Source organism: Sapajus apella, unplaced genomic scaffold, assembly GCF_009761245.1.
Source record: "Sapajus apella isolate SASKATOON/1434 unplaced genomic scaffold, GSC_monkey_1.0 scaffold70, whole genome shotgun sequence".
Taxonomy (NCBI): Eukaryota; Metazoa; Chordata; class Mammalia; order Primates; family Cebidae; genus Sapajus; species Sapajus apella.
Genome location: NW_022437010.1, coordinates 3,344,207 through 3,488,385, shown reverse-complemented (window position 1 = coordinate 3,488,385; position 144,179 = coordinate 3,344,207). Strand labels below are relative to the sequence as shown.

The 144,179-nt window shown below is 39.7% G+C and overlaps 2 protein-coding genes and 1 long non-coding RNA gene across 6 annotated transcripts; 1 reads left to right on the top strand and 2 right to left on the bottom strand.

The window, feature by feature from the left end:
• Positions 1 to 43,545: 43,545 nt before the first annotated feature.
• Positions 43,546 to 100,882, bottom strand: BLOC1S5 (biogenesis of lysosomal organelles complex 1 subunit 5). Of its 4 annotated transcripts, none has more exons than XM_032250006.1 (5): positions 100,711 to 100,874; positions 98,976 to 99,058; positions 78,835 to 78,964; positions 56,112 to 56,174; positions 43,546 to 45,816 (listed from the first exon to the last, which is right to left on the bottom strand). In XM_032250006.1, exons 1-5 carry the CDS (start codon positions 100,820 to 100,822, stop codon positions 45,641 to 45,643), a joined length of 564 nt encoding a protein of 187 aa, XP_032105897.1. In that variant the 5' UTR covers positions 100,823 to 100,874; the 3' UTR covers positions 43,546 to 45,640. The 4 variants fall into 4 exon arrangements, with proteins under 4 accessions (XP_032105897.1, XP_032105900.1, XP_032105899.1 ...); XM_032250007.1 differs by having other exon boundaries at positions 43,966 to 45,820; positions 56,116 to 56,174; positions 100,711 to 100,854; XM_032250009.1 differs by lacking the exon at positions 78,835 to 78,964 and having other exon boundaries at positions 43,546 to 45,820; positions 56,116 to 56,174; positions 100,711 to 100,882.
• Positions 100,840 to 101,551, top strand: LOC116531300. The gene is made up of 2 exons (XR_004260358.1): positions 100,840 to 101,191; positions 101,339 to 101,551. It is a non-coding gene; the product is annotated as an uncharacterized LOC116531300 (long non-coding RNA).
• A 13,909-nt stretch (positions 101,552 to 115,460) lies between these two features.
• EEF1E1 (eukaryotic translation elongation factor 1 epsilon 1) lies at positions 115,461 to 137,987 on the bottom strand. The gene is made up of 4 exons (XM_032250005.1): positions 137,816 to 137,987; positions 133,772 to 133,972; positions 127,143 to 127,238; positions 115,461 to 116,101 (listed from the first exon to the last, which is right to left on the bottom strand). Exons 1-4 carry the CDS (start codon positions 137,900 to 137,902, stop codon positions 115,961 to 115,963), a joined length of 525 nt encoding a protein of 174 aa, XP_032105896.1. The 5' UTR covers positions 137,903 to 137,987; the 3' UTR covers positions 115,461 to 115,960.
• Between the last annotated feature and the right edge of the window lie 6,192 nt (positions 137,988 to 144,179).

Here is a 144,179-nt window from a genome sequence, read left to right as displayed (position 1 = left end):
CAATACTGAGCTTGTAATGAAAACAATCACTATTTTAGTTATTATAAAAAATGTCTATCAGACCACGAAAGATATTTTTATCACAAGTTTACAACCGAATCTGTCAAAGGTGATGGCTACCTGTGCATCTAATGACTTGGGCTAAAGAAGCCTGCAAAGCAGTGTACCCCATTTCTACACCTAAATGGGGCAGGGTAGGTGAGGCTCGAAGTGGGACTTAGCCCATGAGCGTTCTTGGCTTTGCCCGGGAGAGCATTCAAGGGAGTGCTGGAGGTAGAAGAAAACAGCTTAACGGAAGCAGCAGTGTTACAGCTCCATGGCTGCTCCTGCCAATCAGGGCAACCCCATAAGCAGAGAGCAGCAGCTCAGGCCAGCTCTACAGTCGTATTTATATCCACTTTTAATCACATGCAGATTAAGGGGTAGTTTACGAAGAAATTTCTAGACAAGGGGTAGTAACTTTTAGGTCATTGCCACGGAAAGGAGCGGTAATGCCAGGATGTTGCCATGGCAACGGTAGACTACATGGCACACTTGTGGGAGTGCCTTATGGAAAGCTGCTTCCGTTCTGGTCCTGTTTTAGCTAGTCCTTAATTTGGTCAAGTATCTGAGCCCCGTCTCCAGAGCTGAGTCCTGCCTCCTACCTCATAAAGGCAAAGTTAGTGAGTGGAACAGTTCACTCTAGTTTCAGAGGCTCTTTAGGCAGCTCAACACAAGCAGGTCCAGTCCTGGGCTATTCTCAACTGCCTCTCTAGGTTATCAACCCCATCCTTTGAGAGTCAAGGATGTGTCAACTATCAAGAGAATGATCTATGTGAGAATCAAACCCTCACCTTGTCACATAATCACACATTTTTTTCCCAAGAGCAATGGAAAGTGAACCAAGTCTTCAAGAGGAGTTGCTTGCATTAATTTTTTTTTTAAGTTAAGTACTCTTAAGATGACAGCAAGGAGTGGGGGAAAAGTTAAGTACTCTTTACATGACCCAGGAGCAAACGAGATCCTTTTGGCAAACTTCATAACATTGGAGCGTGTTGACAGCACGGACTGGGCAACCAGGAAACCATGTGCTAATTGACTGCTTCATCCCTTTTTCCTTTTCTGCGTCTGCCAGGTGGGGGCCCTGAGTTTGGAGCACGTCTGGCTCTCTGCGGTATCCTGCCTGTTATCTCTGTCTGGCAAACAACCACTCCGTGCTTCCAGAACTTCAGAGCCTTCCAGGGCACTGATGATAAGTTACTCTCAGCCCACTGTGCCAAAGGTTTTTTTGGCCAAGGGACTGAGGAAGACCATTGTTGTCGCTGGCTGTTATCTCTCGAGCCGACTCCGCTTGGCAGAGGCGCAAGTCCATCTCTCTGGTGTGGAACAAGGCGCTGGGCTCTAGATGAGTCAACACGTTAATAAACAAGAGGCATGGAGGAAATAGCAGCCAGCCTTGAAAACAAAAAAAAAGAAACATTTTGAAGTGTACTGGATGCCGAGATGTTTGTCCTCTATAGTGCAATCCTGCTTTATCTCACTCCACAGCCTTCCTATCAAAGAAATGGGGAAGTTAATAGTTTATCAAATGTGAATCGGCTGTAATGTTTATGTATGACTTACACAGCATGGAAAGTATTTTTTGGTGCTGGGGGTACTGTTTTCTTTCATTGCAAATTTATATCTTTGTCATTCATCTCCCTTTTTGTCAGACTACATATTTTAGGAAGTCTTCTGTCTACCAAGACATTTATTGTCTCCTGAACTTATCCCCATGCCATCAGGGAAACCACCCTGACGGTGGCTCGGCGGTGCCTGGAGTGAGATAAAAAACAGCAAACTTTCCCCTAAAGTAGACAGAGAAGCGGGATGGAAACCCTGCTCTGGGGAAGGTCCTGTCTCTGAAGCAGAAGCCCAGGGCAGAGGGAGAGCGTGCTATACCACACGTGTGTTCCCTGAAAGTAAACACTGGCCACAGTAACCAAGCAGCAGCAAAGCCCTGCCTCTCAGCACCTGCGTGGGTCACTGTGATGGCTCATACCAGGTGCACCAACACCACACTCTGGTGATTTAGCAGGAACCCCCAGATTCTGCATGAGATGGGAGCTCAACTGTTGAAAACAGTGTGTCGCCATTAGGATTCTTGGGGAAACGCAGGCGGAGGAAGCCAACTCTAGTCCCAGGGCCACCTTTGCTTCCAAAGATCCGGAATGCACAACAGTGTTCCCTAAGCTGGCTCCGGATTGGGAACACAGGGGAGACAGGACTTTCTAGGGTGACTCACAGACACACCTTGTAATAATCCTGTGGTGATAGTCATAAAAGGTCTCCATATCTCTCGGTTTCCTCCAGAAAATCCTGGTTTTGTCCTGACATATGTATTAGTGGCACCTACTTTCATGCTCAAATGTGTCTTCATTGGCTGGGTGCGGTGGCGCACACCTGTAATCCCATCACTTTGGGAGGCTGAGGTGGGTGAATCACGAGGTCAAAAGATCGAGACCATCCTGGCCAACATGGTGAAACCCGTCTCTACTAAAAATACAAAAATTAGCTGTGCGTGGTGGTGCATGCCTGTAGTCCCAGCTACTCGGGAGGCTGAGGCAGGTGAATCACTTAAACCTGGAAGACAGAGGTTGCAGTAAGCCGAGATCACACCACTGCACTCCAGCCTGGGTGACAGAGTGAGATTCCATCTCAAAAAAAAAGGGGGGGGGGTCTTCATTTGGATGACAAATGCTCCCCTTGTCAGTCCACTTCCTCATGGAGCTAAAGATCAGCTCCACCAATGCCACAGCTGGACTGCATGAGGGCCACTTACCACCTGCACTTTATTTCAGCAAATGCTTGTTAAGCACCTGTGGGGTGTCCCCTTTGCCTCCTGCCGTGCTTGGCAAAGAGGACGACATGGATTTGATGGTCCTCACCACAAGCCTTAGTCTAGTCAGAGAGACAGACCCCTCAATAGACGACTATGCAGCCCTGTGTTAAATGTGACAGCAGACACACACACAAAAATAGGCGACACAGTGTCGCCTCTCAATGTCAGTGTAGTGAAAGCACTGCCACTCACTTGGAGACTTATCTAGGGCATGCCCTAGCTTGCAGGTGGGGATGGTAGTGCTGGCGTCAGCAGTGTGAGCAGACAGCTACCCAGAAAGCCATGGAGTAGGTGTGTTTCTTGCTGTGCTTTGGGAAGCATGATCAACATCTGGAGAGCAGAGTGTAAATGGAGACACAGAAGTGCTTTTTCCCCTAAAGAAATGCACAATTTTGTAATTTAAATATTTATTCCTGTTAGTGCTTAGCTACTACAGAACATATAAAATAAATCTCCTCTAAAGAAGCTAAGATACAGGTGTCTTAGTCAATTTAATCTGCTATGACAGGATACTATGATTTGGGTGGCTTGTAGAAAACAGAAATTCATTGCTCACAGTTCTGGACGCTGGGACGTCCAAGGTCAAGGCCCTGGCAGTTTTGGTGTCTGGTGAGGGCTGCTTTCTGGTTTACAGGTGGTACCTTCTCATTGGGTCCTCATGTGGTGGAATGGGGAAGGCGGCTCTCTTTTATAAAGGCACTAATCCCACGCACAAGGTCTCCACTCTCATGACCTAATCACCTCCCAAAGGCCCTGTCTCCTCATACTATGCCTTGGGTCTTAGGATTTTTCTTTCTTTTTTTTTAATTTTATTTTATTTTATTTTTTGTTCTTTTTTTTTTTTTTTTTGAAATGGAGTCTCGTTCTGTTGGCCAGGCTGGAGTGCAGTGGCGTGATCTTGGCTCACTGCAACCTCCACCTACTGGGTTCAAGCGATTCTCCTGCCTCAGCCTTCCAAGTAGCTGGGTCTATAGCCATGCGCCACCATGCTCAGCTAATGTTTGTATTTTCAGTAGAGATGGGGTTTCACCATGTTGGCCAGGCTAGTCTTGAACTCCTGACCTCAGGTGATCCACCCATCTCAGACTCCCAAAGTGCTGGGATTACAGGCGTGAGCCACTGAGCCACTGCACCCAGCCAGAGGCTTAGGATTTCAACATGTGAATGCAACATGTGACCAAGAGACTAATGACCAAACTGCTACAACCAAAGCATGCAGTCCTTACCCAAGCCTAAAGCATCTAGCTAAACCTTAATCAGCCAAAAACTCACTGAGAATACGTGTATGGCAGCCAGTGAACGTGACTTTTATCGAGGTAAGACTCATACTCTGAAGAGGTCCCTCTCTTCAGGGGATTTAAGTTACCAACATGTGAAAACAAACCTATCCACATATTAAGGAAAAAAGGATGCAAATATTCAGACCACAGCACTAGGCATGGGGTTTAGGAATAAAAGGAAACTTCTGCTGATTCTATTTTTACCCATGCCCACTGGAGACAGACCATCCTCTCAGCAGTCTTTAGCACTGATGCAAAATTTACAAGGTATTGAGTTTTCTCATTATCTTTCTTTTTTTTTTTTTTTTTTGAGACGGAGTTTCGCTCTTGTTACCCAGGCTGGAGTGCAATGGCGCTATCTCGGCTCACCGCAACCTCCGCCTCCTGGGTTCAGGCAATTCTCCTGCCCCAGCCTCCTGAGTAGCTGGGATTACAGGCACGCACCACCATGCCCAGCTGATTTTTTGTATTTTTAGTAGAGACGGGGTTTCACCATGTTGACCAGGATGGTCTCGATCTCTTGACCTCGTGATCCACCCGCCTCGGCCTCCCAAAGTGCTGGGATTACAGGCTTGAGCCACCGCGCCCGGCCTCTCATTATCTTTCAAGTGGCTGAGGAATATGTCTGCATTTTTAAACTGTTCATTTCATGCACTTCCTTCATAGAACATCTGATATGGTTTGGCTCTGTGTCCCCACTCAAATCTCATGTTGAAATGTAATCCCCAATGCTGGAGTTAGAGCCTGGTGGGAGGTGATTGGATCATGGGGGTGGTTTCTCATGGTTTAACATCACAGGACCCTTAGTGCTTTTGTCGAGATAGTGAGTGCTCATGAGATCTGCTTGTTTAAAAGTGTGTGGCACCTCCCCCTTCCCTCTCTTGCTCCTGCTCTGGCCACGTAAGACATGCCTCCTCCTCCTTCGTTTTCTGCCATGATTGTAAGTTTCCTGAGGCTTCCCCAGAAGCTGAGTGGATGCCAGCATCATGCTTCCTGTAGAGCCTGTGAAACCGTGGGCCAATTAAACCTCTTTTCTTTATCAATTACCCAGTCTCAAATATTTCTTTATAGCAATGCAAGAATAGACTAATACAATATCCCTCTCCCTCTCCTTCAATTGGTGGAAGGCGCCAGTCCAAAGAACAAAGAGAGAGGGAGATCCCCTTTTCTTTTTTATTTTTATTTTTGTAAGGGAGACTCTCTAAAAGACAATAATGCTTATTTGGGAATAGGGCATTGTAATGGGAATATGCATGCCATAGTCAAGTGTGTGGGAATTCAGGGTGATTAATTTAAAACCCAGCTTTAAAAGGCTTTTAAAGGAAAATGAGGATTACATAAATGTTTTGAGATAATTATCTGTGGCTACAAGGATCAACAACAAGGATGGTGCCAGTCTGAGGTGGGACAGGCAGTTGCCAGGCAGATGTCTTCACAGAAGTGTTTTTGTGTGTGTTAGGGTTGCAACGGCATTTGTACAAGGTTGTGGTTTTTGCAAAGTCTTTTGTGGTAGTTCTTGTTATCAGGCATGCATGAGTGCCCTGCATTCATGGCCTTCCCTAGATCTATTTGTCAGAATTTTTAACACAAATGACTCCATTTTTATTCTGACAACTTTCACAATGGCAAATCATAATATCAATTCACAGGACAACTCCTTAAGAAAAACCAATTCTGATCCTAAGAGGCAGGACTGGCCCTAATCTTATTCTGTATATTAATCCGTGATAGTACTTGTTATATGTTAGTGAATTGTCTACAAGTCATTGTCCATAGTTAGACTCTAAATTCCTGGAGGTCAAACACTGTCTCTGATTCATTTTTCTAATTCTGGCATTTAGCATAGAGTTCAGTAAATGTTAAAAACTAGTTTGGATAAACATAATCATAGTTTTACAAAGTGCACTGCCCAACGAATTATGCAGAGAGAATACACCCGTGTAACTATCACCCAGGTCAATAATTAGAAAATTAGCAGCACCCCAGAAATCCCACCTTTACCCACCTTCCAATCACTGTATGCTTCCATCTCTTAAAGGTAACTGCTATTTTGTCTTCTCCCACTACCAGGTATTAGTTTTACTGTTTTAAACATTATATAAATGAAATCATATAGCATATTTAATTTTACATTCAACTTCTTTCACTCAATATTATGTTTGTGAGGATTATCCCTATTATTGTAGGCAGCTGAGTTCGTTCATTTTGGGAGGCTGTGTAGTATTCCATTGGATGAATACACCACAATTTATCTACTTGACTCCTGTTGGATCTTTGAGTTATTTCTAATTTGAGGCTTTTACGCATTATGCTTTTTTAAAGTCTTGTATGAGTTTTATAATGTACATGGGCATAATTTCTGTTAGAGATGAATTTTCTAGGTGTTTGAGCATAGCTCTGTTCAGCTTTAGTAGAAGTAGATAAAGCAAAACTTTTTTCAAAATGTTGTGCCAGTTTATACTCTCAACTATATTATCTATGTTTTCATTGCTGTAGATTTTGACCAACACTTGATATTATCAAACTTTTTAATTATAGCCACTCTGGCATACATGGTGTATGTGTATGTCTGCATGATAGTATTGCACTGTGGTTTTAATCTGTTTTCCCCATGATTGATGAGCTTGAGCACTTTTTAACTTTTTTTTTTTTTTTTTGAGACAGAGTTTCGCTCTTGTTACCCAGGCTGGAGTGCAATGGCGCGATCTCGGCTCACCGCAACCTCCGCCTCCTGGGTTCAGGCAATTCTCCTGCCTCAGCCTCCTGAGTAGCTGGGATTACAGGCACGCGCCACCATGCCCAGCTAATTTTTTGTATTTTTAGTAGAGACGGGGTTTCACCATGTTGACCAGGATGGTCTTGATCTCTTGACCTCGTGATCCACCTGCCTCGGCCTCCCAAAGTGCTGGGATTACAGGCTTGAGCCACCGCGCCCGGCCTACTTTTTAACATTTTTATTGGCCATTTGGATACTCTCTTTTATGAGTTTCCTGTTAAAATCTGTGTTTCCCATGTTTTCTATCAGGCTTTCTGGCTTTTTATTTGATTTTCAAATGTTAATTCAATCTTAGATTCATAAGATAATCCAAACTTATTTGTGATGTATTCTTCTCTTCATACATTACTACATTCAGTTTGTTAATATTTTGTTCCGTTTTTGCATCTATGTTCATAATGACATTGCCTATAATTTTTCTTTCTATAATTGTCAGAATCCGATACTAACTTTATGCTGGTCCCATAATAATACAACCCCAAATTGGATCTATTTTTTCTTTTAACCTCTGGAATAATTTGTATAAAATTATTATGGTAGGCAGTCTCTAAGATCATCTCCCAAATATTCTATTATCCTGGTATTCATGCCCTTGTATAATACTCCCCCACACATTTAGTGACTCACTTCTAAGGATATAATCCATCAGGGATGATGGGATGTCACCTTCGAGAGTAGTGTACAAAAAGACTGTAGTTTCAGTCTTCAGTGCTCACCATCACTTGCTCAGTCTGAGGAAGCCATCTGTCATGTTGTGAACAGCTCTATGGAGAGACCCACATGGTAAGGAACTGAGTAAGGTTTCTTGCTGTTTCCAACAGCAAAGGTAAGAAGTACTGCCTTCATTCAACAGCCTGTGAAAAACTGAAGCCTATCAACAACCACATGAGTGAGCTTGGAAGTGCACACTTTACCAACCAAACCTTCAGATGAGACTACAGCCCCAGCCAAGAGCTCCCTGTGGAAAAACCTTGGACCAGAGGCATCTGGGTAGGCCACACCTGGACTCCTGACCCATAGAAACTGTGAGATAATAAAAGTTGTTTAAAGCTACTAAGTTTTTGGAAACTGTGTTGTGTAACAATAATCAATACAATTACCATTATTTCTCTTTTAAATGTTTGAAATAATTTGCTGGTAAAAACAATTAACCTTGGAGTCTTCTTTATGGACAGACCTTTAATTACATATTCAATTTAATGATCATAGTACTATTTAGATTTTTCACTTCTTCTGCAGTTTTGTGTTTTATTTTTCTAGGAATTTGTTCATTTCTCTACATTTTCACATTTACTGGCATAGAGTTGTATCTAAAATCTGATCTGAAATATGTTCTCTTCCACATTCCTGATACCGGTTGTTTATGCCATCACTTTTTTCTTCACCAGTTTTACTAGGAGCTTGACAATGTTATTAGTCTTCTCAAAAAAACAACTTTTGGCTTTGTGAATCCTCTCTACTTTTATTAATTTCTTTAATCTGTCTATCCCTTTCTTCTACTTTCTTTAGGTTTACTTTACTGTTTTTCCCTAAAGCAGGAAATTTCCTTTCCAAATTTATTTTTTGCAAATTTAAATTTTAAACTTATTTTTGTATTTTTTTGTAGATTTAAATGTACAGTTAAAACATTTTTAAAGTTTATTTAAGCTCATACATTTTCCTTTAAGCATGGCTTTAGTTGCATCCCCAAAGTTTCAATGTCATACTATAATCCTTTTCAGTTTGCAATATCTTCTAACCCCACTGTGAATTCTCCTTTGGCCCAGGACTCATGTAGAGATATATTTGAGTTATTTCTAGTAATATTTTAGTTATTCATTTCTAGCTTAATTCTACTGTCACAGAACATACTATGTATAATCTCAACACTTTGAAATTAGTTGAGACTTGCTTTATGGCCCAGCATGGGATCACATTTTATACATATTCCTGTGTACTTAAAAAATATTTGCATTATGAACATTATGTAACAGCAAGTACACTGTTCTGTATATGCCAATTTAAATCAAGCTTGTTAAGTGTCTTGTTCAAAGCTTCTATATTTAAAGTGCTTTTTCTATCTATTATTGAGGAAGCTATGTTACTTGCTGCAAATTTAGAATACTTATACCTTACTGTTGAAGTAAATACTTAATCATTATGAAGTATCTCTTTATGTCTAGGAATACCTTTCACCTGTGACCTTTCTCAGATATTAATCTTAATGGTATAATATTATGCTCCACCAGTTTTATTGTTGTTCATATTTGTACAATACATCTTTTCCATTCATTTACTTTCCATCTTTCTGTATTCTCATAATTTAAATGTGTCTCTTCTAAAGCATAAAATTGTTTTAAAGATGAATCCAGCTATTAATATTTTAATAAAATGCATTTAGTTGCTCTGTAGTTAATGTCTGTCTCGATATACTGGAGATTAAATCTGCCATTCTCCTAGGCTTCATGCTTCCCTTGCCTATTCTAGCTCCTTTTCTTGTACCCCTCTCCCCTTACATTTTGCTTTCTTTTGAACTAATTTGGTATTTTAAAATAATTTTCTCCCATTAACTTGGCAGTTTACAATCTTTCACTATTTTTTAGTTACAGAAATTACACCATGCAGACCAGGCACCGTGGTAATCCCAGCGCTTTGGGATGCTGAGGTGGGCAGATCACTTGAGTCCTGGAGTTTGAGACCAGACTGGGAAACACGACAAAAGCCTGTCTCTACTAAAAATACAAAAATTAGCCAGGTGTGGTAGTGTGCAACTGTAGTCCCAGCTGCTCAGGGGCTGAGGCAAAAGGATCACCTGAGCGGTGGGAGATTGAGGCTGCAGTGAGCTGTGATTGTGACACTGCACCCTAGCCTGGACAACAGAGTGAGACCCTGTCTCAAAAAAAAAAAAAAAAAGAGAGAGAGAGAGAGAAATTATACCATGCATTGTTGAATTACCAAAAGCTAATGTTACCAGGTTTTCTTGAGGTGATGGTGAGGCACAGCTCCCCCAAGAGAATGCTGTGGGTTCTTGGTCTTCAATCTCTTAAAGAATAAGCATGGGACCAACTGCAGGTGCGCTTTACACTCATAAAAGTAAATACTGGACCCAAGAAGTGTTGCAGAAAGGTGATTTTATTTAGGTAGAGAAAGGGAAAAAAAGAAGAAGAGAAAGACTTCCACAAAGAGTGTGGAAGGGGATTCCAGAGGGGAAAATCCAGCCAGGTGTGTGGACATGGACTTTTACCCTGGGAGGAACCCCCACCTTCACCAAGGGCCTGGGCCAATGAAAGGAGTTCCTTAGAACTTCCGCCAGAGTGACTGACTTTTAGTTTCTTCCCCTGCCCGTGAAATTCAAACATAAACCATTAAATCTCCGGGATGGAGAGAGATGGGAGGGGGGCATGGCGCTGGGAGATTCTTGCCCTTAAAACTACTGCCCCCTTTTGGACCCAGTAAGGGAATACATTCCCTAATACTAGCTGGGAACAGTGGATCATGGATCATGCCTGTAATCCCAACACTTTGGGAGGCTAAGGTAGGTGAATCACTTGAGGTCAGGAGTTCAAGACTAGCCTAGCCAACACGGCAAAACCAGTCTCTACTGAAAATACAAAAATTAGCCAGGCATGGTGGTGGGTGCCTGTAATCCCAGCTACTTGGGAGGCTGAGGCAGGAGAATCACTTGAATCTGGGAGGCAGAGGTTGCAGTGAGCCGAGATCGGGCCACTGCACTACAGCCTGGGTGACAGAGTGAGACTCTGACTCAAAAAAAAATAAAAATAAAAAAAAGAATCTAATATCATTGACACTTTTACTTCAAAATGAAGGACTTTATAATACTTTAATTTTGTTTATATCCCTCCTAATTTTTGTTGATTTTTAAAAATTGTTTTTAAACCCCAAAGCATAGCATTAATACATTTTATAAAGAACAACATTCATTTGGATTTACTCATTTATTTACCTCATTTCTCTTGCTCTTTATTTCCTCCCCTCTCTCTAAACAATTAGAATAATTTTTCTCTTGCCTGAGAATGCTCTTTGGTGTTTTCTTTATTACATGAATGCTTCTCATAAATTCAGTTGTTGTTTATCTGAAAATGTCTTTGTTCCCCTGTCATTCTTGATAGTTCTTTTTGCTGGGAATAGATCTCTAAAATTTAAAGATTTTATTCTTCTGTCTTCTATTATTTCTGTAAGAAGTTAACTATCAGTCTTATGATTGATTCTTTGAGGAAAATCTCTCCTCACCCACCTCCTCATTTTGTTTGCTTTAAATTTTCTCTTTTCCTTTCAGCAAAATTTTACTATCATTTTTGTTTTCATTTATCTTATTTGAGGTTTACAATGATTCTTAAAACTATGACTTTGAGTTTTAAAAAATTTTAAAATTTTAAAAATTTTTAAAAATTTAAAAAAAAATTCTCAGCCAAATGTTGCTTCTGTCTCATTTTCTCTCTCCTTTCCTTCCAGGACTACATGTTATATTCTTTCATTGTATTCCCTATCTTTTTTCTTTTATGTATTTTCTTTCTTTTTTTTTTTTTTTTTTTGAGATGGAGTCTTGCTCTATCACCCGGGCTAGAGTGCCATGGTGCAATTGTAGCTCACTGCAACCTCTGCTTTCCAGGTTCAAGTGATTCTCCTGCCTCAGCCTCCCAAGTAGCTGAGAATACAGGTGCCCACCACCCCACCTGGCTAATTTTTGTATTTTTAGTAGAGACAGGGTTTCACCATGTTGGCTAGGCTGGTCTCAAATTCCTAACCTTCAGTGATCCACCCACCTCAGCCTCTCAAAGTGCTGGGATTACAGGCATGAGTCACCATGCCTGGCCTCTTTTATGTATTTTCTAAACTTTTATTTCTCTATGCTTCATTCTAGATATTTTCTTCAGATTTTCCTACTCCATTACTTCTCTCTTTAGCTGTCTCTAATCTGCCATAAATCTTATCCATAGAGTTTTTATTTTGTTATCATAATTTTTAGTTGTAGAACTTTGTTCTTTTATAGCATTTCTAGTTCTCTGCTTAAGTTGCCAATCTTGTCTTTTATTTATTTAAATATATTAATCAATTTTACTTTAAAATCTGTATAAGAGAATGACATTACCAAGATATGACAGGATCCCCTGTGAGCCCATTTCTATTGTCTATTGTTTCTCTTGGTATTCAATCATATTGTCTTGACTCCTTATGTACATAATAATGACTGCCTGAATTCTGAACATTGTACATAAAAATGAGAGCAAATTTAAGGGCAAGAATGATGTTATTAATATATTTCTCCAAAGAGGAATATAAATTTGCTCTTTATAGACATCCAGGGATATTACCAATCTCAATTATCTTAATCCCACCGGGGATTGAGGTGAGTCACAGCTGAATTGCAGTGCTAGTGAGGAATGTTTATACACATTTACTACCATGCTATATAGCCTTTTGGGGCCCCAATCCAAAGTTTGGGGAAGTTTACCAGACTATTACTGTATCAGACCCCAAACTCAGTTTTTTGCTTCCTAGTCCACCGAGTTTGTCAAAAACTCTGCTAAGCTTATTAGCCTCTCAGCTGCCTCTAATGGATGAGGCAGAGGCCCCTAAGGAAACAGTGGGCCCAAATGCTCACCTCTCTGTACTTCCTTCTTTTCCCAGATCTCAGTACTATAATTATCCACTAACTTCTTCGGACTCCTATGTATCCAGCCAAGTTTTTAAAAAAATTGTTCTCCAAAGAAGGTTGGTTTAAATTGACTAGTCTGCCATGAACAGAAGCAAATCCTCTTTATAAATATTTCATCACCACAAATACCCATCCATTCATGGTAGTATACTGAGGACATAACAGCACATATAACGAATTTCATATAAATTAAGTGTACATTTTTTCTGTCTCATTAGAGAATATATTTGCGGCATTATTTGTTAGCATGTCATTATCATAGGTTTTGACAGGATGATAGGGAATAAATATTATTCCTTAATTCCATAGGTTTTATAAAGTATGAAGGGATCATTAAAATTCATCTAAAGTCCTCCCTCCACATCTCCTAGAGGCAGTACCTGAGCCCCAGGGATGCTGGTAACTTATCAAGATCACACAATCAGCTAGTGGCACAAGGAGATTCTTAAATCAGTTATAACACTTCCTAGAGCTCTGAGTTCTTTCTTCCGTAACGCACTGGTGTTGTCGGAGAAAGCTTCTATACATGAATCGGCATTTGAAGTATGTTTCTGATACGAAGAGAGAAGTGAGGCTAGACGACTCGAGATGATAGGGCATTCAAGCCATTAGGTACAACTTGAAAAAAGAAAAAAGGCTTAGGCAGAATGGGTTGATCAGGTAAAGAAACTGATGGATCATTTTGATAACAGTGAAGAAAGGAGACAGGGACAAGGCAAAGTCGAAGTTATCCTGTAAAGCGTCTTGAAGCAGAAAGCAAGGCTCTCAGTTTGTGACTTAATACACCTGACCGTAATAACTGTAAAACAAGGCAGGAGTCAGGGAAGGGATGCAGCCAACTCTGCCATGTGTCTGTCGGCATAGGGCAAAAGCTGAGCAAGGTGAAAAGGCATGACCAGGAAAGATGACATTCATTGCCATAAATAAATGCAAAGAGAAACAATTTTTTTGTGTGAAAAAGTGCACTTTTTTTCTGGACGCATATTCTTTATAAACATAGAATATCATTTATTCTTCAAACTCCCCAAACCAGTCACGGATGTGTTTTCATTGTTTTAATATGAGTTGTTTCATGAGTTCAAAATACTATTTCCTACACTGTGTTTTCCCATAGCTTATCCGCTAATAAAGATACCTGCTAGGGTACCAGTAGAGCGTTACTAAAGGCATCTTTCATGTTACATGACTAGCATCACTTCTGAGCCACATTTATTCATCACTCATATACTAAACCACTCATTTGAGAATCACTTATTAAAATTTATGCTAGAACTAAGGAAACAGATAAAAGACACAATCCCTGATGCCAAGAAGTTGCCTGGCTTGCGGATGGAATTTCCTAGTACCCCATGTTATTCTTGGCTGTGCAAAAATTAGATTTTTAAACCTTTATTATTGTCTAAAATTGTGGGTTATACCATTTAGAGAGAAAGGCCTCACTACTGTTGCAGGTTGAGGTTTCTACTGGGGTATTAGTTATCAACACAGGCCCAGGGCAGGATGTGAGCAACAGCCGTGGCCTTTGCTTAATGACAAGTCTGTGTCACTTTTCCTAAAACTGTATGAAAATAGCAAAATTATATATATATATATATTTTTTTTTTCTTTTTTTTGAGATGGAGTCTCATTCTTGTTGCTCACTCCAAGCTGGAGTGCAGTGGCACAGTCTCGGTTCACTGCAATCTCCGCCTCCTTGGTTCAAGCGATTCTCCTGCCTCAGCCTCCCGAGCAGCTGGGATTACAGGTGCCTGCCACCACGCCCAACTAATTTTTTTCATTTTTAGTAGAGGCGAGGTTTCACCATGTTGGCCAGGCTGGTCTCAAACTCTTGACCTCAGGTGATCCACCCTTTCCAGCCTCCCAAAGTGCTGGGATTATAGGCCTAAGCCACTGCACCTGGCCAATTATATCTTCTTATTGCTTTCAAAGATCTTAATGACAATAAAGAGAGCCAATGCTGTATCCCAGAAGAAAGAAAATAGCCATGTCACTTCTCAATGTTTGCTAGGATGCTGAAGTCAAAATGGGTTGAGGCCAGAAAAAATGCTGAAGTTCAGCCTGCACTGTTGCTTATAAGTCAATGAAAATTAAATCACATGAAACATTCAGTTCCTCAGACACATTAGCCACAATCCGAGTACTCAATAGTCACACATGGCTAGTGGCCACCATATTGGACAGCAGAGATACACAAAACTTCTACCACTTCAAAAAGTTCTACTGGACAATGCTGGAAGCGGAATGGGTCTCCTAAAAAGCTTCGAAGGTAAGATTGTACATGGTGTCAATGGGTTTGAGTAGCAAGGAAATTGTTCTAAAATTATAATGACATGCAATCAGAAATATTTTTAAAAATTTTGTTGGAACTGTGAAACACATAATTTAACCAAACAAAAAAACGATACAAATTTTCTCCTGGAACTTTGGGTGTGTGGGTGACTGTTTTGAATCCTGTTTGTGGGACAAGCAAGAGGCCGTGCCCCTGTGTGTGGCCACCAGATAGGCCTCGGATCACCGACTGAGTTGTTCCAGAGTGATCCAGCTGCTGGCTGAGTGAAAAGGGAAAGGCATTCACCCTGCATACGTATATATGCACACAGACATGCCCTGTCTGCCTGCTGCCAGCTTCCATAACATGGGGGAGAAACTTTTAAAAAAGAAGGTCCTCTTATTTATGTGACTGGATACTAAAAGTTTTGCTTTTGAACTAGTCACATGGAAGGAACAGAATGGAATCATTCTGCAATAGATTTTAGTTCATGCAATTTATCTTGCTCATGTTGACATATTATACTATTCTATACTTACTTGCTGCAATCGAAGTCAATTTGATACATCCTACTCTTGATCTTAAAATATAAGACCGTACATGGGTGCAGAATTTCTTGGGTTATATGGATGAATGAGACCTAGAACAATGTGGAACCTGTGACTGGACCTAAATGAGATTGGTCAGTGCTGGTTTCTTTTATGTCTTCGGTCTACCCCCTGGTGGAGGGATTCATTACTAGTCAGAGCTAAGGAAAGAGAAAGAGAAAAAGAGCATGAATTATTTCCTGAATATCTATTCAGTCCCTCAATAATCTGGGGTTTGTTGTTTATGTGAGAGTGCCAGCTCAACAGGAGAAGAGCTGAAACCCATGATTTCCCTTTGAACATGTTCTTCACCGGGAATGGCGGGGGGAGCACAGCAGCAGGAGGGCTGTCCTGCCAAAATGCTGAACTTGGAACTGAAAGGGCCATCGCTCTGGGTGCAAAAAAAAAAAAAAAAGAGTTATGAGCTTTGCTGCTCTGGCAGGTCTGGAATCCTTCCCTTGGCTGTGGATAATACCTAATGATTCAGAGGAAGTACTGTCAACTCTTCAAAGCAGACCTAGCTAATTGTGTAATGTTATTATTCTGAAGCACTGGGAGAAGCCAAAAAAGAAGGGAGGCCGGGGAGAAATTCCTTCCTTTGCAATGATCAGCTTACATCCTGCGCCATCAGATTTGATTATCCTTATCTTTTCTTGCATAACTACAAATGTTATGACTGGTCATAGTGACCAGACTTCCAAAAAAAAAATCCAGCCACAATATCTGACTCTATGACTGCCTGTGGCAGTAAATTCCTCAGACTAGCTACATGCTGTGCAAAGAGCTATTTCCTTTGATTTATTCATTTCCCAGTTCTTAACTCCATCAGGTGCCCCCTTGATCCCACATTAGAGAAGGAGGCAAAAAAAGAAAAGGAAAAAAGAGGTCTGTTCATTTTGCCTTATCTCCTTGCAGTTAGGCAATTTAATCTAAATATCCACTGACCTCTTTTGCTCACATTGCACCGCAATTTTAAAAGTTAATTCCTTTTAAACTAGCTCTTTTTTAAATTGAATAAGTAAGACAAGGACCTGATTAAAAGATTTAGGCACTACAATAAATAGAAAAAGGAAGGCCAGATGCAATGACTCACACCTGTAATCCCAGCACTTTGGGAGGCCAAGGCGGGTGGATCACAAGGTCAAGAGATCGAGACCATCCTGGCCAACGTGGTAAAACCCCGTCTCTACTAAAAATACAGAAATTAGCTTGGTGTGGTGGCGTGTGCCTGTAGTCCCAGCTACTCGGGAGGATGAGGCAGGAGAATTGCTTGAACCCGGGTGGCGGAGGTTGCAGTGAGCCAAGATCGCGCCACTGCACTCCAGCCTGGCGCCTGGCAAGGAAACAAGACTCCGTCTCAAAAAAAACAAAACAAAACAAAAATAGAAAAAGGAAAAGTAAGTATCCCTCCCATTGCAGACCTGCAGACCCTTGATTCCCCAGATCCCCCTACCACCCTGCCGGCCGTACGAGGTAGTCATCAGTACCAGCTCCTGCTGTACACTCTAGAAATATCCAAATTTGGCTGGGTGGGGGACTCCCGCCTGTAATCCCAGCACTTTGGGAGGCCGAGATGGGTGGATCACCTGAGGTCAGGAGTTCAAGACCAGCCTGGCCAACATGGTGAAACCCCATCCCTACTAAAAATATAAAAATGAGTTGGGCATGGTGGTGTGGACCTATAATCCCAGCTACTCGGGAAGCTGAGGTGGGAGAATCGCTTGAACCTGGGAGGTGGAGTTTGCAGTAGAGTTTTCTCGGCTCACTGCAAACTCCATCTCCCAGGTTCAAGTGATTCTTGAATCGCACTCTAGCCTGGGTGAAACACTGTCTCAAATATATACATATATATATATATATCTCCAAAGCCAAGCATGTGTGCATTTTCTCCTTTTAAAATGTATCTTTCTTTTTCACATAATAACATATTGGGGCTGGATCATTCCATATTATCATGTTTCGTGCTAACTCATCTTTTTCATGGCTGCACAGTATTCCTGTTTGAATATACACGACAGTTGATTAATCAGTTCCATATTAATGGATATTTATGTTGTTTCCAGTATTTTTCTCATATGAAAAGCTCCAACAAAGCCCTCGTACACATCTTAACATGCAAATGCAAGTATATGCATTCATTTTTATTATTTATTTATTTATTTATTTATTATGGGACAGGGTCTTGCTCTGTCATCCAGGTTGGGATGCAGTGGCACAATCTTGGCTCACCTCAACCTCTGCTTCCTGGGATCAAGTGATTCTCCCACCTCAGCCTCTCGAGTAGCTGGGACCACAGGCATGTGTCACTGCATCCAGCTAATTTTTGTATCTTAGTAGAGACAGGGTTTTGCCTTGTTGCTGTGGCTAGTATCGAACTCCTGGCCTCACGCAATCTGCCCGCCTTGGCCTCCCAAAGTGCTGGAGGGCCAGCACTTTGCTACTGCGCCTGGCCTAAGTATGTGCATTTTATTTATTTATTTATTTATTTATTTATTTATTTATTTATTTTTTGAGACGGAGTTTTGCTCTTGTTACCCAGGCTGGAGTGCAATGGCACCATCTCGGCTCACCGCAACCTCCGCCTCCTGGGTTCAGGCAATTCTCCTGCCTCAGCCTCCTTAGTAGCTGGGATTACAGGCACATGCCACCATGCCCAGCTAATGTTTTGTATTTTTAGTAGAGACGGGGTTTCACCATGTTGACCAGGATGGTCTCGATCTCTTGACCTCGTGATCCACCCGCCTCAGCCTCCCAAAGTGCTGGGATTACAGGCGTGAGCCACCGCGCCCGGCTATTTATTTATTTATTATGTTATTTTTTATTTTATTTATTTTTTTTGGGATGGAGTCTCACTCTATTATCCAGGCTGGAGAGCAGTGGCCCGATCTCGGCTCACTGCAACTTCCGCCTCCCAGGTTCAAGCGATTCTCCTGCCTCATCCTCTCAAAGTGCTGAGATTACAGGCGTGAGCCATGGCACCCAGCCAATATGTGCATTTTAAATGTTGATAGATATTTCCAGATCGCCCTCCAAAGAGGTTATATCAATTTATACTCTCCTTTGAGAGTATGCAGGGGTATGTAGGAGTCCTCTTCCTCACTTCTTTGCTAACATATATAGTCTAATCATTTTGCAATCTTCCATCATATGCCAATTCTACCTGAAAAAGCACACAAGGTGCAGTGACCTCTACGTAACCATTGGGTGCTGACATTAAGGCTTTTGCCCAGCCTCATGTAACACCAGCCTCACCTGTAAAAGCCCGAACACCTAATAGGCAAAACAAGCAAGATGAAAAAAACAAAGAAAACGGGTTACATAAACCAACCAACTAGCGCCACCTACAGGTCCCTGGGCTTCTGTACCACCAAATTAGTAAACTAGCCAATTTGCAACCATATCGTTTGTGTATGTGTTTTAGGGGATGGAGTCTCCAAAAGATTCCTAAAATGGTCTGTGATTGCTACTAAAAGAAAAGATAAGCATCGGTGACATACATAATTAAAAAGAGAGACAGAAAATTAAAATTGGAGAGCTGGATGCAGTGGCTCACACTTATAATGCCAGCACTTTGGGAGGCTGAGGTGGGAGGGTTGCTTGAGGCCAAGAGTTCAAGAGTAGTCTGGCACTTTACAAAAGAAGACATACGTGAGGCCAACAAACATATGAAAAAATGCTCATCATCACTGTTCATCAGAGAAATGCAAATCAAAACTACATTGAGATACCATCTCACGCCAGTTAGAATGGCGATCATTAAAAAATCTGGAGACAACAGATGCTGGAGAGGATGTGGAGAAATAGGAACGCTTTTACACTGTTGGTGGGAGTGTAAATTAGTTCAACCATTGTGGAAGACAGTGTGGCGATTCCTCAAGGACATAGAAATAGAAATTCCATTTGACCCAGCAATCCCATTACTGGGTATATATCCAAAGGATTACAAATCGTTCTATTATAAGGACACGTGCACACGAATGTTCATTGCAGCACTGTTTACAATAGCAAAGACCTGGAACCAACCCAAATGCCCATTGACGATAGACTGGATAGGGAAAATGTGGCACATATACACCATGGAATATTATGCAGCCATCAAAAACGATGAGTTAGGGTCCTTTGTAGGGACATGGATGAACCTGGAAACCATCATTCTCAGCAAACTGACAGAAGAGCAGAAGATCAAACACCGCATGTTCTCACTCATAGGCGGGTGTTGAACAATGAGAACACATGGACACAGGGAGGGGAGCACTACACACTGGGGTCAGTTGGGGGGAAATAGGGGAGGGAGGGTGGGGGGTGGGAAGCTGGGGAGAGATAGCAAGGGGAGAAATGCCAGATGTAGGTGATGGGGAGGAAGGCAGCAAATCACACTGCCACGTGTGTTCCTATGCAACAATTTTGCATGTTCTTCACATGTACCCCAAAACCTAAAATGCAATAAAATAAATAAATGGGGAAAAAAAAAAGAGTAGTCTGGGCAACACAGCAAGATCCCCGTCTCCAAACAAAAATAAAATAGCTGTGTGCCATGGCACACGCCTGTAGTCCCAGCTACTTGCGAGACTGAAGCAGGAGGATCGCTTAAGGCCAGGCGTTCAAGGCTGCAGTGAGCTATGATCACACCATCGCACTCTAGTCCAGGCGACAGAGCAAGACCTGTCTCTAAAAACAAAAAGAAGGAAAACATAAAATTGGATAAAAATCCAAACGCCTGATTTTATGACTTAATGTAGGTAAACTGAGTATCACTGTATACTTAAACTATTAATATGTAAAATAGTGAAGTCATTCTAGAGCAGTGATTCTCAAATTTTGGACGAGAAACATTTCTAAAACAAAATCTGTGGCCCAAAGTAGTCTTGGTCAAAGTTCTGTTATTTCATATAGAGACATTAACCAAAAAATCGCTTCCATGTTCTGTCATCATTTCATGAAATAATTTCAATACCAAAAAGTAGAAAAGCTATAACAGGATAGTAAAAGGCAGTTCCTTAAGGTGGATAAGTTTCACTCCCTCTCAAGTTCACTGCTCCAACTCTCATGTTCTCATTTCACCATCCAGTCTGAGAATCCAAATGACACATAAGGGAAAAGTCTGTCCTGTAGAATCACTGTCCGTGGACCAGCATTTGAAAACTACTGCTATCAGGAGCCTTCTCTTACATTCATAAAAGCCAGGGCTTCTTGCCTCTGTCTTGTATTTTATATGTGTAGTTTAGAAATCTAGAGGAAAGAGCCCCCAATTTTCAGTTCTGGATTTGCCGCTAATTAACTTACTGAACCCTTCTATGAACTTCAGGTCCTACTATCAGATAAGAATAACCCTTTCCTGCCCATTTCACAGGACTGACTGGTTCAAAGAAAATCAATATGTGAGCAAGTTTTTTTTTTTTTTAGTATACTATCATGCTTAATACAATGATTAAGTGCTAACATTTTTAAAGCATTTTTAAAGTGCCAGATGCTGCTATTCTAAATGCTTCCCAAATATTTTCCCATCCCACCCTTTTGGTAGCCAAATGAGGAAACTGAGACTCAGAAAGGATAAAGAACATGCCAAGATCATACAGTGGGTGAGGAATAACGTTAGGACTGGACTCCATGTCTGTCTGGTTGCAATTTCATATTCTTCTTTTTTTTTTTTGAGACAGGGTCTCACTCTGTTGCCCAGGCTGGAGTGCAGTGGTACAATTTCAGCTCACTGCAACCTTCATCTCCCGGGTTCAAGTGATTCTCCTGTCTCAGCCTCCCTAGTAGCTGAGACTACAGGCACCCACCACTGCACCCTGCTAGTTTTTGTATTTTTAGTAGAGACGGGGTTTCACCATGTTGGCCAGGCTGGTCTTGAACTCCTAACCTCAGGTGATCCACCTTCTCGGCCTCCCAAAGTGCTATATTACATAGGACTCCTATATTACAGGTGTGAGCCTGCACGCCTGACCTAATTCCATATTCTCAATCATTATGAAATAGTCTTTCCTAGCGATATAATTATATCATTGCAATTCTTGCTACTGGCTGAATACTCTAGCTATTTGCTGAACATGAAATATTAATTAACAATTAGTCAGACTCAGCCCCTTCTAAGTTAGCAAGACCTCCGGATGATAGCTTTTAGTTTAATAAACAAAGGATTTGCTCAGGATCCATTCAGCTAATAGATGCCACTTTCTTATGTTCAGATATTAACCTTTGTAGATAATTACATGCCATAGCAGGTAGAGCACTAGCCTACATTGCTAAGCGAAGGGACTGGGCCATTATTGCACTCAAGCTGGAAACATGTCATTGGGTAAAGATGTAAAAAAAAAAAATGGGCAGGGGAATGAGATATAGAATCAGAAATGTCAAACCTTTTGAGAAGTGTAGTCAATTTGCTAAATCTTTAGTAAATTACACATGCATTAAAACAGTATACCAGGCTGGCTGTGGTGGCTCACACCTGTAATCCCAGCACTTTGGGAGGCTGAGGCAGGCAGATCATCTGAGGTCAGGAGTTCGAGACCAGCCAAGCTAACATGGAGTGAAACCCCATCTCTACTAAAAAAGTACAAAAATTAGCCGAGTGTGATGGCACATGCCTGTAATCCCAGCCACCCAGGAGGCTGAGGCAGGAGAATTGCTTGAACCTGGGAGGAGGAGGTTGCGGTGAGCTGAGATCACATCACTGCACTCCAGCCTGGGTAACAAGAGTGAAACTCTATCTCAGACAAAAAACAAACAAACAAACAAACAAAAACCCAGCATATGGGGCTTGCTGAGGCTGAAAACTTAACCCTTAAGTTTCTCTGTGGTATACTACATTTTTCTCGTTCATTTTATTTTCTGTGATTTATTCAGAACAAAACATCACCTACTTTTTCTTTCACTCAAGGCAGAGTCATTTTTAGTTAACACTGACTTTCGGCTTTGGCATGTTTAGGGCCTCTAAGGTCTATAGCAAAGAAATGCACCATGTCATTAGTACAGGGGTAGGGTCTGCTATTAGAGAAGGCAGCATCCAGAATCCGGAGCCATGTGTGGAGGCGCGGCGGGCACCAGCATCCTCCATGTGCTTCCTTTCTTTGGACTTTCTGTTTCTTTCCCCCCAGCACGGGACCACATTACCTCACACTTTACTTGGCAGCTTCCCAAGCAAACTTCCAGCACCCCCACCCTTCCCCTCTGTGCCGCCTAGAGCAACGCTTTCATCATGCTATTCTCCGTCTAGGAACTAGCTGGCTTTCCTGGTCCCTGTGGCATCTGGTCTGAAGTCCTCCCTTCAAGGTCCTACATAATTAGCTTCCATCTGCGTTAGCCAATTACTTTTTCATGACTTCACCAACCCAACCCCACCTCAGGCATGCAGGGGACGTCACCTTTCTTTAGCAGACAAAATGCTTATTCTCTTATTCTCCCATCTGGATTCTTCTACCTGCTCCGTCTACAGGGTAATATGCTACAAAGAGTGTAGACTCTGGCGTCAGACAAGATGTAGGCAGCTATGACTCTCAGTCCGATTCTCTCACGGTCTCTCTTTCTATGTACTTTTAAACATGTATTGAGTGGTTACAGTGTATGAAAAACTATGCAAAGTTCTTTGTCTCATTAAGTGTTCATCATTCTATACTTGTAAGGTTGCCATTATTATGTTCCCAGTTTACAGATGAAACAATGGGTTACAGATGACTGGTTTACAGATGAAGCCGGTCAGTGAGAAGCTGAGATCCAAAGCTAAAACTGCCTGGGGCATCTCATCAGTTGCATAAACTTGAGCAAGCTGCTTAACCTCTCCAGTCCTTAATATTTTCACGTATAAACAGGGATATAAATGTCTACTCAGCAGGATTAATGAGATTGTGCATAAAGTTGCTGTCAAAGAGTCTGGCATTCAAAAGAGGCTCCATAAATGTTTCTGTCTTGTCTGTTTTCTGCCCAATTACATTCCATTCATCTTTTATATCCTGCCTCTTCCATGAAGCCTCTTTGGAAGATGCAATGACCTATTTCAGCCTAGAGTGATTTCTTCCTCCTGTAAAATTCAAGCATCCTAAAATATAGTTTTAAACTATTTCCCAGCAATTTCATTGAACTTAGCCTTTGCTTCCTCAACGGAAGTTTTTTACACGGCAGTGATCACATATTATACACCTCATTTACATCCCCTCTACTTAGCCAAGTACAGAGTAAGAACTAGATACATGTTGACTGGGATAGTAATACAGTCCCTGCATGAAGTCGAAGACAGATCTTGCTTTAGAAAAATTTCGTTCTATATTTAACAATGCCTATAGAAAGGTATATGGTAAATACAAATTCATAATCTACCACTTATCCAGTAGATGTAACAATGCATTAAAAATTCACACAGACTTGAATTTAACTTTCCTACCTGTGTAAGCCCATGCTATACCTAGTCATTGAAGACTAACACACAATTGGTATTTGCTTACAAAGCTGTACTATCTTGCTAAATTTCAGTACTACCAAGAAAATAATGACCATTCCAGAAAACATTAACAACACTTATCCTTAAATATAAACAGCAGCCCATTAGGGTTTAAGTGCTTCAAAGACAACTTCATACAGTTGATTATTCATGGCTGACGATTTCCCTCTGAGGTAGCTCTGAAGACTACTAAGGTAACTGGAATTTATAGAATTGGCTAACTCCTGTGTTAAGCCAATCCTGGGAGTGAGCCAAGATAAGAAAGCCAAAAATGATTCCACTGCTATAAACTAAAGCCAAACAATGAAGACAGCTGATTTAAGACTCCAGGCACCGTTCTTTCTCAAGTGCTTAACTAGGCCTAGACCACTGGAATCTGGCCCCAGCATATTCCACAGAATGAATGATGTGCCAAGGCCTATGCCCAGCCCTCCTCCACCCAGGACTGCTTTCCCCACACCACAGGCTGCACAGGCCCACTTGCTGTCGCTTGGTGGCATGGTGGCACAACCCTACTTCTGCTTTTAGCTTTTGTCACTGATTCTTCTTCAAGTGGTAATTTGACCTATTACCTTTTTTTTTTTTTTTTTTTTTTTTTTTTGAGATCGAGTCTTGCTCTGTCACCAGGCTGGGAGTGCAGTGGTGTGATCTCGGCTCACCGAAACCTCTGCCTCCCGGGTTCAAGCAATTCTCCTGCCTCAGCCTCCTGAGTAGCTGGGACTATAGGCATGTGCCACCACACTCAGCTATTTTTTGTATTTTTAGTAGAGATGGTGTTTCACCATTTGGTCAGGATGGTCTCAATCTCTTGACCTCATGATCCACCTGCCTCGGCCTCCCAAAATACTGGAATTACAGGGGTGAGCCACTGTGCCTGGCTAATCTATTACCTTCTTAATAAAACAAATCGACTTATTCCACCTATAGTTTCTCAGTTTGAGTCTCCTGGCTTGAAAAGATCCAGTGGGAGTCAAGAAACAATGAGAAAGGTAAGGAATTTTCTAACATGGATGTGTGGCCAAGCAGAATAGAAAGATGCGTTAAAGGAAGAAAACCTCAATTTAGTGATTTCCATAATTTATGAGGAATTGGTTAATTTCTGACACAATCAGAAATAAACATCTTTATTTTTAAATTGTTTTGTAGAGATGGGGTCTCACTACGTTGCCCAGGTTGGTCTCGAACTCTTGGGCTCAAGTAATCCTCCTGCCTCAGTCTGCTGAGGCTGGAGCCACCATATGCGGCTGCCTGAAGGAAGTAGTTTTACATGCCAATTTCACAGTATACTTCTAAAAGTTACACATTTCACTAGAGCAAATGTCAAGCAAGTTGATTTTGATGTGGAATGAAGAGACACAACACCAATACCTAAGCTTCCAGACAGGGAAGAGGATTTACGAAGATCCAGAAAGCCACGCAGAGAATGGACTATCTTTCTGGGAAAAACATCTGGATGCAGCCGACGAAACCCCCTAAGAAATGCTGTAGTGTCTCAAGTCCCTCTTCAATCTGCTCAGTGTCCCTTCCTGTGACTCTTATATACAATATATTTCAGCTTTAACTCACGGGAAAGACGTGTCAACACAAAGGCAAATGAAAACATTCAGAAATCTAAACAAACATGCAAAAAATCTAAAACACAATTGAGTTTCCAAATAGCTTTCTAGTTGGCCTTGTACAGGCTCAACAGCCAGATCACTATTCCTAATTCTTTATCATCCCTGATTAAATAATTTACAGTGCCGGTTTCCCTTCAAATGGGAATTCCAGAAAGCAATGCCTAAACATCTGCAATCTTCTTAATTGTTATTCTTTGCCATGGGTACCATCATCTTGGTGATGTTCAGCTCGCTAACGATTACCAAGACGCCTCTTCATGGGAGTATCTACCAATCCACATTCAAGGTAAAGGAGCCACGAGGCCCAAAAAACTCTCACACTACCTCAAAACGTGTTTTGCTGAAATATTCATTTTTTTTTTTTTGAGATGGAGTCTCACTCTGTTGTCCAGGCTGGAGTGCAGGGGTGTGATCCTGGCTCACTGCAACCTCCACCTTCTGAGTTCAAGTGATTCTCCTGTCTCAGCCTTCCGAGTAGCTGGGACTACAGGCACATGCCACCACTCCCAGCTAATTTTTTTTTGTATTTTTAGTAGAGACGGGTTTTCACCGTGTTAGCCAGGATGGTCTCCATCTCCTGACCTTGTGATCTGCCGGCCTCAGCCTCCCAAAGTTTTGGGATTACAGGCATGAGCCACTGTGCCCAGCTGATATTCATTCTCTCTAGAAAGTGTGCATTTCTTATCTGGAAAGTCTGAAACAGAAGTCCCAAATTCTCTTGAGGAGTGAAAGGAAAACAATGTTGTAAAACAAGAATAGTTCAATAAACTGCAAGTAATCTCTGGGATGGTGCCCAAACGTATACAAGTAGGAGTCCAGGGCCATCACCTCCCACGAGGCTGCAAGGCAGTACACCGCAAATAAAGACAAACAGCTCACCATGGCCAGAGCCCCTCTCAACAGTGCCCAGGGCTTGGTAATTTATTACCTCTGGTCCCTGGATTGCAGTGAAGGAAACTGGAATGTCATACCTTCATTCACAACACTGTCTCATGGAATTATTTTTTCCGGATTCCTTGGGAAGTTAAAGTATTTGAGAAGAATATCAGGAACTGTTGTTTCAGCCTGTTTTGTGAGTAGATAATTGCCTTCCAACTCCATTATTTCAGGAAATGATGTGTGCGCCATTGTTCCCAGATGAGGGTAGCAATGTGTTTGAGCAAGACCCATACATGCATATGAAAACAAAACCAAACAAAAGGCATGCAGTCTAAGTCACTACACTGAACTCAGACTTTCAAAATCTGGTCTCTAGATAAGAGGCTGGCCCCAGACAACCTACCCGCATACCAACAACATTCTTTTGAAAGGGTGTAAGCAAAGCTTGTTTAAAGAAGTGAGAAATTTTTACCAAAATTACTAAACGTGGTAATAAATAACTTCGACAAATTAAGTGCTATCAAAATGGGTTCAGTACAGAGCTATTTGAAAGGCGAAATTTTTCTCTAATTTGGGTCTGAATCAAAGGCCAGCATGGGAACTAGAAGTAAAACACATTTCATCCCGAGAAATACCTTTGATTCCATGGAATATATTAGCTGATCTTCCTGAAATGTGACATCATTTGTGGTACCAGCTGTATGGGTGTGCCATCTAAGGATTTACAAAACTAGTATTTCTTTGGCTTTAATATGTATTTTAAGACCACAGAAAAAACTCTAATCCAACTAAGTGCTCCAAGGGGAACTGTTATGGACTTCATTCTAAGAAGCTTAAATTTCTTATGATCATGACCTGTCAACCTTTTAATGGATGGGTTACACAGAGCAAATTCCCACATGGACATCTAGAATTGATGACAATGATAATAACTGTTATAAAGGAAACATTAAATATAGCACGTGAGGTTCCATCTTAGATATGTTAACTCATTTAATCCTCAAAACAAACTTATGAGGTTAAGTATTGGTCCTTTTACCATCCCTATGTTACAGATGGGGAAACTGAGGCACAGAGAGGTTAAGTTACTTACCCATGGTCACCCAGCTAACAAAGTAGAACTGGGCCAGATGTGATGACTCATGCCTGTAATCCCAGCACTTTGGGAGGCTGAGGTGGGTGGATCACCTGAGGTCAGGAGTTCGAGACCAGCCTGGCCAACATGGTGAAACCCTGTCTCTACCAAAAATACAAAACTTAGCCAGGCATGATGGCGGGCACCTGTAATCCCAGCTACTCAGGAGGCTGAGGCAGGAGAATCGCATGAACCCAGGAGGCAAAGATTGCAGTGAGCCAAGATTGCACCACTGCACTCCAACCTGGTTGAAAGAGCAAGACTCCATCTCAAAAAAACAAACAAACAAAACCATAGTAGAACTGGAATTTGAACTCATAATGAACACTCTTATTCCCTCTGCTATACCATCTCTTGTGGTTCTCAGACATTTCTAACTCAGTTATGATAGGTCATATCTTCTCTTAACAGAAGGTAGTACTGAGATGTTTTACTAATAAAATGAGAGGTACTAAGGCTGGGCATGGTGGCTCATGCCTGTACTCCCAGGACTTTGGGAGGCTAACTGGAGGAGGATCACTTGAGCTCAGGAGTTCAAGACCAGCCTGGGAAACATAGTGAGACTCTGTCTCTACAAAAAAAAAAAAAAAAAAAGAAAAAAGAAAGAAAAAAATATTAGCTGGGCATGGTGGTGAGTGCCTATAGTCCCAGATACTCAGGAGGCTGAGGCGAGAGCATTGCTTGAGTCTGGGAGGCCAAGTCTGCAGTGAGTCATGATTGCACCACTGCACTCCAGCCTGGACAACAGAGCAAGAACATGTCTCAAAAAAAAAAAAAAAAAAAGTAGTAAAAATTTTCTAGAGTCTAAATATTTTTAATAGGAACACTATGGTTCTATCATGATTCAATATTAGTTTCCAATAATTGCTGTAAAGAGGTTTTATTTTTCCCTTAAACAGTATGCTGTGTTCCTATATGAAATGCTCCTTCATAAAGGTTAAACCATTTTTATGGAATATCTATACCTAATATTGTCATTCCACAGTTTAAGAACGTATAATCTTTAAATGCTCTTGAAAATGCAGAGTTAGGCTGAGGAAATTCTTCAGTTCTTTCATATTACATTTTTTTAAAATAGGTGTGAAGAAATCCATGTGAAAAGAGTATTAGACTACAACATATCTGTCCATCCAACCACCCATCCACCCATGCAACCATCCATCCATCCAACCATCCATCCAGCCATCCAACCATCCATCCATCCATCCATCCATCCATCCATCCATCCAACCATCCATCCATCCATCCATCCAACCATCCAACCATCCATCCATCCATCCATCCAACCATCCAACCATCCATCCATCCATCCATCCATCCATCCAACCATCCATCCATCCATCCAATCAATAAGTTCCTTATGCCAGACACCAAGAACACAGAATGGATAAGGCAAACAAGGCACCTGATCTAAGACAGCCTATCTTTTCATGGGGAAAGCATTATATAAAAATGGGAGGGCACTATTTCAGACTGAGTGGTCAGGGAAGACCTCTCTTAGGGGATGATATTTGAACAGATAGCTAAAGGAAGGATCTGGGGGAAGAGTATGCCAGGCAGAGACTCCAAGATGGAAAGAAGCCTGGATACGTTTGAAGGTCAGCAAGAGGCCAGTGTGGCTAGATGAAACCGAGTAAGGTGCACGGGGGCGCAGATGAGAAGTGAGATAGGTAGGCCCTCACAGGCCTGGTAAGCAGTTTAGATTGTAGTGCATGGGAGAGGAAGTTATAAGAGGGTTTTAAGCAGGTGAATGACATGTTCTTGTTCCTGCTTTCTATAAGAGACATGGCTGCTGTATGGTAAATGGATGGCAGTGAGTAGGGAGAGTAAGAGGGGAAGCAAGGAGACTGGTTGAGAGGTAGGAGTCTAGGTAAAAAATGATAGTGGCTCATACTAGGATTGTAGCAGTGGAGCTGGGAGGAATTGGTGGTGAAATCTGGAATATATCTTGAACGCCAAGGTAGCATGGCTGACAGATTAGATGGAAGGTGAGGGAAGAATCAAGCATGATGCCAAGATATTGATCCAAGCAACTGAGTAAATGGAGGTGCTATACACTGAGATAGGGAAGATTGCTGGAGGGGCAGGTTCGGGAGAAAGGGCCATAAGAGTTGTTTAGACACTAAGGTTTGAGATGCCTATTAGGTATCTCAGTGTAGATATTAATCAGGCCGTCAAATAGGTGAAGGAAAAAAACGAGGCTGGAAATACAAATTGGGGAGTTGATAGTTAACCTCCTAAGACTGCCCGCAGGGAAGTATCTGTAGAGAAGAGATAGTGGAGGTCTGGCCTTGAGGCATATCAATAATTAGAGGTCAGAAAGAGGAGGAACACCCAGAGAGGCAGAAGGCAAACCAAGAATAGCTGGTCATCAAAAAGCCAAGTGAAGAAAGTGTTTCTAGAAGGAGGGAGTAATCAATTGTGCCTACTGCTGTGGAAAATAATATGAAAACTCAGGACCATTGGATTTGACCCAAGGGAGGTGGCCGGTGGTTTGGGGGGAGGGGTGGTACTGAAAGCCCGGCTGGAAAGGGGTCAAGGGAGAATACAGAATGAGGTAAGTAGACACAGCAGCAAATACTGGAAGCTCTTTCCTGGCATTTCGCTGTAAACGTGAGCAGATAAATTGAGCAGTAGCTAAGGGAAAACAGGAACCATAAGGAGGGCTTCTTGGGGTTAGGTGGCAGTTATAATGCATTTATATGCTGAATTAATGATTCTGTGTAATCTGTAAATTTTCCTCATCTTCTGAAAAAGAAATAAAATTCATCTGATAAGTGGGCGAAGGATATGAACAGACACTTTACAAAAGAAGACATACATGAGGCCAACAAACATAAAAAAATGCTCATCATCATTGGTCATTAGAGAAATGCAAATCAAAACTACATTGAGATACCATCTCACGCCAGTTAGAATGGCGATCATTAAAAAATCTGGAGACAACAGATGCTGGAGAGGATGTGGAGAAATAGGAACACTTTTGCACTGTTGGTGGGAGTGTAAATTAGTTCAACCATTGTGGAAGACAGTGTGGCGATTCCTCAAGGACCTGGAAATAGAAATTCCATTTGACCCAGCAATCCCATTACTGGGTATATACCCAAAGGACTATAAATCGTTCTATTATAAGGACACATGCAGACGAATGTTCATTGCAGCACTGTTTACAATAGCAAAGACTTAGAACCAACTCAAACGCCCATCGATGATAGACTAGACAGGGAAAATGTAGCACGTATACCCCATGGAATACTATGCAGCCATCAAAAACGATGAGTTTGTGTCCTTTGTAGGGATAAGGATGAACCTGGAAACCATCATTCTCAGCAAACTGACACAAGAACAGAAAATCGAACACCACATGTTCTCACTCATAGGCGGGTGTTGAACAGTGAGAACACATGGACACAGGGAGGGGAGCATCACACACTGGGGTCTGTAGGGGGGAACTAAGGAGGGACAGCGGGGGGGTGGGGAGTTGGGGAGAGATAACATGTGGAGAAATGCCGGATATAGGTGATGGGGATGAAGGCAGCAAACCACATTGCCACGTATATACCTATGCAACGATCTTGCATATTCTTCACATGTACCCCAAAACCTAAAACACAATAAAATATATATTTTAAAAAATGTTCGAGACATGCATTTTTGTTCTGTATACAATTAATCCATGTTGTTTTGTTTTGCAAGAAGCAGGATAGTTTACAAATAGTTGTCTACACTTGGTTCGGCCAGTCAGTCAGCCTCAGCAGTGAGTGTTCAGTTTACTTTTCAGTTGCTACAGCCTGCAATGTTGCTGTCTCTAACACAGAGGGAACTTGCTTTTTTCTTCATGAAAATCTAATCTAGATGCTCCTAGGTGGGCAATGGAGGGGAAACGTCCACATGGGGAGTAGTAACTAGACCGCACAGGACAATATCCACCTTCTCCTTTGAGATTGTTCCCTGCATCACCACCCAATACATTTGGTGTTGAGGGACAGGGCCTTGCTTAGCTTCCTCTATAGCTGAGATCATGTTGGACCATTTCAACAAAGTTTCATGGAGAATTTGGGGGTTACAACATGGAAATGGCCACACAATAAAATGTAACTAGAGAATCTGGTTTACAAAGCATAACTCACTCATCTCTGGTTCAGGTGCTCCTACAAAGATGAGTGCATGACCTGTAGTCCATCTCAATGAGGCAGAGGCTATCTGTAACCCCTGCCCACTGTGGAGGGAGGGAGAGAAGAAAGAAAAGGGGCAGAGGGAGAGAGAGGGTGAGAAACAGAGAGAGAGAGGTAGGTTCTCACACCCAACTAGTCCTCTAAGAACTCACCACTGGCCAGGTGCAGTGACTCACACCTGTAATCCCAGCACTTTGGGAGGCCGAGGCTGGTGGATCACCTGAGGTCAGGAGTTCAAGACCGGCCTGACTAACATGGTGAAATCCCACCTCTACTAAAAATAAATAAATAAATAAAATACAAAATTAGCTGGGCATGGTGGTGCATGCCTGTAATCCCAGCTACTCGGGAGGCTGAGGCAGGAGAATCGCTGGAACCCGGGAAAGGGAGGTTGTGGTGAGCCAAGATTGTGCCACTGCACTACTCCAGCCTGGGCAAGAAGAGCGAAACTCCATCTCAAAAAAAAAAAAAACTCACCACTTTCTCAGGTGATTAATATTAGTAAGGTCTATTCATGTCAGGACTTAAGTATAGTCTTATTCTGTGGCCTTGATTAGATACCTACATAAGATTATAAGACAATAAGCCCAACATCCATACAAGACACACACACACACACACACACACACACACACACACACACACACACACACACACACACACACACACTCTTCAGATACGGAAGAGAGGAGGGGTTTTGTTAGGTTCTCATGATTTCAGATACCACTGGGACCTGGGATCTCCTAGTGGAAGGCAAATCCACTTCATAGAAACCTAGGTCTGTGATAGCCAGGAACCGATTGGGGCAAGAAGGAAGGGAAGAGATTAAAGTAAATCCTTGGGGACGGCTCTGCACTTTGACTAGTCATTTGTCCAGCCCTAGTGTAATCCGGTAGACAGCAACCTCAGAGCCGACTTACCCCACAGAACATCCCACACTAGGGAAACCAAGAACAAAATGTTACAGGAGCTCGTTTAATCTGCACGTGGAGATGCTTTTATCCAGTGATACTTTCAGAGAACCATCAGTCTCACAGAAGCACTCTTAAAGCTGTGTGTGTGTCTAGTGGTGATGGAAAGGGGTGCTTCTCATCTGCTTCTCTTCATTGTCAAAAATCATAGTAAAACCTCACACTCTCTTCAGCACCAGATACAAGGGAAACTGAGACTTTTCTGAAAGTGAGATGAAGAACAAACCATTTTGAGGCAGTAAATAAACAGAAAGGGAAGCAGAGGGAGGCTGGGGCTGCAGCCGCAGAGGAAATGGTCCTGAACAGCAGACACCTCCTTCAGGAACCAGGAACTAAGAGATTCTGCTTTGCTTTCCCACCTGGCAATATGACTTTCAGAGCTGCAGCCAAATGGGTACATCCCAGGTCCCACAAGTTAAGATTCTGAATATATTTCTTTTATTAAAAATCATCAAATACAGTAGCTGCTTATTAGCTTGTGATTTCACTAATGGTCCTATGGTATTCTGAGGCATGACATTGTCTTTGTGGGCCAGCTAAAAGCCTAATCACCATGTACTTCATTGTTTCTATTGGGAGATGCATTCCAAGTTCCAAACAAATGACCTAATGAGATTTTAGGGGAAATACTGTGAATTAGGGTAACTTTTTTCCAAAAAGGTAAAATTTCAAATTTCTACTTTTGCAGTACATAGCTTACTTTAAAAGCTTAAAAGCCTTTCCAGAGAGAAATGGCAAATACCATAAAGCAGAGGATGATAGACTATTGAGAAGCCTGACAGTTCTGATTAAAAAGTGAAACACATTCATCTAGTCTTTATGTAATGTCCTCATATTCAATTACTGTAAAACACAAATGCAATGTAAATGGCGAGGATAACTCAGATCTTCCTTAACCGAACTCATGGTCAGCTTTGTAATATAGCAAGAACTGCCCTTTTTCCCTCTATTTCAATAGTTTTTGGGGAATTGGCTGTATGGAGAAACTCTGTAGTGGTGATTTCTGAGATTCTGGTGCACCCATCACCTGAGCAGTGTACACTGTACCCAGTGTGTAGTCTTTTATCCCTCGCCCCTTTCATCCTTCCTCACAAGCCCCCACGATGCCCTTGCATCCTCACAGCTTAGCCCCCAGGAACTTCCCTGCCCATGTCCTGTGCATGAGATATAAAAGGGCATAAAACACATTCTTTGCCCTTGAATAATTTAGTTCTGGGAAACAAAATGGGAAATGCTTAAACAGAGGTAGCTGCTTAATAAAACCTGAGGTATGTTCGCACTGATTATAAAAAACGAAGTACTTACCTAAAAGCCAAAGACAGCTTAATAACTTTCTTAATTTCCTACTTATAGTGATGGTGTTCTCAAAAGCAAAAATTCAGTCACTTTGGGCTAAGAATTATGATTCTACATAAAAGAGAAAGAGATGATCTAAATCTGAAGCCATGCCAGTAATTGTCACAAGTTAACAGTCCATAGATGTCATCTATATATGGATGCTAAACATTCCCATAATCTTAAATTCCAAACCAAGATCTTCATCTCTATCCCTGCTCTGTCTAGACTGGGAATTGCTATTTTCAGCTACACTCTAAAAAAAAACTCTATGCAGGCTAATAATTTCCTCCATCTCTCAGTCATACATCTGAGTCCACAGAGTAACCTTCCTGTAACACTTTCATCATGCCACTTACACTAAGAGTCCCATTACCTACAGGATAAGCACACATTATTAGCATTGGAAATGATGTGAAAACCACCGAAGTGATGTGTTTAAAATCTCTGTACAAATTTAGTGACAGAGGCATGACCAAAATGCAAGTCTTCTCTCAACCCCATGCACTTTCCCATTTCCAGCCTTTTTTTTTTCTTTTTTTTTTGAGACAGAGTCTCGCTCTGTCACCCAGGCTGGAGTGCAATGGCATGCTCTTGGCTCACTGCAACCTCTGCCTCCCAGGTTAAGCGATTCTCCTGCCTCAGCCTCCCGAGTAGCTGGAATTACAGGCCCACAGCACCACACCCAGCTCATTTTTGTATTTTTAGTAGAGACAGGGTTTCACCAAGTTGGTCAGGCTGCTCTCGAACCTCTGACCTCGTGATCTGCCCGCCTCAGCCTCCGAAAGTGCTGGGATTACAGGCGTGGGCCACCGCGCCTGGCTTCCATTTCCAGTCTTATCCACTGCTGCTTCAACATCCAAGAAGTCTATGGATTATTGTCTGAATTTCCCAAAAGTATGTCCACCTGCATTTTTGATAAGCAAGGGCAGAAATCAAGCTTTAGTCAGCTTCTTAGCCCTAGTACCTGGAACACAGGTGCTTACTGAACTAAACTGAGCTGGAAAGATTCTGCCATCCTTTTCATAATGCAAATCCTACTGCATTCAAGTTTTATCTTTATTACGAATGATTCCCTGATCACAATTCACAAAGATAGTTCCTACCTGGGACTCACTTATTTTAGTCATATGCTGCCTGCTTAGCATATCAATGTCTTTGATGTGGTATTATGTAATGTTACAGTCTTGGTTTTCTACTTTATTATTACACGTGCACAATTCAATTGTAAATTCCTTTAAGAGTGCTATTTCTGACTATCTGCTTTTTGGAATATAATTCTGACACAGAACAATGCTCATATGTTTATTAAATTCTACTCTGGCTTCCAGGCTAGGTGGGAAAAAAATACAACTAGCTCTTAGATTTCTGTTTTCCACCAATTGCTATATTTTTATGCCTGTAAACCAAGAGTTCTTTTTCTTTCTCTCTTTTTTTTTTTTTTTTTTTGGAGATGGAGTCTTGCTCTGTCACCCAGGCTGGAGTATAATGGCGTGATCTCAGCTCACTGCAACTTTCACTTCCCAGGTTCAAGCAATTCCTCTGCCTCAGCCTCCCAAGTAGTTGGGACTACAGGCACGCACCACCAGGCCTGGCTAACTCTTTTTGTATTTTTAGTAGAGACAGAGTTTCACTATGTACCATGTTGGCCGGGCTGGAACTCCCGACCTCAAATGATCCACCCATCTCGGCCTCCCAAAGTGCTGGGATTACAGGCATGAGCCATGGCACCCGGCCAAGTTTTTCAAAATCCATATAAAAACATTATTAGGAATGTTCCATTTCTTGATCTATTTTTGGTTATACAAGTTGTAACTTACTGATTTGTGTACCATTCTATTCTTTGATATAGCCCAAATATAAAGGGATTTTTCAATTTACTTCTATTGCTAATTAAACCCCACATCACTTACATAATGAAAGAATCTGTATGTTTATGACATGAAGAAAGTGAGAAAAAAATACAATTCTCAAAAGCACTCCTAGCCATCAAGCAACACATACGCTTTTCCCATATTCTGGTATTTTCATGCAGCTATATAACTTACATTTATTATCTCCTACATATTTTTGTCCATAGATGGTATGCACCCATCTACATAAAACTGTTTAGAGCAGGGAAAATATGATATCACAGTGACACCTGCTGGTGTTTAGCTATAAATTTTATATTCTAAGTGAAGGGCAGATTTTTGGTGTCAAAAGTTTTAATAAAATTTAATATTAGTGTTTTCCATTTAAATAATTTGTTGTATATAATTGTTTAAAACAAATCTGTGTAATACACAATTGACCAGACTTTTTCTTTTGTGACAACGATCTTACTGTCATTTTAATAACAATTTTCTTTAAAAAGACACCTTCCGAATAAAGCAGCTTAAGTATTGAGATGACATGAAGTTTTTTAAAAAGTGAATTCACTTGTGGCTTTTTTTTTTTTTCAAATTCTCTACAAATTCTATTTTAAGGGAAACTATTATATTAAATCAACATTTACAGAATATTTTCTCTGAATTGTAATGTTAGCAATATAAACAATTTCACAAAAGTCAAAAATCAGGTCTATGTACAGAAAATTTTCAGCACAACACAGATAACCTCGTACATTGAATACTACTATGGTAAAATTTCACACTCATAAATGGTGATAATATTTGCAGTGGAGGCTAACGTTTAATGCCTGCCAGGTCTCAACCAAACTTTTATTTTTTAAAGTAAAAAGGGGAAAACAATTGCTCCAAGGAACGACAGAATGCATCTATCCTCATTCATTTCAAGTTTAAAAAAATACAGTACGGACCACATTGGCTGCAGAGTGGATCTGCTGGCCATGGGGACTGATGCACAGAGCTGAATCTTGTGCACACACTTTCTCCTCTCTTGTTATCAGTAAATGCTGCACCACTTGAGCCTGGTGTTGTCTGCTCTAAATGTCCTTGAATCACATACTGGCCTCTTCCCAGAATGGCACTTACATATCTTTTTTTTTTTTTTTTTTGAGACGGAGTTTCACTCTTGTTACCCAGGCTGGAGTGCAATGGCACGATCTCGGCTCACCGCAACCTCCGCCTCCTGGGCTCAGGCAATTCTCCTGCCTCAACCTCCTGAGTAGCTGGGATTACAGGCACGCACCACCATGCCCAGCTAATTTTTTGTATTTTTAGTAGAGACAGGGTTTCACCACGTTGACCAGGATGGTCTCAATCTCTTGACCTCGTGATCCACCCGCCTCAGCCTCCCAAAGTGCTGGGATTACAGGCTTGAGCCACCGCGCCCGGCTACACTTACATATCTTAATCTTACACACGGTCATATTATTTTTTTTTTCTTTTTTCCTATTTTTTTGTAGAGATGAAGTCTCACCATGTTGCCCAGGCTGGTCTTGAATTCCTGGCCTCAAGTGATCCTCCTGCCCCAGCCTCCCAAAATGCTGGGATTACAGGTGTGAGCCACTGTGCTTGGCTTTTTAAATTGACACATAACTGTACATATTTATTAGGTACAATATGATGCACTGATACATGTATACATTGTGGAATGAGCCAATCAGGGTAATTAACATATCTATCATCTCATGTTATATTCTATCCTATGGCAAAGCCTGACCACACAGCAAGTGGTGAAACAACAGTAAATACCTTTAATGATTCAGAATATTTTAGAGCAGAATTTCACGTATTGACTATTGATGTTTCTAGTACATGAGACTATCATTTTAGAAAGCTATGTAAATATGAAGAAAAATTTTTGGATCCATCTGTACTATGGATTTTCATATCGCTTATGGAATTTTTAAAAAACCATGAAAGCATTGTTTAGTCCATCTGATGTGTCATTGCTAGCTCAACATCAGGCAGGCAAAACACTATAATCCTTGCATTTCTGCGCTGTTTTGCTCTTTCTTTAAAAGAATATAATAGGTATTTCTTGGTCATAATGATGAAATAAGATTAAGCTACTTAAAAAATAGACTCTAAGTTGTTAGACAAATAAGAGTATTGTGTTTACTTACCTTAATTTTGACTATTTCTTCAGAGATAATTTGAACCTTGAGCTTTTGTGAGGATCAAATGTTACTGTAGGTACTAACTTCCTGCTCTTTGAAGTGCAGCACATCTGAAAATCTAAGCTTGTTTTCTCTTGTTTACGGAACATAAATAGGAAAATATCAGAGAAAATGCTGTTTTACTATTGTTGCCAGCCCAGTCACAAGAAAGCAATGTTTGTAACAGTTAAAATTCAAAAATGAGCAGAGGACCGGGAGTGGTGGCTGACGCCTGTAATCCCAGCACTTTGGGAGGCTGAGGCGGGTGGATCACCTGAAGTCAGGTGTTCGAAACCAGGCTGGCCAACATGGTGAAACCCTGTCTCTACTAAAAATACAAAAATTAGTTGGGCGTGGTGGAAGGCGCTTGTAATTCTAACCACTCGGGAGGCTGAGGCAAGAGAATCGCTTAAACTCAGGAGGTGGAGGCTACAGTGAGTCGAGATGTCACCATTGCACTCTATAGCCTGGGTGACAAGAGCAAAACTCCATCTCAAAAAAAAAGGCAGAATGAGGAAGAGCAGGCAGTTAAGATTTCCATTCTCTATTCATTGTATGACCTTGAACTGCACCAATCAATAGAGCATTAACATTTTATTGGAGTTGAAAATTATAAAATAATTATAAAACCTTTCCGAAAGACTAAAAACAAGCTACTTAGAAAATATGTCATCTGTAATGGAAACTTCAAATATTTTGACTAAATTAATGTTTAAAATATTTTTCTGGTATTTTTCGTCCTGAGATACAGAATTACTACCACAAAAGGCAAAAAAAAAAAAAAAGGCCTCCAGGGTACAATTTCAGGAAAGGCAGACATTATGCTAAATTCCAAAGCAATAAAACCCTCTACCTTTTCATTTGCAACAGCAACCAGAAAACCCAATACCTCTAGACACTTGCACAGTAGAAAACTGTTCAAACAGTACATGGAAATGTTCAGATAGAAAGTTTATGTATTACAACAGCAAAGAAGAGAATTCACTATAACTTGGAAGCATCTGTGACTCCTCCAGATTTTCACGGCACTTTGAGTTTCATAGCACAGATCAAGCCGCCTCTATCTACAGGCCCCTAATAATAACCTGAGACATTTTCACAAACCACAATAATATTCTAAAGATTAAAAATTCCAAAATTAAGTATTCAGGTAAGAGTTGCATAGGTTTAGAACACTACTGAACTCTTATTTGCCTTCATTAGCTCACAAACAGTAAAAGACCAATCCAACAGAAGCAGTAGAGACAATCATATTAGTTCATGAATAATAGGAAATAATCTAATATCAAAGATTTAGTATAATATTAAAAGAAAAGTTAAAAAGTATCTTTTACACTAGAATATGGCCATGTTCTGTTCTGGAGAAATTTTAGTATGATAAAATCACCATATACTTGTCTAGCCATTTCTGTATAGAGAAATCTGGCCGTCTACTGAACACCAGCAATGCTAGAAAAAAAATTTAAACTTTATTATTCTTGGCTGAATTTATGGCAGATTAATGCAAACAACAAAAGGCAGCTCAGGAGACAGTGGAATTCTATAGGGTAATTGAGCTCTGGATAACTGCCCTAAAGGCGACCGCATCCCTGCAGCCTAGGAAGGCCCCATTTGTTAGGAGCCATACCTGCGTGAGGGACAGAAACAAAGTGAGGGACTCTCTCAGTCTTCTCCACCTACCATAACAAAAAACCACAGACTTAGTGGCTTAAATAAAAATTAATTTTCTTACAGATCTGTTGGCAGGAAATCTAAGGCTACGGTGCTGAAAAATGTGGTTCCTACTGAGGTCCCTCTTCCTGGCATATGGCTGCCTTCCTGCTGTGTCCTCAGGACTTTTCCTCTGTGTGCGGAAAGGGAGTTTTGGAGTCTCTTTTCCTATGAGGACACCAGTCCTGTTAGATTAGGGCCATGCCCTATGACCTCATTTAACCTTAATTACCTCCTTAAAGACCCTATCTCCAAATACAGGCACTGAGGTTATGGCTTGATGAATTCGGGGGAGACAAAATTCAGTCTACAGCAGGGACTGAGCTGGATGAGCAGGAGGACTTGTAAGGCCTCAAAGGGCACTGTCCTCAAGAAATAAACTAGGAAAACACCTACATTTACCCTCCTTCATTATTCAAGAAGAGATATAAAGGAAGAAAAGTCTCCTGTGGGAATGCCTCATCACAGGCAACAGTCACGTATTTAGGGCTGAAATCTATATTTTGTGAGTGTGTAAAGCATTAAGGAGTAGAAAAGGGAGAGGCAGGGAATCTAGGGTGAAAACAGATTTTGAAGTGGTCTGTGGTTTGTAGTGTCTAAAGAAACAAATTGGTGCTGCAGGGAAAAAAAAAATTTTCTCTGTAGGACTATACTTTAAATTTTGAAAAAATCCCCCAAAACAAAGTTCAGAGGAATGTGAACGTAAAAAATTACTGACCACATTAGAAAACTAGTCATTGTAAACTTGTTTCAGCAAAAACAAGCAACAAATTTGGACCCACAAAAAAGAAAATATTGAAATTACCACATACAGAATGTAAAATAAGTACTTTTAATATGTTTAAAGAAGAGAAAAAGAGGAAATAATGAACTATCCCAAACGACCAGGAATGTTTAAGAAAGAATCAAACAACTCTTCTGAAAGTAAAAAAAAATATAATAACTATAATTAACAGCTTAATAGATGGGCAAAATAGGTTAGAGATAGAATGAAGACAGAATTAATGAAATAGATTTAAAGAAATTATCCAGAATTCCACACCTAGAGACAGAGAGATGGAAAATACGAAACAGGGATTAACAGATATGGAGAGGACAGTGAGATGGTAAAACGGAAGTCTAATTTGACTTCCTGAAGGAGAGAATAGAGAGAATGAGGGAGATACAATATTCAAAAAGACAGTAGCTGAGAATTTTTCAGAATTTATGAAAAGTACCAAATTCTCAGGTTCAGGAAGCTCAATGAATCCCAACAGGGCAATGAAAAGAAATATACAGCTAAACATATTGTAGTATGGCCACATTTGACTGTAAAACACCAAAGATAAAGATCTTAAACATGACTTGAAAAAGAAGGCAAATTAGCTACAAATACTGATCAGGCTGACAACTGCCATTTCAGAAGCAACAATGGAAGCAAGAAGCCAGCAGAATATTATTCAATATAAGAAAATAGCTGTCAACCTATAATGCTATATGTAGCTACTTTCAAGGATAATAAAACAGTAAACTTCTAGGTACGTCCACATAAACACTGACTGTACAAAATAACTATTTTTATAGTTAAACCGAGATAGAACTAGAGTCTAGACAACAATTTGTAAGTTGAAGAGAGAAATCAGACTTTGTACAAAAATCTCTAATGTATAGGAAGAGGGTAAAGATGTTAACTTTAGGTTAACTATGCAAGTTAAATTTCCTACTAAGCACTTAATTAAAAGTTAACTTTTACATATAAATAAAATAGATATCAAAAGTGATTTGAAAACTGGGAATGTTTAACTTTGATAGTAGAAGAAAAGTTGATGGAAAAATGAAACAAAACGAACTCAAGCTGAAAGAAGGCAAGAAACAGAAAAGGTGGGACAAAAAGCACAAAGTAAGATGATATAAATACATCTTAACGTATCGGTAATCTTGACAAATGGAAATGAACTGAACTCCTTACGAGACAAATAATCAGAAGGAAAGAAAAACATCAGTTACACAGTTTTTGTTTTTTTTTTTGTTTTCTTTTTTTTTTTTTGAGATGGAGTTTCGCTCGTTACCCAGGCTGGAGTGCAATGGCGCGATCTCGGCTCACCGCAACCTCCACCTCCCGGGTTCAGGCAATTCTCCTGCCTCAGCCTCCTGAGTAGCTGGGATTACAGGCACGTGCCACCATGCCCAGCTAATTTTTTGTATTTTTAGTAGAGACGGGGTTTCACCATGTTGACCAGGATGGTCTCGATCTCTTGACCTCGTGATCCACCTGCCTCGGCCTCCCAAAGTGCTGGGATTACAGGCTTGAGCCACAGCGACCGGCCAGTTACACAGTTTTTAAGGGGCGTATCTAAAACACGTAACAGCAAGGTTTAACAGAAGGATAAAAAAAGATACATTCTATAAATCTAGCTAGCTGGTATCATCTACATAAATCTAATGTATATTTTATATTTATGTATATATTTATAATTCTATTTGTAACAAAACTTCAAAATATATAAAACTAAAATTGACAGAATTACAGGGAGAAATTGGCAAATTCACTGGAACAGAAAATGTCAACACATCTCAGAGTCTGAGAGATCAAGTAGAAGATAGAGAACAGTAAAATGGAAAAAACTAGAATTACACAATTGACAACTTTGGTCTAATGGACATCCAACAACTAAGAACCAAGCATACTTTTCAGGTACTCATGAAACATCTGCAAAAGCAGGTTATAATCTAGGTCAGAAAGCAAATCTCAACAAATACTAACAAATCAGTCTTACATGTACCTATTTTCTAACCACAATTCAAATTCAATTAAAACAAGAATCAATAAATATAGAATTTAAAAATACACATGCTAGGAAATGGAAAAAAAAAGTCTCATATATATGTTAGTCCAAAAATAAATAAAAATTAAAAATACGGTCGGGCGTAGTGGCTCACATCTGTAATCCCAGCACTTTGGGGAGGTCAAGGCAGGTGGATCACGAGGTCAGGAGTTCGAGACCAGCCTAGCCAATATGGTGAAACCCCATCTCTACTAAAAATACAAAAATCACCAGGGCATGGTGGTATGCGCCTGTAATCCCAGCTATTCGGAGGCTGGGGCAGAATAATTCTTTGAACCTGGGAGGCAGAGGTTGTAGTGAGCTGAGATCACACCACTGCACTCCAGCCTTGGCAACAGAGCAAGATTGTCTTAAAAAAAAAAAAAAAAAAAAAAATCTTAGAACTTAAAACCAAATCTTTCTATGGTGTTTTAAAATTACAAAGCATTATTTCATTTGATCATTACAATAATCTTATGAGCTACAGAGAACCCATAGTCTCTCTACTCAACAACATAAACACAGCAGAAATGTTACAAACTGGTCAGGCACAGTGGCTCACGCCTGTAATCCTAACACTTTGGGAGGCTAAGGTGATCACTGCAGCCTGGGTGACAGAGCAAGACAAGGAAGGGAGGGAGGAAGGAAGAGAGAGAGAGAGAGAGAGAGAGGGAGGGAAAGAGGGAGGGAGGGAGGGGAAGAAGGAAGGAAGAAAAGAAAAAAAAGAAGAAAGGAAGGAAGGTTAAATTACGTAATCATTAAAATTATTTTTTACATATAAATAAAATACGTATCAAAAGTGATTTGACAACTGGGAATTAGAAGCAAAAGTGTTCAGCACTACACATATCAAAAGAAAGGTAAATAAACCAACTCTTACAGAAGCTATAGAATAGTTAAAAATGTTACAAGGAAACAATTGGGTATCTTAATGTCTAAAGCTCAAAAATCCCATCAATTCATTTTGGTTTAGGAAGTCCCTTAGATATTTATGGAAAATATACACAAACTTATAAGGTGAAGTATTTATTATTCACGAGATGAACACAAACTATCAGAAATCTTTGCTATACAAGTTGAGTAGCCACAGTTAAGAATATATTCCCACTCACACACACAATCATAATTTCTTGGTTACAGTATTCGTTCAATGTGTTGGTGATTAATCACATTCCAAAAAGTGTCTACAGTACAAAGGGAATTTTCATTTAAGGCTCCCCTCCCTTTTCACGTGTGGGATATTTTTGGAAGTATTTCTTTTTTTCATCCACTGAAAGAGAATTAAGAAAATTCCAACATGCCTTGGTGTCAGCAAGTGTGCCTTCTAGTCCAGGTACCAGCAAATGATTGATGAACCTGTCAAGCCTACAGTAGCAGACAGAGAAAGTTGGCAGAAGTTCAGTGTTATTGAAAAAAATCTCAAATACTTATTTCATCTCCTCTATTAACTTTAATCACATTTTCAACATGCAGCCAAGAATGAAGCTTTGACATTAAGCCATAAATTCAACACAGGCAAGCATTGTCAATTTTATGCAGTCACCACACTGAGATAACACAAGAGAGCTGGATATTTTCTTTCTTTTGCCTTTCTTTACTAAAGGGCAATAAAAAATATGTGAAAGATTTATCCATACCTCAAATTCGTTTACCATAAATCTCTTGAAATTATTGCATTTTACTTTTGCTTGGTTTATGGCAAACAAACAAACAAAAAAATCAACTTAGTTCTTCAAGTAGATTTTTTTTTAAATGGAGTCTCGCTCTGTTGCCCAGGCTGGAATGCAGTGGCGCGATCTCAGCTCATTGCAATCTCCGCCTCTCGGGTTCAAATGATTCTCATGCCTAAGCCTCCTGTGTAGCTGGGATCACAGGCGTGCATCACCATGCCCAGCTAATTTTTGTATTTTTAGTAGAGACAGGGATTCACCATGTTGGCCAGGCTGGTCGTGAACTCCTGACCTCAAATGATCCGCCTGCCTCGGCCTCCCAAAATGCTGGGATTACAGGCGTGAGCCACTGCACCTGGCTTCAATTAGATTGTTAAATGCAGATTTTTAAAGATCACAGTGATGACAGAATTGGTACACGTTTCTTCATAATATACCTGCTTATGAGAACAGACATTTAACACTAAAAAGCGTTTACATTTAACATGGATCATTTGCCATGTGGGCAAACACTTCTGGTTCCTTCAAAGCCAGGAACTTTATATGGTTCCAGAAGGACTCCCTGGCAGATTCTGCTGATTACTCATTAAACAGTCGAAACATGTATAGATATTAAAAGCTTACCCATAGCAAAAGAGACACAAAAATGAGGTAAATACTATGGGCAAGATTATAGTTCTTGGAAAAACTAAACGTCCATATATTTTTGGTAAGCTTCTCCTTCTAAGCATGCTTTAAAAGTTGAAAATAGTTTTGTGCTGGAAGGCCACGAAACTTAACATGTGTGTCTTCTCATCCGTGGAAGCACATGGCATTATTCTGCACTGTAAAACCTGCAACCCTTCCCAAGAGGCAGTTCAAACAACAACACAGACACCTTTGCCGCAGTAGAGATAATGTTTTCATTCTCACCTCTCTGAACTGTGATCTCTGCTCCAAGGACAGCTGGGGTTTTTTGTTTGTTTGTTTTTTTGTCTACATTACTCATGCAGTAACACTTTATACATTCTTCCAACAGCCAAGGAGGCTATGACGGGCAGCTTCTATACCTGCCCATTAAGCCACAATAATAAACTATTGTTAACCCTGTATAAAAATGGATTACATGATCTTTCTAGGAAGTCTACCTACAGTTCTCTGAGCTAATCAATGGAAAAGATGATCAATTCTGACTAACCAAGAGTATATTTATTCCATTTTCCTTCCTACTCCTCTTCCAAATAATCATATATAGGCACTTAAAGCTGGAAAGGTGTGGCACTCTTCTTTAAACATCCAATCAGAATGACAGTAGAAGCTTCTTTCTTCTGGTGTTAAGAGTGCCATTGCATATATTGCTAAGCTTGAAGCAGAGGCTAAATGGTTTTATGGGGATGTTTTTCAGGAGAGAGGTGAACGTCTTCTCATTCCTTTGTGATTGTTGTGGTTCAAGTTCTTAGAAGGTGGAAAATTTTGCTAGGTCCTTCTCCATTTCAGCGTATTGTTCTTTAAGCCTCTCCATGGCTTTTCTGTGCTCTTCATCCACTTCGGCCCTTTTGTTGGGCTGCTCCTTCATGAAGTCATCCCACTGGAGCATGTGCTGTTTCTCACTAGCTATTAAGTGGTCACTATGAATCTGAGAAAAGAAAATTAGAAAGTCACATGACACTTTCCAGACAATTATTTCATAACTTTATCTCTTGACACTTGGTTACCATCACAATCAGCTGGTAAGTCACAAGGATAACACTGTGTTATAATATCCAAAAAAACATGACACATTAGAAACATCTAGGGCTTCTCTTATTAAAATTAAACACAGATATTCTCATTTCTTAAATTTTAAAAGTGGGCTGGGCATGGTGGATCACGCCTGTAATCCCAGCATTCTGGGTGACTGAGGTGGGTGGATTACCTGAGGTAAGGAGTTTGAGACCAGCATGGCGAAACCCTGTCTCTACTAAAAACACAAAAACTAGCCAGCCGTGGCGGCGCATGGCTGTAGTCCTAGCTACTCGGGAGGCTGAGGCAGGAGAATCGCTAGAACCTGGAAGGCAAAGGATGCAGTGAGCTGAGATGGCACCACTGCACTCTAGCCTGGGTGGCAGAGTGAGATTCCGTCTCAAAAATAAAAAAGAAAAAAACAATTTTTAAAGTGTCTAGTATCTTTACATAAAATCAAACACAATCCAAGTAATTTTTCATATTTCTATTTCTCCTCAAATACCATTTAACTGAAGATATTTTTAAACCAATTTTAAAGAATATATGCTAAAAGAATCATTGTTACAAGAAATCAGAAAGTCTGTCTTACACAAATTATTTTTAAGAGCATTAAAAAGAAACATAAATTATTAGTCACTAGAAGAGAACTCAAGAAATCTCCTCTGGGACAGGTACAGTGGCTCACACCAATAATCCCAGCACTTTGGGAGGCTGAGGTGAGGTTAAGAGTTCAAGACCAGCCTGGCCAACATGGTAGAACCCTGTTTCTATTATAAATACAAAAATTAGCCAGGTGTGGTGGCGTGTGCCTGTGATCCCAGCTACTTGAGAAGCTGAGGGCGGAGAATTGCTGGAACCCAGGAGGTGGACGTTGCAGTGAGCTGAGATGGTGCCACTGCACTCTAGCCTGGGTGACAGAGCGAGAAGAAAAAAGGGGGGCGGGGGAGGGAGGGAGGGAGGGAGGGAGGGAAGGAAGGAAGGAAGGAAGGAAGGAAGGAAGGAAGGAAGGAAGGAAGGAAGCAGGCAGGCAGGCAGGCAGGCAGGCAGGCAGGCAGGCAAGTTAGCTCGCTGGCTCCTCTAGGTCAGTTCTAGTCCTTGAAGCAAATCAGCATCTCAAACATCTGTGTCAAATGTCTCAGTTCTTGAGATGTTCCTTATTACTGCTAAATAAGGATGAAAGGATTTTTTTTTTTTCTTTCTGGCACCACAGTAATACAGATAAAACGCTGTATAAATAAAAAGGTATAAATTTAGTTTTCTTCCTCCCTCCAAAGTATAATTTCAATTATTAACTTTGAATATGTACAACAAAAAGCTAAAGAGAGTGTGAAGAAATAACTTTATATCCCTATTTCAACGATTCTATATGTCATTAGTAGTTAAGTTTTGATACAGTCTAGGTTCTATTAAACAACAAAAACCGGAATATGCAAACTATAAAAACCTACAAGGTTGAATCGCTTGAACCTGGGAGGTGGAGACTGCAGTAAGCTGAGACCACACCACGGCACTCCAGCCTCGGTGAGAGGGCAAGACTCTGTCTCAAACACATACACACACACACACACACACACACACACACACACAATCAACAAAGCACCTGAAGTCATTGCTAATTCTAGCATGTTAATTCCAGCACTTGAATGAAAAAGGGATATGCAGTATAGTCAGATGTCATCCACCAGAAAAATAGCTACTAGGAAAAAGACAGAAACCATCTTCCAGCTGTCTATCATATTCTTGTTGCTCTATTTTCTCTCCCATTTGGGTCAGGTTAACAAACAGTATGAAGGGCTGAATAAGCCAATGTGCTCCAAGTACCCATGAAATGCAAATTTCTGCTAGCTGTTTTGCATAGCTACTTCTAAAAACCTCTCCTTTAAGATTATATTATTCTCATTTTACAAAGAAATTAAGGCTTAAGGACACTTTTATCCTCCGTGGTCATTCATCTAATAACTTGCTTGTAGATTCAAATCTAGGTCTTTCTGACACCCTTAAACCTATGCCTTTTCTATCACAGAGTGCAAATCAGATCTTTCCAGAGGAAGTTTTACATAGGTTGCTAAAAGTCTCTTTCACAAGACAAACGCTCTTGTGAGAGGCTTTTTGCTAGGCTGACCTGAAGCTCCTCAGCACCAAGACTTTCCAATCTCAGACCCATGTCAACTTCTTTCCAATTGAGAAGTCTTGGTCAAACATTTTGCTAAAATGTTTGACTGTTCCTCTACAGTCAAACATTCCTCTAAAATATGCCCCATAGACCCTTGGGATCCGAACAGATATTACAGTGGTGGGAAGAGAGGGTTAGGGAGGGGTTTACTCATCCAATAAATTTGTTAAACAGGTTAAACAAATCCAATGCATTACTTCTTAACTTTTCAGCCTTATAGATTGATAACTCTCCAAAAGATGCATGAAGAGTTTATTAAACTTTTCTGATGGAACTTTTGCAAAAACTGTTACAATCTAAGAGAAAAGCCACAGGCAGACTAGAAAAAGAAAAAAATGCAGATAAACTTCATCAAAATCAAGTTTAGTTTAATAAATACAAATAATATTAAACATGCACACTCAGATGTTATTTAATTGTTCATTTCTTTGTAAATGAAAACTCATCATTGGCTCAGCTGACCTTGTGATGTGGACCACAAGGCGACAGCCATGTTCCCCTTGCCAACCAGAACGTATTTTATCCAGCTCAGCCCAATGAAGAAAAAGGCAGCCGTGGCAGGCATATAAACCTCTCTTCAGGTTCTGGTTTACCTGTCATTAGTTGCATGATGCTGGGCAAGTTAAAGTTTCTTTAAAATGAGGGAAATAAATACTTCGCATCCACAAACAATACTTCTGAAGATTAGAGGTAGAGCATGTCAAGTTCCTAGCAGAGTGGCTAAGGAGCTTAATCAAAGATAAATACTATACAAATCACAAGCGAAACATCTAGAAGGCAGATCTCTCTACATTTATCCCCCTGCCATTTCAGCTTTTGTTCTTTAATTTTAGTAATTTACTTTTGGCAACAGATTATTGTAGTAATTCAAAGAATACAGACAACTCAAGGGCAATAGACTTTCCTTTCCATTTCTATATTCAATTTAATCCTTGATGTAACCATTATTGACCATTTAGCTACAAGAACAGTCTTTAAGATACTGCAATATATTAGTGAATAAGACATTGCCATAGATCAGCATTTCTATTGTGTAGTTTCAGAATATTATGACTAAAGATAAACATATTCAAGTAGCTTTTTCACATCAGGCATACTGCTTATTGGCTTCGTAAGCCAAGTGAAAATAAGATAAAAGGTGACAACTACCAAATCCAAATGCAAATCTAGTCTTGCTTCCTTACCAAGAAGTTCTTACAATCAATCCATGTTACCTTTTCCTAGTTTCCCACTTTTAATAGTGATTGCAGGGCATTCTTACATTCTTTACAACAACTAGTAAAGAAAAAATGGCAGGGGTGGAGGCAGTGGGGGTTGCCTATACATTCATGTATTGACAATACTGCAGTCTTTACATACAAATAAAACCCAGCTACCTGGAAATAACATTTATCTGAAACTTAGTAGAGGATGTGGTAAGACCTTTAAGTCATCTAAAAGAAGAAGATACTACAAAGTCCATGTACAAACATTGTAGGGTTCATGAAAAGCTCTGCTGATTCTGAACCTATTTGACTTATGTTACGTACAATTCTAACCAGCTTAGTTAACTGGTTTCTAAGACAACACCCTATCAAAAATCACAAGTTAGAAAATGAAAAGGCTGATACATGAGAAAAGAATAACAGGCATCGGCCTTATAGCAAAAGAGGAAGCAGACACAAAAACTTAAAACACACGGTATCTCAGGGCAGTTGGTACAAAAACCTAGCACAGTATTTCTCTCTCTTATTCCCTGATTATATCACCATATTCACAATATAAAATCTGATATTTTCAATAATGCTTGATTCCTACAAAATTATTCTGTAACATTTAACAAAATTTTTAGAAAACATAACAATATAGAATATATTTTTAAAGATTTCCATCCAAATTAATCAAAGTTCATGGTGACAGAAGACAAGAAGACTCTTGGAGACATGGAGACCTACATCTCCATTAAGGAGATGCCTCAATGTTGCTGACCTCATCTGAGAGGCTGTCCTGCTACCTGGCCCCAGTTAGGGGCAGAGGAGCAGCAGGGGATGGGGGGATGGCGTGGATATCTTGTCACTTTTTTCTCTGAACAAATACCACTTTATGAAGCAAAAGAAGTTAACTGTGAACATGTCAGACACCCTTTTCTTTGGGGTAGACTCCTGCCCTAAGGGCCATTTCTTCTCCCCCAAAACACTGATTCATTTCCCTAAGCTAGTTACCTTCAGATTCCAGAGGCTCTCCTCACCCCAGCTGAGTTTCTTTAAAAATCATTCAAGGGAATATATCACTCAACTTCATTTGCTGTAATACGTCTGGAGGGAGAGCCACTAAAACTCCTGAGGTGACCCAGGGGATTGGCCCCAGGTAGGGGAACAGGGGAGAGAAAATGGTAGCCATTTTTACATTGTTTTGTGTAGTAGTTACTGATTCAAGAAACATAAAATTCTGAATAAAATGACTTGAAAACTGCCCCCCAAAAATAAAGAAATTCAAAAAAAACAACAAAAAAAGTAGTTAAAGTTATAAGAGCATTGTGCTTAAAGAAGATAAAAACCTTGGCTTTTACATAGAATTACCAAATAAAGCAGCAAGTCCACTACTGGGCATATACCCGAAAGAATTAAATGTAGGAACCTGAACAGCTATTTGTACACCCATGTTTACAGCAACGTTATGCATAATAGCCAAAGGTGGGAGAAACTAAGTGTCCATAAACAGATGAACAGATAAACAGAATGTGGTCTAAACATACAATAAAATAATATTCAGCCTCAAAAAAAAAAAAAAGAAAAGAAAAGAAAGAAGAAATTCCAACACACGCTACGGCATGGACAAATCTCAACGACATTACACTAAAGAAATAAACCAGTCACAAAAAAGACAAATGTTGTATGATTCTACTTACATGATGAACCTAGAGCAGTCAAATTCTCAGAGCTAGAAAGTAGAATGGTGGTTTCTAGGGGTGGAGAGAAAGGGGAATGAGGAGTTATTGTTTACTGGGTACAGAGTTTCAGTTTTGCAAGATGAAAGAGTTCTGTGAGCTGTGAGTGGTAGCTGATGCCTGTAATCCCAGCACTTTGGGAGGCTAAGGTGGGTGGATCCCCTGAGGTCAGGAGTTTGAGACCAGCCTCGTCAACATGGTGAAACCCTGTCTCTACTAAAAATACAAAAATTAGCCAGGCGTGGTGGCAGGTGCCTGTAATCGCAGCTACTCACTAGGCTGAGGTGGGAGAATTGCTTGAGCCTGGGAGGTAGTGGTTACAGTAAGCCGAGATCGCGTCACTGCACTCCAGGCTGCGCAACAAGAGTGAAACTCCATCTCAAATAATAATAATATAATAATAATAAATTAATTTTTTAAAAAGTTCCGTGGATGGATGGTGGTGATGGTTGAACAACAATGTGAATATAGATAATGCCACTGAAACGTATAAAGTGGTTATGACGGTAAATTTTATGTTATATGAATTTTGCCACAATAAAAAAATTTAAATCAAGTTTCAGGGGATTCTTCTTAAATGAAAGCAAGTGTACTCTTCAAGATAAACTTAGAAAATGCCGACTTTAAAATAAAGAGAAAGTTTATTAATGGCCTATAACTACATACCAAAAGTAATTAACTATAACAGTGTTACCTCTTTCTACTTAATAAAATGTATACATTAAGTTACAACAGAGAAAGAAACAATAAACTGGCAGGCAGGCACACACTCGCTGCCCCCACCAATTAACCATAATAGAAAATAGAAATCAATCCTGAAGACAGGCGTCTAGAACCATGTCGATAAAAGAACTCTGGATTACAAAATAAAAACACACTTCTGCACAGATTCGTCTAAGTCAGTGATTTTCAATGGGGGTGGGGAGGGCATTTTACACCCTCACCCCCAGGAGATTGTTGGTTATTATAACACAGGTCGTGGGGAGGTGCTACTGGCATCTAGTAGGTAGAGGCCAAGAATGCTGCTAAACATCCCGCAATGCACAGGACAGCACTCACAGTAATGAATTATTAGGCCCAAAGTGTCAACAGAGCTGAGGTTGAGAAACCTTGGTCTAAGGGAAAATTCTCAATAATCCAACTGAGGTCTAAAACGCCTTTTAGAGCATCTGTCAGTAATACGCATGCCATTAATTTTACATATGCCTTACAGAGACATGGAAAAACTATTTCCTTTGGTAAGGAGTGTCAGTACAACAGCTGCGAAAAATGATTTTATATAGAATATGTACTGATATGTTACTCTGTTTTTAAACTCTATTAAGAACAATGTATAAGCCATGTGATCTTGCTGTCATGAAAATAATCATAAAGGAGGATAACTGTATCTAATAAATATCTGTGGATGAGAAGACTCAAAAGCATTCACATTTACTTCTAATCTGGTTGAACAGGGCTTCAAAAGTTTGACACCTATGCATGAACCTAAATTTAAATTATTGACAGATATTATTAACCATCTCATCACCACTGGTGACATAATTTTAAGAGCCAGTGAATTTTATAAGCCAAAAATAATTTTCATTTCACTATTCTTATTGCTAGTGCCCAAAATGCAACTTTGTATTAGTGGTAGTTTTTAAGACATGTCAAATAACTAGGGAATGTGCATTTATTGTTCTTCTGAATGTACTTTTAGATATCAATTGTGGGAAATGTGATTTGCATGAATGACGTTTATCAATTTACTTCCTACATAATTCCACAAATTGTCTTAACATAAAAGAACTAATGAGTTTCAGACCAGCCTGATCAACATGGTAAAACCCCATCTCCACTAAAAATACAAAAATTAGCTGGGCGTGGTGGCGGGTGCCTGTAATCCCAGTGACTCAGGAAGCTGAGGCAGGAGAATCACTTGAAACTGGGAGGCGGAGGCTGCAGTGAGCTGAGCTCGCGCCACTGCACGCCAGCTGGGCAACAGAGTGAAACTCCATCTCAAAAAAAAAAAATTATTGATTAATGGCAGTAGTCTATTTTATCTCATTACTACTCCCATCTTGATTTGTTCTGAGAATCTTTCAAACATATAAAATTAACATTAGGTTGTAAAATGCAGCAGTCATGTCTTTCCTTTGTTTACATTGGCTAGATGAGAAATTAAGCCTTACCTTTATGACACACGTGTGTGCATGTGCACGTATGTGTAGAGTTTGAAAACTCTGCCATGCCAAAGTTTCAGAAAAAGCTACATATGGCAGTAAAACAAAAACATAAAAGAAAAAGACAAAAGAAATAAAGACAAGACTAAAAATTTATTGCTCCAATAAGAATGTAAAGGATTTTTACTTCTCTCTGAGCAGAGAAGTACATCTATTTATAACTTTAAGTTGGTTAATTTTATTATCTTCAGAAAAGAAAATCAGGGTAACAAATCTAAGTCTGCTTATAAACTAAGTCTCGTGGACTTACCAACTTCTGGTGAAACAGTATATGTTAAAATACTAATTTTTAATATGTATTCTATAAAAATTATTTTAACAATAGTCTCAGACATAGTATCTGTAAGAAATGTACTTCAGGTTGGGCGTGGTGGCTCATGCTTGTAATCCCAGCACTTCGGGAGGCTGAGGCTGGTGGATCAACTAACATTAGGAGTTTGGGACCAGCCTGGCCAACCCCGTCTCTAGTAAAAATACAAAAATTAGCTGGGCATGGTAGTGCATGCCTGTAGTCCCAACTACTTGGGAAGCTGAGGCAGGAGAATAGCTTGAACCTGGAAGGTGGAGGCTGCAGTAAGCCGAGATCACACCACCACCCTCTAGCCTGGGCGATGGAGTGAGACTCAGTTTAAAAAAAAAAAAAAAAGAAATGTACTTCATATTAAAATATTCTTATTTCCTGTGGTCACTGCTTTTTAAACCATGGACAGCCAGCACTTCTTAATTTGTAAAATCATGAACAGGAAGACTTCTGAAGTGCTTCACGGACTCTAACATATAGCAGGGCTCTTACCCACACAGTGACTGCCTGTGTCTTGAACAGTGAGCTGGCAGGAAAAAAATGCTGCCTTACATTTCGATAGTGATATAAAATTCACAAAGTAATTTCAAATAATTTTAATAAGGCAATTTACCCACCAATCTATCAGATAAGTAGAACAGATAATTATTTTGCAGATGAGGAGCTAGAAGCTCAGGGCTTACAGCTAGGTAATAAAGGGAACCAACACTAGAAATAAAAGAAGCCAATCTGGTCATCTTCCTACAGGACACAGAGCTAATACATCACATGTAGAAATAGTTCAAAGTGACAAGAGAAACTGTTCAAATTATAATGTAAGTTCCTGCTCAAAGATGACAAAAACTGCCATTTTTCAGAACTATAACTGCTTTGATAATGTCTTAGAAAGACAGACCGATTAAAGTTTGGCTGCACAACCACTTGAATCTGCTTAAATCACACAGCAACATGTCAGAGAGGTAACACATAGCATGCGATATGTCCTCATTTTTATTCTGAGAGCCAAGAGAATTGCATGTGTTGAAATGTACAGCCAGTGTTCTATCAGATCATTATTTGGCTTCTCAAAAACAGAATGTTTCGGGTACTCCCAAAGCAAATTGTTTAATACAGCATTTAAGATCCTCCACAATAATTTCTAGAAACATCCATTTAGACAGTCCACATACCAGTTCCATGAGACAAACTGACTTCTCACATCTTTTGCCTTTGCTTACAATGTATTCCTTGCCCTGGAATACCTCTCTTCTCATCTTCCAGCAACTGAATTCTTACCAATCAAGATCAGGCTTAAATGCCATCATTTCCTAAATAAATTACTCCTTTGCCAAGATCCCAAAAAGTAATGATCACAGTTCGTACTTTATCCTCTATCATAATAGTGTGAGTGGTTTGGGACTCCAAGGCTTTTAGCTCCTTAACTGTAGGAATTGTCTTAAAATTGACAAAATCAATCATCCCAAGTGGCACCTAGCAAAGTAGAGGAATTAAAAATATAACTGCTGTCCAGTCTGACACTGTCCACTTACGTCCCCAGCCCTGCCTGCCTTTACACACTCTCTGCCCGCTGTGCAAGCACCCCATCCTGACACAAACTTCTCTGACCACAACTCTGCCTTGACACTTCATCCAGGAGTTCGGCCATGGTCCTGCTTCCAGACTGGCCTGCTGGGTCCCACTATCCTTGGGCAGCCTTCCTACCTGTCTTAAATGTCAAGTATTTTCAATAAAGTGTAAATTATCAAATTGTTGAGTTTTCAAACTTTATATCAACATTTAGATTGAAGCAAAGGGTAAAGAAGCTGAAACTCTGAGAAGGTTCATTCCATTGTATTTTTATACAGTGACAGATCTGAACTACTATTGTGGATTAACCAAAACACATTCCAGATAAATGGAGACAGTAACATTTGTTGATACACACATATGCAAAAAGGCATTATTTTCAGAGTGACTTAGTATTTTCAATGTTTTTTAATAAGTGTGAGATGTATCTTTATTAGTTTAGAGCAATAAATAAGTTATAAAAACATTTTATGATAACTGCAAGTGAAAAACACCAAATTATCACAGGAACTTAAAATCTTGTGCTATTTTTCCACATCTGAATTTAGTTAACATATAATTCAAATAATCAAAGCACTGCCCAGTAAATAATTCAATTACTCCTATGGCTATTCATTAAATAACCTATCCATAGGCATGAATGTTCCTTTTCTAGAAGAAATATACATAATATACTCAAGACTTCAGCTCAAAGGAAATATTTATATCTCCAATCTGGTGGATATTTGTGGTTACATGTAAAAGTCCTATTTTCTCTCTCCTCCAGAAGACAAATACCACTTTCAGGAAAAAGATGGAAATGTTGAAAAGGAAGAAAGAGAGTCCTGCAATTTCAATTATAAAAATATTGATGATATGACCACGTGATCTCACCTCCTCAACACTTCAATGAATTAGCCCTTTTAAAATATGTAAAAATCATTGCATTCAGATAATTTTCTGATCAAAGGCAATTGCTAATAATAATGATAACAGACACCCAAAACTTAGATGCCCCATTATCCAAATGATCTTTTACCTTTTTTCGTTCCTGTTCCCTCTGCTGGAGTCTATAGACTGACTCATTAGCTGCTTGCACTGAAATAAAAAAGACATGGGTTTTCAGTCAGCAGACTGTGTTGAAGAAAACACATACCTGAGGGAGGACTGTGTGTGGAGAGTTTGTGGATTGTTTTAGATCTCAAAAAAACTATACAGAAAATTGGTATTGTTTTTATGGTAGTGGGATGGCCAGAGGGGAAAATTAAGTTTTACCAATATATTCAGGATGTCATAACTAGTATAACCGTAATTCTGGAGCTTTGAGCTACAAGCTGAAGGGCATTTAAATAGTAAGTCCAATGGCAAACTGTCTACAACCACCTCAGAATTCTCCAAAAAGATATAAAATGCCTGATAAATTTATCACAGCACTCTGATTACGACGTTACACTGTCTGCCTGTCCCCACAGTCCACCTTTTTCTCATTCATACTCCTACTCTGTCACAGGCAGTACCTGATAACTACATTAGTTTAGAACTTTGCTCTATTCTTGCCTATGCTCTCTTCTCTTCTAATTTATCCCAGCTGCCACTGCAAGATTCAACTTCCTCTGGACCATCTCCATTAAGTCATTTCTCTTTCTTAAGAACTAAACTGCTAGTAACAATTATTGTAATTATTTATTGAGTATTTACTAAGTGCTAAGACCTATGTATTTATCCCTCTTTTTTACTTATTTTTGTTCTGAGACTTAGTCTCACTCTGTTGCCCAGGCTGTTGTGCAGTGGTGTGGTTTTGGCTCACTTTAGCTACCACCTCCTGGGTTCAAGCAATTTTCCTGCCTCAGCTTCCCAAGTAGCTGGGATCACAGGCGCCTGCCACCATGTCTGGCTAATTTTTTGTATTTTTAGTAAAGACGGGGTTTTACTATGTTGGCCAGGCTGGTCTCAAACTTCTGACCTCATGATGTACCTGCTTTGGCCTCCCAATGTGCTGGGATTACAGCATGAGCCACTGCACCCAGCCTGTATTATCCCTCTTAATCTCACTTTCCTATTAGGAAATGATCACTATTCCATTTTACAGATGACAAAACTGAGGTACAGAAAGGTGAAGCTGTCAATCAAGGTGGTTATAAAACTAATAAATACAGGAAACAGGATTTCAAATCAGATCTTTCTGGCTCTAAAGACCTGGCTCTTACCATCAACACTCCACTGCCTCTTTAATTATTTCATCAATGAAACCAGTTGTAATCCTTCAGTTATTTAAACCTTTTCATCTGCCAGATGCATTTTTTTTCTATTCATAAATGTTCTCACTTACTTCATCCAAATAAAGACATGTAGTGTGCAGGCTAAGAGTAAGCCTTAGTCAGTGAAATTTAGGCTCAAGCACTCAGTTGTGTGAATGATCTTGGGCATGTTTGCTCGCTCATTTATTCATTTGTCAAGTGTTTACTGAACATTTGCTTTCTGCCAGGCACTGTTCTTGGTGGTGCTCCTATCTCTCAGCACCTTAGTTACTCCTCTGTAAAATGAACATAACAACTAATAACAGGGTTTCGGAAGTGACACAAAATTTAAATGAGAACACAGTACATACTATGCTTAAAAGTAAACAGTTTCAATATTAATAATGATAACCACTTAGAGAAGTTCTTTACATAAAATAAGAAGTCAGGCCAGGTGCAGTGGCTCACTCCTATAATCCCAGCACTTTGGGAGCCTAAGGGGGGGTGGATCACCGGAGGTCAGGAGTTCAAGACCAGCCTGGCCAACATGGTAAAATGCTGTCTCTACTAAAAATGCAGAAATTAACTGGGCATGGTGGCGCACGCCTGTAATCCCAGCTACTTGGGAGGCTAAGGCCAGAAAATCACTTGAACCTGGGAGGCAGAAGTTGCACTGAGTGGAGACAGCGCTACTACATTCCAGCCTGGGTGACAGAGCGAGACTCCATCTGAAAAAAAAAAATATCTATCTATCTATCTATCTATTCATATATATATATAAAATAAATAGAATATTGGTAACATTTCTTTGCTGCTTATTTATATATATATAAATATATATTTATATATAAATTTTTATATATATTTATATTTATATTTTTATATATATTATTTTATATATATTTATATATAAATTTTATATACATTTATATATATATATAAATGTATATAAATTAAAATATATATAAATAAATAAAATAAGTAGCAAAGAAATGTTCAGTTACCAATATTCTATTTATTGTACTATCACTAAAGAAAATCTTTTCCTTACAGTATTTCTTTCCACTAATTAAACTGTTTTGTTTCAAAAGTCCAGTTCAAGGTTTACCGTCTTCATAAAGCCCTCCTGATTAGTCCCTTCCCTCTGAGGATTTTCCCTATTTGAAATTCCTTTATCAGGCGTGTGTGTATCCTACCATTTATTAATATCTTGCATTTGCTGAAATTGGACGTTTGTCTAATTGTTTTACAATTATGTCTTCCTACCCCACCCCAATCCGGCCCCAACTAGGTCACAAGTTCCACAACAGGCCAGGGACTGTGGTTTCTCTGAAAGAGAAACGTTAGGCCTCTCCCTCTGGGAATATGGCAAAAGAGAAGGATTTTGTTTTCAAAAAGTTGTGTTTTTACCAGTAACCATTAATTTTGGCTATATCAAAGATAATATTTAAGTACTGAAAGTTAGGTTCCCAATCATTGTTTTGTTCTAAAAGAAAATATTAAAACAAAACAGGAGTTGATTAGATCTGCCTTCTTTCTGTGGCATATTAATATTACATCATCTTTCCCAAGCAGTGCTTCTATCATTTCCTGGGTTGTTTTTTTTCCGCCACTGGCTCTGTGAATATAACTTAAAATCCATTTGGCAGTTAAGAGCTTCATCACTTTCAGAAGATTCTGAGACTAAGCTAAAAGAAGAATTATAGGCCTCTGCCTCTTATTTTGCCATTTGCTACGTCCTTTAAAACCGTAACCGGAACACATCTGACAAAGGTACACTTTTGCTCCTCATCGGGACTGTTAGGTTTAGACAGAATATCCACTTTTAGAAATTACAGTACTTTTGAAGCAATTCATTTTTAACTCTTTAGGCACACAACAGAAAAGGTTTGCTTTCTGAATTTATGAAATTTGCTTTTCTAAAATCGAAGAAAGTCACCAGATTGCACCAAACATTCCCTTTCTGAACAATCAGTGACACCAAGAAGGCTCATTTTTCTGAACCTTCCTATCACATCTGCATTACTTACTGGCTGTAACTCAGTACAAAGCCATTTCCCCTATTATCTCAATGTTTTAGGAGACTATATTGACTTAAAAAAAAGGTCAAGAATTTATCAAGTTCTTTTCTCTCAACCAAAAGATTATTCAAGTAGATTTGTGTCATGCACCACAGTTAACAATGTCCTATTTTCGTCACATAAAAGAGAAACAAATTCACTCTATCATGGTATTTGTAAATAAACCTCAAATACATACATAAGAAAATAATTTCAGGGCTTCCAGTTTCAAAATGCGGGTATAGAAGTGAGCTAGCTTCACTCTCCACCACAGAAAACCAAAATCAAGTATACAGCACCAGCAATACCCCAAAACTCAAACATGAGGATGAGACAGTTCTCAGGGCCACAGAGAAATGAGAAAACTCGGAGAAGACAGGAACAGAAATGGACTTCCATCTCTGTATCATTCCTTCCCCAACCTGCCTTGGCACCAAGCACATGGGAAATGTCCCCGACTCATGGTTTCTACACAAAAAGTGGGATCATGGTGGTCAACCAGCTTCCCCATCATCTTGGGCTCCCTGGCAGGAGAACTGTCCCTGCCTTAACCCATGGAAAACACTATGATACCTGAGGGCAGACATAACCTCGAGGACAGCCAGAGAAAAAGGAGAGAGGTGCCACTTCCACCTGCAGCCCTAGAAACTCTGCTCTGTAACTCAGCCAAAGGAGACACCAAATCAAAGTGGCTGCTCAACAGCACCACACTGCAGGAGGTTCGTTCCACAGGTCCACTGGGCATGGAGGCTGCCTAGCCAGCCTTCCCACACTAACAGGATATCCCTTTGGGGACCTCCCCCATTCAACGTGAGTGGCATTCGATTGTTTACTAGAACTAAGGCGGACTTGGGTTTAAGGTACAGTCTAGTGCTGAAAAGAAGCAGTGACCTACTGAAAGAAAAAAAGAAATCTGCAGGTAAAATACAAAGAATCTCTAAGCAAATGTATCCAATAAAAACAGAAATAAGACAGAGGAGATAGGAATAAAATAAACAATGCTTCAATGCAAAGACACAGATGTATATCCACAAGAAACAACAGCAAAAAGAGAACGAGGACCTCTCTAAACAGACAAAGTGAGATGGCAATATACTAACTCTCTGACCTACAATGCAAAATAGCAGTTTTAAGGAAACTCCACAATCTCCAGAATAACACAGAAAAGGAATTCAGAAATTTAACAGAGAGATTAATTTTTTTTCTTTTCTTTTTTTTTTTGAGACAGAGTCTCGCACTGTCGCCAAGACTGGAGCACAGCAGCACAATCTTGACTCACTGCAACCTCCACCTCCCGGGTTCAAGCAATTCTCCTGCCTCAGCCTCCTGAGTAGCTGGGATTACAGGTGCCCAACACGCCCAGCTAATTTTTGTATTTTTAGTAGAGATGGAGTTCCACCGTGTTGGTCAGGCTGGTCTTGAACTCCTGACCTCGTAATCCACCTGACTCAGCCTCCCAAAGTGTTGGGATTACACCAACACTTTGGTGTTGTGTGAGCCACCACGCCCAACCACATTAAAATAATTTTTAAAAATCAAACAGAAATCTTGGAACTAAGAAATACATTTGCTGAACTGAAAAATTCATTAGAGACTCTCAACAGTAGAAAGAATCAAGTAAAGGAGAGTCAGTGAGCTCAAAGAAAGGCCATTTGAAACTACAGTGACAGGGGAAATAAAAAAAGAAAAAAAATAAAAAGAAATGAAGACCACCTACAAGATACAGAAAATTACCTCAAAAGACTAAATCTAAGAATGACTGGTGTTCAAGAGGGTGCAGAGCAAGAGTGAGGCATAGAATGTTTATTCAAAAATAATAATAATAATAACAGAAAACTTTCTACAACTTGAGAAAGGCATAAATCCCCAAGTACGAGAAAGTCAGAGAATAACAAACACCCCAAGGCATTAGAATACTCAGATTCTCAAATCAAGGACAAAGAGCAGATACTAAAACAGCAAGAGAAAAGAAGCAAAATACATATAAAGGAGCTTCAATCAGTGTGGCAACAGACTTCTCAACAAAAACCATACAGGCCAGCAGGGAGTGGGACATTTTCAAAGTGCTGAAAGAAAAAACAAAAAAACAACAACAAAAGAACCCCTGCCATCCAAGAATACTGTATCTAGCAAAGCTACCCTTCAAATATGGAAAGAAAAAGGTCTTTCAGGACAAACAAAAGCTGAGAGAATCCACCACCATGAGACCCACCTTAAAAGGAATGCTAAAGGGAATTCTTCAATCTAAATGAAAAAAAAAAAAAAAAAAAAAACAACCAAACAAAAAAAAACCCGCTGTTAAAAATGAAGATTTGATTATTAAAAACCCACTGGTAAAATTAAGTACATGGACAAATCCAGGATACTCCACTACTGTAAATGTGGCATGCCCTCCACTCATAACACAAAATACAAATTTATCAAAAACAATAACAGCTGCAGCAACCTGTTATAAGACATTCAACATAAAAATATTAATAAGTAATTGAGACAATATAAAGTCAAAATGTGGGGTGGATGGAGATAAAGTATAGAGTTTTTCATTTTTTTGTTTGTTACTATTCTTTTGTGATCTAAGGTAAGTTGTCACCTCTTTAAAATAACCTGTTATGTTTTTTGTAAGCCCCATAGTAACCACAATGCAAAAACCTATAATAGATTTACTTCATAATGAATCAAAACATACTACTGAAGAAAATCACTTATCCACAAAAGAAGGCAGTAAGAAAGGAAAAGACGAGTTACAAAACCACCAAAAAATAAGCAAGAAAATTATAGCATTAAGTCCTTCTTATCAATAACAACACTGAATGTAAATGGACTCAATTCTCCAATTAAAATTTAAGGCATAGAATGGAGGAATAGAGGACAATGAAAGACAGGAGGCAGGAATAACTTGCAGCTTCCACTCAGACGGACAGAACAGCGTGTGGAGACTCCTCATATCACGAACTTTTGCTCCAAGAACTACTGTAGGAACATACCAGGAAAACCGAAAGAATTCACAAACCCTTTGAAAGAAGCAGCATGCTACCACAGACTCTGTGAGAGCCGATAAACTCTAAGTGTCCAAAGTCTGAGGGGCGTAAGTTCACCTACGAACATACATCCTCACTGAAGAACCCGAAAATCCAGATCACAGGAGAAGGGTTTAACCTTACCTAGAAGTGAAATGAGTTTAGGGAGCCCAGCGAAAGAGAACAGTAAAAGAAGCAGGGGGGAAGAGCCCTGTAGGCACTCCTGGCTGCCAGGGAAGCCATTTCTGACTATCTCACAGGAGTCCTTGGAGAGGGCTGCCAGTGGAATTGGGAAAAAAACACAGGGAGAAGGAAACTTCTGGTTGAACTTCAAAATAATTTTGACTGCTCATGAATTTTCCAGGGCAGAATTTTCTGGGGATGGGTAGTGAATGGGAAGTGCAGATGCAAACACAGAACGGTGGGAGGGGTGAAGCCTGAAAGCTCTGCTTGCTTTCTCAGCAAGGATGCTCACAGCCTGGGGCAAGTTCCCAGCCATGCTCACCAGCTGCCTGGATATAAACTTGGTGCTGTTAGGGGAGCACTGCAAGAGTGAGACTAGCCTTCTGGCTATGTGGGAGCTGGGTGAGGCCTGTCACTGCCAGCTTTTCCCTGGCAACTTGTATGATGCAGCAGAGGCAGCCACAATCTCCTTGGAAATGTAACTCCATGTGTTGCAACCGAGCAAGTTAAAAGGAACGTGCCACGCTCAGAGTTCCGAATTAAGAGTCCTTTATTAATTAGCCAGCAACCGAGAGACAGCTAACGCTCAAAATTCTCTCAGCTCCGAGGAGGGGCCCTGCTTATCTTTTATACCCTGATTTAGGTAGGGGAGGGGAGTACCTAGCTGAAGCAGAATTTTACAGAAGCAGAAAAGCAGGTTAGAGGAAGGGGTTGTGGGCACAGGTGGTTTCCATACAATTACCAGGACGAGGGCAATCAGGCTCCTTCTACACAATGATCAAAGAGAAACTTTTTTCTTACAATAGCAGTGGGGAAGTATGCCAAGCAGGATGCAGTACAATGGTTACAAGTGTTAAGAACAGTACGCTTCAATGCTTCTAAGTGCAATGTGACCCAGTTTTGCACCCAAAGGGGCTGCGGTAAGGAGGGGGGAAGCCAGGTTGGAGTTTACAGCTAAAATGGAGTCAGTTATGCTAGCCAAGGGTAGGTTGTTACACATGGGCCCGGGAAACACACCCCCATTCCCCACAGAGGCTGCAGCAAGCTCCGTCCAAGGAGTCTGAGCTCTGATAGCCTAACCTGCCCCACCTGATGGTCTTTCTCTGCCTGTCCTGGTAGCCAAAGACAAAAGACATAATCTCTTGGGAGCTCTATGGTCCTACCCCCCACCTGAGAAACCCAAGTACTTATCCAGGCAACCCTAGGGGCAAGCTGGTAACCTCCTCATACTAGCAAAGCTGATGCTCTCTTGAAAGTGCCACCTCCTGGTTGAAGGCTAACCAACACAAACTACAGCAACTCATAAAAGAATAACCCTGCCCCCAAAAAGGAGAAAATAAGAGCTACTTCCACCACCAGTAACATCCTGGCTAACCAGAGGTCCTGAGTCTGTCCATGTGACAACTTTTACTGCCAGCAAACCAGCATACAAGAAAACGAGTGCACTAAACAAAACAATAACCAAGGTCCCACACAGAGCGCACCTCACTCCCTGCTGCCTACAGCGGAACAGGTACTGGTATTCACGGCTGAGAGACCGGAGACAGACCACATCACAGGACTCTTTGCAGACATTCATTCCCCAGTAACAGCCCAGTGCCCAACAGCACAACTGGATGGCTAGACCTAGAAGAGAAATAATCACTGCAGTCTGGCTTTCAGGAAGCCCCATCCCTAGGGTAAGGGAAGAGCGCCACATCAAGGGAGTAACCCATGGGACAAAAGAATCTGAACAGCAGCCCTTGAGCCCCAGATCTTTCCTCTGACACAGTCTATGCAAATGAGAAGGAATCAGAAAAAAATTCTGGTAATATGACAAAACACAGTTCTTTAAACTTCCAAAAGATCACACTAGCTCACCAGCAATGGATTCAAACCAAGAAGAGATTTCTGAATTGCCAGAAAAATAATTCAGAAGGTTGATTATTAAACTACTCAAACATGCAGCAGAGAAAGGTGAATACCAATTTAAAGAAATTTAAAAAATGTTACAGGATATGAAATGGAAAAATTTCCAGAGAAATAAGTAGAATAAATAAAAAACAATCACAACTTCTGGAAATAAAGAACACACTTCGAGAAATCCAGAATACACCAGAGAGTCTCAACAATAGAATCAAATAAGTAGAGGAAAAAACTTCAGCGCTCAAAGATAAGGCTTTTGAATGAACGCCATATGACAGAGACAAAAAAGAATTTAAAAAAAAAACAAAAAACTAAGGCTCCAAGAAGTCTGGGATTACATTAAACGACTAAACCTAAGAATAACTGATGTTCCTGAGGAAGAAGAGAAATCAAAAGATTTGGAAAACATATTTGATGGAATAATCGAGGAAAACTTCTGGCTTCGCTAGAGATCTAGATCTTATATGTAAATTTTTGGTGCCACAAAAGAAGTAGCATTCAAATATAAATTTCCTCAGCAAGGCAATTTACTTCTATAGAAGGGTGCGTCTCACAGATGGAGCAATGGTGAACGCACACCTGGATAAGGGAGGGGAGGGGGTTCTTATGCCTGATGCAGGTAGCCCCTACTGCTGTGTCGTCCCCTATTGGCTAGCATTAGATGGCACAGTCTAAGCTAATTACAATTGGCTGTTTTAAAGCAGGGGTACGAGCCAGAGTGGTGGGATGGGTAGTTTAGCAGGAAGGATGGTTACGGGACAGGTCAGAGCAGGTGACCGGGATGACTGAGCTCAAAGCAGGTGATCAGGGCAGGTGACTGGAGTAGGTAACCATGATAAGTCAGGACAGAGCACGGGACTGGGGGAACAGATGAGAACTACCGATTAGAACTGGTGGAAAGGCTGTTTACTGAAACCACAAGGAAGTTTAAAATGAAGAATTAAAGAATAAGAGAGCTGAACATACTGACATACTGATTCTTTGAAGAGAAACTTGGAGTTCACTATATCTAACACAGACATTCAAATACAAGAAGCTCAAAGAACAGCTGGGAAATTCATCACAAAAAGATCATCACCTAGGCACATGGTCATCAGGTTATCTAAAGTCAAGATGAAGAAAAGAATCTTAAGAGCTGTGAGGCAAAAGCATCAGGTAAGCTATAAAGAAAAACCTATCAGATTAACAGCCGATTTCTCAGCAAGAACCCCACAAGCTAGAAAGGACTGGGGCCCCATCTTTAGCCTCCTTACAAAAACAATTAGTCAAGAATAATTTTGTAGCCAGTGAACCTAAGATTCCTAAATGAAGAAAGATAGTCTTTTTTCAGGCAAACAAATGCTGAGAGAATTTGCCACTACCAAGCCAACATTAAAATAACTGTTAAAAGGAGCTAAAATCTTGAACCAGAACTTTAAAATACACCAAAATAGAAACTTCTTAGAACATAAATCTCACAGGACCTATAAAACAATAATACAATGAATAAACAACAACAAGGTATTCAGGCGCTAGCACAATGAATAGAATAGTACCTCACATCTCAGTACTAACGCTGAATGTAAATGGCTTAAATGTTCCACTGAAAAGATGCAGAACAGCAGAATGAGAAAGAATTCACCAAGAAGGATCTTCTGTCTTTAAGAGACTCATCTAACACTTAAGAATACAAATAAACTTAAGGAAAAGGGGTGGAAGAAGATATTTCAGGCAAATCAACACCAAAAGCAAGCAGGAATAGCAATTCTTGTATCAGACAAAACAGACTTTAAAGCAACATCAGTTTAAAAAGACAAAGACAGACATTATACAATGATAAAAGGTCTAGTCCAATAGGAAAATATCAGAACCCTATATATGCACCTAACACTGGAGCTCCCAAATTTATAAAACAATTACCACTGGACCTAAAAATGCGATAGACAGCAACACAATAATAATGGGGGACTTCAATACTCCACTGACAGCACTAGACAAGACATCAAGGCAGAAAGTCAAGAAACAATGAACTAAAAATATACCCTAGAATAAAGGGACTTAAAGATATTTACAGAACATTGTACTTGACAACTGCAGAATATACACTCTACTCATCAGCACATTCAACATTCTCCAAGACAGAACGTATGATAGGCCACAAAACCAGTCTCAATAAATTTAAGAAAATCAAAATTATATCAAGTACTCTCTCAGATCACAGTGAAATAAAACTGGAAGTCAACTCCAAAGGAACCCTTAAAACCATGCAAATACATGGACATTAAATAACCTGCTCCTGAATGACTGCTGGGTCAACAATGAAATCAAGATGGAAGTTTAAAAAACTTTTTGGAATGAATGATAATGACACAACCTATTGAAATCTCTGGGATACAGCAAAAGCAGTGCTAAGAGGAAAGTTCATAGCATTAAACGCCTATATCAAACAGCCCAACAGAGCACAAATAGACAATCTAAGGTTATAACTCAAGGAACTAGAGAAACAAGACCAAACCAAACCCAAACCCAGCAGAAGAAAAGAAATAACAAAGATCATAGCAGAACTAAATGAAACTGAAACAACAACAACAACAACAACAACAAACATACAAAAGACAAAACCAAAAGCTGGTTCTTTGATAAGAGAAACAAAATTATTAGACCATTAGTGAGATTAACCAAGAAAGGAAGAGAAAAGATCCAAATTAACTCAATTAGAGATGAAATGGGATATATTACAACTGATACCACAGAAATACAAAAGATCACTCAAGGCTACTATGAACACCTCTAGACACACAAACTAGAAAACCTACGGAGATGGGTATGTTCCTGGAAATATACAACCCTCCTGGAGTAAACAAGGAAGAAACAGAAACTCTGAACAGGCCAATAACAAGCAGTGAGATTGAAATGGTAATAGAAAAAATTGCCAACAAAAAAAGTCCGGAACCAGAGAGATTCACAGCTGAATTCTACCAGACATTCAAAGAAGAAATGGTACCAATCCTGCTGACACTATTCCAAAAGACAGAGAGAATCCTCCTTAAATCATTCTATGAAGCCAGTTTCACCCTAATACCAAAACCAAGAAACGACGTAACAGAAAAAGAAAACTACAGACCAATAACCCTGCTGAACATAGATGCAAAAATTCTCAGCAAAATACTAGCTAACAGAACCCAGCAGCATTATCTAAAACAAAATCCACTACGATCAAGTGGGTTTCATACCAGGGAAGCAGGGATGGTTTAACATATGCAAGTCCATAAATGCGATACACCACATAAACAGAATTAAAAACAAAAATCACATGATTGGCCAGGGGCAGTGGCTCATGCGTGTAATCCCAGCACTTTGAGAGGCCAAGGTGGGTGGATCACTTGAGGTCAGGAGTTAGAGAACAGCCTGACCAACACAGTGAAACCCTGACTCTACTAAAATTACAAAAATTAGCTGGGTGTTGTGGCAGGCACCTGTAATCCCAGCTACTCAGGAGGCTGAGGCAGGAGAATCACTTGAATCTGAGAGGCGGAGGTTGCAGTGAGCCAAGATTGCACCACTGCACTCCAGCCTGACTGACAAAGCAATAGTCTAAAAAAAAAACAAAAGGAAACAAAAACAAACACACATGATCATCTCAATAGACTCAGAAAAAGCAACTGATAAAATCCAGCATCGCTTTATGATTAAAACACTCAGCAAAACCAGTATAGAAGGGACACACACTAAGGTAATAAAAGCCATCTATGACAGACCCACAGTCAACATTATACTGAATGGGAAACCTTGAAAGCATTCTCCCTGAGAACTGGAAAAAGACAAGAATACCTACTTTCACCACTTCTATTCAACACAGTACTGGAAGTTCCAGCCAGAGCGGTCAGACAAGAGAAAGAAATAAAGGGCATCCAAATCAGTAAAGAGGAAGTAAAATTGTCACTGCTCGCTGATGATATTATCGTATACCTAGAAAACCCTTATGACTCATCCAAAAAGCTCCTATAACTGATAAATGAATTCAGAAAGTTTCAGGATACAGTATCAACATACACAACAAATCAGTAGTACTGCTATACACCAATAGCAACCAAGCTGAGAATCAAATTAAAAGCTCAAGCCCTTTTACAATAGTTGCAAAATAGTAAAATACTTAGGATTATACCTAACCAAGGAGGTGAAAGACCTCTACAAGGAAAACTACAAACACTGCTGAAAGAAATCATGAACACAAATGGAAACACATTGCATGCTCATGGATGGGTGGAATAAATATTGTGAAAAGTTCATAATGGCAAAAACAATATACAAATCCAATGCAATTCCCATCAAAACAGCATTATTGGCTGGGCGCAATGGCGCATGCCTGTAATTCTAGCAGTTCGGAAGGCCAAGGCGGGAGAATGCTCTGAGGTCAGGAGTTCGAGACCAACCTGGCCAACAGGGCAAAACCCTGTCTCTACTAAAAATACACAAAAATTAGCTGGGTATGCTGGCACACGCCTATAATCCCAGTTACTCAGGAGGCTGAGGCAGGAGAATCGCTTGAACCCAGGAGGCAGAGGTTGCAGTGAGCCAAGATTACACCGCTGCACTCCAGAATGGGCGACAAAGCAAGACTCCCTCTCAAAAAAAAAACTATCAATTTTCACAGATCTAGAAAAAAACAATCCTAAAATTCAGATGGAACCAAAAAGGAGTCCACATAGCCAAAGCAAGACTAAGCAAAAATAACTAACCTGGGGTCATCACGTTACATGACTTAAAACTACACACTACAAGGCTATAGTCACCAAAACAGCATGGGACTAGCATAAAAACAGGCACACTGACCAATGGAACAGAATAATGAACCCAGAAAGAAAGCCAAATACTTATAGCCAACTGATCTTTGACAAAGCCAACAAAAACATAAACTAGGGAAAGGACACCCTATTAAACAAACGGTGCTGAGACAATTAGCAAGCCACATGTAGAAGAATGAAACTGGATCCTCATCTCTAACCTTATACAAAAATCAACTCAAGATGGATCAAAGACTTAAGACCTAAAGCCATAAAAATGCTACAAGACGGCACTGGAAACACCCTTCTAAACCTTGGCTTGGGCAAAGTCATGAACAAGAATCCAAAAGCAAATGCAACAAAACCAAAGATAAACAGATGAGACTTAATTAAACTAAAAGGCTTTAGCAAAGCAAAAGAAATAATCAGCAAGCAGACCAAACAGGCAACCCACAGAGTAGGAAAAAATCTTCAAACTATGCATTCTATAAAGAACTAATATCCAGAATCTACATAAAGAGCTCAAACAAATCAGCAAGAAAAAAAATCCCATCAAAAAATGGGCTAAGGACATGAATAGAAAATTCTCAAAAGAAGATATACAAATGGCCAAAAACATATGAAAAATGATTAACATCAATAATTATCAAGGTGATGCAAATCAAAGCCAGAATTCAATACTAACTTACTTCTGCAAAAATGGCCATAATATTTAAAATTTTTTTAAAAATTGATGTTGGCAGGGATGTGGTGAAAAGGGAACACTTTTACACTGCTGGTGGGAAAGTAAACTAGTACAACCATTATAGAAAACAGTGTGGAGATTCCTTAAAGAACTAAAAGTAGATCTATCATTTGATCCAACAATCTCAATACTGGGTACCTATCCAGAGGAAAGGAAGTCATTATACGTAAAATACACTTGCACACGCATGTTTACAGCAGCACAATTTGCAATTGCAAAAATATGGAACCAGCCCAAATGCTCATCAATTAAAAAGTGGGTAAAGAAAAAAAATATATATATATACACATCTCATATATACACATGAACACACACACAAACATATATACACACAACATGGAATACTATTCAGCCATAAAAAGGAAGAAAATAATGACATTTGCAGCAATCTGGTTGGAATTAGAGACCATTATTCTAAGTAAAGTAACTCAGGAATAGAAAATCAAACATCATATGTTTCTCCCTTACAGGTAGGAGCTAAGCTATGAGGACAAAAAGACATAAGAATAATACAGTGAACTTTGGGGACTCAGAAGCAAGGATAGGAGGGAGGCAAGGGATAAAAGAGTACACATTGGGTACAGTGTACACTGTTCAGGAGATAAGTGTGCCAAAATCTCAGAAATTACCACTAAATAACTTATCCACGTACCCAAACAACACTGTTCCCCAAAAGCCTACTGAAAGCTTTAAAAAGGAATAAAAATATTTTTTAACGGAAAAAAAAAGGTAAAGAGTGTCTGAATAAAGAAATAAGACCCACCTCTAAGCTGCCTACAAGAAACGCACTTCACCTATAAAGGCATGCAAGTTCTATGTGCTGATGAAAAGAACACATATTCTACAGCAGTTGGGTGAAATGTTCTGTAAATGTCAGTTATGCCTGACATTTCCATGCAACCAGAAAAAGATATTCCATGCAACTGGAGACCAAAAAGAGGAGGAGGAGCTATACGTATATCAAATAAAACAGACTACAAATCAAAGAGTGTAAAAAGAGACAAAGAAGGTCACTATATAATAATAAAGGGGTCAATTCAGTAAAAGGGTATAACAATTATAAATATCTATGCACCCAACACTGGAACTCCGAAGTACATAAAGCAAACATTAATAGATCTAAAGGGAGAGACAGAATGCAATATGATAGCAGCAGGAGACTTCAATACCCCATTCTTAGTAATGGACAGAATAACCAGACAGAAAATCAACAGAGAAACATGGAGATTTCAACTATGAACAAGACCAGGCCTTAATGACACTAATAGAGCCTGCATCCAATTGCAGCAGGATACATGTTCCTTTCATAAGCACAGAGAACATTCTCTGGAACAGATCATATCTTAGGCCACAAAACAAGTCTCAATAAATTCAAAAAAGATAAGAGATAGTATCAGGTTTATTTTCTGACCACAATGGAATAAAACTAAAAGTCAATAACAAGAGAAACCTTCGAAAATACACACTCATGGAAATTAAACAACATGCTCCTGAACAACCAATGAGTCAGGTAAGAAATTAAGAAGGAAATTAAAAAATTTCTTGAAACAAATAAAACAAAAATACAACATACCAAAATCTATGGGATACAGTAAAACAGTACTAAGAGGGAAATTTATAGCAGCAAAAGCCTGTACCAAAAAAGTGGAAAGACTTCAAATAAACAACCTAACAACGAACCTCAAGGAACCAGAAAAGCAAGAACAAACCAAACCCAAAATTAGTAGAAGGAAAGAAATAATAGAGACAAGAGCAGAAGTAAATAAAATTAAGTCTAAAAAAAAAAATCAAAGAATCATTAAACTATTATGAACAACAATTTGCCAACAAACTGGAAAACCTAGAAGAAATAGATAAATTCCTAGACACATACAAAACTACCAAGTACAAACCGTGAGGAAATAGCCTCAACAAACAAATAATAAACAACAAGACTGAAACCATGATAAAGTCCCCTATCAAAGAAAAGCCCAGGACCTCACGGTGGCTCATGCCTGTAATCCCAGCACTTTGGGAGGCCAAGGCAGGTGGATCACGAGGTCAAGAGATTGAGACCATCCTGGCTAACATGGTGAAACCCCATCTCTACTAAAAATACAAAAATCAGCTGGGCGTCGTGGCACGTGCCTGTATTCCCAGCTACTCAGGAGGGTGAAGCAGGAGAATCGCTTGAACCCAGTAGGTGGAGGTTGCAGTGGGCTGAAATCACGCCACTGCACTCCAGCCTGGCCACAGAGCAAGACTCCATCTTATCTCAAAAAAAAAAAAAAAAACAAAGAAAAGCCCAGGACCTGATGGCTGCATTACTGAATTCCATCAAATATTTAAAGAAGAATTAACACCAATTCTACTCAAGTTCTTCAAAAAACTTGAAGAGGAGAGAATATTCCCAAACTCAAAACTCATTCTACAAGGCCAGCATTACCTCAATATTAAAATCAGACAAAGACAAAACAAGAAAAAAAGAGAAAACTAAAGGCAATATCACTAATGAATATAAAGGTAAAAATCCTCACAAAATAGTAGCAAACCAATTCAACAACACATTAAAAAGATCATTCACCACGATCAAGTGGGATTCATCCCAGGAATGCCAGGATGGTTCAACATATGCAAATCTATAAATAAACCATACGGTAATTTCAATGGATGCTCAAAAAGCATTTGATAAAATCCAACATTCCTTTATGATAAAAACTCTCAACAAACTGAGTATAAAAAGAACATAGCTCAAAATAACAAAGGCCATATATGGCAAATCCACAGCTAATATCATACTGAGTGAGGAAAAACTGAGAACCTTTCCTGTAAGATCCGGAACAAGACAAGGATGCTCACATTCACACCGTTTATTCAACATAATACTGAAAGTCCTGACAAGGCAATTAGGCAAGAAATAAGGGCATATAAATTGGAAAGAAATTCAGTCAAATCAGCTTTGTTTGCATACCACACGACCTCATATTTAGAAAAACCTGAAGACTCACCAAAAATCTCTTAGAACTAATAAATGTATTCAGTAAAGTTGAAGGATACAAAATCAACATACAAAATCAGTAGCATTTATATATGCCAACAGCAAGCAATCTGAAAAAGAAATCAAGAAAGCAATCCTATTTACAATAGCTACAAAGAACATAAAATACCTGGGAGTCAACTGAACTTCCAAAGATGCGGAAGATCTATACAAGGAAAACTATAAAACATTGATGAAAAAAACTGAAGAGGGCACACAAAAATGGAAAGATATCCATGCTCCACAACTGGAAGAATACCACTAAATGAGAGTCACACCCAAAGCATTTTACAGACTCAATGCAAACCCTATCAAAATGCCAATGACATTCTTCATATAAATAGGAAAAATAAATCCTAAAGTTGATACAGAACCACGAAAGACCCTGAATAGCCAAAGCAATTTGAGTAAAAAGAACAAAGCTGGAGGCATCACACTACCTGATTACAAAGCGTATTATTAATACAAAGCTATAGTAACCAAATCTCACGACGCTGGCATAAAAACACACAGACCATGCATGGGACAGAATCAATAACCCAGATATAAATTCACACATTTATAACAAGCTCATTTTCAACAAAGGCACCAAGAACATACAATGGGGAAACGACAGTCTCTTCAATAAATGGTGCTGGGAAAACTGGATATCAATATGACTGGGGAAACTGGATAACTATATGAAGAAGAATGAAACTAAATGGCTATCTCTCACCATACACAAAAATCAAATAAAAATGGATTAAAGACGTAAATCTAAGACCTGAAACTATGAAATTACTAGAAAAAAGCATAGGGGAAACACTCCAGGACACTGGCCTGGGCAAAGACTTTTTTCTATAAGACCTCAAAAGTAAAGCAACTGAACCAAAAACAGACCAATGGGATTACATCAAGTTAAAACGATTCCATGGGCTGGGCACAGTGGCTCACATCTGCAATCCCAGCACTTTGGGAGGAGAAGACAGGCAGATCACGAGGTCAGGAGTTCGAGACCAGCCTGGCCAACATGGCGAAACTCCGTCTCTACTAAAAATACAAAAACTGCCTGAGTGTGGTGGCGGGCACCTATAATCCCAGCTCTCGAGAGGCTGCGGCAGGAGGATCACTTGAACCCAGGAGGCAGAGGTTGCAGTGAGCCAACATCATGCCACTGCACTCCAGCCTGGCGACAGAGCGAGACTACATCTCAAAACAAACAAACAAACCAACAAAACGCTTCCATGAAGCAAAGAGAACAATCAGCAAGTTGAAGAGACAACCCACAGGAGGAGAAAGTATTAGCAAACTATTCATCTGACAAGGGATTAAAACCAGAATATATAAGGAGTTCAAACAACAATATGGCAAAAAACTCAAAGAATCCAATTTAAGAAATAGCTAAAGACCTGTTTCAAAAAAAGAGACATTTCTCAAAAGACATACAATGGCCAAAACGTATATGAAAAAAATACCCAACATCACTAATTATCAGAGAAACACAAATCAGACCACAGTGAGATAGCATCTCACTCTAGTTAAAATGGCTTTTATTTGACAAGGAATAATGGATGCTGGCAAGGATGTGGAGAAAAGGAAACTCTTGTACACTGTCGATCAGAATATAAATTAGTACAACTACCATAGGGAACCATTTGGAAGTTCCTCAAAAAACTAAAAAAAAACTACCATATGATTCAGTAATTCCACAATACTGGGTATATATCTAAAAGAAAAGAAGAGAGACATCTGCACTCACATGTTTATTGCAGCACTAGCCAAAATATGGAACCAACCTAAATTCTCATGAATGGGTAAGAAAATGTGGTATATATACACAACGGAATGTTATTCAGCCATAAAAATGAATGAAATCCCATCATTTGCAGAAACATGGAACTAGACCACACAGAAAGACAAACACTGCACACTGTCATTCATATGAGAGCTAAAGAAATGGATCTCATGAGTATAGAGAGTAGGTTGGTGGTTACCAGAGGCCAGGAAATATAGTGAGGAGGAGGCCATGAAGAGAGGCTGATTAATGGATATATAGTCTGATAAAGAAATAAGACCTAATATTTGACACATCAGTAGGGTGACTATAGCTTGCAATAATCTATTATATAATTGAAAATAGCAAGAAGAGAATAATTTGAATGTTTTTATCAAATAGAAAAGAAAAATATTTAAGGTGATGAATATATGAATTACAGTATTTGGTCTTTACAAATTATATGAAAGGACTAAATTACCATAAGTACCCCCAAAACATGTACATTATACAACAATACAAAAGTAAAATTATTTTTAAAAAGCTAAGGAAATGTAGTATTAGCTTTATACAAAAGAAAATAATTTCACCCTGGCATTAGGAACAGATTTTGGCTGAATGCTCACTCATGCATTTCACTGAACAAATAACTACCAAGTGGCTATTAAGTAGCAGGCACTCTTCTAGGTGCCTGAGATACCACAGTGAACAACAGCAACAAAAAGAGTCCTGAGCTTACAGGACTCAAATTTTAGTTGGGAAGACAAACAATAAATAGATAAATATTAATATGTCATCTTGCGATAAATGCTACAGAGAAAAACTAAGCAAAGTAGGGAGGCGAGGGCATTCCAGAGTGAAGGGGGATGAGCATTACAGAAGAACCAAGGAAGGTCTCATGGTTGACAGCTGAGCAGAGACCTACAGGAAATGAGAATATGGACATCTGAGAGACAAGTGTTCCAAGGGAGCAGCAAGTGCAAAGGCCCTGAGGTGGCAATTAGAGGAAGGGTAAGGTGGCCAGTGTAGCTAGAATGAAGTGAAGAAAAAAGAAATAGTAGGAAATGAAAGTCAGAGTGGGGGCCATTTTGTAGAAATGTCTTGGCCATTACAGAACTCTAGCTTTTAATCTAAGCCACATGAGGTGATTCAGAATACAGCAATGACAAGAGTTAAGTTACAGGAAAGGATTATTCAGGCTCCCATGTGGAGAACAGACTATAGGGAGGAAAAACAAGCAGCACTGAGATGAGTTATGGGGCTACTAGAACAATCCAAGTGAAGACAACAGCAGCTTTAACCAGGGAAGCAGCAGTTGGTGACGTGGTCAGGATGGTCAGATTCTGCCTATATTCTCAAAGTTGAACCAAAATGATTTACTAATAAAATACTTGTAGGGGAGGGAGAGAGAGGAAGAAAGAGACAAGAAAGGAAGGAAGAAAGAAAGCAGAGGATGGGGAAGGAGAAGGCAAGGGAGGGAGGGTAGAAGAGAAAGGAATAAAAGAGGAAGGGGGAGGCGGTGTTCAGGTTTTCCAGCCTGAGCAGCTAAGTGAATGGTGATGCCATCACTGAAATGGGACAGAGATAAAGCAGAATTGAGAAGAACACCGAGGTTTAGTTCTGGACATGTTATACTGAAGCCCTTACTGGACACCTAAGTGGACTAGGCAGTTGCATACAAAAGTTGGGAATACAGGGGTATGGGACTAGGCTAAAAACACCAATGTGGAATTTAATTATTGATTGGTATACAGATGATACCGAAAGACGTGATTCTGTATGAGCTCACCAAGCAAGCGAGTTTAAACAGGAAGGCAGTCACAGAAACAAGTCTGGGAGCACCCTAAGTTTAAAAGTCGAGGATGACAAGTGGGAACTCACAAAGTTGATTAAGAAGGAAGAGCCTGCAGTGTAGGAGGAAATCCAAGAAAAAGTGATAATCTAGGAATAAAGGCAGACTTTTCTTATTATCTCTTCAAAGATATGTAGAAGTAACATCCTGAAGCGGAACTTGAGCTCTGGAGGCAGAGGAACTAGGCTGGCATGGTAGTTCCTCCAATTATTACTGGAGAATCTGGAGTGTTCAATATAACTTTCAGTCTTCTCAACTACAAGGTGGGGAAGATGATAAACATTTACTTTACCCAGGTGGATTTCAATGGCACGATCTTGGCTCACTGCAACTCTACCTCCCAGGTTCAAGTACTTCTCCTGCCTCAGCCTTCTGAGTAGCTGGGATTACAAGCACCTGCTACCACGCCCAGCTAATTTTTGTATTTTTAGTAGAGAGAGGGTTTCACCATGTTGGCCAGGCTAATCTTGAACTGCTAACCTCAGATGATCCACTCACATTGGCCTCCCAAAGTGCTAGGATTACAGGCGTGAGCCACGCATACAGCCTCATACATAAACAATTCTTACTGATAACTATTGGAGTTTTCCTTTTAGCATGCCAATTAGAATGTCTGACAGGGTTAAGGATGTGTCTATGAACAAACGAGGGCATGTCTGTCATAAAATGCAAAAGCCTAAAAGCCAGTTTTATACTTCTGCTCTTCCACTCAGAGACACCAAACGTGATCTGGGAGATCTATCTTCTCCAACCTCCTTTCAGCATTAGAGTACACGAGACCATTAACTTCAACTTGGACAGAAAGACATTTAATTCAGCTATTCACCAAGGTCTCTCTGCTGCCCTTCTTCACCAGCCATTCTACTGAGGTCAGTTTGTGTGTGGTTTTTTGTTTTGTTTTGTTTTGTTTTTTTCAGCTTTTTTTCCCTTGAGAAAGATCTGTTCCATTTTACACTTCAGTAACCCATCATTATTTACCAGTGTTATCCCCACTTGTTGCTCCTGAATTTTTTCTTGCACATCACTTGGATGAACTGAATATTGGCAGTATAAATCTTGAGTTTCTGGAATACTTACAATTTCTAAATCAGTTACTAATAAACTTGAATTTACTCGTTATGATTTGATACTAAAAATATTAATAATATATTCATTTTGATCAACCATCTCTCCACATTCATATACTTTACTTAATGAAAAAATGTGATAAAATGTAAACATTTATGAAAGGATTATTTTCTGAATAAAGCTAAAACCTCTAGTCCCCTATGTGAAAAAGATCATCTCAGATCTTCCCAGTTCCTGGTAATCAAAAAAATGAGATGGAGTTTCGCTGTCACCCAGGCTGCAGTGCAGTGGTCCAATCTCAGCTCACTGCCACCTCTGCCTCCTGGTGTTCAAGCAATTCTTCCACCTCAGCCTCCCAAGTCGCTGGGACTACAGGCGTGCACCACTATGCCCTGCTAATTTTTGTATTTTTCGTAGAGACAGGGTTTCACCTTATTAGCCAGGCTGGTCTCAAACTCCCGACCTCGTGATTCCACCTCAGCCTCCCAAAGTGTTGGGATTACAGCCTTGATTACGGGACCCAGCCTCAAATTTGTTTTTTACAGATAAAACTTTTTGTAAAAATAGGCCAAGTGTGGTGGCTCATGCCTGTAAAAAATCCCAGCACTTTGGGAGGCTGAGGCAGGTGGATCACTTGAGACCAGTAGTTTGTGACCAGCCTGGCCAACATGGCGAAACCCCATCTCTACTAAAAATACAAAAATTAGCCAAGCGTGGTGGTGCATGTCTGTAGTCCAGCTACTCAGGAGGCTGAGGCACAAGAATCACTTGACTCTGGGAGACAGAGGTTGTAGTGAGCCAAGATTGCACCACTGTCCTCCAGCCCGGGAGACAGAGTGAGACTATGTCTCAAAAAAAAAATCAAACTGTAAAAATAGGTGAAAAATGTTTTGACTTTCTCATATACTAAACAGTTTGTCTCGTGTACCACAGATGCTCACATCTTGCTTTGGAGATTAATGCTTTTAACATCAATGCCAACACACATTAATCACTAGAAAACTACTTTCTCTGTAACTGGGCCTCCCTCTCATGTATCCAGGTTAAGAACTTTCCCTCTCCACCTCCCACCATAATTAATACTCAAGGAAATATATTTTGGTGTAGCATTCATTTCAAATGAAAAGCAATAATAAAAAAAAAAAAGTTGCTGGCTCACATCTCTGGAGAACTTGGTTCAGATTGTCCCGCATTGTATCTCTACATCTGGGAAGAGTATGTTCATTTGCTTCATGGATCATATTCTTCAAATTTTCAAGAACTCGCATTTCTCGAAGACCACGTTTTTCCTATTAAAAGAAAGTAAATGACTAATAAATACTGTAGTTTCTTTCTGAGACAAAGTCTCACTGTGTCAGCCAGGCTGGAGTACAGTAGCAAAATCTCAGCTCACTACAACCTCCACCTCCCGGGTTCAAGCGATTCTCCTGCCTCAGCCTCCTGTATTTTATTATTATTATTTATTTTTTTAGAAGAGAGGGGGTTTCACCATATTGGTCAGGCTGGTCTCAAACTCCTGACTTCAGGTGATCCGCCCACCTCAGCCTCCCAAAGTGCAGGAATTATAGGCGTGAGCCACTGTACCCAGCCATATTGTGTCTTAAATCTTATCCACCCAGGTTTTGGTTGTTAGGTTATGACTTATTACTGAAAATTTATGCAGCCTTCTTCTAATTATTTGGCAATAAATTACTTACAACCTGGAGGCATTTTTAAAATTATGAGATGCTTTTGGAGCACCAAAAGTTGCAATATGAGTAATATTTTATAGCAATTTTTAAAAACTGGCAAGAAAAATACTAAAAGAACAAGAAAAATAGCCCAGACTGCCATGTCTTATTAGAAGGAAATTAAACACCCCTACCTGATCTTAAATTTCATTTTGTCATTCTTACTATCATATAGCTTATACTATTATGTGCTATATTTTTTATCTGATTTCTTTTTTTTTCCTCAAAATAAAAATGGGTAGTGAAAGTACTATCTAAATACTTCTCTATGTAGAAAAGAACACTGAAGGCCTGAGACTATTATCATTAATAAGGCCTCCTCATAAGGTTGGCCCTCGCTAGGGGCTGGAAACCTGAGTAGTAAACAGTTCCCTACGTTGATATAAAACCCTTCCATAAATTATAAAAGTAGGTCACTGTGCCTAAACGGTTTACACCAAGTTTGCCCAACCCACGGCAGATGGGCTGCATGCGGCCCAAGATGGCTTTGAATTTGGCCCAACACACGTTCGTAAACTTCCTTAAAACATTATGAGATATTTTTGTGATTTTTTCTTTTTTAGGTCCTCAGTTATTGTTACTGTTTGTGTATTTTATGTGTGGCCCAGGACAATTCTTCCATCGGCTATTGTTACTGTTAGTGTATCTTATGTATGGCCCAAGACAATTCTTCTTCCAGTGTGGACCAGGAAAGCAAAAAGACTGGACACCCCTGGTTTATGCAAACAATGTGATTAATGTTGAATACCTCTTTCCTTCTGGAAGTCTGAAAATGTTGGGCATGCTAGGCAGAGGATGCCTCCCTGACCAGCCCCCAGGAAAACCCCTGGACTCCTAGGCTCAGGCAAGCTTCACTATAAGATTACACTTTACATGTGTTGTCACAACCTGTCATAAGGGGAATTCCGTGCATCCTGTGTGACTCCACTGAGGGAGGACTCTTGGAAGCTTCTACCTGAGTTCCTCCTGACTGCTTCCCAAGCACCTTTTCCCTTTGTTGATTTTGCTTGGAATTCTTTTGCCAGGTATTCTTTTGCCATAAAAAAGCTTGCCACAAGTATGGCCTTATGCTGATCCCTGTGAGTTCTTCTAGTGAATCACTAAACCTGCAGGTGGTCTTAGGAACCCTGAAAACATCTCCATTCCAGAAAGCAGAGCAAAACCACCCTCCCTGCCCAAAATAAGAGTGGGCTATACTTAGTAACTTGCTTTCAAAGAATAGAACAGGGAAAGAGAAAAATATTAACATTATAGTAGAGAAAATCAGCAAATGCAATAATACCTCAACCAGGCCAAGAAGGTTCACATCATCAGTGGTGTGCTGATAGCATGCGCTCCCTGACGTAATGTGATACGGGTACTACACCTTTGTGGTATTCTTTCCCAATACCCAAAACCCCAGTCTAGTCATGAGAAAAACAATAGATAAACTCAGATTGGATACATAGCCAAGTACTCAAGACTTATGTAAAGGTCAAAAAAAAAAAAATAAGGAAAGGCTGAAAAACTGTCACAGCCCAAAGAAGACTAAGGGGGCATGATAATTCAATGCAATGTGGTACCCCAGATTAGATTCTGAAATAGAAAGGGGACTACAATAGAAAGACTGGTAAAATTCAAATAAAGTCTGGTGTTTCATTAACAGTAATGTATCGATGTTGGTTTCTTAGTTTTTACAAATATAGCATGGTAATATAAGAAATTAAATAATGAAAGAAATTGGGTAAGGTGTTGATACGGTTTGACTGTGTCCCCACCCAAGTAACTTGAATTGTATCTTCCAGAATTTCCACATGCTGTGGGAAGGACCTAGGGGGAGGTAACTGAATCCAGGTGGGGCCAGTCTTTCCCATACTTTTCTCATGATAGTGATTAAGTCTCACAAGATCTGATGGGTTTATCAGAGGTTTCCATTTTTGCTTCTTCCTCATTTTCTCTTGTCACTAACATGTAACAAGTGCCTTTCACCCCCGCCATGATTCCGAGGCCTCCCCAGATGTGTAGAACTGTAGGTCCAATTAAACCTTTTTCTTCCCAGTCTTGCATATATCTTTATCAGCAGAGTGAAAACAGACTAAAACAATAAATTGGTACTAGTAAAGTGGGGCATTGCTGAAAAAATACCAGAAAATGTGGGAGTGACTTTGGAACTGAGGCAGAGGTTGGAACAGTTTGGAGGGCTCAGAAGACAGGAAAATGTAAGAAAGTTTGGAACTTCCTAGAGACTTGCTGAATGGCATTGACAGATATGCTGATAGTAATATGAACAATAAGGTCCAGGCTGAGGTGGTCTCAGATGGAGATGAGAAACTTGTTGGGAACTGGAGCAAAGGTCACTCTTGCTGTGCTTTAGCTCAAAGGCTGGTGGCATTTTGTCCCTGCCCTAGAGATTTGTGGAACTCTGAACTTGAGAGAGAGGATTTAGGGTAACTGGCAGAAGAAATTTCTAAGCAGTAAAGCATTCAAGAGGTGACTTGGGTGCTGTAAAAGGCATTCAGTTTTATAAGGCAAGAAGAGCATGAAAGTTTAGAAAATCTGCAGCCTGAAAACGCAATAGAAAAGAAAATTTCATTTTCTGAGAAGAAATCAAGCCAGCTACAGAAACTTGCATAAGTAACAAGGAGCCAAACGTTAATTCCCAAGACAATGGGGAAAATGTCTCCAGGGCATGTCAGAGGCCTTCATGGCTGGCCCTCCTATCATAGGCCCAGAGGCCTAGGAGGAAAAAGTGGTTATGTGGGCCAGGTCCATTGCCCCTGTGCTGTGTGAAGCCTAGGGACTTGGTGCCCTGTGTCCCAGCCACTCCAGTTGTGGCTGAAAGTGGCCAACGTACAGCTTAGGTTGTGGCTTCAGAGGGTGGAAGCCCCATGCCTTGTCAGTTTCCATGTGATGTTGACCCTGTGAGTACACAGAAGTCAAAAACTGAAGTTTGAGAATCTCTGCCTAGATTTTAGAAGATGTATGGAAATGCCTGGATACCGAGGCAAAAGTTTGCTGCAGGGGCAGGGCCATCATGGAGAACCTCTGCTAGGGCAGTGTGGAAAGGAAATGTGGGGTCGGAGCTCCCACACAGAGTCCCTGCTGGGGCACTGCCTAGTGGAGCTATGAGAAGAGGGCCACCGTCCTCCAGACAGCTTGCACCATGCACCTGGAAAAGCCAAAGAAACTCAACGCCAGCCTGTGAAAGCAGCCAGGAGGGAAGGTGTACCCTGAAAATCAACAGGGTGGAGTGTCCCAAGACCATGGGAACTCACCTCTTGAATCAGCGTGACCTGGATGTGAGACCTGAAGTCAAAGGAGATCATTTTGGAGCTTTAAAATTTGACTGCCCTGCTGGATTTTGAACTTGCATAGGGCTGGTAACCACTTTGTTTTGGCCAATTTCTCCCATTTGGAATGGCTGTATTTACCCAATACCTGTACCCCCACTGTATCTAGAAAGTAACTAGCTTGCTTTTGATTCTACAGGCTCATAGATGGAAGGGACTTGCCTTGTCTCAGATGAGACTTTGGACTGTGGACTTTTGGGATTAATGCTAAAATGAGTTAAGACTCTGGGGGACCACTGGGAAGGGATGATTGGTTTTGAAATGTGAGGATGTGAGAATTGGAGGGGCCAGGGACAGAATGATATGGTTTGGCTGTATCCTCACCCAAATCTCAACTTGAATTGTATCTCCCAGAATTCCCATGTGTTGTGGGAGGGACCCAGGGGGAAGTAATTAAATCATGGGGGCCGGTATTTTCCATATTATTTTCATGACAGGGAATAAGTCTCATGGGATCTGATGGGCTTATCATGGGTTTCTGCTTTTGCTTCTTTCTCTTACATTGCTGCCGCCATGTAAGAAGTGGCTTTAGCCTCCCGCATGATTCTGAGGTCTCCCCAGCCATGTAGAACTGTAAGTCCAATTAAACCTCTTTTTCTTCCCAGTCTTGGGTATGTCTTTATCAGCAGCATGAAAACAAACTAATCCAGGGGTATATGGGAATTCTCTGTACTATCTTTGCAATTTTTCTACAAATCTAAAATTAATACAAAACAAAAAGTTTACTATAAAAAGGAGTGGTAAACTTGACTATGAAAAAATAATAGGTTAGTTATGTTACTGAGGTTTTTTATCTTTTTTTGAGCCATTCTTATATGGCCAGCTTCTTACTTTTTCTAATTTTCGAATAATAAAAATTAACAACTTACAAAAAAGTTGTGAGAGAATAATATAATGAACTCTCATATACTTCAGCAATTCTCATGACTGATTTCCCCCGCCATAATGCTCCACAACTCATCCCCCTCTAGATTATTTTGAAGCAAATCCTAGAAAGTATATCATTTCAACTGTAAATATTTCAATCTGTATCTTTTTTATTTGTTGTTGTAGAGACAGCATCTTGTTCTGTTGCTGAGATCACACCACTGCTGAAGTGCAGTGATGTGAACTGGAGTGCAGCGATGTGATCATGGCTACTGCAGCCTTGAACTCCTGGGCTGAAGCAATCCTCCTGCCTCAGCCTCCAGCTAGCTGGAACTACTGGCGCACACCACGCCTCGCTCTTTTTTTCTTTTTTTAATTTTTTTTTTGCAAAGACAAGGGTCTTACTTTGTTGTCCAGGCTGGCCTAAAACTCCTGGGCTCAAGCAACCTTCCCACCCTGTACTCCCAAAGTGCTGGAATTATACGCATGAGCCATCATGCTTGGTCTCAACATATATTAGTATCTTTAAAACACAAGACTCGCCATAAATAATATGGCAAGACTCTCTCACACACACATACACACATAGTAATTTTTTTTTTTGTGAGACAGAGTCTGTCTCTGTTTTCCAGGCTGGAGTGCAATAGCATGATCTCAGCTCACTACAACCTCTGCCTCCCTGGCTCAAGTGATCCTCCTACCTCAGCCTTCCAAGTAGCTGGGACTACAGGCACACATTATGATACTTAACTAATTTTTGTATTTTTTTTAGAGACAGCGTTGTCCCATGTCTCTATAAAAGACATTTGTTGACCACGCTTGGCCAACAATCTTTTAATATCATGAAATATCAAAGTAGTGTTCACATTCCTTCAAATGTCCTATGCTTTTTTTATCCCCGTTTGTTTGAACCACAACCTAAACAAGTTTTATATACTACAATTTTAATATGTTTCTTAAGTCCTTTTTAACCAATAGCTTTCCCCTTTCACTGTTTTCCCTTGCAATTTGTTGGAAAAAAGTGAGTCATTTGTTCTGCACAGTTTCCCACAGTCTGTTGTTTGCTGAATGAATCCCCATGGTGTAATTTAACATACTCCTTTGTCTCTTCTCCTTCCTGTAAATTAGTCCTTAGAACTAAAGCCCTGATAAAATTCAGGGTTCTGTTTTCTGTTCACAATAATGTTTCAGATATGAGTTGTATACTCTCGAGAGCATCTTGGTAGCATTCTGTCTTTGTTTACTAGCAGAAATACTCTATGAAGAGAAACTGCCTCCATCGACTACTTTGTTACTCTGAGGAATGTTCACATACAAAAGGCAAAATAAAACACTTGATTCTTTCCCCCTTATTTACCAGTTTCAAAAACAATGAGTTGGCTCCCTAGTATCCACTAAAGGTGAGTAAAAAGAGGTTTTTTGTCTGTTTGTACATATCCCTATGACACACAGATTTAAAGATATTTGAAGTTTTTCAATCCATTGCAGTATTTCTCACAGGAGGAATGTGAGGTCTTTTGCCCAGATAACTGGTACTCAGATGATCTCAGCTTTGTCCAGTGGGAGCCTAGTCAAGCTGGCTCTGGAATGCTTCAGACAAAGCTCTAGTATTTTGTAGTACTTCATTTGCTTCTGGCATGACCTGATGCTCCAGGTTCACCCTCTGCATTTCCTGCTCAGGACTTGGAATGAGCAGGTGTCTAACTCCCACTGGGGTGTAGAAATGGAATTTGGAGACTGAGCACAAGGGCTACTCACTGCTATTATGTTGGTCACTGTTTCTAACTTTTCAGTGAATAAGGCTAGGAAATATGTATTTTTAAAAAGAATAGATATATCTTGAGTTCATACTGATAGTCAAATTCAAGACCACAGAATTTCTAATTACGCTCTTCGGTCTTATCTGTTTCTTTCCAGTTATCAAAACACCAACATAATTGTTTTATCACTGATTCAAGCAAATAATAATACCAATACTAGCATCAACAAAATAATTACTAAAAAAAAAATTTAAGATTTTTAAAAATTGTTTTGAAAGTATATTTCACTAGGATATAAAGTCAAATCACTGTGCCTTGAAACTGCATGGAACAATTTCTCTCTGAGTAGCAATGTCACTATCCAAAAACATAGGCTTGTGCCTTAAATCTATATCTGTAAAACAAAATATATTCAAAGAAGTCTAGCTTCTACTCCTATCCTTTGCACCCCATTTCCCCCATAGCTTTCCCTTTAGGTAATTATTAACAATTTAACTAACCACTGCTAAGTATACACATGCATGTATAAATGTACACATGTGAATGTGTGTATATATATATTTTTTGATAGGGTCTCACTCTGTTGCCCAGGCTCAAGTACAGTGGTGAGATCCTGGCTCATTGCAACCACCACTTCCTGGGCTCAAGAGATCTTCCTGCTTCAGCCTCCAAGTAACTGAGAGAACAGGCATGAGCCACTATTCACAGCTAATTTTTGTATTTTTTGTTGAGACAGGGTTTCATTATGTTTCCCAAGACTAGTCTCAAACTTCTGAGCTCAAGCAATCCATGTACCTCAGGCTCCCAAAGTGCTGGGATTATAGGGGTGAGCCACCGTGACTGTCCAATGTATATACTTCTAAGTGTACACAAGCATACCTTACTTTACTATGCCTCACAGATACTATGTGGGTTTTTTTTTTTGTTTTTTTTTTTTTACAAATTGAAGGTTTGTGCAACCCTGTTTCAAGCACGCCTACTGGCGCCATTTTTCCTCAGCATTTGTGTCCCTGTGTCACATTTGGGTAATTCTCATAATATTTCACAAGTTTTCATTACTATCACACCTGTTACAGTGATCTGTGATCAGTGATCTTTGATGTTACTGTCGTCATAGTTTTGAGGTACCACAAACCACAGTCATGTAAGACCATGAACTTCATCTATAAATGTTGGGTTTGTTCTGACTGCTCCACCGACCAGCCTTTGCCCCATCTCTTTCCCTCTCCTTACGCTTCCGTATTCCCCAAGACACACTGAAATTAGGCCAATTAATAACCCCACAATGGCCTCTAAGTGTTCAAGTAAAGAAAGAGTCATACATCTCTGACTTTAATCAAAAGCTGGAAATGATTACACTTAGTGAGGAAGACATGTTAAAAGCCAAAACAGGATGAACATGAAGCCTTTTGCACCAGATATTTAGCCAAGATGAGAATGGAAAAGAAACATTTTTTTCCCCCAACATTTGCCACCTGGGTTCAAGTGATTCTCATGCCTCAGCCTCCTGGGTAGCTGGGATACAGGCATGTGCCACCATGACCTCAGGTGATCCACCTGCCTTGGCCTCCCAAAGTGCTGGGATTACAGGTGTGAGTCACTGTGCCTGGTGGAAAAGAAACATTCTTGAAGGAAATTTAAAATGTTATTTCACTGAACATATGAATGATAAGAAAGTGAAACAACCTTTAGGCCGTTAATAAGGAGAAAGTCTGAGTGGTCTGGATAGAAAATGAAACCAGCCACAAGATTACCTTAAGCCAAGGCATAATCCAGAGGAAGTCCTTAATTCTATTCAATTCTATGAAGGTTGAGAGAGGTGAGGAAGCTTCAGAAGGTTTGAAGCCAAGACAGCAGAGGCTGGTTCATGAGATTTAAGGAAAGACACCATCTCCATAACATACAAGTACAAAGTGAAGCTGCAAGTGCTAATATAGACTGCAAGATCTAGCTAAGATCATTGTCACCAATTGAACATTAATGAATCATGAACATTAATGATTCATAGGTGGCTACACTAAACAACAGATTTTCAATGTATATGAAACAGCCTGCTGTTAGCAGAAGATGCCACCTAGGACTTTCATGGCTTGAGAGGAGAAGTCAACGCCTGGCTTCAGAGCTTCAAAGGATGAGCTAACTCTTGTTAGGGGTTAATGAAGCTGGTGACTTAAAGTTGAAGCCAGTGACCATTCCAAAAATCCTCGGGCCCTAAAAACTTATGCTAAATCTACTCTGCCTGTGCTTTACAAAACGAACAACAAAACCTGGATGACAGCACATCTATTTACAGTATGGTTTACTGAAGCCCACTGTTGAGACCTACTGCTCAGATAAAAAGACTCCTCTCAAAATATTACTGCTCAATGATAATGCACCTGGTTACCCTAGAGCTCTGATGGAGATATACAAGAAGATAAATGTTGTTTTCATGTCTGCTAATACAATATCCTTTCTACAGCCATGGATTAAGGAATCATTTTGACATTCAACACTTATTATTTAAGAAATAATATTCTTAATAGCTGCCACAGTGATTTCACTGATGGATCTGGGCAAAATAAACTGAAAATCTTCTGGAAAGGATTCACCATTCTAGATGTCATTAAGAACATTAATGATTCATGGGAAGAGGTTAAAGTATCAGCATTAACAGGAGCCTGGAAAAAGTTGATTTCAACCGTCATGGATGACTTTAGGGGTTCTAGATTTCAGCTGAGGAAACCATTACAGATGAGGTGGAAAAGGCAAAACAATTAGAAGTGGAGCCTGAAGATATGACAGAATTGCTGCAATCTCATAATAAAACTTGAACAGATGAGGAGTTGCTTCTTACGGATGAGCAAGAATGCAGTTCCTTGATATGGAATCTACTTCTGGTGAAATTAGGCCAATTAATAACCCTACAATGGCTTCTACATGTTCGAGTAAAGTAAGAGTCGCACAACTCTCATCTTAATCAAAAGCTAGAAATGATTACACTTAGACACGTAGAGAATGCTGTGAACACTATTAATACGACAATAAAAGGTTCAGAATATCACAGGCTTAATTAACAAAGCAGCAGCAGGGTTTGAGAGGACTGAAATTTTGAAAAAACTTCAATTGTGGGTAAAATGCTACCAAGCAGCATCTCATACTACAGAGAAATCTTTGTAGAAGGAAGAGTCTATTGATGTGGGAAACTTCATTGCTGTCTTATTTTAAGAAATTGCCACAGCTATCCCAACCTTCAGCAACCACCACCCTGATCAGTCAGCAGTCATCAACATCGAAACAAGGTTCTCCATTAACAAAAAGATTATGACTTGCTGAAGGCTCAGATGATTACCAGCCTTAGCAAGAAAGTATTTTTTAATTAAGGTATGTACATTGTTTTTTTGACATGATGCTACTGCACACTTAATAGACTACGGTATAATATAAACATACTTTTCTATTAACTGGGTACCCAAGAAATTTGTTTACCTTGCTTTATTGCAATATTCACTTCATTGCTGAGGCCTGTAACCAGACCCACAGTATTTCTGAAATATACCAATATATTACATATATTTTTTAATTCCTTTTTTTTAAGATGGAGTTTCACTCTTGTTGCCCAGGCTGGAGTGCAACGGCACGATCTCAGCTCACTGCAACCTCCACCTCCCAGGTTCAAGCAATTCTCCTACCTCAGCCTCCTGAGTAGCTGGGATTACAGGCATGCACCACCACGCCCAGCTAATTTTTTGTATTTTTAGTAGAGATGGGGCTTCATCATGTTGACCAGGCTGGTTTTGAACTCCTGACCTAAGATGATCCACCTGCCTCGGTCTCCCAAAGTGCTGGGATTAGAGGCATGAGCCACCGTGCCCAGCCAAAATTCCCTTTTTTAAACAAAAATATGATATACATACTTTTCTTATTTCACTTCATGAGTCAAATTTATAAACACACACACCTAATATATATATATATATATAAGATCTTTATGTGGTTTTTGTTCTCTCTTTTTGGTATATCTTTCAGTATTTAGAAAAGTTGGTATTCTTGTTCTCATGGTTATGTTTACACTAATACAGATCAAGTATCCTTAACCCGAAAATCCAAAATATGAAATGCTCCAAAATCCAAAACTTTTTGAGTGCTAATATGATGCTCAAAGAAAGTGCTCATTGAAACATTCTGGATTTTGGAATTTTTGATTAGGGACACGCAAACTATACTTCATATGATACCTTTGTATGTAATACCGTCACTTTTTGGTGATTGTTTATCGCAATATTAATACTAGGTGATAATCTTATTTTTTCCCAGCTTTTCCCTCCTTTTTGGGATCCAGTTTGAAATAGCATCCTTTTACTTCCAGTTAATATTTACAGGCAATCAGTAAGGAAATCCTAATTTCACATGCCCTCACCATCTCCTTCTATTTTCTAAGAATTATACTATATCTTCACAGTCAGAGCATAGAGCCACTGGATATTACACTGTCTGCCTTTATGGTTTATTCATCATTCTGTAAGTAAATGTGCATTGAATGCTTACCAACTGTTGTTAGGTAGAAGCCTCTCTAATCATTTTGCTTGGCTGAAATTCTTTCCTTAGGAAAGGGTCATTGGAACAATCACCCCAGAGTCCTTGCATGACCTAAGTGTGTGTGGTTCCTGTACCTGGGAGTCAGTTTGGCTGGATATAAAATCCCTGGCTGTTATTCCATTGTCTTCTGGCATGAAATAGTATACATCTGTTAACTACTGTGTTTTCTTGCCCCTTATAAAAGACTTAGCCATTGTGTCTGGATGCCCAAAGGACTTTTTTCTATAAAGTCTAATAGATGTATTGGTAACTATCTCAGTGTCATCTATTCTGGGTTACTTTCCCTGATTGTAGTGTGCCCTTCAATATAATTTTAGTAGTATTTTACTTCAAGAAGGTTTGTTTTTTTTACTTCTAGTTTTCGTATTTATATATTTATTATATTGCTTTAGTTTTCTAATCTAGCAACTCATTATCACACATATTTCAATTTTTCATTTCAATTTTCAACTTCACTTAAGGTCAATTCAGTTATTTATTTACTTGTGTTCCTTTTAGTTTAGCTTTCATTTATGAAATGTCTTTAAATTTCTTTTTCCTGAACTATTTCACCTTACCTTTTATTTTTGCTGTTTCTATTTTACCTGATCATTTCTGAGTTTTTCCTTTTATGAGTTATATTGTTCTTTCCTTGTTTCTATAATTTTCTTATGCTCCTGGAGCTCATGTTAAAATACTAGTTTGGTTGAGCATGGTGGCTCATGGCTGTAATCCCAGTACTTTGGGGAGGTGAGGCGGGTGGATCACCTGAGGTCATGAGTTCAAGATCAGCCTGGCCAACATGGTGAAACCCTGTTTCTACTAAGAAATACAAAAATCAGCCGGGTGTGGTGGCATGTGCCTGTAATCCGAGCTACTCAAGAGGCTGAGGCAGGAGAATCGCTTGAACCGGGAGGTGAAGGTTGTAGTGAGCCGAGATTGCACTACTGCATTCCAGCCTGTGAGAAGAGTGAGACTCTAACTCAAAAAGTATGTGAAATAAAATATTAGGTTATAGTTTTATTTTTTGTGTGGTCAAATCTTTCTTATTTCCTTGAGGAGTATTATTCAGTTCTTTATCCTCTAATAAATTGTGTGGAATTTGACTTTTGCTCAGTTTTCAGTGAAATTAGTTTTGTACTATTTTAAAAGGGAGGGGTGGTCAGAACAGCCTTTTTAACTTCAGAGTTGTAGAACTCCCTTTTTGACTGTTTCTCAAAGTGTACAGTTTCCTAAAGTTTCTCTACAGTGCAAAACATGATTGTGAAAGAGTGTTTTGGTTTGGGAGTAACAAAGTCTCGGACTGCTTCGGCACCATTAGGCTTTCCTACAGCCCCCTAGCACCCACTCCTAAGTTGGAGCCTGTGAAGTCACCTCTGAGTTTCTGCTGCTGCTCTCCAAATGGCCCATTGCTATGGTTTGAATGTATCCCCCAAACCTATGTGCTGGAAACACAATGCCCAATGCCACAGTGTTGGGAGGTGGGGCCTTAAGGAGAGGTGATTAGTTCATGAGGGATGTGCCCTCATGAATGGATTAATGCCATTATCAAAAGAATGGGTTCCTTGTTAGTAGGTAAGTTCAGTCCTCAACTTTTTTTGCCTTCTGCCTCCCACCATAGGATGACACAGTCAGAAGGCACTCACCAGATGAACCCCCTTGATGACTTCCCAGCCCCCAGAACTGTCAGCCAAATACATTTCTCCTCATTATAAATTACTCGGTTTCAGGTTTTCTGTTATAGCATCACAAAACAGACTAAAACACCCATCAGGCTTCCCAAATATATCTGGTGGGAATTCTGAGGTTGTCTAGCACTTAATTAAGGCTCTCACAAGTCCCTCTGCATTCTTTCCACTCCCTCTGGCAGTTCTGATACCACAGAAGCCTTTTAGCTGTTGGTGACCTGGCCATTGGTATCATGGGGATACCATCACCTGGTTTAATTACAGATGTAGATTGGCTTTGTTATGCTAAATGCACTGTTTTTAGACATATTCAAAGAGAAAAAAGCAAAACATAAAATTGTGCCACAGCCGCGCTACCTTCTCCAGATGGCGTTGTAATCTGGAGGATTACAAGGAAACTACTTCATTCTTTATGGCAGACTAATTTACATGTACAAGAAAATGGTCTCTCAATTCAAAGACAACCACAACTAAGAACAGAGAGGGGAGCTATGCAGCTCCATTCAGAGGACAAGTTATTATTCTGGGGCCTATGGGTGGGCTTTGGGGTTCCAGGGTGCTCCTGAAATTGTAGTCAAATTGAATACATTGAATACATATGTTCTCTATGCATTTTTTTGGGGAAAAAAAATTCTTAAAGGAGTCCATGCCCTACTAAAGTAAAGAACCACTTATTTAAAGGGTTATTTATTGTAGTAGGCAAACTGGTAGTTACATATAGTAAGTGAATTAGTAGCCATATCTCTCTAACAGCCCATTAATAATTAATTTAAAAGACGAAAAGGCCAGGCACAGTGGCTCATGCCTGTAATATCAGCACTTTGGGAGGCCAAGGCAGTTGGATCACCTGAGATCAGGAGTTCAAGGCCAGCCTGACCAACATAGTGAAACCCCATCTGCACTAAAAATACAAAAATTAGCTGGGCATGGTGGCATATGCCTGTAATCCCAGCTACTTGGGAGGCTGACGCAGGAGAATCGCTTAAACCCGGGAGGCAGAGGTTGCAGTAAGCTGAGATCATGCCACTGCATTCCAGCCTGGGCAATAAGAACGAAATTGTGTCTCAAAAAAAAACAAAAACAAGAACAAAAACCATCCCATGACACTGTTACACAAAAAAGATGTTAGAAAGTCTCTTCCCTTAAACTCACCATCTGGTATGCGTTTGTTTTTATGCTGGTATTTTTAACTGAGGGGTACTGTCCACACTTACCATACAAGGGAGAATACAAACTAACATTTGTTTATTTATATATGCATATTGTTTCTGGCATAAAAATTCTCAGAGCAAAGCTCAGCACTCATAAAGCTTGGTTTCTGATGTAAACTGATAGCATTAGGGAGAAAATAAGAGACTGATAACATTTAAATTTTTCTTTCAATCACAAGATTTAAAACCATACAGTGTGTTATATGGAATAGTCTGATAAAATGACGTTTTAACCTGATATTTAATAATCCGACAGTGTCTCTAGTAATCTTAACTAAAAAACAAGAAATCAGGATGTCATGTGAAATTCTTGTTTGTGCTGCCTTTTGAAGAATTTTCTCCTGACCAATTTAACTCATGTTGGAATTAATTATAACAATCCCTCTCAACTCCTATAATTATTGCACTATTAAACACTTCTCTTTTTGCCTCTAATTTTAACCAACATTTCCTTCATTTTTCCTAACACCTATTTTTCTTTCAGTCCAAACATTACCCACATTCTATGAAAATTTCCCTGAGCTCTTTTAGAAGTTGCTTCTGGAGTTGTTTCCTCTTTTGGGCTCTCAAGTTTTTTGTACTTATTTTATTATAATAATTACATCATCATGATTCTTTGTTTACATGCCTTTCTTCTCCCTAAATGGTAAACTTCACGGAGGTAGGAACTGTTTCTTGTTTATTTTTACATGTCTGGTATGACAGGTTCCTTTGCCTTCATCCTCTTCTCTCTTGCTATCAACACCTAAATTTTATTTGGAGTGGTAACATGTCTGTAACAGAGACTGCCAGCTGTTTCCCATCTGCCTTCCTTTTAGCTACATGAAATGCACATGTAATGGCTGGAGGTCCAAAAGTCACCTTGTAGGCCCAGAATGGTGGCTCATGCTTATAATCCCAGTACTTTGGAGACTGGGGTGAGAGGAACAATTGAGCCCAGGAGTTCAAGTCCAGCACGGGCAACAGAGTGAGGCCCTGTCTCTATAAAAATAAAAATAAAAAAAATTAGCCAGCCATGGCATTATAATCTGGAAGAATCAAGGGAGAATAGGGAAAACTGCTACATTCCTTATGGCAGACTAATTTACATGTACAAGAAAATGGTCTCTCAATTCAAAGCCAAAGACAACTAAGAACAGAGAGGGGAGCTATGCAGCAGCTGCATTCAGAGGACAGGTTACTGTGGTCCCAGTTACCTGGGAGGCTGAAGGAAGAAGACCGCCTGAACCCAGGAGGTCGAGGCTACAGGAAGCCATGATCGTGCCACTGCACTCCAGCCTGGGTGACAGAGCATGACCCTGTCTCAAAACAAAAATAAAAAAAGCTACCTTGTAAGCATAAGGACAAAGGCAACAATCCCAGGAGGATAGAAGGTAAAACTGGAAGAAAAAGCTGACATCACAGAGCCACCAGTCCAGCCCTAAGCTAACTCTAAACTCTGCATTATTGTGATAGAAAATTACACGCTTGTTAAATCCACTATTTTTCAGATATCTGTCACTATTAACTAAATACATTCTTTACTGATATACATAGGTATTCAGTAACTATTCCATAAAGCACTGCATGAATAAAGTTTGCTAAAAACTAAATTATACACGTTAATTAACAGGACTATATACTCTATAAGCATGTCTAAATATTTGTTGACTACCATGAGTCTCTGCTCTGCTCCACACGCAAAAGGCCATAATAGTTCCTGTAAGGCTAGAAAGACAGCGGCACAGAGGACAAGGCCTTTGCCCACTGACACTATTACATTAATACTCATTGGAAGGACTCCACCTGAAAGGTGAGATCCTTAGCAATCTCTGTCCATAATGTTCATTGGAATCAAGGGAAAAACAGTTTGGATAAAGTCGGGAGAAAGACAGTCAACTGTCCTTAAATACTAACGAAAACAAACAGAGACCTTAAAATAGCTTAACAGTGCATCAATAATTTAAGTAATGCTGCCACCATGTGGTACTTATTCCCTTCTTTCACAAATAAAATTTTATGAAGGAAAAGGTCATTGTTGCCATAGACATTAAGTTTTTTAAACATATAAGCAACTTGAGCTTTAAGTGCTAGCCAGTTTTTCCTAAACTGACCTATATTTAAATGGTACAGAAAAGATAAAGCTTCCGGAAGGTACCATCAGCTCTGCTTCACCACTCTTCTCTGTCTAACCATGCCACTTTGGGCAAAGACCACATCTGGTATCACTGTTTCAGCCAAGACAGAAAAGAAGTATAAATAGGCCGGGCATGGTGGCTCATGCCTGTAATCCCAGCACTTTGGGAGGCTGAGGCAGGAGGATCACCTGAGGTCTGGAGTTTGAGACCAACCTGACTAACATGAAGAAACCCCGTCTCTACTAAAATTAGAAAATTAGCTGGGCATAGTGGGGCATGCCTGTAATCCCACCTACTTGGGAGACTGAGGCAGGAAAATCACTTGAACCTGGGAAACGGAGGTTGCAGTGAGCCAAGATCATGCCACTGCACTCTAGCCTAGGCAACGAGAGTGAAGCTTGGCCTCAAAAAAAAAAAAAAAAAAAAAAAGAATTATAAATAATGCAGATGTATATTCAAACCTAAAGCCTCTAAAACAAGTTGAGGTTTTTCCTTCTAATTTGAGAGGAGATATTAGTGTGCAATAGACAGAAAAGGCAGTTGAGCCTGAGATACAGGAAAGTTACTGTGCTGCTCTAAACCCTGGGGAAGACCCATTGGGGAGGGAAGACCAATTGGTCTTGTGTTGGTCACTGTGTGAAAAGATTGGGTCAAGTACTTTTCAAGAAAAGCAACTCAAACTTAGCTGATGAAATGTTCTTCAGCCCTTCAGAGACCACTCTTCAATAATAAAGACCATTCTTCAAAGCACTATAAGAATGAAGGATAGGACTATGTCTGTCTTGTTAACCGGTATATCATCAGTTCCTGATATTACGCCTCACATAAAATAAGTGCTAAACACATTTTGTTTGACTTTATATAATCAGCTGCTACACTGCAAGCTGTTTTGACCTTGTTAAATTTGTGGTAAATTATTATACAGACTTAGAAAATGAATACAGTGCTCCATAGAGAAGTAAATTAGGGTGACATGCTAGAGTGTACTGGTGACTGCTTCGGATTAAAGGGCCAGAGGTGATATTTAACCTGCAATCTAAACCAAAAATAATGAGCCATGCGAATAATGAGAAGTAGCAGCATTTTAGGAAGATGGAATTGCTGATGCTATAACAATAGTAATGTGTTAAAGAAAAAGGAAGCATTGTGGCTGAAACACAAGGAGTGAAGAGTTTTGTACAATAAAGTGTGAGAGACGAGTAGAAGTCAGAGACCATCCAGGATTCTTCACTACAGCCAAGGAGCCCTAGTGCACTGTCCCTGTAAAGAAAAGCCACAGTGGGAGGAGGCTAAGCAAGGGTGTGGTCTGATCAGATTTACACACCATTTAGCTACCATAAAGGAAAGGTAATTTCACAAAGACTGAAATCCAGGAGATCAAGTAGGAGCCTACTGCAGATGTCCAGGTGAGGGCTGACCGTGAGCTGGGTTGGGATGGGGGTAGTGGCAAGAAGGATAAGTAGAGAAATTCAAGATGTTTTGGAGGTACATTTGTTGATAGTATGGTTGCTGAAGTAAGGTAAAAAGAAGAAAATATAGCTCCCACATTTAAGAATAACTAAATACACACTCTATACATGGAAAACTCAAATTTTAAGAACATATTTATAAAACATGCTGTAAAAAACTTATAGCAAGTTTGTATAGAAATTTCCACTTTTTCCTCCTTCTTCTTTTTTTTTTTTTTTTGAGACCAGCCCGATCTCGGCTCACTGCAACCTCCACCTCCTGAGTTCAAGAGAATCTCCTACCTCAGCCTCCCAAGTAGCTGAGACTACAGGCACATGCCACCACGTTCGGCTCATTTTTAAATTTTTTTTTTTTAGTAGGGACAGGGCTTTGCCATGTTGGCCAGGCTGGTCTCAAACTCCTGACCTCAAGTGAAAATGCCCACCTCGGCCTCCCAAAGTGCTGGGATTACAGGCGTGAGCCATCTCGCCTGGCCTAAACTTTCTTCTTACTAAGGAATTGGTAATCATCTTGACACAGCATGGTAAAGGAATAGTCTCTGGATAATTTTCTCCCACATTAGTCTTATTTCAAATAAGAATAAATAATAATGACAAATAAATAAATGATTAAAAAGATCAAAAAGACTTTTCAAAAATTTTCAAATGATGATGTGGTATAATCAGATTGTGGGAATTTACTGCTTAATGAACAATGAACCAATTATACATGTTAATTAACATATATGTTAATTAACATCAACATGTTAATCAACATGTTAATTGACCCAATTATACACGTTAATTAACATATTAACTGAAACAATTATGCATGCCAGTTAACATGTATAATCTGTTATACATTAACACGTATAAGAAACTTGGTTATTTACCTAGTTAATTCCTAGGTACCAGACAATATTCTAAGATGCACATACCCGGTGAAGTATTATGCAGTTTTTGAGTCACAACATCTTTTTATTTCTATTTTTTTTGAGATGAAGTCTTGCTCTGTCACCCAGGCTGTAGTGCAATGGTGCTATCTTGGTTCACTACAACCTCCGCCTCCCAGGTTCAAGCGATTCTCCTGCCTCAGCCTCTGGAGCAGCTGGGATTACAGGTGCCAGCCACCACACCTAGCTAATTTTTGTATATTTAGTAGAGACAGGGTGTCACCGTGTTGGTCAGGGTGGTCTTGAACTCCTGACCTCATGATCTTCCTGCCTCGGCCTTCAAAGTGCTGGGATTGCAGGTGTGAGCCACTGTGCCCGGGGGAGTCACAGCATCTTTTGCACTCAGAAATGGTTATCTATCTAATGCAACAGCTCTAGCCCTCTATCTTGACTGCCCTGTAACAACTGGGTTTATTAAAAGGTTCTCTCCTTTCGGCATGTTTATACATTCTGACTGGTAAGTCTCATTTGCAAAAAAACTCCAACTTACACAGAATCACAGAATTGTTTGTGTAACACCATTTACCATCCCAACAGTAGTTTGAGAAGTTACTGCTCAAAGCACAGCGAACCAATTATACATGTACAAAGCTACAGTAGTATGAAGCAGGATGTTCGTGTATCAGTATCGCTGGAATATAGCATGTAAGGTAAAGAGTGGCAGGTGGTTAAGCTAGAAAAGCAGAGGCCAGGTCATAGAACAATGCTGTGACTTTATCCTGCTGACAGAAACATTACCAAAGGGTTTTAAAAAGTGAAACAATGTGGCGCCGGGCGCGGTGGCTCAAGCCTGTAATCCCAGCACTTTGGGAGGCTGAGGCGGGTGGATCACGAGGTCAAGAGATCAAGACCATCCTGGTCAACACGGTGAAACCCCGTCTCTACTAAAAATACAAAAAATTAGCTGGGCATGGTAGCGCGTGCCTGTAATCCCAGCTACTCAGGAGGCTGAGACAGGAGAATTGCCTGAACCCAGGAGGCAGAGGTTGCGGTGAGCCGAGATCGCGCCATTGCACTCCAGCCTGGGTAACAAGAGCGAAACTCCGTCCCAAAAAAAAAAAAAAAAAAAAAAAAAGTGAAACAATGTTAGATTCCTCTGGCAGCAGGGTGAAAACTGGATTTGACTTGGTTGATAAAGCAGGCACACCTGTCAGAGAGAATGGACATTTACGAGGTAACCATCTAGGTAACATCTAGAAGATGTGGTCACTGAATGTGGAACCTATAAGAAAGGAAATAGCCAAGGATAACTCTCAGGTTTTAATTTGACTGCTTGAGTGACTACTGATGTCTCAATTGAGGAAAAAAAATACAGAAAAGAGGTCTGGAAAACTCAGACCCATCAATCTCTAAAATCCCTTTTTTTCCCCACAATATCTCATTTTATAGATTAAAAACACCCAAGATCAACAGACATGAAATACCCTAGAGTAGGCACCAGAACTTATGTCTCCTGCTGTTTAGTCCTGAACTTATCCCACTAGAAACAAGCATTTTTATAATTTTTCAAAATTTTTACTTCATATATTTTATGAACACATAAACTGAAATCGGATTTTAAAACTGGGGAATTTCTCTTCTGTATAATAACACACTAACAATTAGGGAAGTACTTTTATAAAATAAGTTTAAATACTCACCTCAAATTCTTTTACAAAATAACGAGTTTCTCCTTGAATAACTGGTCTGTGATCCAAAAGCCTTGAATGAATTTCTCCAAGATCTATAAAGATAAAATGAAATTCAGGGTTAATCCATGGTAAATGGCATAATCTCTAGCTTGTTTTATTCTCTCCCTTCCCCACGAAGATATGAAGGTTAAAATCCAGTTTAGACTATGGACTAAGAAGAAATCTCATCCACTGCCAGTTCATGTGTACACTGATACAACTACTTTTCAGAACAATCTTTCAATAGCTAATAAAGTTGAAGACCTGTATACCTAGCATTTTCACACATAGGTGTGTAGCCTAGAAAACTCTTGCACAAATGAATAAGGCCATTTATACATGTTTATTACAGCACTGGTATAACATCAAAAGAAAAAAAGGGAAACACTTTCATCATACTCATACAGCGGAATTCTATAAATCAGCAACTAAAAATAAATACACCAGACTTACACTTATCAACATAAATATAATAAAAAATGTAATACATATTTTATAATAAATATAATTAAAAAGCAAGTTTCAGAAGGATTAAAGCCATTTACATAAACCTCTAAAATATTCAAAATACTTCCTTTTGATATAGAGACATATAGAAGCAACAAAACTACAAAGAAATGCATCATAATAATACACACCAAATTGCAGATAGTGGCTACCTTAAGAGGAGGGAGGAGAATGAGTGCAATCAGAGCAAGACACAGTGGGGCTTTTGTTTATTAAAGTGGGTGGTGAATGTTCATTGAAAGTCTCGTTTTCATAAGTCTGAAAAAGTCTTTAAGAAATGAAGGTCTAAATTTAAGTCTTTTGGTGAGTCAGTTTATGATTCTTAGTTACAACTATGTAGTTTAAAATGTAAATCTCAAAATTCTTTGAGAAATTAAATCTGAGTAAGGATATGTATTATTTATTCATGTTCATTCATGTTCTCCAAATTTTTCATTTTTGCAGACATACGATGGGCAGATTTCAATTGTCTATTTTAGTGAATTTTATTAGGACATATCTTCTTAAGTATGCCAAGCAGAAAAAAACACGAATGAATACAAGCACTGTACATAACTAACTCGTATATATAAAGAACTACAACTCAACTGTCAAAGACTTTCCCGCAGGAAACAGCGTTGTGAGCTTTAGGAATCAAACCTAATGCCGGTTCCGTGACAATCTAGGTTGTAACCTTCTTCCAGCTCAAAGCACACAGGACACATGTACATTTCTAAACGTGAATGGCTCTTTACGGTGTTATAGAGCGCTTTCATAAGTGTATCTCACTTACTCCTCGCACCACCAGGGACAGACCGGGTAGGAGAGTAGACAAAGCCAATGACCCGAAGTCACTCAACTCCTAAGCGACTGCCTCCCGCCGCCCAGGTCCAGTGCCCTTTACCCTACACGTCGGTGGCGAGGTTGCCCAGAGGTTCTGCCCCCAGGGGTCCTGACCTTGGGGAATGGACGGGGGCGGGCCTGATGGCTCAGGCTACGGCAGAGGAAAGTGGGGAAGCACGAGGAGTTAGGCTGGTTGGCTGCAGTGGGACGCATCTGGCGCGGGGAAAAAGACTGGGACCGGCCACGACTCCCCCGCCCCGCACAAACGCACGCGCGCCAGCCCGGGAGCCAGGGGTCGGCCCGGGTCAGAGGGCGCCGCCTGGGAGGTGGGGCTACGCTGGGATCCACCAGGAACTACAGCTCTGAGACTCCGTACCCTTGATAATGAGGTGCGCTGAGCCCGCGGTTCCCAGGGAGTCCCTCTTCTTGCTGCCACCGCCCGCGGCGGCCTCACAACCCACAGGGGTCTCTGTCCCTCCGCCACTCATCCCGACCGGTTCCGCCCACCCGCGGACGCGCTGCGCCTGCGCAAACGTGGCTGCCAGCTTACAAGACGCGCGCCGGTTTTTTTGCGTCATCACAGGGCGCCGGAGAAATTGAATCTACCCAGAGGGCGATTCCGGAAAGGCGCCTGCTGTGTAGCCAGGATGTGAACTGGCAGAAGCTCGTGCCGCCATGCTGGATCAGGGCGGATGCTGCTGGAATAGGAAGGTGTTTGAACATTGGAGCTAAACTCAGAGCCCTGGTTATTTGACTCAAAGCTGGTGCATTCCAATACAGTTGTCTTCCCTTATCTGCTGAAAATACAGTCCAAGACCCCCAGTGGATACCTGAAACTGCATATAGTACCGAACCATGTATATACTGTGTTTTTTTCTGTATATACATATAAAGTTTAATTTATAAACTAGAAACAGTAAGAGATTAACAATAATAGAACAACTTAATAAAAGTTATGTGAATGTGGTCTCTCTCTCAAAATATCTTATTGTACTGTCCTACAGTTAATGAAACCACAGAAAGTGAAACCTCAGCTAAAGGAGGACTATTGTATAGCAAAGCCAATCAGCTGGGGGCTGTTTCCCTACTATGCCATGAGAGTCGCAGACTATTCTTGCCTTTCTTTTTAGACACGTGATTCCTTGAATGCTTTTCTTGCTCCTTCTACCTGTTCAATTCAGTAAACTTTATGCTCTGTAATAAAGAATTCGACTGGACTTTGATTCTGGTTCCTGGGAAGTACCCTCAATCCTTAGAATTTCCCAAGTGATAGGAGTGTCTTTGTTATTCACGGTGGGCCTCTGGGAATACATCTGAGTTTACGTTAAAAAGATGACTCGTGGAAGACCCAAGATGATTTCAGAATGGAAGCTGGCCATGCCAGAAAAGCCAACCATGTGTTTAGAGGGCTTAGGCTTTGAGCCACATAACCAGGCCCACCTCTGGGGAGCAGATTGGGGCTGGAGATTGAGCTGAGCCATGTGGCCAATGATTTAATTAACTATGCCTACATAATGGAACCCCAGTTAATACTCTGGACATGGAAGCTCACGTGATCTTCCTGGTTGGTAATCATTCAACAAAGTGCCTGGAAGGTGAAGAGTTCCTGAGGACACGTAAGCTTCTATTTGGGAAACTTCCCACACCTCTCCCTATGCATCTTTTCATTTGGCTGGTTCCTGATATGTGTCCTTTATAGTAAAACTGTAACTGTAAGGATAGCACTTTCTTGAGTTCTGTGAGTCATTCTGTGAAACCTGAGGGAGTAAAGCAAATAGCAATGAAGTATCATGTGTAGAGAGAAGCTGCATGGGTGAGAACGGAGGCTCCCTAGCAGTCAGTGCTCAGGCCCTAGGCATATGACAGAGACAGCTAGTCAGAAGTGCAGGTGGCCTGGGAACCCCAGAGCTTGTGGCAGGTGTCTGAAGGGCAGTCTTGAGGAGGATCATGTTTTGACTTCTGAAGTCCATGCTAACTTTGGATAGCACTGTAGTTTAACAAACACTTACATGGCACTTGCTACATGCCAGGTAATACTGTAAGTGCTCTACAAATTTGCATTCATTTAATCCTCATGACTGCCCTTTGAAGTAGTTATTATTGTTGTCCTCATTTTACAGATGAGGAGGCTGAGGCACAGAGAGATTAAATGACGTCCTGACTTGCATGTGGCAGAAATAACTGTTTCTGTGTATGTGCTTAAGTATAGGTGGTGGGTGAGGAGAGAGTGGGAAAGGGAGATTTGGAGAGAAGGAAGAGAGAAGCCATATTAACAGGCCACATGGGCTTTTCTTGTTTTCATTCAAAAACATTTAACAAGTATGTTACTGATCAGCTTCTATGTACCCGGCATAGTGCTAGGAGCTAAGATATAGTTGTGAACAAGACTGATGCAGCCTTTTCCTTTCCTCATGGAGCCTACAGGGTAGCTAACACTAAATAAGTACACAATTACTTTTCTTCAAGTCTGTTGCTTGTAGCCTGTGAATATGTATTCTAGCCATTTGATAACACACTTTTGAGTTGTATTGTTCTCGAGATGGTGAGGTCCAGCATATGCCTTTGTTCTCTCTCCACTTTTGCAGACATCTTTACACTGCAGCTCAAACAGCTAGGAGATTGAGAAACAACACTGGCAGGGCCATTTCACCTGGCACATTCAGCTGCTTGAGTGTGTCCTTGGTCTTTGACCCATGATATCTCAAGAGTTTTGAGACTAAAATGGGACTCTTATCCTCTCCCTGAAGGTCTTGTATTATCTCTTATTGTCTCTGGATTGACGAGACTTTTGCCATATTTTTAAATGAAATTTTTATTGAGATATTTGTAGATTCTCACAGAGTTTCCTTCTACACTTTTCCTGGTTTCCCCAATGGTAACATCACAATCATGATATTGACATTGATACAATCCACCAATGTTATTCGGATTTCACCAGTTTTCCTTGTATTCACTGTGTGTGTATATGTTTAACTTTACGCAATTTTATTACCTGTAGATTGATGCATCTATCATCACAGTCCACATACTGACCAGTACGGATGCCGTAAGGATCCTGTTAAGGTACCTTCATACCACATTTACCTTCCTCCCTGTCCCCACCCTGACTTCTGGCAACCTATCATCTGTCCTCTATTTCTAAAAATTTTTCACATAAAAAATATTATAGAAATGAAACCATACATTAAGTACCTTTATGTTTTTAACAATAGCTGTTATCACATCATAACCTCTATACAAGATTGGAGAATCAATATCATATACAAATATAACCATGGGATTGTAAAGGGATTTTTCCAATTACTGTACTTTTTGAGAGTCAAGACATCTAAATCATGGAGATGTTGTCAATTTAGTAGAAGTAAAGTTCTGATTTTGGGGGAAATTATTTGCTGTACTCCCATATTGAATCTTGTCAAAATTAAAAAATAAATGAGTAATTACATGTATACCAAGAACAAAATTAAAATTTATTCCTTAGTATAAGCCCCTCAAGGGAAGCATAATTGGCACAGGGCGGGAGATGGAGGGACTCCTATGTTTATTTTGTGCTCTATCAAATCCATTCCATGAGATTTCCTCTGCAACATTTTCTATTGACATTATTTCTTATCTTCTTTAACCTATTTTAGAAATCGGTTAAAAAATTTAAAAATGCAGGGACATAGATGAACCTGGAAACCATCATTCTCAGCAAACTGACACAAGAACAGAAAATCAAACACCATATGTTCTCACTCATAAGTGGGTGTTGAACAATGAGAACACATGGACACAGAAAGGGGAGCATCACACACTGAGGTCTGTAGGGGGCGACTAGGGGAGGGACAGTCGGGGGTAGAGAGTTGGGGAGGGATAACATGGGGAGAAATGCTGGATACAGGTGATGGGGGAATGGAGGCAGCAAACCACATTGCCATGTATGTACCTATGCAACAATCCTGCATGTTCTTTACATGTACCCCAGAAATATATATATATATATATATATATGTATATATATATGTAAAAAATTTTAAATGCAATAACTGATTAAGGCAAAGGAGGAAAAAAGAGTAGATGGTCTATTGGATGAGGTACTAAATATTACTATGTAGAGCAGTCTCATAGTTTTTAAAATGTGGCCAAGTGCAATGGCTCACGCCTGTAATCCCAGCACTTTGGAAGGCTAAGGGGGGCTGGGGTTCGAGACCAGCCTGACCAACACGGTGAAAACCTGTCTCTACTAAAAATACAAAAATCAGCTGGGTGTAGTGGTGGACGCCCGCAATCCCAGCTACTTGGGAGGCTGAGGCAGGAGAATCGCTTGAACCTGGGAGGCAGAGGTTGCAGTGAGCTGAGATGGTGCCATTGCACTCCAGCTTGGGTGACAGAGTGAGACTCTGTCTCAAAAAAAAAAGTTTTGGAAATGCTTAGGGCACACTGGGCATGAAAGCCAGTTTAGTGTGAAGTAGCACACTTTGTATGAGCATTAGCGATCTTCTAGGCTGCAGCAACTTTATAATCCAGTACTGAATCTTCCTGTACCAAATGCTGCTAGCTCCCCCTAGAGAAGCTGCTGGGGTAGCTCCATAATTCACAGAACATGCATGTCTTACTGCAAGAGCTACCACGAAAGTAACTGCTCCGGTGACAGACCCAACCCATTGGAACACAGAATGCATTCCATCCACCACACTGGGCATACCTTCATTAAAATGGACTCAACTGTTCAAAAAGGAATGCATGAGTTTTTGTGTGCATTTAGCTCGTTCTGTGTGTGCCTGTCACCTAAGCTTTAGACAAGTGTAGAACGGTGCTTCTCACTGTATGGTCATCACAGCAGCAATATTAGAATCCTCCTGAATCAGAAACTCGAATTAGATCCCAGAAATCTGTGCTTTGAGAAGCCCCAGGTGATTCCCATGCATGCTAAGGTCTGAGAACCAGTGCTTTATTGCAATGTCTATTGCCTGTTCCCTCAGCCTCTGATGATGAGAGTCAATGATAGAGTTATTTTATCCAAGTAACAGGGCTCAAGTCAAATGGTGAAAATGGTCAGGAACTGGAAACCTCATGAGGTCAATCTGGGAGTTTAAAACTTCTAAGGGTTTTTAAGACAAGGTATGTCTGTTGCAGAAGGTCAGGAAAAATGGGGATGGAAGAGAAGGATAATTTACATTACATGAACAGACTAGTTCATCGACTGCACCAAAGAAGCTTTGGAATTTGTAATCAGGTGGCTGGAAGTTTCTCTTCTTGGTCAAAGCAAGCCTGCGGCCTTGTTGTTTAGAGCTATGCCTTGTCAAATTAGTGGTATGGGTACTGTATTTCAAACTTAACTTGGACAGACAGGCCTGCCAGGCACAAATTTCTCAAGCAGATGATGTTGGGGAGGACAAAAATTATCCACTGCAAGACTTCGAGGACAGATGACACTCAGCAGGAATGGCAAGCCAAATCTGCAGGAGCCATAATACAATTGGTCAGCCCTAGGGACCTGGCCTCCTTGAAGTGGAAGAGACAGCATGAATGAGCCATCAGATTAACTCACTGGGCTGGAAAAGATCCAATGCTTTCATTACCCCCAAAGAAACAAGTTTAAAAGATTAAAATATTCCTAAAAGAATCATGATAATGGAAGCAGAAATCCTTGAGATAACAGCAAAAATGGCCAGCATCTCAAATTCTCCTGCCTTCCCACTTGCCTTCTTTTGACCTCCCTTCCTTAAGTGAAAGGTGAGTTTTGCTAGATTAGGTAGCAGTTGGAATTAGTTTTATTTGCTAGCAGTATTGGGAATAAAGGCAAAGCCTGCAGGAATGTGGGCGCCAGCAACAAGTAATCATTATTGCAAAATCAAATTCCCCATCTTATCTCTGATATGCCTGTATGTAACCCTAGAGCTGGGCTTCACAGTGTTATAAATCCAGCATACAAGACACAGAGCAGTGGGACATGGAGCCCCTTGTGTATCTAAAAGCTCTGCCCAGCAAGAGAGATATATGATGGTAACTTTCTCCCCATCGCTTTTGCAATAAAATTCACCCAGTGCTCCAGGAAGAGTTAGGAATGTAATTCAGCTTCAATAAATCAAGACTAAAATTAAGATGGCCAGATATGTAGCAGCCTGCTCAGGTGTATGGAGAATTTGAAATTTAGTGCCCTGGTAATGGGTAGTAGCAGATTATCTAATTATAGAGAGAAAGAAGAAATATTGCTCTCTGGGGTAAAAAGCTAAATACTCTAATCCATTAAACTACCACATCTCTGCCAAAGCTAGATTAATATTAAAGTTCATGTACCATCTGACTTTTTAAAAAGGAATTAAGTCAAATATTAGAAAAAAAAATGAAAAAAGCTATAGTTCACAATATTTCTAATTTGACCACTTGTCAAATAGTGTATTTTGAGTGTGATATACATGTACCTGATTATAAAAGAATTCTATTCCGTCCTAACAATATATCTGCTTAAATTTTTATCAACATATCTTGAAGCTATTCTGGACAGACTTCCAGCGGGGTGCTCATAAATTACTTTTTTTTTTTTTTTTTTAAGACGGAGGTTTGCTCTTGCTGCCCAGGCTGGAGTGCAGTGGCACGATCTTGGTTCACTGCAATCTCTGCCTCCCAGTTTCAAGTGAGTCTCCTGCCTCAGCCTCCAGAGTAGCTGGGACTACAGGTGAGCGCCACCATGCCTGGCTAATTTTTTCTTTTTCTTTTTTTCTTTTTTTTTTGAGACAGTCTCACTCTGTCGCCAGGTGCCAGGCTGGAGTGCAATGGCGCAATCTCGGCTCACTGCAACCTCCATTTCCCGGGTTCAAGCAATTCTCCTGCCTCAGCCTCCCAAGTAGCTGGGACTACAGGCGCACACCACCACGCCCAGCTAATTTATGTATTTTAAGTAGAGATGGGATTTCGCCATATTGGCCAGGATGGTCTCGATCTCTTGACCTCGTGATCCGCCTGCCTCAGCCTCCCAAAGTACTGGGATTACAGGCATGAGCCACTGTGCCCGGCCCCAGTTTTTTCTATTTTTAGTAGAGACGGGGTTTCACCATGTTGGCCAAGATGTTCTTGATCTTCTTACCTTGTGATCCGCCTGCCTTAGCTTCCCAAAGTGCTGGGATTACAGGTGTGAGCCACCGTGCCCGGCCACAAATTACATATTTAAGGCGGCACTGACAGTGTGACACACTGGCAGTTGGTGATTGTTCACATCCATTCTACTCCTCCCTTCCTCCCTTCTTCATCCCTGTGGGAGATCTAATGTGCCTATTACTGACTGTTGTTAACTGTGGGTTCAGGTATAATTGGGTGGGGTGGAAGATAAATGGAAGATCAAGGTGTAACTGGGAGTAAACATGAGAATTCCTGCATATCTATTAAAAACTTAGTGAATAATCTTATTGCTGAACTGGGGGTGGGAGATGGGTGTTTAACTGGGAAGTCAGGTCGTGGATGGACGATTATGTCATTCTTGAAGCTCTCGCACGTTTTCGACCATGTTGTGACAGTAGTTGCGTGAGAAGAGACTCACAACCACAGAACTACACAAAATACGTCATGGTCTCTTGGATGCTTGGGTATAACCGCAAGCATTGTTGTGGTTGTTTGATATTGTTCTCATTCTATAATTTCTATTTGTTTAAAAACTAGCTTTTATTCTAATTAATGAAAAAAATTCATGGATGTTTGACTCTAGAATGATTCTTCCCTACTTGGAATTTTTGGTCTATTCCTGAAAGTAACACATGGAATAGGGACATGTATCTAATCAGGGCAGTTGAATCAAATCCAGCGAACATAGCAGCAGATTGTCTTCCATTTTTGAAATCATACAGTTCCCATTTCAGACATGGTCTAACCGAGGTGGTAGTTAGCATGTGGATTAGTCTCTGCCTCCTCTCTAGCTCCTAAGTTAACATGAGGTCATATTAATGTTGTAAAATTCCCGGTACAGAGCTCAGAACATATTAAATACTCAGTACATGATATCTAATTATTTGCTTTCAAAGAATGCTGAGTGGCTGGCAGCCTCCCAAAGAGTGCTCTCTATATCCTGTTTCAGGAATGTGTTCACAGACCATTGGATTGTAAACTTCATGAGGGCAGGGATGTGACACTGTTATCTGCAGGGTCTAGCAGAGCGTCTGTTACACAGTATGACCTAAGTAATATTTGGGTTATCATTGACTGGTCGGTGCTATAGCCTTCTGGGAATTACAGAAAGAAAATCCTTGGAAAGGCGCTTTCACTTTTTGGAAGGAAGAGCTTGCACAAAGATAGCTGCACTCTCTTTTAGACAGATCTCATCAATCTTTTTTTTTTTTAAGGGACGGGATCTCACTCTGTTGCCCAGGCTGGGATCCAGTGGCACAATCATAGCTCACTGTAATCTCACATCCTGGGCTTAAGCAATCCTATTGCTTCAGCCTCCCAAAGCAATGGGATTACAGGTGTGAGCCACCGCATCTGGCTCATTGATCTATTAGAAACAAAATAAGAAAGACAGCGTGGTCCTTTTTTTCCCAACAGCTTGAAAGATGTGAGAATCAGAGACTTTTAAACGGGTAATGTCAATTCGTGATTTATCAAAATCTCAAGATGCTCTGCCACCGTTTTGATCTCAGATAGGCTCACGTGAAGCAGGTTGGTACCTCAGGGATTACTGGCAGGTGAGAAAAGTCTTAATAGTTTGACTTTATAATTTTACAATCTTCCATTGCAGTTTATCCTTTACTTGTAACGTTTGACATATTAGGCACAGTGCTGGGTAACTTTTATACATTCTCGCTGCAAATTAAATGAGATCAGTCATGTTTACCCCTATTTCATATGAGGAATTCCATGTGCAGTAACTTGAGCAAGGTCTCATAGTTAATACACGGTGAGGCTACTGTGCTCGACTTCACTGCTTCCCCCCACCCCTTCCAGTTGCTTTACTGAATGATATTTCATGTATTACAACATTCACCATTTAAAGTGTACAAGTTAGACGTTTTCAGTATATTCCCAGAGTTGTGCAACCATTTCATTTATTCTTGAAATTATGTACCCATTTATTTCATCTCATATCTAGTGCAGCATTTTTCCAGGTTAGTTAAAACTGATTCCACAGTTAACTAAGCAGAATTTTATGGGCACCCCATGTAATGTAATTTATTGGTTAAGCTTGAGCCAGACATATGTGTTTGAATCTCAGTCCCTTGACTAGTGATTGTATGTTGGGCTAGTTCCCTACCTCTCTCTGCCTCAGCTTCCTTATCTGCAAAAGGAGATAATAAAGGAGTGAATTCACTTCAAGCACTTAGAATAGTGCCTGATACACACTAAATGCTCAATAAATGTTAGCTATTATTGTTGTTATTAAAAGTTTTAACAGATATTTTGGAAAGCTTTAACAGATCTTCAATGATAACTCTGCGCACTACAGGATCCTAAAATTAGCTTCTGAATCACGAAAATTAAATTGTCAGTAAATGTTAAGTGGTCAGTGGAAATTTTATTATATCCCAATTCTTTGCAAATTGATGATCCATGGAATGTCAGCAGTTTATTAACCAAATATCTTACACAGTTGATCAACTGGCACTCAGAAGGCATTTTCCCATTTCAGCGTTACTCACTGTGGCAGAGACAGCTAGTTGCCTATGCAGTATCCCTTTTCCTTCTTTTCTCATTGACAGAGCAGAGCTTAATTCCATTTGCCCTCTGAAGGACGACACATCTGGCCTCCTCCCAGCTGGAGTGGCCAAAGATATAAATAGATACAGCTGAACAGGGCTTACAGGAAAGGGCCTTCAGAGGAACTGAGAAGGTTGAGAGAGAGGAGCCTTTTGCTGTTCCCCTCTTCCTCTTTCTTTGGGTCTTAATCAGACTTGATGTCTTGAGCTCTGATGTTAACATTGGACCATATGTTGAACTTAAAAATGGAGGCCGGGTGCAGTGGCTCACGTCTATAATCCCAGCACTTTGGGAGGCCAAGGTGGATCACGAGGTTAGGAGTTCAAGACCAGCCTGGCCAACATGGTGAAACCCCGTCTCTACTAAAAATACATAAAATTAGCCAGGTGTGGTGGTGCGTAACTGTAATTCCAGCTTCTCTGGAGGCTGAGGCAGGAGAATCGCTTGAACCCAACAGGTGGAGGTTGTGGTGAGCAGAGATCGTGCCACTGCACTCCAGCCTGGGTGACACAGCGAGACTCCATCTAAAAAAAAAAGAATGGAAACCACTAGTTCAGTATGGAGCAGCAGAAACAGGAGCCGGAGGCTTCACACCAAAGGTGGGCTATCTTCTAACTTCTTTTATAAGAGAGAAAAACAACCCACTTTGATGTTATTAGGTCTTTCTGCAATATACAGCTGTACCTGTAACATATATGTGTAATTTACACTTACACTTTTCTTAGTCGGCTCAAAAGGAACTTAAAAGAACAGTACATTATTTTAACAGATTTTAAGCACCGACTGTGGTGTGCCAGTGATTGTTCTGATGGCTGGATAAACAAGGGAAAATATAGTCTTTGCTCTCAAGAAATTACTAAGTCTGGCAGAAGAAACAGATACGTAATCAAAAACAGTACAATGATGCCAGTGCCAGAATCAGAGGCCAGGGGTGGGACAGACTTGACTTCCACGAGGACATTGACAAAGTAGAATACAGAAGAGGTTATCAAGTGAGAAGGAAAGCATATTTCAGGCAAGTGCCTGACAGAAATGACCCAAGAAGCACAGCAGAAATTCTATAAGGAAATGAATTATTTTGATCTGAATGCTGAGAATATTATTTAAACCTTGGCTGCAGAAGCCAGGTCTTTATCTTTTGACCATCCCTCATCCTCCAAGATCTAAGTTAGTGGCGGAAAGCCCTGGTACTTGGTGGTACCAAGTAATACTTGTTCCATTCATGCTTTGCACAATAAAGAACTACCTAGCACACTGAAGGATCAGAGGAGTAAGACACAGGAAGAAGTGGAAAAAGGGGTCACTTGACAAAGACTTGGTTTCCCTCTCTGGCCTCCTGCCCTTTCCTCACCGCTGACTTAAAATGAAGGAAAAGAGTGAAATGGGATGAGAATGCTGGGTGGCCTATTTCCTATTGCCACTATCTGTCCTGCTTCAATCCTCCTGCTGACTGGGGGCGGGGGGAGCATGGAGAGAAGACAGACGTGTTGGGGTTAGGCGTAATTTGCAGCTGTGAGACATAACATGGCATGCTTATAGCAGGCCCAGTGGTTAGCATGAAAGGTACACAGACTTGGTCTGCCCCTGTAAGATACATAACAACTCCCACAATTAATTTGAAGCCTGTAGTCTCTGAACATACAGTTTTTAATTTAAAGAGCATGTCATAAAACTAAAAATACTCCTGAGGGCAATGAATTGTGAAATACATCATGTCAGAACTATCTTGATCTGTTATAATACACCAGAAGATGTGAAAGATATTGCGAGTTCCTTTCCAGACCACCGCAAAAAAGTGAGTATCACAACAAAGTGAGCTGAACACATTTTTCAGTTCCCCAGTCCATAGAAGTTATGTTTATAGTATACTGGAGTGTATTAAGTGTGCAACAGCATTATGTCTAAACCCACAATGTATGCACCTTAACTAAAAAATATCTTGTTGCTAAAAACTACATTAATGATCCCCTGAGCCTTTAGGAAGTCAACTCAAAACACGGCGGGTTTCGCCTCCATGTCGATCAGGGTGGTGGTGGCTGGAGGCTGGGGTGGCTGTGGTAGTTTCTTAAGACAACAATAGCCTGTGTTAGCAGGCATGAAAACAGTGTGCTAATCTCCTTTTCGTCTCCATCAGAGCTCTAGGGTAACCAGGTACATTGTCATTAAGCAGTAACATTTTGAGAGAAGTCTTTTTTTCTGAGCAATAGGTCTCAGCAGTGGGCTTCAGTAAACCATATTGTAAACAGATGTGCTGTCATCCAGGCTTTGTAGTGCCTTTTATAAAGCACAGGCAGAGTAGATTTAGCATAATTTATTTATTTTTTTGAGACGGAATCTCGTGTCACCCATGCTTGAGTGCAGTGGCACGATCTCGGCTCACTGCAACCTCTGCCCCCTGGGTTCAAGTGATTTCCCTGCCTCCGCCTCCTGAGTAGCTGGGATTACAGGCGCCTGCCACCTCACCCAGCTAATTTTTGTATTTTTAGTAGAGACAGGGTTTCACCATGTTGGCCAGGCTGGTCTCGAACTTCTGACCTTAAGTGATCCATCCGCCTACCTCACCCTGCCAGTGCTAGGATTACAGGCATGAGCCACTGCACCTGGCCAGATTTAGCATAATTCTTAAGGACCCTAGGATTTTTGGAATGATACATGAGCATTGGCTTCACCAGCTGCCTAATAGTGACTTCAAGTCACTACTCCCTAATAAGAAAGTCAGCTCATCCTTTGAAGCTCTGACTTCCAGGCGCTGACTTCTCCTCTCCAGCCATGAAAGTCCTACATGGTATCTTCTGCTAACAGCAGGCTGTTTCATATACATTGAGAATCTGTTGTTTGGTGCAGACACCGTCACCAATGATCTTAGCTAGATCTTAGTCTACATTAGCACTTGCGGCTTTACCTTGTATGTTATGGAGATGGTGTCTTTCCTTAAATCTCATCAACCAACCTCTGCTGGCGTGGTTTCAAACCTTTCTTCTGCAGCTTCCTCACCTCACTTAACCTTTACAGAATTGAAGAGTTAGGGCCTTCCTCTGGGTTAGAGGCTTTGGCTTAAGAGATTGTTGTGGTTGGTTTCATCTTCTATCCAGACCACTTAAACTTTCTCCCTCTTAGCAATAAGGCTGTTTCACTTTCCTATCATCTGTGTGTTCACTGAAGTAGCACTTTTATATATTAATGTATTTTGAGACAGGGTCTCACTCTGTTGCCCAGGCTGGAGTGCAGTGGCACAATCACACCTCACTGCAACCTTGACATCCCAGGCTCAGGTGATCCTCCCACCTCAGCTTCCTGACTAGGTGGGACTACAGGCACTCCACCATGCCTGGCTAATTTTTGTAGAGGTGGCGTTTCACCATGTTTCCCAAGCTGGTCTTGAATTCTTGGGCTCAACTGATCCATCCACCTCAGCATCTTAAAGTGCTGGGATTATATGCATGAGCCACCATGCCCAGCTAGCACTTTTAATTTCCTTAAAACTCTTCCTTTGCATTCCCGAGTTGGCGGTTCAGTGCAAGAGGCCTACCTTTTCAGCCTGTTTTGGTTTTGACCTGCCTTCCTCAAGAAGCTTAATCATTTCTAGAGAACATGCAACTCTTTTCACCTGAGCACTTAGGGGCTACTGGAGGGTTATTAAGTGGCCTAATTTCAATACTTTTGTGTCTCCAGGAAGAGGAAAACCCGAGGAAAAGGAAAGAAATGGGGAACAGCTGGTCAGTGGAGCAGTCAGCACACATACCATCTATTAAGTCTGAAGTCTTATATAGGCATAGTTTGTGGCACCCCAAAAATAACAATAGTAACAAAGACCACAATCACAGAGCACTGTAACAGATATAGTAATGAAAAAAATTCAAAATAATGTGAGAATTACCAAAACGTGACACAGAGACATGAAGCAAGCACAAGCTGATGGAAAAATGGTGCCAGCAGACTTGCCTGAAGCAGGGTTGGCACAAACCTTCAATGTGTTAAAAGATGCAGTAAAACGAGGTGAGCCTGTGCTCACACACCTGGCCTGTGAAGTTTCCTGACTCGGTAACATGAAAGGCAAAAATGGGGGGCCTGTTACACTCCTCATTTTGTTATAAACAAAAAAATCATGATTTGCCTGGAGAAGAGAAAGGAAACTAAACTTACAATGGCCAGGAGCTACACGTTAGGCTTTTTTCTTCATGTCGTCTACTTTAATCTTCCTAATTTAGAGTTATCTCGATTTTTATTTTTGGAGATTAAGAAAATACGGTTAACTGCTTTGTTTAAAGTCACACAGCTACTACGTGATAAAAACAGGACTCCAGGCCAGGCGCAGTAGCTCACCCCTGTAATCCTACCACTTTGGGAGGGCAAGGCAGGCAGATCACAAGGTCAAGAGATTGAAACCATCCTGGCCAACATGGTGAAGCCATGTCTCTACTAAAAATACAAAAAAAAAAAAAAAAAACCCCAAAAAAAACCACACAAAAAATTAGCTGGACGTGGTGGCACATGCCTGTAGTCTTAGCTACTTGGAAGCTGAGGCAGGAGAATAACTTGAACCTGGGAGGCAGAGGTTGCAGTGAGCCAAGATCGCGCCACTGTACTCCAGCCTGGCAAAAGGGCACTACTCCATCTCAAAAAAAAAAAAAAGTACTCAACTGTATATTTCCCAAGTATCTGCCTTTTCCACTAAAACTCTGAACTGTCCACTGGTCACACTGAGCATCAACACCAGAACATTAAGTAGCATTAAACGGGAAAGGCCTCAAAGACCCCATTTTTCTCATTATTTGTAAAGATAAGGTCTTTAGCTCTCAATAACTGATTATTTATTCAAGCAGCAAGAGTCATAAAATACATCGATTTTTTATAAAGTGCCTCTGTTCTTCACACAGAACTTTATAACAGCAGTCTTTCCATGAGAATTGGCTTTCAGTTTAGAAAAACCTAGTAATTAAAAATCCAAACAATTAAGGCCGGGCGCGGTGGCTCAAGCCTGTAATCCCAGCACTTTGGGAGGCCGAGGCAGGTGGATCACGAGGTCAAGAGATCGAGACCATCCTGGTCAACACGGTGAAACCCCGTCTCTACTAAAAAAATACAAAAAATTAGCTGGGCATGGTGGCGCTTGCCTGTAATCCCAGCTACTCAGGAGGCTGAGGCAGGAGAATTGCCTGAACCCAGGAGGCGGAGATTGCGGTGAGCCAAGATCGCGCCATTGCACTCCAGCCTGGGTAACAAAAGCGAAACTCCGTCTCAAAAAAAAAAAAAAAAAAAAAAAAAAAAATCCAAACAATTAGTGGGACAGTAAGACTTTCCCATCTCTTTTTGGCCACTGCATACTCCAATAAGCCGAACAACAAAAAAGAAACATTAACTCAAGAGGAATGTATCTTACTCCAGTTCCCCCTAGTGAAGTTCAGTAGTTAGTTTCACCCCAATGAACACTGACTACAGAAAGAAAGAAACAACCAAAAATTATTTTTTCAGCCACATTTACTAGCTCACATAAATATTTAAAAACAAATCCATCTGTCTTCCCCTTCTGTTTCCTTGGCACAATTTATCACAGTTCTTGACAAACTACCATAAATATCCATAAGGGAAAAATGAATTTCAGAATATGAAAGAGAGGTTAATAAATAGCCAAATATGTCAACCATTGAAAGGACCACCTGTTTTTTTTTTAAGCCCCTGATTTGCAACTTTTATTGAAATAAATTTTATCTAATAAAAACAAGGTTAATTTAAAACTTGATCTCAACTTGTTGAACAGCAGTTGAATTGTGACATAAAAATTGCAAAACTTCAACTAAAGAACAAATAAAACATTCAGACCCAAGTTTAGACTTTAAAAATTCTATCAACTTCAACAAATAATGAATGACTGTATATTAGTTTACATTAGTCCTGTGGTCCAGAATACATTTTCCATTTAAAACATTTTTAACAGATCTTCTGTATGGCATGGACAGCTTCTAGTGGGAATTAGTATACAGTCTGTTCTTGATGAAGACAACACTAGACAGATGTTGCCTGATGCCTGGATAATGCTGAATGTGACAAAACCAGCGAGACACATTAAGATATTTCTCCTTTTCTTGAACTGTCAGGTCAACCTAAGTAGAGATTAAAAACATACACACACAACACAGATGTTACAAAAGCACAACTATTAATATCACTTAAGAAGGAGATAGAAGTTGAAAAATACAACATTCCCCAAGAATTCTCAAAAGCCAACATATTTAGATGGGAGTAAAAGTTTCAGCCACTTGTAAAAGTTATCCATGTTTAATGTTTATATGTTCGGTCAAAACCAGATGTGCTTCCTGCGAAACTTCAAGTTTTCAACAAATGTAAAATTTACATTGAGGATTTGGAGGTCAAATAAGTTGTTTTTTACTTTACTGGAAAAAGATAGATTAAGACACAGTTCTTTTTCTGGTATGTTTTAGTAAACCTAAAAAAAGGAAATGATCCGTTTCAAGTGACTATTGCTTAATATAAGGAGAGGCTATTTCTAGTGGTGTATGACTCGGATGAAGGAGGCTTAGTAAATGCATGAGAACAGATCTTCATAATTCTGCTTGCAATAAAGCTCAACTCAGTCTTTCAGTGTATGTGGCAGTTTACCCAATTTGCTATCAACCTCCAAGAATGCTCAGAGATTTGGTTAGAGAGAGATGTATCACAAACTGCAGGTGCTTATCATTTCACTGGGCTCAAATTCCAAAGTAGGTGACTCAAAGACTTTCCTCTAAGATAAATTTTGGAATTACTGAGCGTTATCAGGTAAAGAGAAACCAGTACAGCAGTAACTTGCAGACATGACCCCCTGTATGGGGGTGGTATAGTTCCTTCTCAAAAGTCACATTTACTTAACAGATAGTGCAAGTCTCTTTAACACTGACAGGAGTGTTTGCAGAAAGAAATAGTCACCCCACAAGTGGTAGAAACCCACCAGCGGCCTGCTTGTTGGGAGACACTCTCAGTGAGATGAGTATCCTTTGCTTTCAGAATTTAGAGCATACTTGTTCTGTAGGCAAACATTCTGCTAAGTTACCAGATCACCAAAGGTGATGGACAAATCACTCTACATGCAATAATTATTCGAGAATACAAAAGAATATTAACAATAAAATTAAGAAGCAGGCAGTATTTTCTCAATAAATGTTTATTTGGACTCATATTTGTTTTTTGTTTTTTTTTTCAACCCAGTGAGATCTGTGTCACAGTTCTGATCTATAGACTAACATAAAATATGTGTGGTGTAACGACACTACATTTGTGATAATTCCCCACAGCAGGATTAGGAAAGTAATACACTGATACAGGTCTTTGAATCAGAACCTACATTTTAACCTCTGTACTTTTCAGTCAATGATCAACTTCTGGATAAGAAGAAGATTATCTACAAAGACCAAATAAGAAGCCCTTGGTGGTCAAAAGAAAATAATCTAGGAGCAGTTTGCCACTGATTCTATTTCTCCTACACTAATAAACGAATTTACATCTTGCAAAGAAACCAGGTAAAAAAATATGCTTTTATATGCCCTCTATTGTCATTTTACAAAAATGACAGGTGCCCAGAGAGCAACAGTAGATTGTTCCTCCTTCTTTGCCTCTGCTGTGGGTGACATCTACACCATTACCTGTCCTCTATATGGTTCTAGCTTCCGTCAGGGAACTCTGGCTCCTTGTAGCTTGACCTTCTCCCTTTATACTTTCAACCTGTTTCTGATTATAATTTGTCTTCTCTCTCTCTTTTTTTTTTTTTTACAAGCTTTTTCAGTACTGACATTAAAAAAAAAGATAATAAAAAAGGATTAAGTTGCTTATAAACCTATCTCATTCCAGTGGTAAATAATATTCACATGAACCAGCTGGGTGAAAAACAGCTCTGATTGTCTCATTAAAGGATGCATTTTCAGCCCAAGGAATACAGGTGGTTCATGGCAGAGCATGTTCCTAAGCACTCTTCAACTCGACTCTTTTTTTTTTTTTTTTGAAGAAAGAGAGAAAGAAAGAATAAAAAAAAAAAAGAAAAAAGAAAAAGAAAAAAAAAAGAATGAAGGAGAGGAAGAAAGAGGAAGAGGAAGAGGGAGAGAGAACAGGGGTGTTGCTTTATTGCCCAGGCTAGAATGCAGTCTAAAAATGGGTATGCCTGTAATTGTGTTTAATAATAGACATTAAAAAAAAAATGAAGAAAATAATTAACAAGCAGCCAACCAATATTTCATTTAAACCTATAAATAGGTGTGATGTGGTACTGATAAGAGTGTATATTTTGTGTATTTAAAGTGGAGGGTTCTATAAATGTTAATTAAGTCTACTTGTTCCAGATCTCAGTTCAAGTACTGGATATCGATGTTAACTTTCTGTCTCATTGATCTGTCTAATATTGATGTTGAAGTCTCCCACTATTATTGTGTGGGAGTCCAAGTCTCTTTATAAGTCTTATATATATGGGTATTCCCGTATTGGGTGCATATATATTTAGGATCTTTAGCTCTTCTTGTTACATTGATCCTTTTATCATTATGTAATATCCTTCTTTGCTTCTTTTGATCTTTGTCCCTTTAAAGTCTATTTTATCAGCAAAAATTGCAACTCCTGCTTTCTATTTATTTATTTTTGCTCTCCATTTGGTTGGTAAATTTTTCTCCATCCCTTTGTTTTGAGTCTTTGTGTATCCTTGCATGTAAGATGGATCTGGATGTAGCATACCAATGGGTCTTGGCTTTTTTTGCCTGTCTGTGTCTTTGGATTGGGGGATTTAGTCGATTTAAATTTAGAATTAATAACAATATATGTGAGTTTGATACTGCCATTTAATGTTAGCTGGCTGTTTTGCCCAGCTAGTTGATGCAAGTTCTTAATTATGTTGATGTTCATCTTGGAGAGAGATCCAAGATGGCTGATCATTAGCAGCTCGGGATTGTAGCTCCCACTGAAAGTGCAGAGAACGAGAGAACGCCACACTTTCAGATCAATTTTTGTTGCTCACACACCAGGAGATTCCCAGCGGAGGAGCCCCACGGGTCGCCAGCGCAACTCGAGGCTGGTGAGGCGGTTTTGCCGCAGCCTTGGTGTGGCGGTTCTCAGTGCAGAGTCAGAAAAGCACCATCAATCTTAAAGCCGCTGTTTTGGCCGGCGCAGTGGGTTGCTCAGATTCTAGCGCCGGGAATCAACAAGTTGGACGTCCATTCAGAAACCCAACTATGAAGACGGTAATTATAAAGACCACAGATGGATAAATTTATAATGAAGGGAAGAAACCAGCCTAAAAAGGCTGAGAATACCCAAAATCAGAACGCCTCTCCCTCTACAGGGGATCACAGTTCCTCATCAGCAACGGAACAAGGCCTGATGGAGAAGGACTGTGTTCCATTAGCAGAAGCAGGCTTTAAAAAGTGGATGATAAGAAACTTCTGGGAATTAAAAGAACTTGTTCTAACCCAATGCAAAGAAACTAAGAACTCTGAAAAAAGGTTTGACGAAATGTTAACAATAACACACAATATAGAGAGGAATATAAGTGAATTAATGGAGCTCAAAAACGCAACACGAGAACTTCGTGAACTATGCACAAGTTTTAACAGCCGAATTGATCAAGCAGAAGAAAAGATATCAGAGGTCGAAGACCAACTTCATGAAATAAAACAAAAAGACAAGATTAGAGAAAAAAGGATAAAAAAGAATGAGCAAAGTCTCCAAGAAATATGGGACTATGTGAAAAGACCTAATCTACGCTTGATAGGTGTACCTGAATGTGACGAAGAGAATCAATCCAAGCTGGAAAATACACTTCAGGATATTATTCAGGAAAACTTTCCCAACCTAGCAAGGCAGGACAATATTCAACTCCAGGTAATACAGAGACCACCACAAAGATATTCCTCAAGAAGACCAACCTCAAGGCACACAATCGCCAGATTCACCAGGGTTGAAATGAAAGAGAAAATACTGAGGGCAGCCAGAGAGAAAGGTCAGGTTACCCATAAAGGGAAGCCTATCAGACTCACAGCAGATCTCTCAGCAGAAACCCTACAAGACAGAAGAGAGTGGGGGCCAATATTCAACATCCTTAAAGAAAAGAACTTTCAACCCAGAATTTTACATCCAGCCAAACTAAGCTTCATAAGCGAAGGAAAAATAAAATCTTTTGTGAACAAGCAAGCACTCAGATTTCATCACCACCAGGCCTGCTTTACAAGAGCTTCTGAAAGAATCACTACAAATAGAAAGGAACAACCAGTATCAGCTTTTGGACTCACATTTGTTGGCTCAGTTTATTTAAGTTGTTAGCAGGGAGAATCTTCACTGCTTCTGTTTCATAAAAATTTAAGTTTCAGGTTTTAGTGATACACACTTAAGTCTTACACACAAGCTGTGCTAGCAAATTATAAAAACACATTCATCTGGCTTCAGGTGTGTAAGGTTATGTCTACTTAGATGTTACTATTACTGTCTCATCTATAACACAGTCAGTTCATGGAATAGAGATAACACCTTAGTCAAGAAAACTGGTCAAGAATGTCTTAATGTAAAAGTTTAATTTTTATTATGAAAATTCATGGTTTCACATGTAAAGAATTACATTAGGCTAACTGGTAGATTCAAACTGAAAGGAGCATCCACCTGTCTGGTGTGTTTTCATAGGCAGCACTTAATCATTTGTGGAATAAATTGAGCATCAGTCTATATTTCAAAAATATTTTGTAAAAGAGCATTTGTTCTTTTTCTAGATCTCTACCATATGTAAACTTCACCAAGGACTTCAAAAGAAAATGTATGATTTATTAAAAGCCCAACCAGTAATAAATATAGCTGCAAATCTAACAAGAAATGGGAGTTTTCTTACCAAAAATGAATAAATGAATAAAATTCAAAATCAACTTCAACAAACCTCTTTGCTAATAGTTAAAGCAAACAGATGTAACAATAAGTTTTACTCCAACTGGATTTTGTGTCAGCTGCTGAAATATATGATGATTCAAATCTGACCTCCTCCTTACAATTTTAGTCCTTTCATAGCTCTTTCATTTTAGATAATTCTCTACTTAGCCATTTGCTAAAGCATTTCCAAACAGTAAGAGTTTTAATGCCTGTATATGTTTAAGTTGTTCACCCAGATTTTAAACTAGGTAAAAAGGGCAATGTTATGTGTGATATTTATATTTCAGAACAGCATTTGCTGTCACAGAGGACTAGTACATGCTGCTCACAGGCCTATTATTTAAAACAATAACAACAACAACATACAGAATGCAGCAAAATAAATATTCTCCAACTTAAACATTTTACATTTGAAGTCTCCAGTGTCAAGATCATCAAAAGACCCACAGTACAAAATAGTTTTTATTCAAAGAGCTCCTAAAGCTTCTTGCATTTCCAAATTTATTCCTAATTATTTCCAAATTTACCACTTCTTGGGTTTAAGTGATTCTCCTGCCTCAGCCTCCTGAATAGATGGGGCTATATAACCACCACGTCCGGCTAATTTTTTGTATTTTTAGTAGAGACAGGGTTTCACTGTGTTAGCCAGGATGGTCTCGAACTCCTGGCTTCAAATGATCCACCTGCCTCAGCCTCCCAAAATGCAGGGATTACAGGCGTGAGCCACCATGCCCAGCCTATTCCAATAATTTTTAACTAGATGATCCATTTTACAGTATTTTTAATTATCTATTTTAGAGAATGTACAGTTATTCATTTTCCCTCAGGAAACTTTTGCCAGAAACACAGAGCTTTTAAAAAAAAGGATGAGGTTACCACTTTCACTTCTTTTTACAGTTTAAACTTTGGAACTTGTTCCTTTGAGCCTGAAATAATTACGAATGACCTTGACTTGTTAACTTTCCTACTTTTTTGGCAGACATTCCCTCTATAAACTTACTGTAAACAAAGAAATGAACAGATTTCTTCCCTCACCAAATTTACAGATTTTAAAAACATTTCTGATGGAATCCCCTGGACTATTTCACTCACAACACTGGTTTTCCACCATCCCTTTCTAGCTAAAGTTATTTTTCCTTTCTTCCAATAGGAAACAATGCAATTGTTCTAGCTGCCGTTTCCTGCTTCATGATGGTCTGCATGCCAGTGTGCCTATAGTGGTGCTTGGCTCTTTCTACCTAATAATTCCTTTTAATTCTTATTGGCACTCTATCATGACTTTGAACTTTAAAGCCAAGCAGATAATATTCTGAATCACTAATTTTCCATGAAGTCATGTGAAAAACACTTTAAGTGACCCGTTCCAGATCACGGTGACACGCTGCTTTGCTACCTTTCCAACTGGCACCAAGTTGCTGCCTTTGGGACATTGTTTAGGGCCAGTGTGCGTGGACTATTTTGCAGCTATTTCTTTTATTTTCCCTTTCCTTATAAAAGAACCACATACATCCAATGGTGCTCCAAGCTTCAGAACAAAAGTATTTCAGTTGATAACAATCTTACAGTCAAGCAGCATGTAATATTACAAAGGATTTTAATAATCTTGAGTAACAGTCTGTTCACAGGGATGACTTATCTACTAGTGAAATCACTTTAAGAAAGCAGTGAGTCACTGGTGTTACAATAAACAGCCTCACTAACAGGCAGTATAACAAAGGAAGGGCAACATAATATTCCTCAAAGGGAGTTAAGATAGATCAGATCTTAGAATAACTCAGCCATGACTAAAATTGAGCTCACAATGAAACAAAATACAGTGGGATTATCTGATGACTCGAAGGTTCCTTGACTGCTATTTTGTACACTGTGCCGATTACATATTCCGTATTGAATAATGTTAACAAACAAATGAAGGAATGCATGAAGGCAAAAACAAATAATACTGCCAAAGCAAACAAAGCACAAGGACTTGGTCAGTATCAGCAGGTGGCCGATCTGGACCTCACACCCAGCCTACTTTAATTTAATAACTAGAAATCATTTATTCCACATCTGTGTTTATTTGTACCCAACTTAACAGGGATGTCATTTAACACCACAGTGCCATTCTGCCATTGTGTAGGTTTTCGTCTGTGAGGCCTGGTCCTTGAGAAGGTGTTTATTTCTCTGCCTACTTTGCCTGCACTTGGACTAGAGTGGGAAAGATACTTTGACTCACGATAGAAGCCTAAAGGGATTATAGCTTGAGTAGGGGACTAGTAACTGAATCATGCATTATTACAGTATGTTTGGAGGGTGAGGGGGAAATAAAAGGAATCCACCTCTATGGCTATCATGAAGCCCAGGAGTTCTGGAGGGAACTGCATTGCATTCTGAATTTTCTGGTTACAATCCCCGTCTTCTCTCTTCAACCTCAACTGAAAACCCAGACTCATGAGGCCTCAATCTATGCCCTCTTATTCCTGGCAAATGGCAAAGCCAACTATGTAGGAGGCTTTTTCAGAGGAGAAAACGACTTTGTTTTTCCAAAAGACAAACCCTCCACTTTGCTTTATGAGGCAGATAGCAGCCCCAAACCATGGACAGGTTGGGGCTTGCGCAGGCCTCAATTATTATGGTATTTTACAGTGTATAATACAAAGAGTTTCCCCATACTTTAAGACACTTCAGTCAGATCTAGTTTGTCTGTCATGGCCCTTCCAAAAACTGAGCTCCGTGCCTTTAAACCACTCAAGCTTCCTAAGCATTAGTTTCCTTCTCTGTGAAAGGAGCCTAATAACACTGGTCCTGTTTCCTTCTTAGTGATGAGGTACAATGAGAAAATATATAGGAAACTCCTTGAAAAGCACAGAGAAATACATTTAAAAATGTATTCAGTGTTTATGGAGGGGTGACTATATACACATGCCAGGAATTACTTCAGACAATGGTGTTACAAATATGTGTTGCTGCAATCACTGATTCAAGCAGCTTTTAATTTAGAGAGAGAGACTTTCAAAGAATTACAGTAAGAGCGAAATAAGCTAGTCCTGAGGTGTATATGGTACAAACACACACAGAGGAAGGAGAACTTCAATATGGTTTAGGGGTCTGAGAAGGATTCAACTGAGGAATGAGTGGGAACTGAGAGACACCTGGGAAATGCAAATCAAGTGGGGAGGAAGGGAAGGGCTGGGACCAGGGAACAAAAGAGAAGAGCAATGCAAGGACACTGGGTAGAAAGAGCCCAGCATCCAGCAGGCTCCAGGACATATGTTGTGGCTGACACACTGACGGGAAGGAGGATAGCAAGGGAGGCAGAAATCAGGCAAATTCAGAGTTTCACTCTTGTAGCCCGGGCTGGAGTACAGTGGTGGGATCTCTGCTCACTGCAACCTCCGCCTCCTGGGTTCAAGCAATTCTCCTGCCTCAGCCTCCCAATTAGCTGGGATTATAGGTGCCCACCCCACCACCACACCTGGCTAATTTTTGTACTTTTAGTAGAAAGGAGGTTTCATCATGTTGGCCAGGCTCGTCTTGAACTCCTGACCTCAGGTGATCTCGCCTTGGCCTCCCAAAGTCCTGGAATTACAGGTGTGAGCCACTACACCTGGCTAATTTTCGTATTATTAGTAGAGGCAGGGTTTCACTATGTTGGTCAGGCTGGTCTCGAACTCCTGACCTCAGGTGATCCACCCGCCTCAGCCTCCCAAAATGCTGGGATTACAGGTGTGAGCCACTGTGCCTGGCTAATTTTTGTATTTTTAGTAGAGACAGGGTTTTGCCATGTTGGCCAGGCTGGTCTCAAACTCTTGATCTCGGGTGATCTGCCTGCCTCGACCTCCCAAAGTGCTGGGATTATGGGCATGAGCCACCATGACTGGCTGAGTTAATTATTTTGAAAAAGAAAAAGACACAGTCATGAGAAAGACTGCTCCAGTGGCCACCAATCTCATCTTTTATAGTCAATACTCTTTAGGTGAACAAAAATTCTAAATACTGTAACTTGCGCAAGTCATCAAGATCACAGGAAAAGATACATGTGAGAAGCATTCAGGAGCTGGAAATCAGGATCTGACTGACTGCATGCATGAGATGCACAATGCACAAAAATGCATGAGGTCTTTTTTTCCCACAGGGAGAAGATAGGTATCAGGGCAACAGGGAGTTGAGCCAAGCTTTTAGGCAGAGAGATCGTGTAAGAAAGCACACATCCTGGGGCCAAAGTGTCTGGTTTCTGGACCCTGTTCCACCAGTTACTTGGGCAATCTCAAAGAAAACATTTGACCTCTCTATGCCTCAGTTATCTCATCTGTAAAATGGGGCTGATAATATTAGTGCCTATCCTATATGGCTGTTCATTTATACAACATAAAGAACAATGCCAAGAACATAGTGAATATCATGTCATTGTTCATGAACAGATTTAAAATAAAAAGACTGACTACGTAGGTAGTGGGCAAGACTGAAGAAAAAAGAAAGAAAATATGATCTGGAGCAATATCCAGAAACGGGGCAGGAGGTGGAGAGAAGACTGAGGTGTAAGAGGCCAGATGAATGGTGATATGGTTTGGCTGTGCACCCACCCAAACCTCATCTCAAATTTTAACTCCCACAATTCTCACGTCCTGGGAGAACCTGGTGGGAACTAAGTGAGTAAAGGGGGCAGGTCTTTCCTGTGCTGTTCTTGTGATAATCTCACGAGATCTGATGGTTTTGTAAGTGGAACTTCCCCTGCACAAGCCCTCTCTCTTTGACTGCTGCCACCCATATAAGACATGACTTGCTCTTCCTTGCCTTCCACCATGATTGTGAGGCTTCCCCAGCCATGTGGAGCTGTAAGTCCATTAAACCCTTTTTTCTGTATAAATTACCCAGTTTTGGGTTGTGTCTTTATCAGCAGTGTGAAAATGAACTAATACAAATGGATTGGCCAAAGAAAAAGGCAAGGCTGAGACCAGGAAAAGGAGACAAGATGGATAAGGAAGCACAATCAGGCAGGCTGAAAGATGAAGGGATTCAAATGAATAGCCTCCATTTTTCTAGTTGAATGATGGAGGAAGGTTTGGTGATAAGGACTGAAGATAAAGGAGGAGGGAGAGGGTTGGGGCTTAAGGAAGGTGGTAAAGGTTTGGAAATATCCCTGGGAGGAAAAAAAAAAAAAAAAGAGCTGATCCAGTGTGAGAGCCCAGCTGCAATTGGATAGTAAACATTTTTAGTGGCAATAATCTACAGTGTTGTGATTTCTCCAGTAGACTTCAGCTTGGATTTTGCATTTAAGAATGAAGACATTTATTTGGGCTGGCCAAGAGCCAGGAACTTACAGGGAAAAGGTGGTAACTGTATGGTAGAGCCAAGGAGCTGAAGATACTAAGAGGATGTAGCTGAAGTTACACAAAAGGGCGTCTAGGTTAGGTGAGGAAGAAAGCATACAGATTTGGAAAAGAGGAGTCAAATTACATCAGATAGAAATTAGACACTAAGAGATTAAAAAAGCTAAAGGTATATTTGTCAGGGTTCTCTAGAGAGACAGAATTAATGGAATATATATGGAATGTATATATATATGGAATATATATATAAAAAGGGGAGTTTATTCAGTATTAACTCATGATCACAAGGTCCCACAACAGGACGTCTGCAGGCTGAGGAGCAAGGAGAGCCAGTCCGAGTTCCAAAATTGAAGAACCTGGAGTCTGATATTCGAGGGGAGGAAGCATTCAGCATGGGAGAAAGATGTAGGCTGGGAGGCTAAGCTAGACTACCCTGTTCATGTTTTTTGGCCTGCTTTATATTTGCTGGCAGCTGATTAGATGGTGACCATTCAGATTAAGGATGGGTCTGACTTCCCCAGCCCACTGATTCAAATGTTAATCTCCTTTGGTAACACCCTCACAGATACACTCAGGATTAATACTTTGCATCTTCAATACAATCAAGTTGACACTCAGTATTAACCATCACAAGTGGTTAATTTAAGATCTAGAGATGGAATGGTAGGAATATGGGGCCCAGGGGATGATGACAAAGTCTAAAGTGTGGTTGGAGAAGTCACTGCTGAGGAAGAGCAGAAGCAGAGGAATAAAATCAAGGTCAAGGAAAACGAAGCAACTATGTTTTATGTCAAAGGAGTTTTTACGTAGGCACCTTGTATAAAGTAATTCCTTTCATTTTTATTTGATAAGCTGAAAATGCAAATCTGATTTAAATTCAAGACAAATTTAAAAAAATCATTCTGAACACTACAGAAAAAATGCCAGTAACTATTCAAATACTCACTATAAAGCGATGAAGTCCATAATACAATAGGATATCTGCTAAGGTAAAGTTATATCCTGTAAGGTAGACTTTATCTTCAAGATATGAATTAAGATCCTAGAAAAAAGAAAAAAAACAGATACGTATTAATGTAAAAATCAGTAATAATAAAGTCAACTATCATATCATGACTTAAAACATTTAGAAGGCTACTAGAAAGCAAAATATTGCCGTGAAATAAATTTACTCTTTGACGTTAATATTCATTCAAAATCACAAATCATATGCCAGTTACCTCATTTTAAAAAAACAGGCTAAACATCACTAGTCTTACAGAAACAAGAAAACATTTGAAAATGATACTCAAAGTGCCGTCTACGATCATTTTAAAGTCTAGCTTCTTGTTTTTGGAAACATTTTGTTACTCATGCTCATTAGTTACACTTCTTTTTTCCATTAAAATATAAAAAATTCCCCAACAATTTCAATCTCTTTAAAGAATTCTAAGAAACTCTATATCCATGAAACAATAATTTGCCCATTTTCCCTTCCCTCTAGGTCCTGGCAACCACCATTCTACCTTGTATCAATGAATGTGACTACTTTAGATACCTCATATAAGCGCAATCATAGAATGTATGTACTTTTGTGACTGGCTTGTCTTATAAAGTTCTTCCATGTAGCATGCAGGACCTTTCAGAATTTTCTTCCTTTTTAGGGTTGCATAATATTCCACTGTATGTATAGATCACATTTTCTTTATCCATTCGTCAATAGACATGACCGTTTCCACCTCTTGGCTACTGCGAGTAATGCTGCTGTGATAGGAGCATACAAACATCTCTTCGAAACCATGCTTTGAATTCTTTTGGGTATATACCTACAAGTAAAAATTCCTGAACCATATGGTAATTCCACTAATTTCTTGAGAAAGTGCTATTCTGTTTTTCATAGCAGTTGCACATTTTACAATGCCACCACCAATGCACATGGGTTACAATTTCTTCACATCCTCACCAACACGTTACTCTGTGGGACTTTTTCGGTAGCAGTCATCTTAATGGGTGTGAAATCTCTCATTTTAAATGTGATCTACATTTCCCTCATGATTAGTGATTCCAGCATCTTTTCATATGCTTGCTGGCCACTGGTATATCTTGTTTGGCTAAATGTATATACTAAAGTCCTTTGCCACTTTTTAAGTCAGGATATTGAGTTTTTGTTGCTGAGTTGTGGGAGATCTTTACATACTCTGAATACTAACTCTTATCAGGCATATGATTTACAAATATTTTCTCCCACTCTGTGGGTTGCCTTTTCACTCTGTTGTCTCCTTTGTGTTCAGAAACTTTTTAACTTTGATGTAGTCCAATTTATCTATTTTTACTTTTGAATTATAGTCAAGTGAAACAACAGATTCATAAAATCTTTAGAGGAAGGTTTGTAAATAAGTTATATGAACTATTATTAGATATTCTTTGAAGCTCCTCTAAAGACTAGATATGAAACACTGTCCAGTGATCAACAGCATTTATTCTAGAAGAATTCTTTAAACTATAGAAAGGGCATTTTTGTTCTGATTCTCAAATCACATCTGTCTTAGTCCACTTGGTCAACTAAAATCGAATACATAGGCTGGGTGGCTTGTAAACAAAAGAAATTTATTCCTCACAGTTCTGGAGGCTGGAAGTCTAAGATGAACGTGACGGCAGATTCAGCGTCTAGTAAAGGCTTGCTTCCTGGTTCACCGGCAGCTGTCTTTTCATTTGGTGGAAGGGGTGAGGTCTCTCTCAGGCCTTTTATTAGGGCACTAATTCCATTAATGATAGCTCTGCCTCTAGGACCTAATCACCCCTAAAGACCCCACCACCTAACTCTATCATTTTAGGGGTTAGAATTTTAACATGTAAATTTGGCGGGGGTGGGGGGGGTGGGGAGAGAAACATTCAAACCATAGCAACATCCCAAAGTGTCTGGTATATAGTAGTTCAGCAGTCAATAAAAAATGTTTGTGAAATATAGTGGTTTAGCAATCAATAAAAAATTTTTGCGGGACTAAATTTAACCTCTGAGTTTGCACACAAAGTTAACATGATACACGCTGAACATGACGATAATGAGGATGAAGACCTTTATGATGATCCACTTCCACTTAATGAAGAGTGAACGCATTTTCTCTTATGATTTTCATTTAAAGACAGTCATTTTCAAAAAGGTAAATGAATATGGGCCCTTAAAGGTGGTATAGATGAGAACATAAAGGAATACAGATACAAATGAGGAGACAGGTGTGAAAGAATCAAAATAAAATTTGGGTGGAAAGGGTAGAATGCATTGGTATATTAGGGACTACCACTTAAATTTTATGGTAATCTGTTGAATGGATACGGTTTCTCTCCAAATATCTTCAGAGAAATCAACTTTGGGAAAGAATAAGAAATAAAATATCTTCATTAAATTTCAAATAAAATAAATACACCTTCATTTAATTTCAAGAAGTATTTAAAGACCTGAAACAGTAACATTTTTGTGTGTTTTCTCCAAAAACAGAATCTATATACATGTTTTAGTGATAAAGACTCTTAAAAATATAGTTTTTACAAACTATGATTAGGTAATATTTTCTGGGTTCATGATATAAATAAAATTTTTCCCACCAAAAGACAGAATTTCACATTCAAAATATTCACAGGTGAGAACTAATTATGCCTGACGTTCATTTCCTTTTTTTTTTTGTTTTTACAACTCTCTCTGATGCCATTGTCAAACTTGTTAAAATATTTCCCCACACAATTCCACCTGATTTTTCTTTTTTCTCCCATCTATTAAACTTTCTAACAATATAAAAAAAGTTGAAAAAGCAGTAAAATAAACAACTATATATCCTCCATCTAGACTCAACAAATGTTAGTGCTTTGCAATGCCTGCTTTTTGAAATTATATACTACCTTATTTGAGGCATTTAAATTTAGTATTGTGGTTTTAGCACTGAAAAGCAACTTTGACAAATAAGAATTAAACCCTTTCATAATATCCTAGGAACAAGAGCTTTAAATAATAAAAAGCTATACAGCCCAGTATAAACACAAAGAATACACGTAAATAAATTTAAAAAAAATAATAAAATGGCTAATAAGCATTATGAAAATGACACATTAATAATTTTATGAAAAAAATAAGCACCGTTTTTTTTTTTTTTTTTGAAATAGAGTCTCACTCTGTTGCCCAGGCTGGAGTGCAGTAGTGTGACCTTGGCTCACTGCAACCTCCGTCTCCTGGGTTCAAGCAATTCTCTTGCCTCAGTTACTGAATAGCTGGGACTACAGGTGTATGCCATCACACCCAGCTAATTTTTCTGTTTTCAGTAGAGACGAAGTTTCACCATGTTGGCCAGCCTGGTCTTTAACTCCTAACGTCAAGTGATCTGTCCACCTCAGCCTCCCAAAGTGCTGGGATTTCAGGTGTGGACCACCATGCCCGGTCTCAAGCAAACAATTTTTAATTTGTTTTTGTTTTGGTAATTAAATTGGGGTAGTGAAGGAGAAAGAGGTAGTACCATGTTAGTTTTGTGGAAGAGGCCACTCTTATATGCTACAATACTATAATAATGTGCTTTTCTAGAGGGCAAATGAGCAGTATAGCTTTAAAATATATATAGCTTTTAGCCTAGCAGTTTCTCTTGTAGGAATTTAGCCTCACTCCTGTAATCCCAACACTTTGGGAGGCCGAGGTGGGCAGATCACTTGAGGTCAGGAGTTCGAGACCAGCCTGGACAACATGGTGAAACCCCGTCCCTACTAAAAATACAAAAAAAAAAATAGATGAGCATGGTGGCATACACCTGTAATCCCAGCTACTTGGGAGGCTGAGATAGGAGAATCACCTGAACCTGGGAGACAGAGGTTGCGGCCTCAGCAACAGAGCAAGATTCTGTCTCAAAAGAAAAAAAAAAATAGCCTAAGGAAACAAATGGGAATGTGCTCCAATATTTAGCAACAGTCTACCCAGGGATAGATGATTTAAATTATGGTACGATTACAGTTAACCCTTGAACAACACAGGTTGGAACTGCACAAGTCCACTTAAAACACAAATTTTCTTCTGCCTCTGCCACCCAAGACAGTAAGACAAACCCTTGCTCTTCTTCCTCCTCCTCAGCCTACTCAATGTGAAGTGAAGACTATAAGGACAAAGACCTATATGACAATCCACTGCCAGTTAATGAATAGTAAAATATATTCTCTCTTCCTGATGATTTTCTTCTTAATATTCTTTCCTCTAGCTTACTTTGTTGTAAGAATACAGTATATAATATATATAAAATACAAAATGTGTATTAATTGACTTTATGTTACAGGTAAGGCTTGCAGTTAACAGTAGGCTATTAGCAATTGAGTTTTTGAGGAATCAAAAGTTATACATGGATTTTCAACTATACATGGATTTTCAACTGCTCAGGGAGTCAGCACCCTGTGCTGTTTAAGGGTCAACTGTACATGATGCAATACTAATATATTATTAAAAGAAGAGTGTAAGTGAATACTTGTTGATGTAAAAAGATGGTGACAACATATTGTCAGTGAACAAAAAATCAGGTTACTGGGCCGGGCGCAATGGCTCACACCTGTAATCCCAGCACATTGGGAGGCTGAGGTGGGTGGATCACTTGAGGTCAGGAGTTTGAGACCAGCCTGGCCAACACGGTGAAACCCTCTCTACTAAAAATACAAAAAAATGAACCAGGGCATGTATCTGTAATCCCAGGTACTCAGGACACTGAGGCACAAGAATCGCTTGAACCCAGGAGGTAGACGTTGCAGTGAACCAAGATTGCACCACTACACTCCAGCATGAGTGACAGAGTGAGACCCAGTTTCAAAAAAAAAAAAAAAAGAAAAAGAAAAAAATAACAAACAGGTTACTATGTGCCTGTTTTTTTGTTTTAAATACATACACACATATATACAAAAGGAAAAAAAAGCATAGAAAGAACACAAAACAGGTTTAATAAGTATCTAATGGCTGAACACAAGCATTACTGATAGTTCTCTCTTGTTGGTGGGACTATGGATGTTTCAAACATCTTCTATTTGCTCATTTGTATTTTCTAAATTCTGTAATATTTACTGCCTTTAAAATAAAAACAACACTGTCTTAAAATAGCAAAACAAAACAAAATAACCCTCTTCTCATCTGTGCATGCGGCCAAAATCACATTGCAATCCACTCTACATACATCAGTCTCACCCGCCAGTGTCAGCTCTGTAAGGGCAGAAACTGTGTCATATGTACCACCAGCCCTCAGAACTGCATCCTGGTACATTGCAAGTACTTATGTTTTAGGTACAGATGAGCAAACTACGGTCAAACGAGAAAAGATAATGCAAACTGCCCAGCTCCACATACATTTCAAAAACTGGAACATCTTAAATCAGAGGTTCCCAATTAAATATTTACATGGCTCGGAGAAAACACTTTGGAAGTTACTTCTATGCTTCTGATACCACATCTATTAATGTAACTTTTGAACCTTATAAACGCAACTCATTGAAATCCTGATATCTTTCAGAATCACGTACTAATTACCATCCTTTCCTTTGGAAAACTATAAAAGATGGTTGTATTCAGTTTTTATTGCCTGAAATCTCATATTCACTTGGAGGGAGGATATGACTGCCTCCCCTGGAAATGCTGTGAATAGTAGGAGTACAAGAGTTGAGTCCCTGTGAAAGACCAATATGGTATTAAGAATAAATGATTGATCACCACAGACATATAAAGGATCAAGTTCTGAAACTGACTTTCTACCAGTTCTCTTGATGGCATCTATCAAGAATACAGTTTGAGCCATTTTCCCCAAAGTGATAAAGGAATATCTTTCTTGCACATCTTATATTGCCATGATACAATAATCGCAATAAAATTAAGAAACAGAAAGAATTCCGACAATGACATGTGGTTGTCTGGATAATATCTAAGTTTCTTTCAAATTTAAAGCTTCAACAAAATCTTTAAAAATCTGCTTTATTTTTATATAAATAAATTAACAATAACTTCATTTGGAATTTTTAAATTCTTGGTAACTCTGAAGCTATATCTAGTTTATATTTTATACCAACAGATTATTTTATTATTTGATGCCTTTGAAGATAAAAATTTAAAGCAATGATTCTCAAAACAGGGAAAGGTGAGTTTTCTCAGACCACACAGTTTTTTCAAACCACAACACCAGAAACTTGATTCTCTCTTGCTTTTGAGAAAGTACTTTACCCCTTAGAGAATTGGGATCGTTTAATGGGGCATCATATTAAGAAAACAAGAAAAAGTCATATAATCCTGTAATTATTGACTATGACACGGGTTCTGAAGGAAAAGCACAGGGTGCTGTGACTACATATAGAACAAGGAACCTCAACTGCTGAGAGAGAAGTAGTCAAGTAAGTTTCCAAGGCAGCGTTCAGCTGAGATCTGAAGGGGGAGGGCTGGGGCAGGACAGAGTATGTTCCAGGCAGACGTAATAACAGGTACAAAGTATTGAGGCAGAAGGAAAGAGGTGAAGAAGGCCAACAGCTGCAGCTTTTTAATCTCAGGGGAAAGAGATTTCTGATTAACAGTTCATGCATTTCAGCCTATAAGAGAAGTCACCATACCTTCAACAGTGTATGGATATCATTTTTACTGGAGTGTCCATCTACTCGAGTGACCCTGTATTCTAACCATTGCTGAACGATTGCTTTTTCTTCTGCAGTACTCCCCAGCAAATATTCTTTGTTGGCTTGCTTGACTAGATGAGCTGCTATAGTAGTCAATCCCGTTAGACTTGGACCATTGTTTGTCTGAAGAACTGGAATCTTAAAAAGAAAAAAAAAGTTCAGATAATTTTAAAAACAAAGACCACATCATGATTATAACTGCTAAGTAACCACGAAATCCCTCAACTGTTTTTTGCAATACTCCCAGATTTTACTCTAAGATACTAAACTGCATACAAATAAAAGTCTGGAAAATAGCAGTTAAATAATTTACAATTTGGTAACAGATGCTTGATGATGAAACTGGTAATAACACTGCAAAAATCAGTATAATGTTACTGCAATAATTTTTAACTGTGTATGTACAGTTAGAGAAAATGGAAATCCTAATTATACTGTATTAATTTCAATCGGGTTTACCTGCACCCTATTATATAGAAGATGAACATACTTAAATAAACCTGACTTCATTTCCCCTATTACAATGGCAATACAAAGGATCAGATTTGCAAGAAATTGCCAATTAATTTAAATTTTCTTACACAAATAAACACAATGCTTTATGAGAAATTTAAAAGAAAATGGAAAGTATTACCTAATGAGAAGACTGACCCAACACAAATAATAAGTATAGAATCTCAATGACTTAAACAAATGAAAAAAGAATAATTTTCTTGTGAAGAATTGCTCTTTTCAGCAATGAAATAATATCTTGTACTCTATAATGATTATGCTTTCCAAGGCATTTTCATACATCTACATCAACAGGACTTGGTGAAGTATACAAAGAGATTAATACTCTATAGGATACAGATTCAAAGTAAGGAGGTAACTTCAAAGTAAAGGAGGTAAAAGTACTTTCCACTTCCCATTCACTATTAGCAGCTCCTTGACTTCTCACTTTTGCCTTCAACTCAAATGAAACCACAATTTCCAAGATCACCAATAACTTAAATGTACCAAAGAAAACAACATGGGTGCCAGTAATATTCTATTTCATGACTGGGTGGTTACCTGAGTGTGTTAACTTTGTGGTAACATCAAGATGTGTGTACTTTTCGGAATGTATGGTATATTTTGGGGAAAAAAAGAGATCAAATAACTCACAATTGCTGGGCGGGAAGGGAAACAACTAACTCCAAAGAGAATTATGTGTAAAAATAAATTATCCACAACCCAAGCACGCTCTAAAACAATTCCCAGTTAACTTCTCATCTAATCATTACATCTCCTAAGATAAAGTAAGTCATCTCATCCTCATTTTACAGATGAAAAAAACCAGTCACCTGGTTTGCAATGGGAGAGCCATGGTTTGAATAAAGTCCGATTGGCTCAAATGTCCATTTTCTTTCCTTTGCATAACCTAAACTATGCAATTCTTATGCAGTTGCAATTATGAGACACATACTATTTTCACATTCCTTTTAAGGTTTCATAGTATTCAAAGTAATTACTTTTAATGGCTGCATATGCAATAGTCGTGCACTCAACGACGTTCTGGATGGCATATCCAATGGTGGTCACCTAAGATTATAATCAACTATTTCTACTGCACCTTTTCTATGTTTCGATATATTGAGATGCACAAATACCATTGTGTTACCATTGCCTACAGTATTCAGTACAGTAACATGTGGTACAGGTTTGTAGCCTGAAGGAGCAATAGGCTATATCATATACCTACTATTTATGAAGTAGGATATACTACCTAGGTTTAAGAACACTCTGTGATGTTCACATACAACAATGAAATTGCCTAACAATGTATTTCTTGAAACTTATCCCTGTCTTTAAATAACACGTGACTGTATGTCAATGTGTTGATGTAGCAAAATTTAAAGAATTATTCTCCTAGATGTGTATCTCTGAACTGCTTTCAATTTTTAACCATATTGATAATGTTGCAGAATGCCTTATTGCTGGCTCACTGCTGTCAGTTGTCTTCCTAAAAAAATGGCTGATTCTTACCACATATGGCCAACCCCTTCCCCATACAAATAAACAGAAACTTTCATTAGCTGCTCACTGCTAAAATGCTTTAGTTAAAATAAAATTAAAAACCACACTCTGAACTCCAAAACCTTCACGGTTGTGCCTCAAACTGTAACTTGGGGTTTACCTTGCATTGCATCATTCCTCATACTGCTTTACTTACTGCCCTACACTTCCCAATCCTTCATAAGTTATTGGTTTTACACATCTTTCAAAGCCTAATCCTTTAAATGCTACTCCTCCATGAGTTTATAAACCCATTTTTATACACAGAATTAACTTCCTTTTTCACACTCCTCAATAGTGTTTTCCTCCATGTGGGGTTCTAACTAGGGAAAAGAAGTCAGGCTGGGGGACCAGGGGACAGCAGAAAGAGAAGGCCGATAAACTACAAGTCTGTCTTTCTTCATGGTCCAAGACACACAGCCCTTCTGCACAAATAACTCAACAATATTTCCGTGTCCAGCTAACACCAGCCCTTTGGCTGATAGAAAACTCAAGTTAGCTCACTGCAACCTTGGTGTTATCAGTACTGCACAAACCCCTCTTGGGCACACAGCCTAAGTACTGTTCAATGAACCCCCACCCAGCCTTCGTTTCCTTGCAGTTAGCTTCTCTCTTACTAACTTGCCCATTGCACTCTTGTAACATATTTTCATACTTTCTCTAATAAACCCGCTTTTCTTTACCTATAGCTGTCCTGGTAAATTCTTATCCTGTTGCCACCGGCCCCAGAGAGTAGCTGCTCGCCCGCGAAAGTCTTTAAAGTACTTACTATGTTATGCTTCAAATTATTTGCTGACGATTATTTCTCATACTAGATAATACTCATGTCTTGGCAATGGTTCCTAAAAAATATAAACTAAACTAGGGAGTAGGGGTTGAAGGCATGGAAATCCGGAATCATCACTGGGGCAGAGGAAAAATCAAAAGAAGGCCACTTTGGCTCCAATGCCTACTCTGCCACCAATCACAGGGCTGATCTTAGGCTGAACAGTTAACCTTTCTAGGCTTCAGGTTAACTTAAATAAAAACTATACTACTACTACTTTCGAGACAAGATCTTCACATGGACCAAATGAAGAAGAAAAAAAAATTAAAGACAAAAAAAAAAACATCATGTAGAAAAACTCTCAAAGGAGCGAAAAAATATATATCCAAAATAGTCTTCCTACAACCAATTTCCTTCTCTAATACATTCCTTCTACGACAAACTATAAAATGTAAACGTTCTAACAGTGCCTCACCGGGCAATCTTATACCTTGCGATGTTTCCCTTATTCTCTGTGCGTCGCACACTTAAACTGATACCCCAAGGCTTCAGAAACGCTTTTCCCGAACCCCCCAGATTGGGCCAAGACTCCTTATGTATTCTCTCTGCCATTTATGGTGCAACGTGGCACTCTCCCAATTTAAAAGTTTGCAATGTTTGTCTACCCGGTCAAAAAGTCAAGCTTTCTGAGCGGAGTAAGCGTGTTCCCCTTAATCACCGCTGTATTCCCAAGGCCCAGCACAGGGCTACCTGGCACCCTGTTAGTTATCACGGAGTCGCTGCGTAATAACTGAATGAAAGATGCGATTATGGTAAAAACAAAGCAAAACAAAACACAGTTATTGAATACAAACGCGGGGCTTCCAGGTTGGTCTAAGAGCTCTGTGAGGACTCTCCTGCAACTGGTTTCGTTTCCCCATAACTGGATGATGACAAGGCCCCAGGAGGTGAAGTTTAGGCCGAGCCCGACCTGAGCTGGTTACCCCCTCTATCCAGGGGGTAGGGATGCAAGGGCGGAGGCCCAGAGGCGCCAGCCAGCTCGCGGCACAGACACGTGGGGAGCTGGGTAGCCGCATCCTCACTCCGCCTGTATCGGGTGGCCGGCCCCGGCTCTGCCAGGGCTCAGCAAGCCCCGCTCCCATCCACCTCTTCCCTTCTGCGCCGCCTCTCCTTCTCACCTGTCGCTCGCCCTGAGCACTGTATTTATTCCCCTTACTCAGTCCCAGGGACTTCTCCAGTAGCGACAGCTCTGCGGCCGCCGCCATCTTCCGGCCGTAGTTCCAGGCAGAGGAGGGACCCACAGAACAAGAACCTCTTGCATTGGTGGAGACGGAAGTCCCACTCCTGCAAACATCACCGGCGATTGGCCGAACGAAAGGGGCGTGGAGAGCGCGCGCGAATGCGCAGGAGGCGGAGCCAGTGGAAGGGGCAGGGCTGACAGGTGGAGAAGTGATGGCAAGTTTCCACTCGAGCTGCTGGGGAGTTCCTTGGTAGAGCGGCCCCAGCGCTGGGCTTCGGTGGCTGCAGTAGACTGGATCTCTAAATGGCAATCTCTAAATGGCAATCTATTGACATGGCTGCCAACGTTAACTCGTTAACTCATTTGCCAGCCTAAGAGAATTTAATATGATGGGAACTGAAATTTATCTTAGTTTAGCTCAGGAATCTGTAAGTTGAAACAATCAAATTGAATAGCAAAGAGTTCACAATCCATTAGGAGTTTCTAACCTGTAGCATAATTCATGAGGATTTTAATTACGTTGTAATGGTGAATTCTTAAAACTAGTTTTTCTGCTGTTAATCTACAGCTCAACACTGGCGTTAGAATTATACATTTAAAGATTATTCACAGAGCACAGAGTATGTTAGTGGTCAAATAATTACAGCTCAAGGAAATCAGCCACTAATGGAATTAATGATCTTTATTTGCATTTCCAGAAAGCTAGTTACACAATTTATAAAGTATTGTTATATAAATAAACAAGGTACATAGCTTTACCCTACTCACTTGCTGCGTTCTTGTTATATCTTCAAAAAACAAGAAAAGAAAATTAGTATATGATGAATATAATTCCAAAAGAGTTGTGAAAATAAAAAATATTTTCCACACTGAAGAATGAATAAAGTGTGTATTAGTCTGAGAGAAACAGAAAAATCCTACAAGGTTATTCATCATTGAATCAGAAATATCAAAGTTTAGTGGGGAATGTTGTTACTGTGTTACACCTTCCCTATCCCAGAATACTTAAATGAGTTTACTCTGGCGGCAGAAGTAAACATAAGGAAAAGAAACTTCTGCCAAATCAACATAACAAAATACAAAAGAAATTTCAGTATAAGTAGATCGTTGTGCACTAATTATCTGTTTTACTTTCCATATTCAGATAATTGAATGACTGTTTTACTACTTTTTAAAAGGCCAGTCCTCTAAGAGAATTCACCTTTCTATTTTCAGTGTTTAGATACACTTTTTGCTTGTAATAAAACTTTTTTTTTTAATTCACATTTATCCAATTCCAATGGGTGGTATATTTAAAATAAGGTTTGGCTTAAATAATAGGACTAAGATTTGAGTTCCAATATAAAATATCTGAAAGGATGTTCACCCAAATTATAAAAGTGACAACTTTCATGGAGTAAGATTGGATAAATTGGTAGAATATCACTTTTTAATATGCATTTTGATTTGAATTATTGCTGATAGACTGTGATTAAAAATAACATTTGTTTTAATGTAGCTCTTAGCTTCTTTCTTCCCTTTCAGTCCAGAAGAGTTTTTTTTTTTTTTTTTTTTTTTTTTGAGATGGAGTCTCACTCAGTCACCCAGGCTGGAGTACAGTGGTGCAATCTCGCCTCACTTCAACCTCTGCCTCCCGGATTCAAGCAATTCTCTTGTCTCAGCCTCCCGAGTAGCTGGGATTATCGGCACACACCACCATGACCAGCTAATTTTTTTGTATTTTAGTAGAGACGGGGTTTCACCGTGTTGGCCAGGCTGATCTCAAACTCCTGATCTCAAGTGATCTGCCTGCCTCATCCTTCCAAAGTACTGTGATTACAGGCATGAGCCACTGTGCCTGGCCAAGTGCTGAAGGTTTTTAAACCTGAATTTCCTTTTCTTCCTTCCTTTCATCCCTGAATACTCCTTTTTGTTGTGGATGTATAATAAAAAGATTTCAAAAACATTTGAGGCTTTGACAGTGCCCCCAAAAAGGGAATTAAATACATCTTCAGTAAATGCAGATTTATTTTGGAAGCTTCAACATGATCTAGCTTGGATGACTTTGTACCATTATCCAACTCCTCCAGGAACTCAGAAAGAAACTAATACTTGCTAGACACTATTATGTGTAGGTGCACATGAAACGTCACTCAGTCTTCAAAATAATAATCAGAAATGTGTGGCCCCACATATCAATCAGGGCTTTTGGATGCAAATGACATTACCTACTCTGATTAATTTAAGCAGAGGAAGAATATATTGAAAGATATTATAGAATGTTCACAGGAATGTTGGAAAGTCTGGAGAAACAGTCTCAAACCTAGTTCCATAAACATATCTAAAGCCATGCTGCAGATCGGAAACCTACAGGAAAGCTATCCCACTGATGTCGCTGCCACAAAGCATAAACAACAGAAATTCCTGGAATTTTCTGCAACCACGGCTGCTGCAAGCACCAATGCTACTTCTTCATCAAGAGCATGACTTTCCAATTGCTGGGAAACTGCTCCTCCCCACCACTGCATCTGGAAGCTGGATAACCCTGCCATCATGTATTCCAGCAAAAATGGCAGTTCCATACAAAGCCTGTTTCCTCACGTTGCTCACCTCTATACCAAACTTCCTTATAGTAGAACAGAACCAGTCACTTGCTTGTGTCCTAGTTGTAAGGGAAGCCAAGAAATTAAGCTTTGACAAAAAGAACAAATCTGGAGGTATCACTCCCTATCTGATTTCAAACTATACTTTAAGGCCATAGTCACCAAAACAGCATGGTACTGGCATAAAAATAGGCATATAGACCAATGGAACAGAATAGGGAACTCAGAAATAAACCCAAATACTTACAGCCAACTGATCTTCGACAAAGCAAACAAAAACATAAAGCGGGGAAAGGATACTGTTTTCAACAAAAGGTGATGGGATAATTGGCTAACCACTTGTAGGAGAATGAAACTGGATTCTCATCTCTCACCTTATACAAAAATTAACTCAAGATGGATTAAGGACTTAAATCTAAGACTTGAAATAATAAAAGTTCTAGAAGATAACATTGAAAAACCCCTTCTAGACATTGGCTTAGGCAAAGATTTCATGACCAAGGACCCAAAAGCAAATGCAATGAAAACAAAGATAAATAGTTGGGACTTAATCAAACTAAAGGGCTTTTGCATGGCAAAAGGAGCAGTCAGCAGAGTAAATGGACAACCCACGGAGTGGGAGAAAATCTTCACACTCTATACATCTGACAAAGGACTAATATCCAGAATCTACAACGAACTTAAACAAATCAGCAAGGAAAAAACAAATAATCCCACCGAAAAGTAAGCTAAGGACATGAATAGACAATTCTCAAAAGAAGACATACAAATGGCCAACAAACATCTGAAAAAATGTTCAACATCTCTAATGATCAGAAAATGCAAATCAAAACCACAAAAAAAAATGCGATATCACCTTACTCCTGCAAGAATAGTCATAATAAAAACAAATAAAAAAATAATAGATGTTGGTATTGATGGGGTGAACAGGAAACACTTCTACAGTGCTGGTGGGAAAGTAAACTACTATAACTGCTATGGAAAACAGTGTGGAGACTCCTTAAAGAACTAAAAGTAGAACTACCATTTGATCCAACCATCCCACTACTGGGTATCTACCCAGAGGAAAAGAAGGCATTATACAAAAAAAAGATACTTGCACGCACATGTTTATAGCAGCACAAAACTGAGAACCAACCCAAATGTCCATCAATCAATGAGTGGATAAAGAAACTGTGATATATATATATATCACACCTGTAATCCCAGCACTTTGGGCGGCTAAGATATATACTAAGTGTGTGTGTGTGTGTGTATATATATATGTGTGTGTGTGTGTGTGTGTGTGTATATGTATATATATATATATATATATATATATGTATATCTTTTCTTTTTCCTTCCCTATATATGGGGTATATAGGGAAGATATAAAGCATAAGAATGATACACTGGACTTTGGGCACTCAGGAGAAAAGGGTGGAAAGGGCACTAGGAATAAAAAACTGCAAATAGGGTACAATGTACACTGCTCAGTTGATGGATGCACCAAAATCTCACAAATCACCAGCAAAGAACTCACTCATGTAACCAAATACCACCTGTTCTGCAATAACCATGGAAATAAAAAAATTAAAATAATTTGAGCTTTGAGTTCTACATTAGAGAGTCATTGATTATGTATTTATCTCCAGTATTGTCACTAAATGATCGACATAGAGGAGGGACACATTATGCAATGGTCGTGTGCTCTGCATTGTAGAAACTGTATAATTAACAAAGATGGGGAGATAAGAGGAAGAGTATGTGAAAACTTGAACAAGTTAGCTGATTGCCCTACTGGTATTAATTAGAATAAAGAAGCTATTATTTTAAATCAGATGCTGAAGGAGCAACAGGGAAGGAAAAAGAAATGGCTATTAGCTAATTCCAATATTGTTCATAATAAGTAACTTAGGCAGTATTCAAAAAGAAGGGGGGATTAACATTGTTATATAAAGGTATTCATTTAAAGATAATCTTAGAACAAAAATACAAACTTTTTTAAATACCGAAAGAAAAAACATGGGAAATAAAATAGCACATAAGTGGAAGACTGAGTATATATGATTTGTATAGCATAAAAATATGACAGAACTGAGGCAAAGCATATGGGTTATATTTAAAATATATAAATGAATTTTACTCACTTACAAGAAAAAAAGGATTTTTGAATCGGCCAGCACAGCAAAATTCATACTATGTTTGTTTTAAGTGCAAACCAAAACATGAGTAAATTATTCCATAGCTTGGTAACAGGGAACTTTCTTAATTATTACTTCAAATTCAAAAGCAATATGGGAGATGACTGATACACTTGACTATATAATAATAAAGAGATTTTAGTCAATGAACTTGGATAAGAGAAAATAATTAGAAACATGAAACAAGAGATAATATTATCTGCAGAGATAATTGTATTTTTTCTGTTTGCAGATAATACAATTTTTTATCTTGAAAAACTCAAGAAAATCAATGGAAAAATTACAGAAAATAAAAGAATTTAGCAAAGCAGCAGATTATAATATCAACATTCAAAAATCAATCGTTGAGAGTTATAATTGGCTGGGCATAATGGCTCATGCTTGTAATCCTAGCACTTTGGGAGACCGAATCATTTGAGCTCAGGAGCTCTAGAGCAGCCTGGACAACATGGCCAAACCCCATCTCTACAAAAAATACAAAAATTAGCTGGGTGTGGTGGCATGCCCCTGTAGTCCCAGCTACTTGGAAGCCCTAAAGATCCAGGTTGCAGTGAGCTATGATTGCACCACTTTATTCCAGTGTGGGCAACAGAGCAAGACCCTGTCTTAAAAAAAAGAAAAAGTTATAGGCCATGTGCAGTGGCTCATGCCTGTAATCCCAGTACTTTGGTAGGCCAAGGCAGGCAGATCATGAGGTCAGGAGTTCAAGATCAGCCTGACCAACATGGTGAAACCCCATCTCAACTAAAAATATAAAAATTAGCCAGACATGGTGGTACATGCCTGTAATTCCAGCTACTCAGGAGGCTGAGGCAGGAGAATTACTGGAACCAGAAGCGGAGGTTGCAGTGAGCTGAGATTGTGTCACTGCTCTCCAGCCTGGGTGACAGGGTAAGACTCTGTCTCAAAAAAAAAAAAGTTATAATTAAAGAGAAGATCTCAATTATACTAACCATTACAAATCTAGATTCAAACTTAAGCATTAAATATTTGTGTGAATAAATAAACACAAAGCTGCAAAACTAAATTTGAGCAAATGGACAGACGTACCATGTGAAGGTCAATCCTTCTTAATTTATAGATTAGTAAATCCAGATAAAGAAAATTCAGGCAGTGTTCTTTTCTTAACACCTGTAGCTGAATACAGTAAAAAGTTAATGTGGAAGAACAGATGAGCAAAAAGTTCAGGAATACCCTATGGTAAAAATGAACAATGAAGAGTGGAGCTGGGAGAGCCCTTTGAGATATCCAAATGTTTCTGTAAACCTATAATCAAACATAGTATTGACATATGGATAGGCAGATCCATGGCACAGAATAGAAAGTCCAGATGTGGACCCAGTTGCATTTGTTAATATGCAATCAAGCCAGCATCTCAAATCAGTGGGAAAGAGAGGAGTGTTCATTGGCCTCCACTGTGCACACAGAACAGTGAAAACTTTCCAAATGCAACAAGGGAGATACATTTGACTATACAGCAATAAAAAAACTTTTGAATGGCAAAAATGTCATCCACAAAGAAAAAAGGACAGAAAAA

Excerpts from the sequence above, each read along its gene's own strand:
- BLOC1S5 (XM_032250006.1), bottom strand. The coding sequence starts at position 100,822 with ATGAGTGGCGGAGGGACAGAGACCCCTGTGGGTTGTGAGGCCGCCGCG. Across the intron at positions 56,175-78,834 it reads GAACCAAGTTCTCCAGAGAT|TGCAAGCAGCTAATGAGTCA; the intron begins GTGAGCCAGCAA and ends TTTTTATTTCAG. Across the intron at positions 45,817-56,111 it reads ACAGGAACGAAAAAAGGTAA|ATAGTGACCACTTAATAGCT; the intron begins AAGATCATTTGG and ends TTTCTCAGATTC.
- EEF1E1 (XM_032250005.1), bottom strand. The coding sequence starts at position 137,902 with ATGGCGGCGGCCGCAGAGCTGTCGCTACTGGAGAAGTCCCTGGGACTG. Across the intron at positions 127,239-133,771 it reads ATATCCATACACTGTTGAAG|GATCTTAATTCATATCTTGA; the intron begins GTATGGTGACTT and ends TCTTTTTTCTAG. Across the intron at positions 116,102-127,142 it reads ATGGACTTCATCGCTTTATA|GTTGACCTGACAGTTCAAGA; the intron begins GTGAGTATTTGA and ends ATCTCTACTTAG.